The sequence below is a fragment of the Meles meles genome, chromosome 7 (genome assembly GCF_922984935.1).
Source record: "Meles meles chromosome 7, mMelMel3.1 paternal haplotype, whole genome shotgun sequence".
NCBI lineage: Eukaryota > Metazoa > Chordata > Mammalia > Carnivora > Mustelidae > Meles > Meles meles.
The window spans coordinates 109,269,146-109,377,205 of record NC_060072.1 but is presented as its reverse complement, the minus strand read 5'-3'; the positions used below and the strand labels follow the sequence as shown (position 1 = coordinate 109,377,205).

At 37.5% G+C, this 108,060-nt stretch overlaps 1 protein-coding gene across 1 annotated transcript; it reads left to right on the top strand.

The window, feature by feature from the left end:
• The first annotated feature begins 10,312 nt into the window (after window positions 1-10,312).
• KDM5A (lysine demethylase 5A) lies at window positions 10,313-106,563 on the top strand. Its single transcript, XM_046011476.1, has 28 exons — window positions 10,313-10,946; window positions 13,499-13,576; window positions 15,245-15,367; window positions 25,855-26,025; window positions 28,041-28,175; window positions 33,633-33,738; window positions 34,908-34,999; window positions 35,605-35,763; window positions 36,827-36,946; window positions 37,643-37,801; window positions 44,054-44,235; window positions 46,104-46,266; window positions 48,555-48,674; window positions 52,263-52,457; window positions 66,841-67,022; window positions 67,379-67,503; window positions 67,951-68,101; window positions 69,442-69,556; window positions 71,645-72,000; window positions 76,027-76,165; window positions 79,167-79,346; window positions 80,145-80,306; window positions 82,241-82,792; window positions 83,164-83,307; window positions 90,639-90,798; window positions 92,555-92,775; window positions 94,886-95,296; window positions 101,874-106,563. Exons 1-28 carry the CDS (start codon window positions 10,782-10,784, stop codon window positions 102,078-102,080), a joined length of 5,073 nt encoding a protein of 1,690 aa, XP_045867432.1. The 5' UTR covers window positions 10,313-10,781; the 3' UTR covers window positions 102,081-106,563.
• The last annotated feature ends 1,497 nt before the right edge of the window (window positions 106,564-108,060 follow it).

The window sequence follows — 108,060 nt, the reverse complement described above, 5'->3', positions numbered from 1 at the left end:
AATTTTTGGTGACTCCCTAAGAGTAGAGAATAAGTCCAGATAGTAATATGGCATTCAAATACTGACACATTCTGACCCTACTTATCTCTATTATATAATAATTAAATGGTTATTTTCTGAATGTAGTACGGACTTCCTAGTTTTGGTGCACACCCTTCCTTTTATTTGGATTGACCCTTTCCAGGAATCTTACCCATAAAATTCCGATGAAGGCTGGCACAAATACCATCTCCTTTACTGGAAGTAATCTTTTCTGTTTTGATGCTCATTTAGCAATTTGTCATCTTATTTTTACTACATAGCTTCTGTTCAAATGTCATCAATCTTGAGTCCTTCTCTGACTATCCTAGCCTCCCTTACCACCCTTCCATTTCCTGCCTTCTCTACTTTTACAAGATCTTATTAGCACCTAAAATCATATTTATTGGCTTGTACTTCTCATTTTGAATTCCCTCACCCTGAGAAAGTAAGCTCTATGTCTTTTTGTTGTTGTTCATGTCATCTATCCAGCATCTGGAAGAGTGCCTGGCACACAGCAGATGCTCAAAAGTTGTGGCCGAATGAACAAATGCATGTGTAGCATTCTTCTCTACACATGTATCGCCTCTCCTGTTAGATCGCTCTTCTTCCATTCTGTGTCAAGGTTAATGTGTCCTCATTCATTCAAATGCCGAAGGGTTTCCTCAGCGCCCCCTCCTCTCTCTCATAACCACCTAAAATCAGACTGATTTTCTTTTCTTTTTTTTTAAATATTTTATTTATTTATTTGACAGACAGAGATCACAAGTAGGCAGAGAGGCAGGCAGAGGAGGAAGCAGGCTCCCTGCTGAGCAGAGAGCCCGATGCAGAACTCGATCCCAGGATCCTGGGACCATGACCTGAGCCGAAGGCAGAGGCTTTAGCCCTCTGAGCCACCCAGGTGCCCCTGATTTTTTTTTCTTTAAAACACTCTGGTGGCAGAGGATCAATCAAGAACGACACCTGAAGATTTGGGAGGCTGCAATGATAATTCATGTGAAGGAAAAGGCCTAACTAAACAAGGAAGGCAATGATGAGAATATGAAGAGGAAAATGGGAGATATTTAAAAATTCCAACTGACTGGATCCAGGACAGGGAGACTAGCTGGAGTAGCTGACATTAATCAGAATGGGAAATACAAGGAGCACCTGGTTAGGTCAGTCGGTGGAGAGTGCAACTCTTGATCTCGGGGCTGTAAATTTGAGCCCCACGTTGGGTGTAGGGACCACTTAAAAATAAAATCTAAAAAAGAAAGAAAGAAAAGACTAGGAAATACAAGAAGAAGAATATGTATGGAGACTATGAGAAGAACAGCCTGGCAAGATCTTACTTGGTATATTCTCCTGCTCTCGGGGGCGCCTGGGTGGTGCAGCTGGTTAACCATCTGACTCTTGGTTTCCACTCAGGTTATGATCTCAGGTTCGTGAGATCAAGCCCCGTATCAGTCTCTGCACTCAGTAGGGAGTCTGCTCGAGACTCTCTCTCCCTCTCCCTCTGCCCCTCCCCCTGGTCACATGTGTGCACACCTGAGCTCTTCTCTCATAAAATAAATATCTTTTTAAAAATTGTGTGGTCTCTTACCTTAGTTGAGCCCTCAGAAGCAAAGAACAACACTTCTCAGGAAACATTTGCTCCTTCTCCTGGTATTATGTGGGAATATATAATATTATGCCCATTTTGGGCTTTCACAATTTGCTTTAAGCCCTTAAGGGAGCCCTCCTGACTTTCTCTTTGTTTCCTAAAGTCACCAACTGCTTTAACTTTTGCCTTCTCACTCACTTACTTAACAGCACTGTACTTGTACTGGCTTCCTTCCCCCCTGCTTTAGAGGAAGGGGTATCTCTGCTCCCATCATGTGCTAGTTTCTCCATCTCTTTAGGGACTTCCATTTTTCTCTTATTATCTTCAACCTCCTGTTCTCCATTAGTTCTTCCTTCTCAGTACTGATGCCCACTTGTCTGTATTAGTTTCTGAAGACTTTCTTCCATTCTCCGTCAGTAACTTCCATCTTCCTGGTGCCCAACCTTTCCTCTACAGCCAAGAACCTTGAGTCTATGCTTTGCTTCTTTTCTTTACCTCCCATTCACTTCCCAACTTACTAGAAACTGGATTTTGACTCCATAACTTTATTGAAATTGCTCGATGATCTACCAATTGTTAGATCGAATGATCACTTCTTAACTTGTCTTGCCCCATTCTTCCTGGCATTTTATACTGTTGTCAATTTTCATCTTTTCTCCAAGTTTTACTCACTTGGCGACCATGAAAGCACTCTCCAATGACTCTCTGCATTCATTCTTAGCATCATGTGCTGGTTTTTCTTCTTAAGGTGAAAGAACTAGGAGCGCCTAGGTGGCTCAGTTGGTTAAGTGTCTGCCTTCAGCTCAGGTCATGGGATAGAGCCCCACATCGGCCTCCCTGCTCAGCAAGGAGTCTGCCTTTGCTCCTCCCCGTCGTGTGCTCTCTTGCTCTCCCTCAAATAAATAAATAAAATCTTTTTTTAAAAAAAGGTGAAAGAACTAATATCTTCCTGGAAAAACTCACTTTTAATTAGCTCAGCACAAAAAACTCAAGAGTAAACTTCTGGTTTCTCTTACTTGTGCAGGAGGAGCCATAGGCTTCTATCAAAGTAAGAATAAATAAAACTGAAGAAATATGTATCTGATATGCTTCCTGTCTTCATTTAATGCTAAATTTAAGAGATAATAGCTCTTGGGGCACCTGAGTGGTTCAGTCGGTTAAGCATTTGCCTTCAGCTCAGGTCGTGGTCTCAGGGTCCTGGGATTAAGCTCCACATCGGGCTCCCTGCTCAGCGAGGACCCTGCTTCTCCCTCTGTCTGCTACTCCCCGCCGTGCTCACCTTCTCTCCTGCTGTGGGCATGCGCTCTTTCCTTCAAATCGATCAATCAATCAATCAATCTTAAAAAAAAAAAACACTAATACCTCTTGTCCTCTGAGAGGTCACGGAAAAACAGACAATGCACATACAAGCACATTAAAGGAAAAAGGAGTACTCAAAAAGGGTGTGCCTGTCCAGGGAGCTTACACCAGGAAAACAAAGAAATAACTAGTATCCATGTTTTATTTTTGAAAAATCACAGGGCAGAGAGAACATAGAAGACTGACTTTAACCATTTCCTTTCCATTACTATCATTTGTGTTTTTATTGTCACGTGTAGGTTGGTACATAACAGTGAATAAGGTCTATATTATCTGTTCTCTATGAAGACATCTGTGATACAGAAAATTATTGGTAAAGTTTTTGAAATAAATTTGAGCTAATCCAAAACAAATGTGAGGGAATATTTCACCCAGGTTTGTTTTTTTGTTTGTTTTTTAAAATATGGCATTTGACTTTATTCTTGAATTCACCCACTTTTTTAGGGTAGAATCTCTTGGTACCTTACTTCACAAATTAATTAAATATTTTGGTAAACACAGATTTAGAGATTCAAATGACATGTTTTGCCTGACTACATTATTTTTTATGGTACATTTTGAAAGTTTCACTAATTTTTTAGGAAGTAAATGTAATTTTTCACTTACTCCCATTTGGAAAAAAGGATATCAAATTCAATTCCAGAATTTAAGCACAACCCAGGAAAGACTTGTAAAGGATTATAAACTGAAAAATACATTATATTATTAAAAATTTTTTTTTCTGTAGCCTCTACCCAACATGTGGGGCTCAAACTCACAACTCTAAGATCAAGAGTTGTATGCTCTTCCAACTGAACTAGCCAGGCACCCCACATTATGTTATTTTAGGAGTGATTACAAGATATTCTTGGAATGATATTCATGGTTTTAACTGCTAAGAAGAACAATTTACAATGCACCGAAGTTTCTTGATAATCTTGTGCCTTGCCTTACAACAATCCTTTATCTGCTAAGTACAAAAGAATAGATGATAAAGAATCCATTAAAGGACATATAAGTCATATTCAAATAAATAATAAATAATTCAAATAAATAAATATCTTGGGCAAAACAAACCATGGGTACTTTGAGGGAACACAGACATAGACTAAAGAGGAGTGTACAAATAATCTGATTGGAGAGTAGTTGTTGATACTTGAATTAAGGAAGGACAATAGGGTGTGATAATTTATAAGTAGTTTCTTCTCAAAGCAGGTCTCTTTCTGCACTTTCATTGTTTATGTTAATTCAAATGATAGGATAAACCAGCAGTCCCCAAAGTCTGGCCAACAGATCTCGTTCGTCCCCAGATCTATGTTGGTCCCTGAGATACTTTCTGAAGGTCTTGAAGTCAAAATTTTCATATTAATATTAAGATGTTAATTGTTTTTTGTTGTTGTTGTTTTTAAAGATTTTATTTTTATTTATTTGACAGAGAGAGATCCAAAGTAGATAGAGAGGCAGGCAGAGAGAGAGAGAGAGGGAAGCAGGCTCCCTGCTGAGCAGAGACCCCCCCCCAATGCGGGACTTGATCCCAGAACCCCGAGATCATGACCTGAGCCGAAGGCAGTGGCTTAACCCACTGAGCCACCCAGGTGCCCCTTTTTGTTGTTGTTTTTTACCAGTGACATTGGCACTGATGGTGCAAAGCAGTGATGGGTCAGACTCGGTTCTTTAGTGACACCAAACTGTACTTGCAACCATTGTCTTCATTACACACAGTAATGGTTTAAAAAAAAAAAGCCAGTTTCATTTAAGAATGGACATGATGAGGCAGTAAAAGTGATTAGTTTTCATAAAACGTGGCTCTGGAACAAGTCTTTTTAATAGTCTTTGTGCTGAAATAGGAAGTACAAATAAAGGAGTTCCACCGCATAGAGAAGCAGGAGGCTTTCCTCAAGGAGAAGGACTTACAAGCTAAACTCGCTACTTTTTTCATGGAATGACAGAGAGTCTAACAGATAAATGATGGCTATTTTGATCTTGATACGTGACAGACATTTTTTTGAAAATGAACAATGTGAGCCCATTTATTCAAGGGAAACAACTGATGGGATTTGTTGACAATGAAAATTTGAGCTTTAAATGAAAATTATTTTTTGGAAAACTTGTTTCTTCTCTTCCTCTGAGTTTGACAGCCTCCCAAGTTTTCTGAGTGCATCAATGGCGATATTGTCATGATTTTAAAATATTATATAATTATGTGCATCAACATTGGGAAGACCTGTATAACTCAGTTGTAATATTGAACTAATATTTTCAAAATGATCAATGTGCAATATTACTAAATCAGGATTGATTTAAAAACCCATTCAAGGGACACCTGGGTGGCTCAGTTGGTTAAGCGGCTGCCTGGGGCTCAGGTCGTGATTCTAGCTTCCTGGGATCGAGTCCCATATCGGGGTCCTTGCTCTGCAGGGAGTGTGCTTCTCCCTTTGCCTCTGCCTGCCACTCTGTCTACCTGTGCTCTCTCTGTCTCTCTGACAAATAAATAAATAAAATCTTTAAAAATAAATAAATAAACCCATTCAAGGACAGTGTTGGTTGCCATTTTAATGTAACAGAGTTCAAAAATTTCATTGATAAAGTTTTAGATTCTACATTGCTAGTCTTTAAGAAATTACAATGAGGGCGCCTGGGTGGCTCAGTGGGTTAAGCCGCTGCCTTTGGCTCAGGTCATGATCTCAGGGTCCTGGGATCGAGTCCCACATCGGGCTCTCTACTCAGCAGGGAGCCTGCTTCCCTCTCTCTCTCTCTCTGCCTGCCTCTCTATCTATTTGTGATCTCTCTCTGTCAAATAAATAAATAAAATCTTAAAAAAAAAAGAAATTACAATGATCTGAAAAGGCCGAATTTTGAAAAAATACTATTTCCTTTCCCATTACATATCTATGTGATGCTGCATTTTTTCATATCTTTCAACCCAAACAACATATCATAGAAGATTGAGTGCAGAAACATGTATAAGAATCCAGCTTGATCCCACAAGCCAAACATTAAAAAGTTTTTTTTAAAAAACATAAACCAAAGCCACTATCATAAATGTCTTTGGAAAATATTGTTATTATATATAAAATATATTTATATCAACATGTGTGATGGTTTGGGGATGAGGTTAGTGTTTTATCATTGAACTTTGAGTAAAGGAGATTGCTCTTCATAATGTAGGGGGCCCTCATCTCATCAGCTGGAATAGAACAAAAATCCAGCCTCCCCAAGCAAGACAGAATTCTCCTTTGAAGTGCCTTCAGAATTCATCTGTACAATCATCAGCTTCTCTGGGACTCCAGCCTGCTAGCCCACACCACAGATTTTGGACTTGCTAGCCTCCATAACCGGGTAAGCTAATTCCTCATACTACCTTTCCCTCCATATATACACATTCTGTTGATCCTGTTTCTCTGGAGAAAGTTGACCAATACGACATGTAATGAGTTTATTATTTTTATTTTTAAATGAGTAAATATTTTAAACACTTCTTAGTTTTAATTTCTAATATAGTAAATATCCATGTATACCAAGACATTTTGGGGGTTCTCAATAATTCTTAATAAAAGTGGTCCTGAGACTTGGGGTGCCTGGGTGGTTCAGTTGGTTGAGTGACTGCCTTCGGCTTGGGTCATGATCCCAGAGTCCTGGGATCGAGTCCCACATCAGGCTCCCAGCTCCATGGGGAGTCTGCTTCTCCCTCTGACCTCCCCTCTCATGCTCTCTCACTCTGTCTCTCTCTCTCAAATAAATAAATAAAATCTTAAAAAAAAGAAAAGCGGTCCTGAGACCAAAAGTTTAACCAAAAAGTTTGAGACCCACTGGTAAAAACTATATTTGAAACAAAATAGCTTTTCCTTAAAAATTCAATAATTTTGACTGTTGGCTCTCTGAAATTAGCCTTCCCTCTATTAGTCCGAATTTATGAACTTTTTAAATGTTTTTTTTTTTTTAATTCAGAGATCACAGCCTAGCTAAATGATTATTAGTGTTGGGTATTTGTTTTATCCAATTCTAATGCTAAGGACAGCAAATTTTAGATAACACCTAATACTTTAATATTATTTAATTTCTTCCTCAAAAGTTTTAAGGAACTGCTTAGATAATGCAAATAGCACTTTTAAACTCCAGAGAAACCGAACTGTTCTGCCCAGAGACCTAACTAAATACTGCGGACAGTCAGTTTAACAGCCTGTATGCAGAAAGCCCTCATAGGAGCTGATTAAACACAAGTCTGAAATCTTTACAATAGTGATGCTCAAAGGGATGGGCATGAGGGGGTGAGAGTGGCTTCACTTTCCTTTCCTGAGGGGAGCATCATAATCTCCCGTGGGAGAAACTGGAGGAGTTTTTTTCCCATCCCAGTGGAGATATTCACTGCCCTTCTCTTATAGACTCATTGCTTAAGGGACTGCTATAGATTTCTTGGGCATATCAAAGCAAAGACATGATTGAGGATAATTACTCTGTGATTTTATATTCTAGGGAGACAATTTAGAATAAAGTACTTGGTAAGTATAACTCAAAAGACTAAAAGGAAATAAACAGAAACAAAGCTTTTAGGAGTTTGTGCTTATTCTGAGGGTCAGTCATGGCTTTGTTGTTCTATTAATAATATGAAAGCAAAACCATTATACTTTAATTACATATTTAATGATTATTTCACTGTTACCTTACTTAGAATTTCATTATTTCTCTTTTTTGGTGAATAATCTGGATTTTCAGATTTAAATAGTACAAAAGATGACTTTGTTATGAATCATTATGATTGTATGCAATGAATTACACTTTTCTTTCTCTCCATGCCTTTGCAGTGTGAGATTATTGTTCTTCCCATGAAAATATGTAGCCTGTTTCACCGCCCTATTAAATCTGGGTAATACTTATGATTTGCTTTGACCAGCAGAATATGACAGAAGTGATCTTGTATACTTTGGAGCCTAGGACTCAGGCCCAGGCTTCTACTCTCATACTCTTAGAATGTTTTATCATCCTATGAAAAAGCACAGTCTATTCTACCAAGCATGAGCAGTCATGCGGAGAATGGATCCAGCCAACAGCCAGCACCAGCTGCCAGAGATGTGATGAGGCCAATTTGGATCCTCCAACTCCAGTTAAGCTGTCAGATGTCTGTAGCTGCATGAGTGATCCCAGGGGAACCATTCAAACAACAGATTTCCAACCCACAGAATTGCAGTAGTAGTTTTCATTTTTAGCCACTAAGTTTTTTTAGCCACTAAGTTTTGATGTGGTTTGTTACATAACAAAGACTAACTGAAACAAGTGTTTGTGTGGGGGGCCTGGGTGGCTTAGTTGGTTAAGTGTCTGTCCTTGGCTCAGGTCATGATCCCAGGATCCTGGGATCGAGCCCCACATCAGGCTCCCTGTTCAGTGGGGAGTCTGCTTCTCCCTCTCCCTCTGCCACTCCCACTGCTTGTGTTCTCTCTGTCAAATGAAATAATAAAATCTTAAAAAAAAAAGTGTGTATGGGGTTTACACTGGTGGGTGTGAGTAACGGTGTGAATTTTTATGGATGCTAAAATCAAATTAAGGGATATTATATATGCCACACCCTGGTAGAGTCTCAAAATTTGTTATACGTAAACATAGGATGAGTCAGTGAAACACAAGGTAAATTTATTGGGTGAATCCATCCGCTCATTCAACAGATATTTATTTAGCAGACATTTATTCCATGCCTTTATATGCCAACCACTATTTTAGGAATGGGGCTACAATGGTCAATAAAGCAGACTCTGCACCTGCCTTTGTATAGCTTAAAGTCTGAGGAAGAAAGGCAATTAAGCAATTCCAAAAAAGTCTGATGAGGAAGTACAGGTTGCTGCTGAGTAAATAACTTTCGAGAGTTACAGAAGGTTTTCCAGATGAAGTGATATTTAACCTGACAGATGAAAGAGGAGTAGGTCAGGGCACCTGGTGTCTCATGTAAATGTCTGCCTTCTGCTAGAGTCATGATCTCAGGATCCTGAGATTAAGCCCCACACTAGGCACACTGCTTAGCCAGGAGTCCGCTTGTTCCTCTCCCTCTGCCCCTCACCCCTGCTCATGCTCTCTCTATCTCTCAAATAAATAAATAAAATCTTTAAAAAAGGAGGAGAAAGAGTAGGTCAGAAAGGAGATATATGAAACTGTGGGGTGGGATCAGGAGAGTAAAACATGTTTCAGACAGAGGAAACCTATCTGTGAAGGCTCAGAGATGAGAGAAAGCATGGTGCATTAAAGCCATCACAAAACTCCTGGTGTGGTATATGGAGAAGCATAGCAAGTGATGTTTGGGAATAAGGTGGATTTTAGACAAAGCAATCTGACTTCAGAGTAGAATGGGATTGGAGATGGGGGTAAGAACTGAGCTATCATAGTTCAGGTGGGCGAGAACTTAAATTAGGATAGAGATAATGAGAATAGGGAGGCATGGGTGAATTCAAGATTTTTAGGTGACACAGTCTCTAGACTTGACATCTGATTATGCATAGTAAGGGAGCAGTCGAGGATTTCTGGCTCAGGCAGCTGAGTAGGTGGATGAAGTCATTCATGGAAACTGGAAACACTGAAAAAAACTGTACGTACTTGAATTAACCAAGTGGGCTTATCTAGTATCTAGCGAGATGTATTGGTTTTTAACTCGAAAGAAAAATCTTGGCCGGAAATACAGTTTTGGAAATCATCAACTATAGATGGTAATTTAGGTCCTGGGGTAGCTGAGGTTGCCCAAGGAGTATGAGGAAAAGCTGTGGAAAGGAAGTCTTCCTTCCAGTAAATATTTAATACTGGAGCTACCATTTCATAGTTTCTTCTTTAATTCTTTCTACGTTATTTGCCCACAATTTGGAGTAAGTGGAGATGTACACTGGCATAGAAATTTTTGACAAGCAGGATCAGAAGGTTGCAATAGCTTTTACAGCATACTGACAAAGGTTTACGGAGCGTATGGTAGCAGAGTAAAGTGCTTGCTGTTGAGATGACTTGGGATCAATTGCTGGAAAACAAGGTCAAGAGCGGTTGCTTCCATGTGCACGAAAAGCAATTTCTAGATGATGGCTAAAATCGGCCGGCGGGATTTGGGGGGTTAGATTCGACCTGAACCTGTTGTCATGGAGATGAGGCGGCTATAAATTGGCCGAGTGAGAGTATTCAGAAGGGAGACTAACAGTCAAAAGACTAAAGAAAGAGATGCCGAAAAAGTGAGTTACGTGGAAAAAGACAGGAAGGTTAAAACACGCCGCGATACCCGGACAGTGAGATAGTACCGCCTAGGGCTGGCTGAGTTTGTTTTCGTGTCATTTGTACACAAAGGGGAACAGAACCCTCCTCACCGGAAGCAGAACCTCTGCCCTTTGGGGCATTACACATTCCTCCGCGCCGGAAGAGTGCGTTCCCCCTGAGATCGGGCTGTTTTCCTCTCAGCGCTCTCTTTCCTAAAAGAACGCTCGTGGAACCTCCGGGGTGTGCCGCTTGAAGCCGTCGGACAGCGCAGAACTTTCGCAGACAAGGAGATTAGGAACCACACCCGGCTGCCGGCAAAGGGAGGAAGAAGGAAGGCCCTACGACAAGGCGTCGCGTTGCTGCGGAGGGATTCTGTTTCTGTGGTGGCGGAGGGATTTGACAGTACGTTAACTTCCGGAAAAGTCCTGACCCAGAGAGGAAAAACCCCGAAGGAAACAATAACAAACGAGAAGAGGAAGCGATTGTGGGGTTCCTGTATTGAGCAGTTCTTGTCCGAGAAGATGAGCTTTGCCCGCTGTCAGGAGACGTGAGAGGGTTCGGAGGGCTTCAGACAGCCTTTCTCCACCTGTTCCCCGCCTCCTCCCCCCCGGGGGACCCTCCGGGTATTGCCATGGCAGGCGTGGGGCCGGGGGGCTACGCGGCGGAGTTTGTGCCACCTCCCGAGTGCCCAGTCTTTGAGCCCAGCTGGGAGGAATTCACGGACCCGCTCAGCTTTATCGGCCGCATCCGGCCTCTGGCGGAGAAAACTGGCATCTGCAAAATCCGACCGCCCAAGGTACCGGAGTCCGAGGAGAGAGGGCAGGGAGAGTGCTTTAGCTTTACTTTTCGGGTCTTTCTGCCCTTTCAAATTTACTCTCTTGTTTCTCAACAACTAGAAGCTAAGTTTCTCCATGTTCTTGCTTTGGTTACTTTTGCAGGCTTTATGTGGTAGGCAGGTCTGAACGCGAGAGTGGTGTCCCAGGGGCCTTTCCGCCTAGAACTTGGGAGCTGGTACTTCTCTTCTTGATTGTAGGCAGGGGTAACAAAAGACTTCAGGCCTTTCGTTGGCCGAGATGGTGTTTGAAGTGTTAGGGCATGACACATCTTACTCTCCTGTATTCTCATTATGGTGCTATAGTAAAAACTGCCCTTGGCATTTACTTATTTCTTTTTATCCAAGTTCTGTTAGTGCTTAATTTATTAAATATTTGCAGGCCTCATCTCGAGGGTAAGGTTTCTTAAACGGTAATCTGAGATTTAGTTGTCCCCTAAGATGGTATTTCCAAACAAGAACCCTAGAGTCTGTTGCCGCAATGAAAGAGGCTTCCCAGGGGAAAAGGAGAAGCATTTATTTTAGAATTTCGTGGGTTAAGAGGAATTAGTCAACAATAGAGGTGGAAGAAAACGTTGAATCTTTTGACATAAGGAGCCAAGATTCAAAGATTTATGAATTGCAATTATTGCAAATTACTGTTCGCCTGTAGGTTTTTATAATCCTCCGTCTTTAAAGCAAGGAAAGCCAAGACTACGCCTTTGGGGGAATTAGTGCCCCAAGAGGTTGTGTGATTTGCCCAAGGTCAAAAGGGTTTTTTTCTTTACCTGTTAGACCAGCATTTTCCAAATGCTATTCGTGGTCCACTTGCACAAGGCTCAACCAGATGCTTGTTAAAATGCATCTCTAGGCCCCTTTTCAGACTAGAATAAATTTCTGGGTGTGGAACTTCTAGAATGTGCTTTCCCAGCACCTATTCTCAGATGATGCTTAATGCACATTAAAGTTTGTGAACTATTGCCTTCGGTGCTTCTTAAAGGGACTCCTCGCTTTGTGTTTTGTCTACTACTTATCAGAATAAAAGATGAAGTACTGTTTTCCGTGTTGCATTTTAAAAAGCGTCTGCTCTCACCACAGGTAACCACAAGTGGTGGGCACCTTAGAGAATAAAAAGAGTTTAAGATAGGAGGGAGGAGCAGGAGCTAATTTAGCACCTACAGATTATTTCACTTAATATTCTTTGAAACCTTAGTGGATAAATAACATCTCATTTTACAGAAGACACAAGTCTGAATAAGTTACATATCAAATGTATGTTCTTGGGTGAGTGGCAAGGTAGATTTTGAACCTGAATAGATCAGTCTCTTTGATTCTAAAACCCAGACACGCTGCTAAACCTGTTTGTGCTTAATGAATTTGGTTAAGATTTATAAACTGTTAATCACAGGCAAAAGATTAAAAACTGATTGCTATGATAAGTGATGGTATATGCATTGCCATCTTCCTAAAGCTTCATTCAACCGTTTAGCTATCAAAATTACTTAATACTGGCAAAACTTGAAGACTGAAGTTTTTCCTAAACCATGTTTTTATCTACTGTCTTGCCTTTATGAATTAGAAATTGTATTAGGGTACCTTCAGGTAAAAAAAGTGTGTGTGTATGTATGTATGTGTGTGTATATATATATGCCTTTTATTACTAAAAGATTGAAATAATAGAGGGTTTTTGGTATGTTATACTATTATTAAAAATAAATCTTGTTTATAAGCAGAATTTAATTTCAATATTGATGAAGTTTTTTAGTTTCCAATATAAGAAAAATTTTTTTGACTACTTCTCACGTTTTTGAGTAGATTTACTCTTATTTAGGCCAAATCAAAATACATTTTCTAGAACCCTACTTGAATTGTGCTATCTCATTTCAGTTATACCACGGCTCCAACATGGAAATTGCCCTTGTTCTGTGGATTTGCTTACTTTTTTTTTTTTTTTTAATATTTGGATGCTGAGAAACCAGGCTTTGAACAAAACATTTATGTAACATAGACTGTGAAGTGCTGTGTCACATTACACATGAACAAAAAAAGATTATATATGTATTATATAAATACTTCAAAAAATTATATAAGTACTTTAAAAAATTACTTTTTAATCTTCAATTTTACCCTTTATAGTTTCCTTTAGATTCTGATTTGTTTTTAATTTGGTAAATTTAGATGTTCTTTAGACATCATTGTGATACATGAGTTCACTGCATTCCACTTGAGTAATTGGGGAAAACATTATTGTGGCTTATAAATAATGAGACTAGTGCAATTTGAGGAGGATTTATAGGTAAAATAATTTTAATAATGGAATATGAGAGATGAATGATTGGAGATAAGTAATATTGAAAATACCTCATCTGAAAAATACTACTCTTTCTGTTTCTGCAATGAAAAAGACTTAAAGTTGACTTGTTTTCATTATGATTTATGGCTATTCATCCCCTTAAATTAAGGGAGTGAAAAATGCATTCTTATATATCAGTATGTTTAAAAAATATATATATATATATATATATATTTCTATTTAGGATTGGCAACCTCCATTTGCATGTGAAGTAAAAAGTTTTCGTTTCACTCCCAGAGTCCAGCGCCTGAATGAACTTGAGGTGAGTGTTATATCAGGATTTCTTCCTCCTGATTCATTCTTTGTTTTTTTTAAGATTTTTTTTTTTTATTTATTTGACAGAGAGAGATCACAAGTAGGCAGAGAGGCAGGCAGAGAGAGGGGGAAGCAGGCTTCCTGCTAAGCAGAGAACCCGATCGATCCCAGGACCCTGAGATCATGACCGAGCTGAAGGCAGAAGCTTAACCCACTGAGCCACTCAGGCGCCCTCCTTCTGATTCATTCTTTTTTTTTTTTTTAAAGATTTTATTTATTTATTTGACAGAGAGAGAGATCACAAGTAGGCAGAGAGGCAGGCAGAGAGAGAGGAGGAAGCAGGCTCCCTGCAGAGCAGAGAGCCCGATGCGGGGCTTGATCCCAGGACCCTGAGATCATGACCTGAGCCGAAGGCAGCGGCTTAATCCACAGAGCCACCCAGGCGCCCCTTCTGATTCATTCTTAATGTCGAGCTCTAGTAGTGAACTTCGAGCAACTCATGTACCAGGCTTAGAATTAATGTTAGTTGGGATTGAATGGAGGGAGGTTTCTTCTTCTTTTCTCTTTTCATTTTTTTTTTCTCCTCTCCCTCCTTCTCTCATTCCCTCCCTCCCTTCCTTCCTTCCTTAGTAAATAGGATCCACTTCGGGGGTGGAGCCCTACATGGGGCTTGAACCCACAACCTTGAGATCAAGACCTGGGCTGAGATCAGATTGTAAAAAGTGGTTGTTAACAGTTTTATTTCACTTAACTGGGACTATGGAAAACTATCTCTAGCTATGTGTTTCATAGTGGAAATATCCAGTGCTTACCTGCAGAGACCTGGAATTCTTTTTTTCTTTTAAATCTTGAGATCCTGAAATTCTGAGTTCTATTTCCTTTAGCACTTACTATTCTACTAAAATTTTATGTTAATGTCGGAAAATTCTCTCTTGGGGTCTTGGAAGAATATGTTTTAATATTTTTATGAAAGGTTTTCAAAGGTTATTTTTAGCTTTACCAGAACTTTTCCAAGACTGTTAATCTGATTTATTAACATGTCTTTTTAAGTATTACTGGTCTCTTTTAAATTTTCTAGATTGAAGTCTATTGAAATATTGCTGTTATTCTTCTTTGCTGGGTTGTTGAAAGATATTTCAGTGTAGTAGAAAAGTGTTTCAGAGTACAAAAGAGAAATCTTAGCTAGCTGAAGCTTAATATGTCATGGTGAAATATTTTTTTCCTCTTGATGTTTCTGAGACATTTATTTTCTGGGATTTTAATCCTTTTTTCCCCTTAGTCTCTTGTAATTAGATACTTGAAGGATTTTAATATCAGTAGGGTGGAGAATTGGTGTACCTGAGGTACGCACATTTTCTATGGATGAGATGATAGAATGCTTAGAAACAGAATAATCCAATTTACTACATTTTCTGGTTAGCTAAGAGTTAAGCCAACTATTACAAAAAATTGCTTTGGTTTATAAAATATAAGAACATTTCTAATATATTAGAGTGATTTTTGCCCTTAGTGAATAAAGTTTATTAGAAGTATTTTGTTTATTGGGGGTTGGACTAAGTTATAATGAGGCCTTTGGATTTCTTTAGAAAAATGAGTACCTTTGTTAAGTAAATCTGATTTATTTTCAATCATAGTTTAATTCCTATTTCTGGTTTCTGTTTTCTAATAATCTTAGGCAATGACCAGAGTGAGACTGGACTTCTTGGATCAATTAGCAAAATTTTGGGAACTCCAAGGATCTACTTTGAAGATTCCAGTGGTGGAGAGAAAAATCCTGGATCTGTATGCTTTGAGCAAGGTGAGGCTTGTACTTGGTTTAGAAATTGGAGCAGAGGCTAATGAATCTATGAAATTAGGAATTTCTAATAAACTTGATGGAAAACATTCCTTCCTGGGCAGGATTTGTGTGTTTGACAATGAAATATAAATGAAAAATTTTGAAATTATCTTTAAAATTATTTTATAATTTATAGTAAGATTTAACATAGTTAGGGACTCCTGGGTGGCCCAGTTGGTGAAGCTATTGCCTTCGGTTCAGGTCATGATCCCGGGGTCCTGGCATCGAGTCCCACATAGCAGGGAACCTGCTTCTCCCTCTGCCTGCTGCTCCTTCTGCTTGTGCTCTCTCTTTCTTTCTCTCTGACAAATAATCTTAAAAAAAAAAAAAAGAAAGATTTAACATATTTAATGGCAGATTAGTAGGCTCTGTGATAATCAATATGCAAGAGAAATGATGCCAATCTGTTAATAGTATCTCGTGTTGAGTGTATAATGTTTTTTGTTGACCTTGTCATCTTTTTTCTGTTTCTTAATTGAAAATTTGTTACATTAAAAAACATTCATGTCATCATTCTCATGTGTGATATGAATCCATTGTATTAATAGCTATAAGGAATGTTAATGGGTAACTGAAGCCAGCATTATCCAGAATGAGTAAGAGTTGAAAACTTAAGAGGGAAGAATTTAGATTAATTTTTGCCTAAACTTGTTAATTTTGTAACATTTTATTTCCTAATGTGAAAAGAACTAACTGATCTGCAGCAGCATTTAAATTACCTCGAAAAATGGGGCACCTGGGTGGCTCAGTGGGTTGGGCCTCTGCCTTCGGCTCAGGTCATGATCTCGGAATCCTGGGATCGAGCCTCGCATCGGGCTCTCTGCTCACAAGGGAGCCTGCTTTCCCCTCTCTCTCTGTATGCCTCTCTGCCTACTTGTGATCTCTGTCTGTCAAATAAATAAAATCTTAAAAAAAAATTACCTTGAAAACATGCTTTGTTAATACAGTAATAAAAATATATGATCCTTCTGACTTGTGAGTGAAGATAGCTTGATTATCTGAGGAACCTGGCAAAATATCTTTTTCTGTGGGGTTTTTCATATTCTCTGATTGATACATTGTTTTGAAATAAAATTGTTACTCAAATTATAGAGTTAATTTTGGAGATTCATTTTCAAGGAAAAACAAGACAAATTTATTTAAGCTATTTTTTGTGAGACATTTTAAATTTAGTGTCAAGTCAGAATGCTGTAAAACAATTTTTTTAAAGATTATATTTATTTATTTGGCAGAGAGATACACGACGAGAGAGAGGGAACACAAGCCGGGGGAGTGGGAGTGGGAGAGGGAGAATCAGGCTTCCGCCAAGCAGGGAGCCCAATGATCCCTCTGGGATCATGACCTGAGCCGAAGGCAGACACTTAACAACTGAGCCACCGAGGCGCCCCACTTTAAAAATTTTATATTAAATTTTATACTGAAACTTAAACAATTTGGCTGACAGCTGGTTATCATCTCTGGAGTTTGTGTTATTATAGACATGATTTTGAAACACTTTGCTTTCTACTACTTTATAATGGGAAACAAATTTTCAGTCATCAGTCTGAGTCATTAAATTCTCATTTTGATGGTTTCCTTGTTGTTTAAATTATAATTTTGTCTTACTATTTTTAATAATAAAAAGTGATACTTGGAATGTCTATAATGGAGTTTTAAAATTAACAATTACTGTTTACAATCAGTGCAGCAAGGAACATTCATTCTAGCCCTTAAAAACTTTTTTGGTTCGGTGCCTGGGTGGCTCGGTTGAGTGGCTGCCTTCGGCTCAAGTCATAATCCTAGGGTCCTGGGATCAGAATCCACATTGGGCTCCCAGCGCAGCTGAGAGCCTGGTTCTCCCTCTCCCTCTGCCTGCTGCTCTGCCTACTTGTGCATGCTATCTCTCTGTCAAATAAATAAATAAAATCTTCAAAAACAAAACAAAAAACAACTTTTTTTGGTCAGTGTAATACTTTGTAAAATATCAGGCTTAAAATAAAAACTAACATTCTTCCTCTCCACCTCTCCACTCCCATTCCCAGTCCTCAGAACTAATTACTTTCAATTCTTTTAGCTGTTTCTGATTTAGATCTTTGTGTTTCCAAATAATGTACTCATGCTAGCTCTTCACTTTTCAGTTTTAAATATTATACACTGATTTTCTACTGTTAAGAGATGGAGAGTGGGTGTAAGAAACCTAAATCCTTACTTACTTCCCCTGTTCTATTCTAATGTAGTTAGATCAATTTTTTTTTTAAACCTGCAAATCAAGAGTTGCATGCTCCATGAACTGAGTCAGCCAAGTGTCCCAGATTAGTTTTTTATTAATCAAAAGTTATTAGTTTGCCTGTAAATACAAATATTATTTATACCTGAGCCTTATAGTGTGCTATGATTGTTTTCCTTACACCAATTTTTATTTTCCTTGGAGTTAATAATCACCCTCCCTGTTGTCATTTTGTAAGTTTTCTTTGTAACCATCAAAAATTTATTTTCAGATTTTCCAGCAACAGTATAAGTCTTTCCATATGATTTACCTGTCAGGTAATCTATCAGTTCCATTTTCTTCTTGGGGCCATTCCTTTGGAGCTCTTTTTTCCTGCTCCAATCCATATTCCTTGTTTTTTAAGGTCAGCTGTCAGCTTGGAACCTCCTTTTGCTGTTACTGTTATGGGAATTCCCTTTCCCTGTCCCCTTATTTCAAGTCCATATTACTTGGTTTCCTCCTATTTTGGTGAAGCATTTCTTCTGTTAGTTTCATGAAGAAGAAGATGAATGGAATATAAATTTTTTGCTCATCTAAAAGTTCTACTCTTACACTTTAGTGTTTAGAAGTCTAAATTTTAAATTGTTTCCCTTTAATATTTTGAAAGCTTTACTCCATAATCTTTTATTCCGCCTTTAGTGTTGCCGTTGAGAATGATGCTAAATTAATTCTTATTCCTTCTTGGAATGTGGCTTTCTTTTTCTTGAAGATGCAGAATCTAATCTTTATTCCCAGTGCCTTGAGATTTCACAGTGGTATATGCATTAGTATGTGTTTTTCATTTATACATACATGTTTGTTTAGTTATTTATTTTTTGCCTTTTATCACATTTTTAAACAGTTAACAGGTGGACATCACGTGTTCCTTGATGTTTCATCTTTGTTCATCTGTCATCTTTAAAATGAAAGTCCAGAAGCTTCACTAATTTAAAGTCCAGCTGAACATTTCATAATGAACAGAGTTTAATAAAATTTACATTTTATTTTTTATTTAAAATTTTTTTATTAGCATATAATGTATTATTTGCCCCAGGGGTACATGTCTGTGAATCATTAGGCTTACACACTTCACAGCACTCACCATAGCACATACCTTCCCCAATGTCCATAACCCAGCCACTGTCTCCCTACACCCCGCCCCCCCAGCAACCCTCAGCTTGGTTTGTGAGATTAAGAGTCTCTTAGGATTGTCTCCCTCCTGATCCCATCTTGTTTTCATTTTTTCCTTACTTACCCCCCAAAACCCCCATGTTGCCTCTCAAATTCCTCATATCAGGGAGGTCATATGATAATTGTCTGTCTCTGACTTATTTCGCTCAGCATAATAATAATAATAGTTCCATCCATGTCGTTGCAAAAGGGAAGATTTCATTTCTTTTGATGGCTACATAGTATTCCATTGTATATATATACCACATCTTCTTTATCCATTCATCCGTTGATGGGCATCTAGTTCTTTCCATAGTTTGGCTATTGTGGACATTGCTGCTATAAACATTCGGGTGCACGTGCCCCTTCGGATCACTACACTTGTATCTTTAGTGTAAATACCCAGTAGTGCGACTGCTGGGTCGTAGGGTAGCTCTATTTTCAACTTTTTTGAGGAACCTCCATGCTGTTTTCCAGAGTGGTTGCACCAGATTGCATTCCTACCAGCAGTGTAGGAGGGTTCCCCTTTATCCGCATCCTCACCAGCATCTGTCATTTCCTGACTTAATTAATTTTAGCCATTCTGACTGGTGTGAGGTGATATCTCATTGTGGTTCTGATTTGTATTTCCCTGATTTCCCTGATGCCAAGTGATGTGGCCATCTGGATGTCTTCTTTGCAGAAATGTCTATTCATGTCCTCTGCCTGTTTCTTGATTGGATTATTTGTTCTTTGGGTGTTGAGTTTGATAAGTTCTTTGTAAATTTTGGATACTAGCCCCTTATCTGATCATATCGTTTGCAAAAATCTTCTCCCGTTCTGTCCGTTGTCTTTTGGTTTTGTTGACTGTTTTCTTTGCTGTGCAAAAGCTTTTGATCTTGATGAAGTCCCAGTAGTTCATTTTTGCCCTTGCTTCCCTTGCCTTTGGCGATGTTTCTAGGAAGAAGTTGCTGCAGTTGAGGTTGAAGAATTTGCTGCCTGTGTTGTCCTCAAGGATTTTGATGGTTTCCTTTCTCACATTGAGGTCTTTAATCCATTTGGAGTCTATTTTTGTGTGTGGTGTAAAGAAATGGTCCAGTTTCATTCTTCTGCACGTGGTGTCCAATTTTCCCAACACCATTTGTTGAAGAGACTGTCTTTTTTTTTTTTTTTAAAGATGTTATTTATTTATTTGACAGAGAGAAATCACAAGAGAGGCAGGCAGAGAGAGAGGAAAGGAAGCAGGCTCTCCGCTGAGCAGAGAGCCCGATGCGGGACTCGATCCCAGGACCCCGAGATCATGACCCGAGCTGAAGGCAGCGGCTTAACCCACTGAGCCACCAGGCGCCCGAGACTGTCTTTTTTCCATTGAAAATTCTTTGCTGCTTTGTTGAAGATTAGTGGATCATAGAGTTGAGGGTCTATTTCTGGGCTCTCTATTCTGTTCCATTAATCTGTGTGTCTGTTTTTGTGCCAGTACCATACTGTCATGATGATGACAGCTTTGTAATAGAGCTTAAGTCTGGAATTGTGATGCCACCAACTTTGACTTTCTTTTTAAACATTCCTCTGGCTATTCAAGGTCTTTTCTGGCTCCATGTAAATTTTAGGATTGTTTGTTCCATTTCTTTGAAAAAAAAAATGGTGGTATTTTGATAGGGATTGCATAAAACATGTAGATTGCTTTAGGTAGTATAGACATTTCTAATCCATGAGCATGGAACTTTTTTCCATTTCTTTGTGTCCTCCTCAATTTTTTTCATGAGTACTTTATAGTTTTCTGAGTACAGATTCTTTGCCTCTTTGGTTAGGTTTGTTCCCAGGTATCTTACGGTTTTGGGTGCTATTGTAAATGGGATTGACTCCTTACTTTCTTTTTCTTCTGTCTTGCTGTTGGTGTAAAGAAATGCAACTGATTTCTGTGCATTGATTTTATATCCTGATGCTTTACTGAATTCCTGTACAAGTTCTAGCAGATTTGGAGTGGAGTCTTTGAGGTTTTCCACATAAAGTATCACATCATCTGCAAAGAGTGATAGTTTGACTTCTTCTTTGCTGATTTGGATGCCTTTAATTTCTTTTTGTTGTCTGATTGCTGAGGCTAGGACTTCTACTACTATGTTGAATAGCACTGGTGATAACGGACATCCCTCCTGTGTTCCTGACCTTAGTGGAAAAGCTCTCAGTTCTTCTCCATTTAGAATGATATTCGTGTGGGTTTTTCATAGATGGCTTTGATGATATTGAGGAACGTACCCTCTGTCCCTACCCTGTGAAGAGTTTTGATCAAGAAAGGATGCTGTACTTTGTCAAATGCTTTTCAGCATCTATTGGGAGTATCATATGGTTCTTGTTCTTTGTTTTATTAATATATTGTGTCACATTGATTTGCGGATATTGAACCAACCTTGCAGCCCTAGAATAAATCCTACTTGGTCATGGTGAATAATCCTTTTCATGTACTGTTGGATCCTATTGGCTAGTATTTTGGTGAGAATTTTTGCATCGGTGTTCATCAAGGATATTGGTCTGTAACTCTCTTTTTTGATGGGGTCATTGTCTGGTTTTGGGATCAAGTACATTTTATTTTTATCAAAGTGTTTATGAAATTTATTGTAAGTAGGGTCATCATAAGGGAATTTGTGAATCATTCCAGTCAGTGATCCTAAGACTTCAATCTTTTTGCTATCTTTCTCAGTGGCACAACTACAGGAAACCTCTCCAGGCAAAAGCAAAATTGTGGTAGCCCTTGATCTCAGATCCAGTTTTAACTCCATGTAATGTGCCACGTTGTCTTCCTCCATTTATACCCAAACTGTTGCTTTCTTCATAGCCTTCCTGGACCCTTCTCTATGAAATCACTTCTGAGGAGAGAATGTCCACTATCTCATTTAATACTTTGATTGCACTTGATAACTTTTCTTCTTCTTTTTTTTAACTTGGTATAGGCACTCAGGCATGTATGTTTAATTCTTTTTTTTTTTTTTTTTACAGTAACATATAATGTATTATTTGTTCAAGGGTACAGGTCTGTGATTCATCAGCCTTACGCAACACCCAGCACTCACCACAGCACATACTCTCCCCAGTGTCCATCACCCAGCCACCCTATCCCCCCAACTCCTTTCCCCACTTGTTAAGTTTTCTTATCTGAACTCATGTCTTTGAGGTCTTATAACTTTTCTTGTATTTTTTGTATTCTTTGATAATTATATCTCCCACTTATCTTTTCTCACTTTCTGAACTTTTATTAGTTAAATCTTAGACTAATAACTTGATTCTAGACTGTTAGAGTATTTGACTGATCCTAAGTTTGCTTACCTGTTTCTTTTCGGTTAGAGTCCCTTCCTTTTTTTTTTTTTTTTAATTATTTTTATTAACATACAATGTATTATTTTCCCTAGGGGTACAGGTTTGTGAATCATTAGGCTTACACATTTCTCAACGGTTAGAGTTCCTTCTTTTCAGACTCCTGAGAGTAAATCTTTAGTCTTGTCCTAGGGTTAGAGAGCAATAGTTGCCTGGCTGTGCTGACTGGAAGAGGTCTGATTGCTTTTATACAGGTTTTCAACCAGTCCTGTTCTCTGTTTATTGCCGTCTCTGATTTTATTTTATTTTATTTTTTTAAGATTTTACTTATTTGACAGAGAGATAGATAGCCCAAACAGGGGGAGCAGCAGGCAGAGGGAGCAGGAGAAACAGGCTCCCTGCTGAGCAAGAATTCCCAACTTGGGGCTCTATCCCAGGACCCTGGGATCATGACCTGAGCTGAAGGCAGTTGCTTAACTGACTGATCCACCCAGGCGCCCTGCCATCTCTGATTTTAAAGGGACTGCTGCTTCCATTTATTAGGCCTTTCCAGACTCTGCTTCTCCGTGGCTGGCTTCTGTTGAAGGTGCTTGGTTGGTTTTTGTTCTTGCCTGCTAGATTATCACTTAATGTATCTGCTTTGTCTTGGTCCTATGCCTTTTTGTACTTTTGCTATCTTTTCAGCGGAGGCTTGAGAGGGAGGTTTTAAGTAGGAGACTACTACTTATGTCTGTTAAGATTGTCTCCTACTGGCCAGACTTAGTTTTACATTGGATGGAAATTTTCGCCTTGATTGACATTATTTTTCACTCAGGTTTTGATTGAAGGGCTTGTTTCCATTTTGTTCAGTTTATCTTTGCCTGTCATGTACCTTTTTGTAGGACATGGCTTACAAGTGATATTTTTCTGGTGATAACAGTGTGATATATTTCATGGTAAAATGTTAGGAGTAAATGGTTTTTATATTTTGAAATTATACATGATAATTCTTGAATCTGTCAGCTGAAGAAAAATAAGTGTAAAGTTTTGTGTGTTTTTATAGTATCAGACCCTGTTAGATTGTTAGAGTGTTATATGCACGAAGACAAAGTCATAGTATTGATTTCTTTGTGAGATAGTTGTATCTTATTTCTTAGCTGTACCCTGACTGTGCTGGCTGTCATTTTCACAGCTGCATGCCAGTAAGCATCTTAACTGGGTGGTATAGCATGACTGGATCCATGCAGATATATCATTACTAATGGAAATTTAACTTGAGGTGCTTTGCATACAAACTAGAGTAGTATGTAATGGCGATAAGTGTATCGTATAATGAAGACTACTAAGAGAGCTTCTGTTTCTTTTGGACTCCTCCCCACTTGCTTCAACCACATTGTCTTCCTTACTGTTCTCAGACATTTGAGATATACTCCTAAGATGGAGCCCGGGCTCTGACTGTTCCCTGTATATCTGCTTGAGTAACTCTTTCACCTTGAAGAAGTCTTTGCTCAAATTTCACTTTTATAATGAAATTTTTTGTGACCATTTAAACTTTGGTTAAACCCACACTTGTGAGGTCTCTTAACTGCTTTTTGAAGTTTCTTCTATGGGACTTATCACTTTAAAATTTATATACTATGTTTATCGGCTGTTTTTCCTGGTAGAATATAAGCACCATGAGGGCAGAGATCTTTGTTTTATTCACAGGTGTATCCCAAGCACCCAGAATAGTACCTGACAGTATAGAAATGCTGGAAAGATGTGAATGAAAGGCCTCCTGATTCATGCACTTGCTTCCAGATAGCCCTCTAAAACACCCTCATTGTGTTTTCCTCTACACTACAAGATTGGAAAAATAAACTTTTTTCTTCTTATAATTTTCTCCCTGGCTAGTCTTTTTTAACAGAGACAGCTTCTCTGAGGATATGCTAAAAGAAGCTAAAGAATTAGAGGTATATTCAACTTTTATGCACGTGAACTTATGTGTTCCCTTTGAGGGAAATTTTGCTTTGGTATAGGTTCGTTTTTGTGTATAAGAACATTGTGGAGTACAAGAGCTGAAAACGTTTATTTACAGCATGCACAGACCCCACGTACCCACACGAAGACACACACAGACATTATAATACTGCTAATGTTGACACTGTGCTTATTTTGTCCTGGTGCTTTTCATGTTTTATTTCATTTTTCTTTATAACTGCCTCATAATAAAGTGTAAGTGCTATTAAATTATTAATATTTTAATAATAGTGAGGGCTCCAAAGTGCAAATTATGATGTAACTTACCCAGGGTCACACAGTTATTAAGTAGTGAGCTGAGATTTGAACTCTGGAAATCTGGCTCCAGAGTCCATGTTCTTAGCCTTTTCATAGAAAATTATGGTAAAATATGCATAACATAACAGTTAACCAATTTTTTAAAGTGTACAATTTAATGACTTTAAGTGCATTCACAATGTTGTACAACCCTCACTATTCTTCATTTCCAGAACTTCCCCCTCTTCCTTCAGGCCCCTGGTAAAACCTCTATTCTACTTCCTCTGTCTATTAAATTTGTTTATTCTAGGTATTTCATATAAGTAGAAGCATATAATATTCAACTTTTTGTGTTTGAGCATAATGTTTTCAAGGATCCATGTTGTCACATGCATTAGTTTCATTCCTTTTTAAGGCTGAATAATACTCCATTATATGTGTATATCAGATTTTGCTTATTCATTTCTTGATGGACCTTTGGGTTTTTTCCATCATTGTTACCAGCATTTGAGTATTGTGAGTAATGCCTCTGTGAACATTGGTTTGCAAGTATCTGTTTAACTCTCTGTTTTCAGTTATTTTGGGTGGAATTGTTGAGTCAGGTAATTCTATGTTTAATTTTCCTTTTAACTTTTTTTAAGTAAGCTTTACGCCCAGTGTGAGGCTTGAACTCACAACCCTAAAATCAAGTTGTGTGCTCCACCAACTGAGCCAGCCAGGCACCTTCTCTTAACTTTTTTGATGAAGAGAAATAGCAGTAGTGTACACTCAAATACTTTTTTGAGTTTAGATAACTATGTCACAGTCCTTTTTATTTTATCATCAGTCACCTGAACACTGCCTATATTTTAGAGTGTGAGAGATGTACAGTATCAGTTTCTGAAAGATAGGAAACCTTTATATGTGTGTGTTCTATATAGTGCCTGGTTTGATGTGAGCATTCAGCCAAATTGTTCAGTTTATCTTAACTCTTCCTATGTTAATACATTCTTTACCATGTTTTCTAGTAAGTCTACCACTGTAATCTGATCTTTCCCCATCTTTCCTTTGTAATCTTCCATGTAAAACTTCTTTTGAAAAATTATAGCCTTTTCCAAAATAGTCTCTGAATCCACTGTTTCCTTGACATTTCTGTTAAAATTCTGTAAGTTATTTGGTACATTTCCCAATTTCATTTCCTATGTTTATTTCGTGCTATATAAACTTACATTTATTTTATGTTTATTTTTGTTGTTTTAATTCTTATTTTATATTTTGAGTTCCTTGTGGATATGGAGTACATAAAACGGTTTAATTCATTGAAAATAGGCACATTGACATTAGTTAAATAGTAGAGTTTAAAACTTCTGAAAGTCATTCTTTATTTCATACTTTAAATGTTGACAAATTTCAATGTCAGGTGTATGTGGAAAAGAAATTAGAAATCAAATTTCTTAAGCTCAGAACAATTTTTCTGTTTAGCAGGCAAGATACAGAGTCAGAATGCATGAATCTGCCTTCTTTTTCTAAATAATTTTTACTTTCTTTTCAGATCGTTGCCAGCAAAGGAGGTTTTGAAATGGTCACAAAAGAGAAGAAATGGTCTAAAGTGGGTAGTCGCTTGGGCTATCTGCCAGGAAAAGGAACTGGGTCTCTTTTGAAGTCACATTATGAAAGAATTCTCTACCCATATGAACTTTTCCAATCTGGTGTCAGCCTTATGGTGAGATGCATCATTTTTTGTTTTCAGGAGTGGATAAATCCAGTCCTCCAAATATGAATGTTAGACTGTGTTCACTGTAACAAGTTAGCAGTTTGCTAAGCATAGAAAGTTAAAAAGGTTTCTCTGGGTACCAAAATTTGGGGTAGCAAGATGTGGTTTAAAAATTGCAGCTATTTTTGGTTGTTTACAAGATAAAGGTCAATGGGAATGAAGGTTGTTTTCTTATTTATTTGAAATAAATTCTCTTAAGCTTTTTGAAAAATTCCTCCTCTTGACTTCATGTATTTTTTTAAATAGCTTTATTGAGGTTATAATTTGCATACTGCAGAATTCAGTCATTGTAGATACACAGTCAGTAAGCTTTAATAAATTATACATTTATGCAGTAATCACCACAACTCAGTTTTAGAATATTTCCATCAGCCCAGAAAGTTCCTTTGTGTTTGGTTGTAGTTGGTTCCTGTTCATAACCCCAAACCCAGATAAACACCTGATTTTCTTTCTGGCTCTGTAGTTTTTTGCCTTTGTAGAAATTTCACATAGATGGGATCATACAGTATAATTATGTGTCTGGTTTCTTTCACTTAGCCTAATGTTTTCAAGGTTCATCTATGTTTTAGCCTGTATTAGTACTTCATTCCTTTTTATGACTGAATAATAGTCCATTGTATGGATATACCATATTTGTTTATCCATTTACCAGTTGGTGGACAGTTGGATTGTTTCCAGTTTATGGCTATTATGAATAAATGCTATGAATATTCATGTATAAGTCTTTGTGTGGACATATGTTTTCATTTCTCTTGGGTAGATACCTAGGAGTGGAATTGCTGGGTTATATGGTAAGTTTATGTTTAACTTTTTAAGAAACTGCCAAACTGTTTTCCAAAGTGGCTGAACCATTTTACATTCCCACCAGTAATGTAGAGGCTTCCAGTTTCTTCACGTCTTTGCCAACACTTGGTATTGTCAGTTTTTTTGCTTATAGCCATTCTAGTGGGTGTGTAGTGGTATCTCATTGTGGTTTTAATTTTCATTTCCCAAATGACCAGTGGTGTGCATCTTTTCATGTGCATATTAGCCATTTGTATATCTTCTTGATGAAGTGTCTGTTCTGATCTTTTTTTTATTGGATTGTTTGTCATCTTACACTTGTTTCAAGAGTTTGCTGTGTAGTCTGGATACAAGTCTTATTAGGTATATGATTTTACAAATATTCTCTGCTAGTCTGTGGTTGGTTTATCTTTTCATTTTTATAATGGTGTCTGTTTGAAGACTAGTTTATTAATTTCCTTTACCCCCCTTCAATGGATTGTGCTTCTGTTGTCATATCTAAGAAATCTTTTCCTAACCCAAGTCCCCAAAGATACTCTTTTTTGTTTTCATCTAGTAGTTTTATAGTTTTAGCTTTTATATTTAGGTTTAGATCCATTTTGAGTTCTTTTGTTTGTTTATTTTTTTGTACGTGTAAAGTATGAGGTAAAAGTGTAAGTTCATTTGTGGGGGGAGGGGAAATGTATATGTATATGAATATTTAGTTGTACCAGTATCATATGTTTAAAAGACTACTACCCTTTTCCTGTTGATTTATTTTTGCACCTTTGTTGAAAATCAGTTGACTATTAATGTGGGTTTATTTCTGGTCTCTGTTTTGTTCTTTGGTCATATATTTGCCCTAACACCAGTACTATACTGTCTTGAGTATTATAGTTGTATCATAAGTTTTGATATCTAATAGTGTTAGTCTTCCAACTTGGTTCTTCTTTTTTCAGAATTTCCAAAGAACATGCATTTCCACATAAATTTTAAAAATTGACTTCTCAATTTCTGCAACAAAAGCCTGCTAGGATTTTGATAGGGATTGTCTTGAATCTGTAGATGAATTTGCTGGATAGAATTGTCATCTGGTTTCATGTAGTTTGGGGATTTATTGGAAATTTATTATTTCTCTCCTGATTCTCCAATCTTACTTCTTATCAGTGAACCTGCTTTCTTTCTGTGCTCTGATTCTTTAGGGTATACAGATGCCTAATTTAGATCTTAAGGAAAAAGTAGAGCCTGAGGTTCTTGGCACTGATGTCCAAACTTCCCCAGAGCCAGGCACAAGAATGAACATTCTGCCGAAGAGAACAAGGCGTGTCAAGTCTCAGGTATCAACTTCCATGGATCATTTTTAATAGGAGTTTTAAGTGCATTGACTGCAGAAGAATTACGTGGTTATTGGAGGCATTCATATACTGTTGTTCTTTAGAACGTGAAGAGACCTGTCTTTCATTTACCTTTAAGATGAACAAGGAGGAAATTGTAAAATTCAGTCTGATTCGATTTAGAAAGCTTTTTGTTAGTTTTGAACAGTTTTGATGAGGAGGACAAATCAGAGGGTAACTCTGGGTACTGTAGGGCCAGTGTTATAGACATGCTGATGAACTGTAGTATATTTTATTTTCATGGTTAGCAGAAATGAGAGGAGTAGGAATGGGTGGTTTTATTTTTCGCTCATTCCTTTAAAAGCTAGAGTATAAATTTTGGTGTTTGAACCATTCTAGTGTTAACTTCTATAGTGTTCTTGTAGCCAAAAATAATTTCATCAGAAGAAAAATGCCCTAATTTCTTCTTGTCTGGACCTGCCCTATCTTCCTTTCCCCATTCTCATTTGTGGTCTTCAAAGTGTGCTTTTAAAGTTGTTGTAAAGATAGGTCTGTAGGTTGGGACAGTAAGATGCTACTTTCCTTGCTCAGAATTGCTCCTTAAATAATAATCTCCATGGTAATTTAGCTTCTTAGGTACTTTGATAACAGAAAGGTAGGTGTCTTGGTTGGAGAATGTGAATTTAATGGAAATCACTGGAAAGGGAATTATAAATTTATGTGCCTTTATTAGTAAGCTACCAGTATGTAATATAAGTTGTTTGGTAATTCATAATTAAATAAGTATTTTATTGCATTATAATAATATAATTTATATTTAGCATAATGAGAATTCTTAGTTATAAACCGTTATAAATTAGTAAACTCTGGTTTGGTCATTAAGTGATTTTTATTACTGTGGCTGATCTCAAAAGTTCTAACCATCATGGTATATAGTGATGATTCTATTTCAAGACCTGAAACACTTGAAGGCTAGTAGTCTCTGACTTGGTGACTCACTAAGAGTTTCCCCAGGTGGCCCTGCTCCTCTAATCAGTTGACTACTTGTGATGAAATTTCTTTTTTTTTTTTTTTAAGGTGAAGCACCTCTTTTTTTTTTTTTTAATTTTATTCATTTATATGAGAGAGAGAGATCACAAGTAGACTAAGAGGCAGGCAGAGAGAGGGGGGGAAGCAGGCTCCCTGCTGAGCAGAGAGCCCGATGCGGGGTTCGATCCCAGGACCCTGAGATCATGACCTGGGCCGAAGGCAGAGGCTTAACCCACTGAGCCACCCAGGTGCCCCTGAAATTTCTTTTGATGTTCCTTCTGAAATCATAAAAAACCTTGGCTGCTCATTGCCTGTGTATAAGAAAAGGACAATATAGAATGTTTTTACTTGTTGTAATAATTGTTAATGTAATCAGATTGGTTGATACCAGGTAGAAACTAGAACCATTGTTAGCTTTTCTTTCTTTTTCTTTTTTTTTTTCTTTACTGTAGGCTTTTCAGTGAAGAATTTGTTCAGTTCACAGTTTGTCCTTAATTTCTATATTGCTTAGTCTGCCTCATTCCTACTCTTCAATTTCAGAAAGAAGAGAAGGGCTTTCTGGTAGAACTCCTTTGACTTCTTCCCCCTTAAACAGAACTGTTGGTATTCCTTCTGAATTTCTGCCAGTTTCTGTGGGCAAAGGGTACCTTTTGTCTCTAAGGATAATCCTCCCGCATCTGTCCTTTCTGGCTTCTTTAGGGATTTTAATACACCACTTGTGAGATCTCTCTCTCCTACCTCCTCTGTCTGCTGGATCTCCTCCTACCCCCAATGTAAAAATGTTTAAAGTCTTTGTCATCTTAAAACAAAAACTCCTTTCCTCGATAGTGCCTTACTCCTTGCCTCTTTTCATGAAGTTTCTTGAGAAACAGTCAGCGTTGTTTCATTTTCCTCAGTATTGGTTTAGCTTTTGTACTCTGTAATCTGACACTGAGCTAAATTATTTTGTTGAAACTGTACCATCCAAGTTACCACTGAGTTAATAATTGTCAAAAGCTGAGGACTTTTAATTTCTTCTCTATCTCTGAGGATATATACATTTAATAGGGTTGTTGACTCCCCTTTTTGAAATTCAGTTAACTTCATTTTTCTTTGGCTTCCGTAATGCCTCTCTCCTGGTTATCGTCTTCACTCTGACCTCTGCTCAGTTATCTTTGTTCTCTCTTCCTATTGCCCTTTACGTGGTGATTTTAAGTCTTTTCCTATCTTTGCTCTCCTTAGCTATCTTATCTACCCTATTATTTCAGTTACTATCTGTACACTCAAGACTCCTAAATATGTTGTAACGCTCATGTTTCTTCTGTGTTTACCAAGGATGTATGTGTGCATATTGGTGGCCATTGGTGGCCACAGCAGGTATGCTGAATTCAGTACATCGCAAACATGACCATCTTCTCTAAATCTATTTTTCCTTTATTATTTTCTAGCCTGGTATCCATGACAAGCACAACCATCTGATAGTCTTTTAAACAAGAAACAGAAGTTACAGAAGTTATCTTATTCCCCTTTCTTATCTCTGTCACATCACTTGCTTTACTCTTGTTTTTATTTTTATTTTTTTAAAGAATAGATAAGTAATATTTATTTTGGAGAAAGGGGGAGAGAGAGAGAGAGAGTGAAAGTGCATGCAGATGGGGGGAGGGGCAGAAGGAGAGGGAATCTCAAGCAGACCTGTTGAGCACAGAGCCTGATGCAGGACTCTGTCTCACAACCCTGAGATCATGACCTGAGACAAAGTCAAGAGTTGGACACTTAACCAACTGATCCACCCAGGCACCCCTGTAATGATTGTTTTTTTCATCTTTGACCTCACTAGTGAGCTTTTTGAAACCTGGAGTCACACTTTGTATGAAGGGTTATTAGACCCTTAACACATTTATACATTAGTACGAATCCCCTGATTCCAGTATATCTCATTATTATTATTATTATTATTTTTTAAAGATTTTCTTTATTTATTTGACAGACAGAGATCACAAGTAGGCAGAGAGGCAGACAGAGAGAGGGGGAGGCAGGCTCCCTGCTGAGCAGAGAGCCCGATGCGGGGCTCGATCCCAGGACCCCAAGATGATGACCTGAGCCGAAGGCAGAGGCTTAACCGACTGAGCCACCCAGGAGCCCCAGTATGTCTCATTATTGGTGACATTATAAGTTTGAGCCAGATTTCCATTATACTTATCTCTTTGTAATAAAAGTAATCAGAGTACACTGTAAGATAGTGTGAATAACATGTCTTCCAGTTATGGTTTACCTAGTGTTTTCACATTCATTGATGATCCTTACCTGAATTAGTTATGTTGGTGGTTGCAAGCTGGGTGATTTTCTAGCTCTGTCATTTTCTATATTTGTTAACATTTTTCTTTAAAGGAGAACTCTTCTCCCACACTTTCTTGAGATACTTTTTTCATACAGTAAAACGTTTATATCTTAAGTATACAGTTTTGTGAATTTTGATAAATGTCTCTACCTGTGGAACCATGACTAACCCCCCCCACTGTAGTCACTGTAGATCATGATTTTTAAAAAAATAGAATGTCTTATTATTTATTACCATCTCTTACTCCTTTTTGATAATCCTATTGTTGCAAATTTGGCTAATGGGAATCGCATCAAGCTGCTTCATGATACTCTTTTGACTTGTCTCCATCCTTATTTGAGCACTTGTTTAGCACAAAAAGGCTCATTGTCTTCTTGCCTTGCTTTAGACTTGGAATCAGCCATTTCTCTGTGGAATTCTGGTTCATTTTACTGTGAAGTAATATTCAGAAACCAAGATCTGAGCACAAGGTGTGCTTGTTCCTACTGGGATGCCATTGCTTTTATAGGTCCTTTTAGTGGTTTGGGCTGGGAAATAAAATTTAAAACCATTATGAGTTTATATTTTCAGAAATGGACTGATAATTTCAGTTCTAATCTAGCATCACAAAGTTCTTTTGGTTTATGTTGTAGCTCTTTTCCTAGTTTTTTGAGTTGGCAATGTAATTTATTTCTATTCTTCTGTTTTGACTGAGATGTTTAAGACTATAAAATTCCCTGTGATCACTGCTTTGATTTATTCTGGATATTCTGATTTATAGTCTTTTATTATTGTTCTTGTTACCAGTTTTTAATAGGAAGTTAAAGATTTCTGACCGGTCTTTTTATTTTTTATTTTTGCTACTTCTAGCTTTTATTTCATTACGATCAGATAATGTCTTATTATTTCTACTTTTTGGAACTTTATTGCCTGAAAAGGTTGTGAGGATTAATTGATTAAAATGATATGGTACGATAGTATCTGCTACTGTATGTTTTACGGTACACAGTGTTTGCTTCGTGTATGTTAGGTTTTCTTTTGTACTATGCATTAATAGTGGTGAATGTATAGTGTCATGTTTATCCTCAGACTGTAGAGGTTGATTAATAGAATTAAATTCATCTACTAAATTTTAAATATATTAAAATGCTGTTTTGGTTGGTTGATTCTTATATGATCATAGACTTACAAAGTCTATATTTTATCCTGATTCATTTTTATTCTTATTGACTCTTTCTAATAAGTTTTAGTTATTTACTTAGTGTACATTCAGAGTGTATGGTTCATTTGAATTCATGGTGTAACACTTTTAACTATCAGGATATTCTCATCTTCAAGTACTAGAGTCCAGATGATATCAGCTTAAAATTAGGAACACAATTTTCACATGGGACACATTTTTCACATAAGATTTGCAGAAATAGGTAGTTCTAGGGTTGATGCAACAACTGCACATTGCCATGGAGGGCCTGGGCTCTTTCCATCTTTCTGCTTTGCTTTCCTCAGTGTGTGGGGGTAATAGATCTTTTCTTAGCTGCAGTGTGGTTGCTGGAGTCCAGTGCAGTGCTTTCACCAGGCTTCATCTCCTAACAGTACGGAAGGAGGTTGGGGTTAAAAGGTTTATTACTCTTTGAGAAGCTTTCTCTTTTATTAGAGTTGAAAATCTTTCCCAGAGGCTTCTAGAAGATGTCTCATTGGTCTAGACCAGATTAACATTTCTACTCCTAGCTCGGTCATCACTAACAAAGAGAAATGGCATGATTGGCTTAGGATAATCATTATTCATCTAATAGGATGGGTATATTGCCCTTTGATCAAAGATGGGTGTCCATTAGCAAGGTAGAAGTGAGGATTTCTATTATTACCAGTAGCACACTGGTTATAACCAGTAGCATTTGTCTGTGGACAGAACCTAATTGACAACTGTGGTTTTAATTTAGATTTCCTTTTGTGGAAATGAAGTTGGGTGACTATCCAGTTGTTGTAATGAGGCGGTGAGTGGATTTAGAGAGCAAAAATAAAACATTTTTTTCTTCATATTGAAGAGGATCTTGAAACTTTTCTCAGTAAGAAAGTAAATGTATGAATCAGAATGATTAGATAATGGAGTTTTGTTTATGTATTTATTTTTTTAGTCAGAATCTGGAGAAGTGAACAGAAACACGGAACTGAAGAAACTTCGAATTTTTGGGGCTGGGCCTAAAGTCGTGGGCCTGGCAGTGGGAGCAAAAGATAAAGAAGGTAAAATCTCTTATTTGGTCATGAAAAGAAATAAGGTATAGCCATATGGTTCTAATAAGATTTAAATACTATTTGAATTGAAATTTGCCTTGGGATTTTCTTATGAGTGTAAACTTGGAATGTGGTTCCTAGATGGATCACCTTTTACGGCTTGAATTTAAGGCTTGAGGAACCATATTTTATTGAATTTTTGTAATATTTGGAAGAGAGAAATTTTCCTTTTCCATGTCTAATATGTGACAGAAATTTGTAGTTTCTAAAGGCTAGTTTAGGAGAGAAAGGTGAAATGAATGATTCTCACCTGGTGATCCATACCTTACAACTTTTAAATTTAAAGATCGGATTTTCTGACCTTTAGTATCAAAATTTACTGTGGAGAGCTTATGATTAAAATTCAAATTCTGATTTTATTATTTTTCCATAATTGCCTTGATAGATTATGACACTTCATTTAAATAAACTCTATGTTTGAAGAAAGCCTTGTATTCTCAACTTAGTATTTGAAACTCTCAGTAAAATTGCTAATGCAGAGATCAAGTTCCATTATTCTCTCTCTATATGTGTCAGCTTTAAAACTCTATAAAGATTGTGTTGGATTTGTTTTTATTGTATATGAATTTAATGAAATACTATAATCACAGGTTGTATTATTACCCTTTTCATGATACGAGAAATTACATCACAATTCAGATTGTGGACGAGAACCCTGGAGGGTCAGATGATACTGTCCCATCACTCTAAAAGCATTCATTGTGATAGGACCCACTACATACATAATGATGTTTATTATCACCCTTCTAAGAATTAAGCACTTTGATTAGCTTTTTCATTCTCGTACCTATTGTATTGGCTGGCAGTGATCTTAAAACTAGTCTCAAATTAGTCCCTGATAAACACTACATACAGACAGTATAGAATTAGTAGTTTAGCTCTCTGGAGCTTGATTGCCTGGATTAGATTTCCAGATCTGCCGCTGACTGGCTGTGTGATTTTGGGCAAGTTATCTAACTTCTCTAGACTTTAGATTCTTTATCTTCAGTGGGGATAATAACATATCTACCTCATAGTGTTTTTGAGATTTAATATAAATTATTTTAAATAGTGTCTGGTCCATAGTAAGCTCTCAACATTAGTTTTTACTATTATTATATAACTATTTTTATTTCAAGATGAGGTCTCCCGAAGACGAAAAGTTACCAACAGGTCAGACGCATTTAACATGCAAATGAGACAACGGAAAGGAACTCTCTCTGTTAACTTTGTAAGTGTTCTGAGATGTGTCAGGAGGGAAAGGATTTATTTTTAGTTTTGCACTTTTTAATCTCGCTGTATTTTGGTATGCCATTTAGTTAGTTCGTTTGGTTAGAAGACTAGATGGTAAATCTAAAGTCGCAGCTTTCGTTAATGTAATGTGAACCCTGCTTTGTCTGTTTACATTGACTCTTCCCCTGAGTTATACTCACATATACCTTGTGAGTGAGAGAATGAATATGAATCTGTAAATTCTTGAGCTGTATTGTAGACAGTGCTCAGTATTCATTCTCTACTGAAGAGTGTTTGTGTATAGGATGACATGGTGTATTTTATTTATATAATTGAATTTCAAGTAACCTGAATTTGTGGTCTTTCTTATTCTGATAACTTGATACACTTTTATTAACTTGCCTGTAGAAGCACTGAGGAAACTGAGGAAGTTTTATGAAAAGTTGTCTAAATACAGTCATTTAAAAAGTATTCAGGATTTAAGTTATGTGTGCTCTTAGTATACATTATTTTGTTTGTTTCAATTAAGGAGTTCCTGGTAAAAATTTAATATTATTAATATAGAAAATAGACTTTTATTTTATTTTGTTTGTTTTCTAACAGGTTGATCTCTATGTTTGTATGTTTTGTGGTCGGGGAAATAATGAAGATAAATTGCTTTTGTGTGATGGATGTGATGACAGCTATCATACATTTTGTTTAATTCCCCCACTACCTGATGTGCCCAAAGGAGATTGGAGGTGTCCTAAATGTGTTGCTGAGGTACAAGCCTAAATTTTACAGATCCTTTCTTAATTAACAACAATGATGTTCACATAACACATACATAAATCTATTCTCAAAAGCTCCTACTTTGTTCTTCAATGTTTAAAGTCTCTAGGATTTTTTAAGAGCAATATTGAATGAAAATATAATAATTGTATTGTGGCAGCTTACTTTTTATAAGTTCTTTTTTGACTATTAGATAATTCTGTTTATTGATATAGATAAATGATGCTTTCATTCAAAACAGTATTCTTGGAAAATAATAAAAATGAAGAAAGACTGTAGGTTATTTGGTTTTTTTTTAATCAAAAAAAAAAGTCAGACATGAAGCTCTAGAACTTAGGATTCATCCAGTTTTTATGTTACCAGATAAACTGATGGTATCTATTTAATTTTTACTTGATTATCCTGAATTATTCTTAATGTCCAAAGACATTATTGTCCTGAAATACCTAATCTCTTTACTTATTTTAACAAAATACTGTGATAGGACATGGAAGGGAAGGGCTTGGCTGGGCTGTATGTGAGTGTATTCAGAGCTTTGAGTTATTATTCTCAAGGTAAGATGATTCAGCAGCAGTTCTGCTCTGAGAATTTGTGTTAATATACTGGTCAGGGTGATTGATGGTATGAAACAGCCATTACAATAGCAAGATATTCTTGCAATCCAGTGGATATCCCTTTATCCATTATATTTTCTTCATTCATGAACATTTATTTTCTCTGTAGCTAAATCCACTGAGAAACTGAGAATGGTAGGTATCCTTGGACTTGATGGCATGTCAGTAGTTCTCTCAGTGTTTGTTTTGGTGCCAGAGCTTAATGTCAACTCCAGAGTCTGAAGCTGTCTTGTTACCACCTTCTTTACGGAAGGCTGTGAAAATGTAGTTGAGGTTCTAGAACATTATTTCCTGATTCTGTGTTGCAAGTAATTAATACTTGTTTTGCTGTCTAAGGTTGATTGGATTTGCTTCACCTAGGGAAATGATCAAAGAAGGTAATACTAATATTTTGTTAGTTCATTTTCAGTAAGTTAATCTTAGGTATTTCTTCTTCTTAGGAATGTAATAAACCTCGAGAGGCCTTTGGATTTGAACAAGCTGTACGAGAGTATACACTTCAGAGTTTTGGAGAGATGGCAGATAATTTTAAGTCTGATTATTTCAATATGCCAGTTCATGTGAGTATCTATCTGTCATTTAGGTCAGTTTGGGGAGGTATGAATATTTATCTGAGTTAAAGCTTTTGGTTTGCTTTCATCATTTTTTGGAAAAATGGACAGCATGAAAAAGATGTTAGAATATTTAATCTTGAAGATTAAGGGGCCTGGCATCTGTTTCTATTTCACTCACTAATGTGGCACTGTGTACTCTCCTGTTGAGAAATCTGCTTTGATCTTTGAATTGCTTATTAGCCTTCTGTGAGTAATCTTTTATAGAAAAACATGAAGTATATGACCATTGTTCCTTTTGCTTGGTTATTTGTAATATGAAGTTTGCTGCTTTTCCTAGGGGATCTTGGGCTTTTTAAAATCCCTATCCAAAAAATTTGGCAAAGCTACTAAGATTCAGCCTTGAATTTTGCATTTCCTTTTTTCTCCTTGATGTGCTTGCTGGGTCATCTTTATATTTCTTAGCTGGGAAATAACTTACACAAAAAGGCAGTGCAAGTTTATTATGTTTTTCTCAATATCTAGTTTGTTTTTAGCTTTTCCCTGTCCTTAGTGGGAAGAGCTAGGACCCTGGTCTTTTTCGCTCTGGAAATAGGATTTTTTCATTTTATCATGGGTATGTGTTCATTTGACAGGCATATAATGTGTTAGAAGGTTATGGTTATAGTGAGTTAGTAATCTGTAATCTTTGTTTTCCCTGTGTAGATGGTTCCTACAGAACTAGTAGAAAAGGAATTCTGGCGGCTGGTGAGCAGCATTGAAGAAGATGTTATTGTAGAGTATGGAGCAGATATCTCCTCAAAAGACTTTGGCAGTGGATTTCCTGTAAAGGATGGTCGGAGAAAGATGCTGCCAGAAGAAGAGGTGCAGAGCAGATAGTCGTAATTCAAACTTATTCCAAGTTGATTTAGTCTTTGCATAGTAGAAAGCTACCTTTCTCTAATCTTAAGGGTTATGTTCATTTGAAATATTAACTATGTAGGATTTGGACATTATAAATAATTTTCAGTTTTAAAAATAATACATTCAAAGTGTCTTTAAAAATTTAATTTAGGGCAACCCTTTGGGTCCCTTCCTTTGGAGCTTTGTATTAGCACTCAAGCTTTAAAAGAAATTTAAAACAAAGTTTAACTTTGCATATTAAAACCAATTCAATTAGTTTAAAACTATGATTCCAGTTAAAAGAATTTTGCCTCTTTCTGTTTGGGAATCTAGAAGGTGCTTTAAGAATACTTTTTAATTTTAATTTTAATTTTTTTAAAGAATTTTTAAAAAAATTACATTTCATTGATAGGTCCAAAATTAAGTTTCTTTCAGTACTTGAGCAGGTAGGTTTTCAAATATGTTTAAGCTGTAACGTACAATGGAATCCTGTCACATTGGTGATAAACCTCTATGTACAAAGCTGAATTAAGATGATCATTTCCTTTTCTCATTATTTTGGTCCTTTTTACTTTTTCTCTCCCTCTATAATTGGCAGTGATTAATAGTATTATTTCCTATTAAAAGAGTTACACATGGTTAAAAAAACAAAAAGGGTTACTAGTACAATAGGATATACAGTTAAAAGTATATCCAGCCATTCCAGTTCTCTTAAGATTACTGTTTGTAACATGTATCTTTTCCCATTCTTTTACTTTGAAGCTGTTTTTACCTTAGGATCTAAAGTGTGTCTCTTGTAGGCGGCATATGACTGGATTTGCTTTTTTTAAACCTAGTCTGAGGGTTGCCTTTTGATTGGAATTTTTTAGTCCATTTACATTTAACATAATTATTGATACTGATGTATGTCTGCCATTTTGTGATTTTGTATGTCTTCCTCTATCTCTCCTTTGTGGCCTTTTTTTAGTGTTAAACAGTTACTTTTTATAATACCATATTAATTTCTCCAGTTTTTTTTTTTGTTCGGTTGGATATTTTTAGTTATTTACTGATTTTAAGAATTATAATATACATTTTTTAAATGGTTTTATTGAGAATGTACATCTCTGTGCAGCCTACTTCATGTTAATATTGACTTAATTTTGGTGCATATAACAACTTTGAAACAATGTCTCTTCATTTCCTACTACCTTTTTTGTGTTGTTATACATTGTATGTACATGTATAAAGACAAAAACATAGCAGTATAATTATTACTTTAAACCATTTTACGTTTAAAAAAAAGAGAAAAGGAAAAAATACACATAAACCCTGTTACACATTTGCTCACAAATTTACCATTTCTGATGCTCTTCATTTATTCCTGTGGGATCCAGGTTACCTTTCCGGTTCATTTTCTTTCAGTCTGGAGGACTGCTTTTATCTGTAGTGTGGGTGTCCTAAGCAATAAGTTCTTTCAGTCTTTGCTTATTTGGGAACGTTTTTATTCAGCCTTCTTTTAGTCTTTTAACAGTAAATGGTTCTCTCTTTTTTTTTTTTTCCTTTTTATTTCTAGTGCCTTGAAATGGTGGTTTTGGTAATTTTGTCCAGATTTATCTTTGTTTTCTGTGGAGGAGAATTGCCCATTCTCTTCATATTAACCACTGCTGGAGATTCTTCACAATTAAAAAATCTCCCTCCTGGGGCGTCTGGGTGGCTCATTCATTTAAGGATCTGCCTTTGGCTTGGGTCATGATCTTGGGGTCCTGGGAATGAGTCTTGCATTGGACTCCCTACTCAGCAGGGCGTCTGTTTCTTCCTCTCCTTCTGCCTTCCCTTCCTCCACTGCTCGCACTCTTTCTCAAGTAAATAAATAAAAAATCTTAAAAAAAAGTACCCCTCCTATCCAAGTCTCTAGTGTGACAGAGGAAGACCCTATTTTATTTTCTAGTGCATCCTTCCAGATACATATCTGTACAAGCCTTTATACATCACACATACAGAATTACATATTCCTTTTTATTTACTTGTTTTTAAAATATTTTTTAAAGACTTATCGTTTATATTTAGAGAGTGCACAGAAGGGGAAGGGAGAGGAATAGAACCTCAATGGGGGCCTCCATCTCACAACCTAAGATCATGACCTGAGCTGAAATCAAGAGTTGGATACTTAACTGACTGAGCCACCCAGGCGAGCCTTACATTCTCTTTTTTTTTTTTTTTTTAAGATTTTATTTATTTATTTGACAGACAGAGATCACAAGTAGGCAGAGAGGCAGGCGGGGAGGGGAGAAGCAGGCTCCCCGCTGAGCAGAGAGCCCGATATGGGGCTCGATCCCAGGACCCTGAGATCATGACCTGAGCCGAAGGCAGGGGCTTAACCCACTGAGCCACCCAGGTGCCCCAAACTTTGGACTTTTTAGGGGTGCCTGGGTGACTCATTCAGTTGAGCGTCCGACTCTTGGTTTCAGCTTGGGTCATGATCTCTGGGTGGTGAGATCAAGTCCTGAGTTGTGCTCCCCGCTTAGCAGGGAGTCTGCTTCAGGATGCTCTCTTCCTCTGTGGCATCCCCCCAATCCCCACCCCATGTTCTCTTTCTCTCTCTCTTTAAAAAAAAAAAGCAAACACTTCAGACTTTTTAATACTTATATCAGTTCATTACTCCTGTCTGAAAGTTACTGTATTAGAATAGTAGATAACTGCCAGCTTTTCACCAGGAGCTGTACATTTATGTTGAACTTCTATATGGGTTAGCTGTTGATATCTGATAGCATATTTCTCTGGTATCATAGTTTACTGGAAAAGTACTTCCAAAGTTAACATATTTATTGTATGAGTACAGTATGCTGTACCAACAGAGCTTCTAAGAAATAAAAAGAAGGGGGCGCCTGGGTGGCTCAGTGGGTTGGGGCCTCTGCCTTCAGCTCGGGTCATGGTCCCGGAGTCCTGGGATCGAGCCCCACATCAGGCTCTCTGCTCAGCGGGGAGCCTGCTTCCTCCTCCTCTCTCTCTCTCTCTCTCTCTCTCTGCCTACTTGTGATCTCTGTCGAATAAATAAATAAAATCTTTAAAAAAAAAAAAAAAGAAATAAAAAGAGGCATAGGACTTGAAACCTTGGGAACTTTTTTTTTCCTTCTTGTCTTTGCTCCATATTAAATCTTGTTAATTCACTTTTCATTATTTTCTACAGGATTGCCTTCTTTTTCATACCCACTACCACCATCCTTGTCTAGGTCCTGTCATATTGTGTTGGGATGATTACCATAGTTTTACATTAAATGACCACTTGGTGTTGGGACTCCCTAAGACCATCTCCAGGTTCAGTGATTTTTCTGGGAGGACTCATAGCTATGATTTATTATAGTGAAAGAATGCAAAGCAAAATAAACAAAGGGAAAAGATGCGTGGTCCAAGTCCAGACAAAACCAGGTAGAAGCTTCCAAGAGTCCTCTCCCAATGGAGTTACATAGGATGCACTAGTATCAAATTGACAATGTGTATGAAGTATTACCTACCAGGAAAGCTCATTAGAGACTTAGTGCTCAAGGTTTTTATGGGAGGCTGGTGACGAAGGCATCCTCTACTTAACACATACTAAAACCCCAGACTCCCAGAAGGAAAGCAGGTGTATGTAAACCGCATTGTATAGCTTAGGCGTTGTGAATCACTCTGTATTAGTGGAGGGAACTGTTGATGTAAGTTTGCATGTGCCAGCTGACAGAACTTTAAGCAGGCTCTTTGAAGAAAAGCAGTCTTAGGCCTGTTATAGTAACCATTTTCTGCTTACTGCTTCTCTCTGCAATCTTTTTTATTATTGCTTTTATTTAAAATTTTAAGGTCGAAAGGTCTTTGGGAGTTCACTATGCAATTCTGTCTACTTTTTTTAATGTTTAAAATTTTCCATAATCAAAAGTTTAAAAATACTGAAGATACTATGTTTATATTGTTTCATTTTTCAAATTCTGTCTTATTTCTCTTCTGAACATAGGATAAAATCCAAGCTTCTTAGTTTGAAACGTAAGATTAAAGGTCTAAGATTCTTCTTTTCTAATCTTATTTCCTGTATTTCTGAGCATGACTATTCTCCTCTTCCCTTTCACCTGTCAGAACAGTATATTTTTGGTCCCTCCATCATTTACTGTGAAAGCTTATCTATTTTTTCCAAGCTGTACTCCGCTGCTTCTTTTCATAGAAGTTTTCTTAATGATGCAAACCCATACTGATTACTATTATCCTCTGAAGAACTAAAGAAATTGCTCTTTTATCTGTATTTAGAGTTTAATATATACGGCCTTGTCTTTTTTTTTTTTTTTTAAGATTTTTATTTATTCATTTGAGAGAAAGAGAGCACAAGCAGGGGGAGGTACAGAGGGAGAGGGAGAAGCAGATCCCCAGCTGAGCAGGGAATTACTCAGGAATTACTCAGGCGTCCCTATACAGCCTTGTCTTGAAACTTTGTATGTAGCCTTATCTCTTCAAGTGATTCATTATGTTTTCAGGCAATCAGCTGACCAACCAACTAAAAAGCATATGGAGTAGTAATTGTTAAAAGCTTTGGGGGCGCCTGGGGGGCTCAGTTGGTTAAATGTCTGACTTCATAATCAGGTCCTGATCTCAGGGACCTGGGACTGAGCCCTGAGTCAGGCTTTGTGCTCTGTAGGGAGTCTGCTTCTCCTTCTGCTCCTTCCCCCACTCATGCGCACTGTGTCTTGCTTGCTCTCAAATAAATAAATAAAACCTTAAGAGATAACTGAAAGCCTCTTGTATTTTTTTATTTTTATTATTATTTTTTAAGATTTTACTTATTTGAGAGAGAGATAAAGTGAGAGACAGAGGGAGAAGGAGAAGCAGACTCCCTGCTGAGCAGGGAGCCTGATGTGGGGCTCGATCCCTGTGCTGGAGGCAGACACCTAACCAACTGAGCCACCCAGCCACCCCCGAAAGCTTTCTTTAAAAAGCCTTTTGAGGGTATGAATCATATGTCTTTATTTTTAAATGAAATTCTTACTTAAATCTGTGCTGGACTTTCTTATTCTATCTTCTGCGACTCTTAATCACACAGTTTTCATTGTTTTGTGGTACAAAAACTGTGTACAGTTTTCATTGTTTTGTGGTACATTATGGATGATACTCTCAAATCTGAATTCTAGTTGACACATTCTCTCTTCACCGTTGTCGTTGGCTGTTAAATCCCTTACTTTGCAGGTTTTATTTTTCAACTCTGTATTATAGAAAGTTTCAAATGTATGAAAGTGTACATAATAAGGAATTTCCCTCCTTCCCTCCAGTACTTGGCATCCAGATTCAGCAGGTTATCAACCTCCTATTAGAAGGCAGTTGGATTCTCTTACCTGTTTCTGCATTCAGTCTGTTCTGATGTCACATATCCCTGTATCCTCTGGAAAACTCACACTGTGTTCGTTCCTGCAAGAATGAGAGTGATAAGGGCAAATAACACCTTACAGTTATTATGAAAATACTTTGACTTTGCAGATTCCCTGAAATAGTCTTAGGTTCCCTAGACCCCACTTTGAGAATTGCTCTCCACAAGGATGATAAGCACTTTAAGGCTTTACTTCACATGGCTTCAAGGGTAGGTTTTTGAAACTTGGTGTCTGGTCCAGTTAGAAACCTCAGTGAAAACTCAGACAATAGCTTTCCTTTATCATTCTGCCTTTCTTTCCTTTGTTTGTTTCTGGAAACTGGGAATTCTTTTCTCTTCTGAGTTCATCTGTGAAACAGATGTTTTTGTTATTGTTATAATTTATTTAATATTTCTGGACGTGTTTGTAGTGAGGGTGGTAGTGGTAACTTTCTGTATCATCTTAGTCTTTGGTGTTGACATAAATGCAGGATTATGTGTCTTACTATTTTTTGTTTTCATAGCTTCTGACACCATTCTATAAGCATAGTGGTAAACATTTTGGGAAATTACACTCCTGGGGGTAAAATAGAAATATAATACCCATTAAAATGAGTCTCACATTATTTTACCAGTAAGCTAGGGTGGAATAGTGTAAAAACGCTTATATCCTTCAGAATAAACCAGAGGGATCTGAAATAATTAAAGGGAAATCTGAATACCACCTGGATAAGATAGTTATACGAGTTATGTGTTACAGAGCAAAGAGCACAGATGGACTAGATTATTATAAATTATTACATACATTTTTTACTTTTTTTGAAGACTCCCTTGGAATTTGGGCACTTGTTGTTTCTGATCTTGCATATATATCTTTTTTTTTTTCTTGATAGGAATATGCGCTTTCTGGTTGGAATTTGAATAATATGCCTGTCCTAGAGCAGTCTGTTCTTGCACATATTAATGTAGACATCTCTGGTATGAAGGTGCCATGGCTCTATGTAGGAATGTGTTTCTCTTCTTTCTGCTGGCACATTGAAGATCATTGGAGTTACTCAATCAACTACTTACACTGGTATGTATGATTTTTGTTACATGCTTAGGAACCTTTTTAAAGGGGTAATGATATTAGGTGATATATTAGTAAGAACTGAATTTAAAATTATTCTATCCAAAGGAGGGTAATATATTGAGAAGCATAGAAGGTCCTAAAGGTATGTATATCTCAGACACCCCCCCCCTTTTTTTTAAAGATTTTATTTATTTATTTGACAGACAGATCACAAGTAGGCAGAGAGGCAGGCAGAGAGAGAGAAGCAGGCCCCTGCTGAGCAGAGAGCCTGATGTGGGGCTCAATCTCAGGACCCTGAGATCATGACCTGAGCTGAAGGCAGAGGCTTAACCCACCAAGCCACCCAGGCACCCCAGACACCTTCCCTTTTAAAGTGTGTACATGCAGCATGCAGCAGAGCCTGCAGTTTTAGGCCGTGTGATACTTAATTTGGTATTTGGGGAAATTACCTTGGTATATCTTTTGATATGCAAGGTAGGATCTTAAAGTATGTATAATTAAAAAAAAGTATGTATAATTGAGATCTGACTAAACCTTCAGGATTGGAAGTTATTAAATGATTTTTTCTTCTTAATGCCATTTTCCCTAAAAATGCCTGTTACGTGTGTATTTATTAAATTCTTTGGCTGAATTTTTTTGTGCCTCCCCCACAGCTTTCATTTACTTGCCCATGTAAATTATCATGACATCAGTTAAATGATTTTCTCCATTTGGAAAATACTGCTCAAATCACACTATGCAGTATTGGAAAACTGTAGTGATTTTATTTCTCTGCTTCATCACTGTGCTGTGGAATACGATAACTCTTAGCTACATGTAGCTTTTTAAATTAGTTAAGATTAAGTAAAATTAAAAATGTACTTCCCCAGTTACAGGAAGCATTTCAAGTACTCTATGGTCACCGGTGACTAGGGCCCTGTGTATTGGCCAGCACAGATATAGAATATTCTCATTATTATTATTATTATTTTAAGATTTTATTTATTTATTTGACAGAGAGAGAGATCACAAGTAGGCAGAGAGGCAGGCAGAGAGAGAAGGGGAAGCAGGCTCCCTGCTGAAAGAGAGCCCAATGCTGGGCTTGATCCCAGAACCCTGAGACCATCACCTGAGCCAAAGACAGAGGCTTAACCCACTGAGCCACCCAGGTGCCCCAGAACATTTTCATTATTGCAGTAAGTTCTGTTGGAGACAGCACTGGATTGTATTAGGATTAGGAAATTCAGCTGTTTTATAAATACTATGACTCACTAAATCCATTTCCTAGGAGTACAGCATCGTATCATAAATGAACTCCAGTTCACTAAAGTCTAGTGCATTAATGATGCCAAGTTTTTGGTTCTTAAGATTTGTAGATAGAACTCTTTTCAAGGTTTCAACAGTTTCTACCCTTGCCTTAGTTTTTTGGATAGTAAAATTCAACTTAGTGAAGTTATGTAAAGGTATTCTACAGAGTGTTTTCTTCATCTTTGATCATTGTGGGGATAATTGGAATGTCCAGGGGACTTAGGAAATAAGGTAGTATGTTAGTATCCTTTGGAATGATGTTTATTTTTCATATAGTGCCTTTCCTATTTGAAGAAACTACTTATTGATCCACCTTAAAGAGTTTATGTGCTTTAAATTGCATTAATTAAGTTGATTTAGAATTAATTTTAATAGTAGTGATAAGTATGTGTCTACATATTTACATACTTTGCCTTACCTCCTGTTATGAACTGATTCATGAATTGGTTTGCCAAGATTCAGGGTATATAATCTGTGACCATGGAACAAGACAAAATTAATTATAGTTCAGTGGATTTGAATGAGAGACTCTGGCCTCGTTGGTAACATGCTCACCTAGCTAAACAATTATTTCTTTTTGCTAGGGGGGAGCCAAAAACATGGTATGGTGTGCCATCTCATGCTGCTGAGCAGCTGGAGGAGGTGATGAGGGAGCTGGCTCCTGAGTTGTTTGAGTCCCAGCCTGATCTCCTGCATCAGTTAGTCACCATCATGAACCCCAATGTACTGATGGAGCATGGTGTGCCTGTGAGTCTTTTTGTGTCTCCTTTTAGTATTTTTATTTTAAGGTTATGTTAGCTTTTCATTAGACAGAAACACATTTCTTTTGTTTTATAACTGGAAGCAAAGGATTATTTCATCTTCTAGCCAAATTACAATTTATATTCTGAAGGGAACATTTCTTGTTAAGAAAGAGGTGTTTTAAAGTATTAATCTTACTTTATGTATAGCTACCTACTGAAATAGGCTTCTGTTTTCAGTAAACCTTTATATCCTGGTTTTGACAAAATATAATAATACTCTATTATTTATTATCTGTATTATCTTTGTTTCATCAGAGTGTAAAGTATTTTAAGTGATACTAGTAGTAACTAATAGTTATTCTTTGGAGATCATATTTCATTAAAGGTTTCACAGCTTTTTTTTTATATGTGATAATCAAATACTATGAATACCTTTTTTACTTTACCTTTTTAAAAAAGATTTTATTTGTTTAGAGAGAGGGTGAGAGAGTGTGCAAACATGAATGGGGGGAGGGGCAGAGGGAGAAGGAGAGAGACAATCTCTAGCAGACTCTGCACTGAGCATGGAACTTGATGTGAGGCTTGATTTCATGACCCTGAGACCATGACCTGAGCCAAAATCAAGAGTTGGATGCTTAACCGACTGAGCCATCCAGGCGCCCAGTATTATTTTTTCTTTAAAGATCTTACTTGTTTCAGACAGGGACAGTGAGAGAGAGCACTTAATACGCATGCATGTACGCAGCTGGGAGGAGCAGACTGAGAAGCAGACTCCCCACTGAGAAGGGAGCCAGATAAAAGGCTTGATCTTAGGACATGGGATCATGAGCTGAGCTGAAGGCAGAGTGAATTTATACTAGAATCTGGGATTTTTCTAAAGACACATAGTATTGGGGTGGCTGGGTGGCGTACACACACTCTCTGTAAAATAAATAAAGACACATAATCTTATCATAAAAATAAGTGGGATCCAAGAAAACTGATTTTGGGGTTATCGCCATATAACATGTGAGCTAATTACTTAGTAAATTTCCAAAAAATTATCCAAGAGTAGGAGGCAATTCCATTTTTTAATGTTATTGACAACATAAGGATGAAAGGAATAAAAAAAAAGTCTCTTAATTGTAAAAATTTTATCACATTTCAGAAACTAGTAGCCCAGTGAGAGTAACATTTTCTTTTTGAGAATTTGTCTGCTACTTTTTTTTAAAAGTCAATTACAGTTTTATTATTTATTATTTTATTTTATTTTTTAAAACGATTTTATTTATTTATTAATTTGACAGAGATCACAAGTAGGCAGAGAGGCAGGCAGAGAGAGAGAGGAGGAAGGAAGGACCCTTGGATCATGACCTGAGCTGAAGGCAGAGGCTTTAACCCACTGAGCCACCCAGGCGCCCTTATCATTTATTTATTTATTTATTTAAAGATTTATTTATTTATTTATTTGACAGAGAGAGAGAGAGAGAGAGATCACAAGTAGACGGAGAGGCAGGCAGAGAGCAAGAGAGAGGGAAGCAGGCTCCCTGCTGAGCAGAGAGCCCGATGCGGGACTCGATCCCAGGACCCTGAGATCATGACCTGAGCCAAAGGCAGAGGCTTAACCCACTGAGCCACCCAGGTGCCCCATTATTAATTTTTAAAAAGATTTTAGTTATTTATTTGACAGAGAGAGACACAGGGAGAGAGGGAGCACAAGCAGGAGGAGTGGGAGAGGGAGAAGCAGGCTTCTGGCTGAGCAGGGAGCCCGATATGAGCTCTATCTCTGGACCCTGGGATCATGACCTGAGCCAAAGGCAGACGCTTAATGATTGAGCCACCCAGGCACCCTGTCTGCTACTTCTTGTTGTGAATTATTGTAGCTTGTTATCAGTGACTATTTTAAGAAGGTAAGAGTTCAGGCTGCTTCTTTTTTTTTTTTTTTTTTTTTAAAGGTTTTATTTATTTATTTGACAGAGAGAGAGAGGGAGAGAGATCACAAGTAGAGAGGCAGGCAGAGAGAGAGGGGGGGATGCAGGCTCCCTGCTGAGCAGAGAACCCAATGCGGGGCTCGATCCCAGGACCCTGAGATCATGACCTGAGCCGAAGGCAGTGGCTTAACCCGCTGAGCCACCCAGGTGCCCCCAGGCTGCTTCTTAAACCCTGGTATTAACTTTCTGATATGGGTAGGTGAATGCTTTACTGCTTTTAATTTTAGAAAATGCATCTGAAAGTGACTGATAAAATCTCTTCCTCTTTTTTGTTGTTTTTATTTTGTTTTGTTTTATATCCCTGTTCCCACTTTGCATTTAGGTGTACAGGACCAATCAGTGTGCTGGCGAGTTTGTTGTGACGTTTCCTCGCGCCTATCATTCTGGATTTAACCAGGGCTACAACTTTGCTGAAGCTGTGAACTTCTGTACTGCTGACTGGGTCTGTTCTATAGCAAGTAGCTGTTGTACGTCTGCTAACACCCCTGGAAAATGCATCTTAGTGGCCATATTTGCTTAGGTGGGGAGGGGAGGATTCATGAATATTTTATTTTTTATATTTTTAAGATTTTATTTATTAATTTGAGAGAGAGAGAGCATGAGAGAAGAGAGGTCAGCGGGAGAAGCAGACTACCTGCCGAGCAGGGAGCCCGATGCGGGACTCGATCCCGGGACTCGAGGACTGTGACCTGAGCCAAAGGCAGTCGCTTAACCAACTGAGCCACCCAGGCACCCTCATGAATATTTTAGTAGAGACTGGAATGGGTGTTGTAATTTAGAAAATTCATTTAGAGTTTCCATTGCAGTTTTTATTTGGAAGATTTTATAGTTCTTTACTTCTCATCCATTCATTCTTTTCCCCATTCTGTTTGAATTTTAAATGAGCACTTGATAGTTTTTGAATCTTTCTTTTCTGAGAGACTGTCGGGCCTCTAGTCTTTGCCTTCTCTGAGCAACTTAAGGATTTTATAATGACAACTAGATCTTCTTTTTTAAGAATTAATTTTATCTGTATTTTCAAATATCTAACTCGGATTTTTATTTTAAAATACTCCTTTATTCCCTTCTTACAGACAATTAAGTGATTTTATTCTTCCTACCATTTTATTTTTTTTGTATTTCTTTAAAAAAAAAAGAGTAACTATAGTACTGAGATCTCTTATGGGATATACTTGTGTTTAAATGATCATGCCAAGGGTGCCTGGGTGGCTAAGTCGTTTTAGCGTCTGACTTCAGCTCAGGTCATGATCCTGGAGTCCTGGGATCGAATCCTGCTCAGGAGAGAGTCTGTTTCTCTCTTTCCATTTACCCCTCCCCCCACTCGTGCTCTCTCTTGCCCTCAAAGGAATAAATAAAATCTTTTTGAAAATAAAATAAATGATAATGCAAGTGATTGCTATTTTGCTTTTTTGTATGAGGTAGATATCAAAAAGTGACTAGTTATGATTATGTCATGTTGGTTGGGAAAAGACTGCAAATTTGTAATACACTCTTTGACTTTAGTTTTCATTTTGTGATCTTTTTTTGGTCTCCTCTCAATATTTGGGGAGTTTTGTTTTCATATTTTAAGAGAGAGAGAGCACCCAGAGGGAGAAGAGAGCATTGTAGCAGGCTCCATGCTGAGCACAGAGCCTGACACGTGGCTTGATCTCTTGTTGAGTTCAGGACCCTAAGATTACGACCTGAACAAAATTAAGAGTCAGATGCCACCCAACTGAACCACGCAGGTGTCCCAAGGGGGAGATATTTTTAGTAATACTGGGTCTTATGTTTTCTGTGGGCACATTAATTTATTAAATTCCATGATTCATGATTTCATGATTTTTGTTTCCTTGGTTAATGAATGACGTGATGAGTAATCTTATTTGATCCAGTAATTTGAAACATTATTAGGCTTAGGAAGCAGTATGAGCAAGACTGAGCTTAGGACTTTCCCTTGTGTTTGAGGTCCATTTTTTAAAATTCAGCTAACATTTATTAAAATGTTTATGATATACTTCTTGGCTGGATGTAGTGTAGGAAATAAAGATAATTCAGAAATGAATTCGAGATGGTTTCTGCCTTTAAACGTGTTTGCTGTTATTGATGTGTGGCCTTTGGCAACTCTCTTAATTTCAGTGTGCCCAAGTTTTTTACCTTGTATGTGAAGATACTAAGATTCTCTTAATAACCTCAAACAAGTGAGATGGTATATGTAGAAATCCTTGAAACTCTTGAAAAGAAGGGTGTGATAGAAATGAAAAATTATAGCAGCTTTGGATTTGGAATATGGTGATTGATGGTACTAAGTTGTAGAAGCCACAACGGATAATTAGTTCTATTTTATGTGGCTTCTTTACAGATTATAATAATTATGATCTTCATATTTTCTTGCCATTGTTAAGCTGTATGAAAAATGTTTAACAAGTAAAAATTTATGAATTAGGAAATAGAAGAGTTGTATGTTAATAGGATAATGCCCAAGTTCAGTATCATTATTTTCTTTGGAAAGATTCTCCCTTTTTTTTTTTTAACATTTTTACTTATTTATCTGACAGACACAGTGAGAGAGGGAACACAAGCAGGGGGAGTGGGAGAGGGAGAAGCAGGCTTCCTGCTGAGCAGGGACTGCGTGGTCCCCTCTCCCCCTCAGATGCAGGGCTCCATCCCAGAGCTCTGGGATCATGACCTGAGCCAAAGGTAGATGCCTGATGACTTAGCCAGCCGGGCACTGGGAAAGATTGTTTCTTTAAAAGAGTAGGTGCGCCTGGGTGGCCCAGTTGGTTAGGCATCCAACTCTGATTTTGGCTCAGGTCATGATCTCTGGGTCCTTAGTTCAAGCCCTGCATTGAGCTCCATGCTGCAGGTGGAGCCTACTTAAAAAAAAACCAAAAACAAAAAACAAAAGAGCATGGAAATACTGTTTGATTTAGAGATAGTCTTATATTCTCAAAATGTGATTCCCGTGATTTTCTTCTGCCTTTTTCAAAATGGAGGTGAATTCTTAAAGGTTCTTAAAGGTCCTTAAAGGTCCATTTTCTTATTTTTTCTCTTTTTATGTCATAGTTTTCAAATGTAAACTAAAATTCCCATTTAAACTACCCAGGTTTTTCTGCTGGACAGAAGGGTAGAAGTTGGGGAAAGATAGGAGGGAGGAAGTATGTGTGTATATGTATGTTTGTTTTTATGTACAGGCATACATTGTTTTATTGCACTTTGCTTTATTGCATTCCACACATAATTGCATTTTTTACAAATTGAGAGCTTGTGGCAACCCTGTGTCGAGACCAAGTCAGTTGGCACTGTTTTTCCAATAGCATTTATTCACTTCATGTCTCTGTATCACATTTTGGGAATTCTGGCAATATTTCAGACTTTTTTGTTATTATTCTGGTGATCTGTGATTAGAAATTATGACTTGCTGAAAGCTCTGGTGATGGTTAGCATTTTTTAGAAAGAAAGTATTTTTGAATTAAGTTGTGTACATTGTTTTTTTTAGACATAATGCTGTTGTACACTAAACACTACAGTATAATGTAGACATAACTTTTACGTGCACTGGAAAACCAAATCATTCATTTTACTCACTTTATTGTGATACTTTATTTATGGTGGTCTGGAACCCAACTCATAGTATCTCCAAGGTCTGCCTGTATCATAATTTGGCTTAAAGCTTTGATGATTAAAGAAGTTTTCAGAATTTATCCTAAAAGGTGTATCTGATGATTTATGAAAAGTGATCATCTAGTGATTTGTTTATTCATTTAGGGAGAATAAAGTGTATAATCTCATGATTTCACTTGGATTCTCTTTAGACCAGACTGATGCTTTTAAAAGAATTTCTAGATGCTTTATATAAATCGTCTTTTGGTTTGGTTCTTATAATAAAAGTTAATGTGAATTGCTGAAGTAGTGCTTTTTTCCTCCCCTTTTCTTTCTCCTTTTTTTTTTTTTAAAACTTTTAATAACATCTCTGCTGTAGACTAAATACTGGTTTTTGTTCTGGGATATGTTATAAGCAAGTAATTTAATTTGACAATATTGTTTACAGTTGCCCATTGGACGTCAGTGTGTCAATCACTACCGACGGCTAAGGCGCCACTGTGTCTTTTCCCATGAAGAACTCATTTTCAAGATGGCAGCAGATCCAGAATGCTTAGACGTGGGGCTGGCTGCCATGGTGTGCAAAGAATTAACTCTCATGACTGAAGAAGAGACAAGATTAAGGGAGTCTGTTGTACAAATGGTGAGTTTGTGGACCACATTTTCTCTATTTGATACTGCTCATGGAATATACTAAAAATTGAACTTGTAGAAAGAATCCATTTTCATCTTTGATTCCTTTAGAAGGTGAACACAAAAATCACACGTTGGGAGAAAGTGTGTGAGTGTGTATGTGTGTATGTGTGGGTATGTTTTTAAAGATTTATTTATTTTAGGGAGAAAGAGAAGTGGGGTGGGGAGAGGGAGAGAGAATCTTTAAGTACACTCTGCTGCTGAGCACAAAGCCTGATACGGGGCTTGATCTCACAAGCTCAAGACCTGACCCGAAATCAAGAATTGGGTGTTTAACCAACTGTGCCACCCAGGTACTCTGGAGAAGGTATATTTTTATTCTTGCTATTTTGGTTCTACAAAATTAAAAGTTTTAGAAATCTTTATGTCACCTCTAGATTTTAAAAAATGGAATCCTATTGTGTAGAATTTCTTAGATATATTTCTTTTTTAAACACTTTACATACAGTATTATTTCTTTAATTAAGAAAGTTCGGATCCTTTACTCTGAGCTTTAAAATGAGTAAAAGTTGTGTTTCTGGTGATTCCAACTGTCAGGATTGGTGGATTGATCTGGGTTTTTTTTTTTTTCTTTCCCCCGACCCCCGGGATTTCCCCCACCCTCTGCCCCCAGTTTGGAAGCCAGTTGAATTTCTGATGGAGTTTCTTAAAATGATGGTGGCTGGGCAGCAGGGTGGCCATTACCATCCCCACAGGTGTTGGGATTTTGAATGCCTAAAATAAACTAAACATTTGTCACAATCAAGTTAATGAACATATCACCTTCAAAAATTTTCTTAGGCCCCTGTATGATCCTTCCCTCTTGTCCTGTTCTGCCTCTTCACTACTCCCACTCCACCCTCTTCCAGGAAAACACCAATCTGCTTTCTTTCTTGTGCCTTTTTAAAAAGTGTCTTACTTAAATTGAGTCATAGAGTTTATACTTTTTGTTTAGTTTCTTTGACTTAACATACTTTGAGATTCATTTATGTATTTATGTATTGTTTATTCTTTTTTTTTTTTTAAAGATTTTATTTATTTATTTGACAGAGAGAGATCACAAGTAGGCAGAGAGGCAGGCAGAGAGAGAGGGGGAAGCAGGCTCCCCGCCGAGCAGAGAGCCCGATGCGGGGTTCGATCCCAGAACCCTGAGATCATGACCTGAGCCGAAGGTAGCGGCTTAATCCACTGAGCCACCCAGGCGCCCCTTGTTTATTCTTTTTAATTGCCAAGTAGTAGTTGTAGTATTTTTTTGTATGGATATACCACAGTATATCTTCACTTACAAATGAACATTTTAGTTGTTTTTAGACTTTTTCCCGTTATCAGTTAAGCTGTTATGAACATTTCTGAACAGATTTCTGTGTTGACATATATTTTCATTTTTCTTAGATAAATACTAGGACTGGAATGACTGGGTCATGTGACATGTGTATGTTCAATTTTTTCTACAAACTGCCAAACCGTATTCCAAAATAGTTTTTACAGTTCTGCCAGGAATATGAGAGTTCCACTTGTCCTGCAATCTCCCTGACACTTGGAATTTTAACTTCAGATTTTTTTTTAAAGATTTTATTCACTTATTGAACAGAGAGAGTGAGAGAGAGAGCATACAAGCTGGGGAGAGAGGCTGAGGGAGAGAGAGAAGCAGGCTCCCCAAGAGCAGGGAGCCCGATGCAGGACTTGTTCCCAGGACCCCAGGATCATGACCTGAGCCTAAAGCAGACACTTAACCAGCTGAACCACCCAGGCATTCCCAACTTTAGACAGATATTCTAATAGGTTTGTTGTGGTAGTTCATTGTGGCTTTAATTTTAATGACTAATTAAAATTAGTTCTAGGTGCTTATTTGCTGTCTATATATCTTTTTTTAAAAATTTTATTTATTTATTTGATAGACAGAGATCACAAGTAGGCAGAGAGGCAGGCAGAGAGAGAGGAGGAAGCTGGCTCCCCACTGAGCAGAGAGCCCGATGCGGGACTTGATCCCAGGACTCTAGGACCGTGACCTGAGCCGAAGGCAGAGGCTTTAACCCACTGAGCCACCCAGGTGCCCCACTGTCTATGTATCTTTGAGGGAAGATTCTGTTCAGATCTTTTGGCCAGCTTTTAAAACTTGGGTTCTTACTGAATTTTGAGGGTTCTTTATATAGTCTAGATACAGATTCTTTACCAGATAGGTGATTTGAAAATATTTTCTTCCCATCTGTGGCTTGTCTTTTCCTTTTCTTAATAGTATTTTTTAAAAAAGATTTTATTTATTTATTTATTAGAGAGAGAGATCACAAGTAGCAGAGAAGCAGGTGGCGGGGGGTTGGGGAGCAGGCTCCCCATTGAGCAGAGAGCCCAATGCGGGGCTCAATCCCAGGACCCTGAGATCATGACCTGAGCCGAAGGTAGAGGCTTAACCCTCTGAGCCACCCAGGTGCCCCTTTTAATAGTATTTTTTTGAAGAACAGGAGTTTCTTTGGTTTATCAATTTTTTCTTTTATGGCTCCTGGCTTTTGGCTGTACCTAAGAAATCTTTCATGCAAGATCATGAAGATTTTCTCCTATGTTTCCCAGAAATTTTTTAGTTTTAGCTCATACATTTATGTGTATGGTCTGTTTCAAGTTAATTTTTGTATGTGGAATGAGGTATGGATCAAAGTTTATTTTCTTGCATAAGTCACTTATGATTTCAAGCCCATTTATGAGATTACTAACTTGAGATCTCCTGTTTTGGCATAATTGGTTTTAGCTAACTTAATAACCAAGTAACCAAGAATAATAAGAACAATTGGTAGGTTGAGAAGACACTTTATTTTTTGATATATCCCAAGTGGTAGAATGTAACAGAAGCCTTGTTTCCTCTCAGTAAAATCAGAATTTTCTTGAAAACACCGTTTTCAGTTAGAAAAGTTTATATAATCACAAAATTAAGGACTTTGTCTATTTTAAAAGAATTTCAAATAATGGGCTTAGATTTGAAGAGTTTTGAGAAAATAAAGGTTTAAGCTGAAGAAAAATACTGTGGTAGATAGGAATTTGAATCTGAAAAGTAAAAGAAAAATCAATTGCACCATTCTTTTTATGGGCATAAATGGGGGAAAAATCTTTAAACCAAAGCTATATATAGCTATATAAAGCTATACATATTATAGATGATGCAAATATTAATATTATAAGCTAATTATTTTTTTTAAAGATTTTATTTATTTGACAGACAGAGATCACAAGTAGGCAGAGAGGCAGGCAAAGAGAGAGGAGGAAGCAAGCTCCCTCCTGAGCAGAGAGCCAGACGTGGGGCTCGATCCCAGGACCCCGAGATCATGACCTGAGCCGAAGGCAGAGGCTTTAACCCACTGAGCTACCCACGTGCCCCTAAGCTAATTATTTTTAAGAGTTTGTGTTACCTTGGAAATTAGAAGTTTTGCTAAATGGTCAGATTTCTTTTTCTGATTTGAATTACCTGTGATAAGAAACAAGAGGGTCGCCTGGGTGGTTCAGTCAGTTAAGTGTCTGCTTTTGGTTCAGGTCATGATCTCAGGGTTCTGGGATTAATCTCCACAGTGGGCTCTCTGCTCAGTGGGGAGTCTGCTTCTCCCTCTTCCTTTGTCCCTCTGCCCGCTCATGCTTTCTCTCTCAAAAAAAAAAAAAAAACAAAAACAAAAGAACAAGATAAAAGTGAATCTTTTTGTTTTTTAAAAAAATTTTTTGAGAAAAATGAATGTATGGCTTGATATAGTTAATATTCTCATGTTGTATCTGTATTCTTTGGGATGCCTGGGTGGCTCAGTTAAGTGGCTGCCTTCAGCTCAGGTCACGATCCCAGCATCCTGGGATGGAGTCCCACATTGGTCTCCTTGCTCAGTGGGGAGCCTGCTTCTCCCTCTGCCTCTGCCTGCCACTCTGTCTGCTTATGCTCACTTGCTCTCTCTCCCTCGCTCTCTCTGACAAATAAATAAAGAAAATCTTTAAAAAAAGCTTTCTTTGATTGCTTATTTTTTATTAGCCTTTTGTATTTTATTATTTTTATTTTTTATTTTTTATTTTTTAAAGATTTTATTTATTTATTTGACAGAGAGAGATCACAAGTAGGCAGAAAGGCAGGTAGAGAGGAGGGGGGGAAGCAGGCTCCCTGCCAAGTAGAGAGCCCGATGCGGGGATCATGACCTGAGCTGAAGGCAGAGGCTTTAACCCACTGAGCCACCCAGGTGCCCCAAACATGGGAAAGACTTTGCATCTTTATTTATTTATTTATTTTAAGATTTTATTTATTTATTTGACATACAGAGATCACAAGTAGGCAGAGAGGCAGGCGGAGAGAGAGAAGGAAGCAGGCTCCTTGCTGAGCAGAGAGCCTGATGCAGGGCTTCATCCTAGGATCCTGAGATCATGACCTGAGCCGAAGACAGAGGCTTTAACCCACTGAGACACCCAGGCGCCCCTATTTATTATTATTTTTAAAGATTTTATATCTTTATAAAGCAGGGTGGGTGGGAAGAGAGAAGCTAGCTTCCTGCTGAGCAGGGAGCCTGACTCCCGGCTCCATCCCAGGACCCTGGGATCATGACTTCAGCCAAAGGCAGACAATGACTGAGCCACCCAGGCACCCGGTTATTAATTTTTTTAATAAAACTGTCTTTTTAGAGTAGTTGAAAGTTCACAGCAAAACAAGGGAAAGGGTAGAGTATAGAGATTTCCCATATATCTTCCATCACCACATATGCAGTGCCTTCTGCATTATCAGTGTCTCCTACCAGAGTGGTACATTTGTTAAAATTGATGAACCTGCTTTGAAACATCAAAATCACCCAAAATCTATAGTTTATATTGCAGTTCACTCTTGGTTTATATTCTTTGTGTTTGGATGAATATATAATGACATGTATCCATCATTATAGTATCATATAGAGTATTTTTACTTTACTAAAATTCCTCCATGTTTCATCTGTTTATCTCTGCCCCCTCCTTCCATTGGCAAAAACTGATCTTTTTACTGTCTCTGTAGTTTTGTCTTTATATCGTATAGTTGAAATCATACAGTGTGTAGTCTTCAGATTGCCTTTCATTTTTTTCATATGAATGTGCAGTTGTTCCAGCATGATTTATTGAAAAGAATATCTTTGCTTCATTGTGTTGCCTTCTTTGTGAAAGATCAGTTGACTGTATTTATGTGAGTCTGTTTCTACATCCTTTGTTGTGTCCATTGATTGATTTGTCTGTTCTTTTGTAATACCATGTAATCTTCATTACTACTGTAGCTTTATAATGTTTTAAAAATTTTATTGATTTTTTTATTTGAGTATAGTTGACACACAGTTTAGTTGCATGTGTACAATTTATCTAAGTCTTGAAGTCAGATAGTGTTAGTCTTCTGACTTTGTTCTTCTGCAATATTGAACCATTATGAGTCTTTTAATTTTCCATGTAGAAAATTAAAATTTTTTCTATAAAATTAAATTTAAAAATTTAGAATACTTTGTCATAATCCATAGAATAGCTTGTGGGGATTTTGATTTTGATTATACTAGATTTATAGATTAAGTGGGTAGAACTGACATCTTGACAACACTGAACATGGAACACCTCTATCCATGAACATGGAACACCTCCATTTATTTAGTTGTTCTTTGATTTTGTTCATAGGAGTTCTGTAGTTTTCTTTCTTGTACATATTCTGTTAGATATCTAAGTATTTCATTTTTGGAGGGTGCTAATATAAATAGTAATTTGTTTTTTATTTCAAATTCCACTTGCTTATTACTGGTATATGGAAAAGAGATTGAATTGAATGCTAACCTTGTATTGTGTAACCTTGCTATTATTGCTTATTAGTTCCAGGAGTGTTTTTGTCAATTCTTTCAGATTTTCTGCATGGGTGATCTTATGATCCATGAACAAAGATGATTTGGTTTCTTTCTTCTCAGTCTGTACCCTTTTTATTTCCTGTTCTTGTCTTACTGTATTAACTAGGCCTTCCTGTTGAAAAGGAGTGGTGGAAGGGAACATTTTTGTCTTGTTCTTGATCTTAGTAGAAAAATTTATTAGGAATAGGTATCAAATGATTTTTCTGCATCTATTGATAGAATCATGTGGCAGGGTTTGAGAGTATTGACTCTAATTTTGAAAAGTTCTAATTGTTGTATACTTGGGATGAATTTCACTTAATTTGGTCATGTAATTCTTAATATATATTGTTGGATTCAACTTGCTAGTTTTATAGAAGACTTTTGCATCTATGTTCATGAGAGATACTGGCCTGTAGTGGTTTTGGTAGGGATAATGTTGGCTTCATAGAATGAGTTAAGTGTTTTCTCTGCTTCTGTCCTCTGAAAGAGTATAGAGAATTGGTTTAATTTCTTCCATAAATGTTTGGTAGAATTCACTAATAAACCCACTTGGGTCCGGTGTTTTTTGTTTTGGAAGGTCATTAACTATTGATTTAATTTCCTCAATAGATGTATAGAGCTATTCAGATATTGCAAATGTGTGTGTGTGTGTGTGTGTGTGAGAGAGAGAGAGAATTTTGACAGATTATCTTTCCAGGAATTGGTCCATTTCATCTGGTAATGAAATTTGTGGGCATAGAGTTGTTTATAGTATTCTTGCATTATCCTTTCAGTATCCATGGGATCTATAGCAATGCCCGCTTTTTCATTTCTGATTTTAGTAATTTGTGTCCTGTTTGTTTGTTTGTTTTTCCCCAGCTAGAGGCTTATCAGCATCATTGAACTTTTCTTAGGACCAGCTTTTGGTTTTATTGATTTTTTTTCTCTACTCATTTCCCTTTATTCATTTCACTAATTTCTGCTCTCTCTTTTTTTTTTTTTAAGATTTTATTTATTTATTTTAGAGAGAGTACAGGCAGAGTGAGGGGCGGAGGGAGAGGGAGAGAGAGAACTTCAAGCAGACTACACGCTTGAACACAGAGCCCAACACAGAGCTTGATCTCATGACTCTGAGATCATGACCTGAGACAAAATTAGGAGTTTGGGTACATAACTAACTGAACCACCCAGACACTGTGCCCCTCTTCTGCTTATATGGATTTAATTTGGTCTTCTTTTTCTGGTTTCCTAAAGTGGAAACTTAGGTTTCCATACATTTCCATACACATACATTTTATGTATGTTTATTTAAAATGGAATTCCTTGGGGTGCCTGGCTGGCTTAGTCTGTAGAGTGTGACTCTTGATTCTGGGGTTGCAAATTTGAGCCCCCTGTTGGGTGTAGAGATTACTTTAAAATCTTGGGGGGGATTCCTTTCTCATTGCCTGGTATCTGTTGAAGCTTGAAGTTTAAGCGTAGGTACAGTTCATTTTAATGTACCTTTGCTTTATTGTGCTTCATAAATACTGTGATTTTTACAAATTGAAAGTTTGTAGTAACCTTGCAGTAAGCAAGTTTATTGGTCCCATTTTTCCAACAACATTTGCTCACTTTGTGTCTGTATGTCACATTTGGTAATTCTCACAATATTTCAGACTTTTTACTTTATATCACTTGTTTATTTTGTTTATTTTTAGTTATCTCATAATATATAGTGTTATTTTAGTTTCTAGGTGTACAATATAGCAATTTAGCAGTTCTGTACATTACTCAGTGCTCATCACCATAAGTGTACTCTTAATCCCCTTCACCTGTTTCACCCATCCCCCCCCACCTCCCTTCTGATAAGCACCAGTTTATTCTCTGTATTTAGTAGAATCTGGGGCACTCTTCATGTCAGGGTCATGAGTTTGAGCCCCATGCTGGGTGTATAAAGCTTACTTAAAAAAAGAAAGTGGAATACCCTTAATAGAGTCGTTTTCATTTGTTAGTTTATTTTTTTTTCTTTGTTTTGTTTCTTAAATTCCACATATGAGTGAAATCAGATGGTATTTGTCTTTCTCCAACTGATTTATATTACTTAGCATTATATCCTCTAGGTCCATCCATATTCTTGCAAATGGCAAATTTTTATTCTTTTTTTATGGATGAGTAATATTCCAGTGTATATATACCACATTGTCTTTATCCATTCATCTGTCAGTGAACACTTGAGTTGCTTCCATGATTTGGCTATTATAAATAATGCTGTAATAAACATAGGGATGCATATATCTTTTAAAATTAGCATTTTCATATTCTTTGGGTAAATACCAAGTAGTGCAACTACTAGATCATATGGTGATTCTGTCTTTAATTTTTTGAGGAACCTCCGAATTTTTCCACAGTGGCTGCATCAGTTTTCATTTCCACTAATAGTGCACGACTGTTTCTTTTTCTCCACGTCCTTGCCAACACTTGTTTCTTGTATTTTTAATTTTAATAATTCTGATAAGTGTGAGATGATATCTCATGGTTTTAATTTGCATTTCTCTGATAAGTGATGTTGAGCATCTTTTCATGTGTCTCTGTGTCTTTGGAGAAATGTCTGTTCATGTCTTCTGCCCTTTTTTGGTGGGGGTGGTGTGGTGGAGCCTAACGTGGGGGTTGAACTCAAAAACATGAGATAAAGACCTGAGCTGAGATCAAGAGTTGGATGCTTAACCCACTAAACCACCCAGGCACCCCTGCCCATTTTTTAATTGGTCAGATTTTTCATTATTGTATTTGTTGTGGTCATTTTGATGAGTGATCTTTGATGCTGCTGTTGTCATTGTTTTGGGTGCCATGACCTGTGCTTATATAACAGTGAACTTATTAGATAAATGTTTTATATATTCTGCCTGCTCTACCAACTGGCTATTTCCTCATTCCTCTTTGTCAGGCTTCTTTGTTCTTTGAGACACAACAATATTGAAGTTAGGCCAATTAATAACCCTATGATGGCCTTTTAAATGTTAAGTGGAAGGAAGAGTCACATGCCTCTCACTTCCATTAGAAACTAAAAATGCTTAAGCTTCGTGAGGAAGGCATGTGGGAAACCTAGATGAGTCAAAAGCTTGGCTTCTTGTGCCAGAGTTAGCCAGGTTGTGAATGCAAAGGAAAAGTTCTTAAAGGAAATTAAAAGTACTACTCTAATGAACACATGAACAATAAGAAACTAAAAGAGCCCCATTGTTGATGTGGTGAAAGTTTTAGTGATCTGGATAAAAGATGGAGCCAGCTACAGTATTTTCTTATGCTAAGGCCTAATCCATAGCAAGGCCCTAACTCCTCAGTTTTATGTAGGCTAGGAGTGGTAAAGAAGCTACAGAGGTTTGAAGCTAGCAGAGTTTGGTTCGTGAAGCTAGCAGAAGTTGGTTCAAAGAAGTCATCTCTATACCACAGAAATGCAAGGTGAAGCAGCAAGTGCTGATGTTGAAGCTCCACGAGTTTATTCAGAAGATCTAGCTGAAGTCAGTGAAGGTGGCTATGCTAAGTACAGATGTTCAGTGTAGAAGAAACCGCCTTCTGTTGGAAGAAGATGCCATCTAGGACTTTCTTAGCTAGAGAGAAATTAATGCCTAGCTTCAGAGTTTCCAAGGAGAGGCTGACTGTCTTGTTAGGGGCTAATACAGCTCATGACTTCAGGTTGAAGCCAGTGCTTATTTACCATTCTGAAAAGCAGGGTCCTTAAGAATTAGCTGAATCTACTCTGTGTTCTGTAACTGGAACAACAAAGCCTGGATGACAGCATATTTGTTTACAAATGGTCTAGACCTACTCTGCAGTGCTGCAAACAGGACCTCTGTTCTGCAGCCTATGGATCAAGGAGTAATTCAACTTTAAAAGTCTTACTATTTAAGGAACATATTTTGTAAGGCTGTAGCTGCCATGATAGTGAGTGATTCATCTGATGGATCCAGGCAGAATAAATTGAAAACCTTCCAGAAAAGGTTCACCATTCTAGATTCTATTAAGAATATCCCTGATAGATGAGACAAGGCCTGAATATCAACGTGAACAGGAGTTTGGAAGAAGCTGATTGCAGTCTAGGCATGGACGACTTTGAGCGTTCAAGACTTCAGTGGAGGAGATAAGTGCAGATGGTGGAAATAGCAAAACTAGAATTAGAAGTGGAGCCTGAAGATGAGACTGAATTGCTACAGTCTCATGATGAAACTTGAGCAGTTGAGGACTTGCTTCTTATGGAAAAGCAAAGAAAGTGGTTTCTTGAGATGAAATCTGCTGGTGAAGATGCTGTGAAGATTATTGAAATGACAATAAAGAATTTAGAATATTACATAAACTTAGTGGATAGTGCAGTGGCAGGATTTGAGAGGATTGACTCCAGTTTTGAAAGAAGTTCTAATTGTGAGTAAAATGCTATCAGACAGCATTGCATTCTTCAGAGAAATAACACGTGAAAGAGGCAGTTGATGTGGCAGACTCTGTTGTTGTTGTTGTCTACCAATTGAGCCGGCCAAGTGTCCCAGACTCTGTTGTTTTATTTTAAGAAATTGCCATAGCCACCCCAACCTTCAGCAACCATCCTCCTGATCAGGCAGCAGCCCAAGCGACACGGAGATAAGACCCTCCACCAGTGAAAAGCTCAAATGATGTTGAGCATTTTTTAGCAATAAAGGGTTTTTAAATTAAGGTATATACATTGTTTTTTTTAGGCATAATACTATTGCATATTTAATAGGCTGCAGTATAGGGTAAATATAACTTTTATATGTGCTGAGAAACCAGAAAGTTCATTCATTTGATTTTATTATACTCGTTTTATTATTGTGGTCTGAAACAAAACCCACAATATCTCCAAGGTCTGCCTGTATATTGGTGGAGACTCATGAAGTCGGTTTTTGTGGTATAGTCTCATTTCAGGTTTAACCTTTGTTATTAATGGGATATCGTTTTTCCTTGTTGTGCGGTAATTTGAGTATTGCATCTCTTGATCATTTTATTTATTGTTTGATCACATTTCTTTAAGACTCTTTTCCTATAAACTCAACTTCTTCCTATGCCCTTGAGACTCTAATCTCAACCCTTTCTTTGCATATTGTGCCCTTGTCTTTCCTATAGTGAAGAAAGTTTTCATTTTTTTCCTACCAAAAAACTTGAGTGGTTTTTCTGTAGCCAGTGCCTTGTTTCCTTTTTATCCCTTCATTGTCACTGTCATTCTGAACTTCTCAGAATTTGCTAGTGACTTATTGCCAAAATCTAGTTGTTCTTTGTCTTTTATCCCCATGACCTCTTTGTTGCACTGCATTTTGCTTCTTTGTTCCTTTCCCTAACACTTGTTCTACTGTTTCTTGCACCTGATAACACTTGCAGTCACTTAAAAAAAAAATTTTATTTATTTATTTATTTATTTTAGGGAGAGAACGAGCTGGGGGAGAGACAGGGAAAGGGAACGAGAGAATCCACAAGCAGACTCTCTGCTGAGCATGGAGCCCAACTTGGGGCTCCATCCCAGGAACCTGAGATCATGACCTGAGTTGAAATCAAGAGTCAGCCTCTCAGCCAGATCACCCAGGTGCCCCTTGCCCCAGTCACTTTTTTTAAAAAATTTTTTTTAAATACTTTATTTATTTACTTATTTGACAGAGAGAAATCACAAGTAGGCAGAGAGGCAGGCAGAGAGAGAGAGAGGAGGAAGCAGGCTCCCCACTGAACAGAGAGCCCGATGTGGGGCTCGATCCCAGGACCCTGCCCCAGTCACTTTTAATTAGTTTCCTCATCTTCAATTGCCAGTGTTTGCAGGGTGCAGTCTTTGACCTTTTATTGTTTTCCTTTTGTGCTACTTTACAAGGAATTCTTAGCCTCTCTTAGGATTTTACCTCTTTTTCAATTACTACCTTGTGGTTTCATTTCTCAGGTTTTGATATTTCCTCCTAGTTTGTGCAAACACAGGAATTATTGTCACTCTGAAAGAGCTGTCATGTTCAGTCACCCATTTGTAATCCAGGTTTCCCTGGGAGACATTTCTGTTTAGCTTTTTGTCATCTTACTTTCAGCATCTGAAATAGAATATCATCTCCTCTCCATCTACCCTTTCACAGACCACTTTACTAAATGCCAGTAAGTATCAGGATCCTTGACTCATCCATCTCTTTCACAGTCATCTGCTATCTCATTTGAAGTTTTTATTTGGGCAGTGTCTCATTAATTCCACCTCCACCCCCCACCTTTTCTTTACTGCTACCGTTTGGTTTCATTCCTTAATTTTCTCACCTTGATTATTTCAAATAGCCTTTTAATTCGTATCTCTTTTTTCTTCTCTCTGTTCCCTCCTAATAATTTATAATTTTCTGAGTTATACAATATTGAAAAGTATTATAAGGAAAAAGTGTTCTGTGATAGCAAAGCTTGGGAAATGGTAGATTAAGAAAATACTACTTGGGGCGGCAGTGCCTGGGTGGCTCAGTGAGTTGGGCCTCTGCCTTCAGCTCAGGTCATGATCTCAGGGTCCTGGGGTGGAGCCCCGAATCAGCCTCTCTGCTCAGCGGGAATCTGCTTCCTCCTCTCTCTCTGCCTGTCTCTCTGCCTACTCTCTCTCTGTCAAATAATCTTTAAAAAGAAAAAATTACTTGGGGATAAAGAAGTAATGATTCCTTACTGTAAAACTTCTATGACATGCTGGTGTTCATTGTTAATCTCTTAAATTGGGAAGGATATGGGTAATACATAGTGTTTTCCCATAGACAACTTATTTAATTTTTTTGCAGAGTATTTTCTAGGGCTAGGGGTTCCTGGAGCATACTTTAGGATTTGGTGTAAAATTTATTTGAGACAGAGACAGACAGACAGAAAGTGAGTGGCGGGGGGTGGGGGCCGCGGGGCAGAGAGGGAAAATCCCAAGCCGATTTAACCAACTGAACCATCCAAGTGCCCCAGATTTCTTGATGTATTAATGTCCTGTTTGCCAGCTGTTCTGAAGCTGTGTAAATTCTTATTTATTTGACAGACAGAGATCACAAGTAGGCAGAGAGGCAGGTAGAGAGAGGAGGAAGCAGGCTCCCTGCTGAGCACAGAGCCCTATGCAGGACTCGATCCCAGGACCCTGGGGTCATTACCTGAGCCGAAGGCAGAGGCTTTAACCCACTAAGCCACCAACGTGCCCAAAGCTTTGTAAATTCTTAGAAGCTAAGAAGTACCTGCAGTGGAACCATTTTTACATGAAATAATTTTTTTAAAAGATTTTATTTATTTGTCAGAGAGAGAGAGAGAGAAAGCACAAGCAGGGGAGGCAGCAGGCAGAGGGAGAAGCAGGCTCCCCACTGATCAGGGAGCCTGATGCTGGATCCTGGGATCATGACCTGAGTTGAAGGCAGGCACTTAACTGACTGAGCTACCCAGGCTTCCCTACATGAAATAATTTTTAAAGCAAATATGAAATGCTAATATCAGAAATGGGAAGATACGGGAGTATGGTTAAGAGACATGTAGATTAAAACCAATATCAAAAACAAGATCTGTTTTGTAAGAACTGAATTGTATCTGCCAATGAATAAATTATTGAGTTTTTACCTTGGGTAAGTGAAAACAGTTTGCTTTCATAGGGGAATTAGGTTCATAAGTACCTTGCTTACACAAGTAGTGACTCTAAAGAGAACCCTTGTGTATTAAATGGAAATCTTTATAAAATGCACTTCAAATGCTCTTATTTTCTTAAGCTGGCAGACTGAATTTAATTATCTTTCTTTTTGATGTTTTGCTGAAGTAGATTATATTTTGATTTGCATAGTTGAAGTAATTTTTACTACTTTATCTTTGTATATGTTTGTATTTATCCATGTTATTTTGAGATCATTGATTACTAATATATTTATATTCAAGATTCAAGGGTATATTATCCCCGGGACAAAAAAAAAATTTTGGGGGGGGGAGCCTGGGTGGCTCAGTGGGTTAAGCCTCTGCCTTTGGCTCAGGTCATGATCTTGGGGTCCTGGGATCACGCCTCGCATCGGGTTCTCTGCTCGGTGGGGAGCCTGCTTTCCCCCTCTCTCTGCCTCTCTGCCTACTTGTGATCTCTCTCTCTGTCAAATAAATAAAATCTTTAAAAAAATTTTTTAATGTTTTTCTTGCTTTAAGGAGAAGACAAAATCATATCAAACAAAATACATAGCTTCATGAATTGTTATATAGTAAACTTTGTTGTCATCACAATTCGAGGCAAGAAATAGAACTTTGTTAGCCACCCCAAAAGTATCTCCCAATTATAATTTCCCTCCCTCTCCTCAAAAATGACTGCTTTGACCTTTGTAGTAAGTTCCTGCATTTAAAAAATAGTTGTTATCAGTCATCTGTGTATTCTTGCACACACAGATTTAGTCTTTCCCATTTAAAAAAAATTAAGAATGATTAATTTTAGAAAGTATTTTGATGATGTGCCATTGTACCCCTCGTGTTTATATCTTAAGTCAGATTTACCTGTAGAAGAAAATTTAATAACTATAAGTTCTGATGCTTGAGAGCTTAGAAAGACTTGATGTAGTGACATGAATTATTTTTCAGGGTGTCCTGATGTCAGAAGAAGAAGTGTTTGAACTTGTTCCTGATGATGAGCGACAGTGTTCAGCGTGCAGAACCACGTGTTTTCTCTCTGCTCTCACATGCTCTTGTAATCCTGAACGCCTTGTGTGTCTCTACCATCCAACTGATCTGTGTCCCTGCCCCATGCAGAAGAAATGTCTTAGGTATCCTTAAGTTTCTTATAAAACTTGTTACTTCTTTTAAAACTGCACTGTTCTTTGTAATTCCCCTTCCCCAAGTGTGCACTGGTAACTTTTCCTTGTCTCTGCTTCCCTGCTGAGGACCAGTCCTTTGAAGTTGGCCCTAAGCTTGGCAACTAATGTTAGATTTTTTTATCAATTGATTACACATGTTCCCTGTCTCTCCCTGCATTAAAACTCTGTGAGTGGCTTTGCTCTAAGACCCCATTTCCTTGGTCATTTATTAAGCTGATTTTACTTAATATTTATTTTAACGTTGTTGGTTTGCAGCGTTTTTAATTTCTGTGTTTTTTGTTTGTTTTGTTTTTCTTTGTGCTTAGATACCGCTACCCATTAGAGGACCTCCCTTCTCTGCTGTATGGTGTGAAGGTCAGGGCACAGTCCTATGACACTTGGGTCAGCCGTGTTACAGAAGCATTATCTGCCAACTTCAACCACAAGAAAGGTTAAGCTTTTGTGTGCATACACATTGAAACAGGCCTTATTTTGTTTTATGTGCTTTTCCTCCAGTAAGGGAAAATTGTAGGCTTCATATGGGATTTGCAACTAGTAGGTAGGTTAGTTTTCTATTTGAAAATATTCTTTTACATAAATAGTTAATATAAAATGGGACAGACAGCTAACTTACAGTAGATACGTATTTTGGGGAGCCATTGTTACCAGTGGACTGCCACTAAAGGTTAGTTAAGAAAGAGGAATTACCTTCCTGGAGAGACATTAGCTATAAGGGTTAGGAATGGACACCTGTTCTTAAGCTTTTATTGCATTGGTGAGATTTTCACAGCTGCAGTATTTCCATTAATAGATTGATGACTAACTTGAGAGAGGTTGGTGAGTATTTTTAAATGGCTTTTTATGTCTGTGGTCATAGTATGTAGCTTTGTTTTTACAGATTTGATTGAACTACGAGTAATGCTGGAAGATGCTGAGGATAGGAAATACCCAGAAAATGATCTCTTTAGAAAACTCAGAGATGCTGTGAAGGAAGCTGAAACTTGCGCTTCTGTGGCTCAGCTGCTGCTGAGCAAAAAGCAGAAGCACAGGTAAGACTAAGAAGAGTTCTCCAGTGGTTTCCTGTGCATTTTTTGGTTTTGCTTGTTTGCTTTTCTTTTAGAGTAAAAGCCAAAAGTGTAACTGGCCCCTCCCTATATATCTTTGACCTCTTGTTGTGGCCATTTCTCTCCCTCCAATTATGTCCCGATTTTCTCTCCTACTGCTTTCCCTTTTTTCTTGTTCCACTCTGAGTCCTCTTCCCCTTTGAGCTTTTTAACACTAGGCACGCTTCTGCTTAGCGCCTTCCCACTTCTTCTTTGCTCTTCGAGCCCTCTTCCATCATATCCAAGTGGCTTGTTCCCTCACTTCTTTCAGGTCTTTTTCAGATAGCTGACACATTCTTCTTGAAGAGTCCTTTTCTGACAATGCTTTATAAAACTGCAACCTTTTTATTCTTTTCCTGCTCTGTTTTTCTCTTAGCCCTGTCACGTCCCGATATACTGGTTTATTATTATCTCCTCCTTTCTTTCCCGGTCCCACTAGACACCTAGATTAGAACGTTGCAGATTTTTTTAATCCTTTTTCATTGCTCTATTTCTTGTGCTTAGAATCGTGTCCTGCACATACTGGATGTGCAATAAATATTTGTAAATAAATAAATGATACTACATGCTGAAGGCAGGTGGCAGCAAAGACTAACCTTGACGGATGTTGGAGAGGCTGTATTATTAAGAAGTGTAGAAGTATGCACCCTTGATTTAATGGAATTCACATGTACTGAATTTTCTGTGGTATTGTTTTGTATTCATGCCAACACTTTCCTGAATGGCTTTTGCTATGACCCTTCATGTTGGGTTCTAAATTTGTACATTTTTTACTTACCATTTGATTCGAGAATCTTTCTTTGAAGCATTGATCAGGGAATTTTCACCTGTCATTGGGTCACTAACCCCCTTGGGGAATCTGGCAAAAGCATAGGGACCCTTTTCTTAGAAAAATGCGTATACATATACCATGCCGAATCCGTTTCAGAGGGGTTTATTGTCCCCTAGCCAAGTTAAAGGCCCTTGTTCCACATTTTAAGCTTTTTGAGATAGAAGATTTAGTTTTATTAATAAACATAGTATTTTACTCTGAGGAATTTATTGATTGTTTAAAGTGCTCAATACTTGTAAGATTGGAGGAACTGTAACTTGGAGAGTTGAATCTTTGAGTCATTAACTAATGAGGTAAAAACCTAATTTGGAAGTGATCACCATTACAGTAGAACCTCTCAAACATTCGTATTTTGGGATTGCTTGGGTTAGAATTCTGGAGAGACTAGAAGCTCCTTTGCTATCAGGTGACTATGGATTTTTCTTACTTATATCTCAATATTATTTCATATCAGGCAGAGCCCAGATAGTGGGAGGACTCGGACCAAACTGACAGTGGAAGAATTGAAGGCCTTTGTCCAACAACTTTTTAGTCTTCCATGTGTCATCAGCCAAGCTCGACAAGTAAAGGTGGAGTATTACATTCTTTTCTTGGGTAATATCCTTTGTAGTATGGGTTTCTGTTTTGGGTAAACAAAATCGTGTGTCTAGACTAGCTTTTTGTTCTGTTTGTCACATAAATGCTGCTGTTTGAAGGTTTTCAGTAGGCAGTAAGAACCCCTGGTTTTGTTCTTAGCCTTTTATTCTCCTTTTCAAGTTCTGGAACCAAGGTAGTTAGTCTAGAATTTTTTCCTACATTTATTTTAGATCAGAATCCTCATTTAGCACAGATGTAATTGAGATGCAAGAAAATAGTTAAAAGAACCTGAATGTATCAGTAAGTTATTAGTTCATGAGCTTTTAAAAATGTGAGCTCTGAAATTACTAGGGCCCTGATGGCTTCTTGAATATGTACAGTCTTAAAAAGTATATATCAAATATATTAATCAGCATAGTTAGTAATCCTCTGGTAGTTTGTGGTGGTTTGTCATTTGGCCATGGGCAGGGTATCTAAAACGGTTTTTATCAAGGTTATTAGCTTAGGGGCACCTAGGTGGCTCAGTTGGTTAAGCATCTGCCTTGGGCAAAGGTCATGATCCTAGGGTCCTGGGATGGAGCCCCACATTGGGCTCCCTGCTCAGCAGGAAGCCTGCTTCTCACTCTTCCTCTGCCTGCTACTCCCCCTGCTTATGTGTACTCTCTCTCTGTTAAATAAATAAAATCTTAAAAAAAAAAAAGGGAGGGAGGTTATCCACACGCAAAATCCAGTATCAGCTGTGTTTCTGCTGTTATTCCATGTCGTGGGAGCATTTAGTAGTTGACCACTCTTTCCTTCCTGAGAGAACTTTCTTCTCTGAACATCTGTGACATCATCACATGTTCTATTTTTCTTCGCTCATTCACAGTTCCTTGTTTTTGGTGTTCTTTGTCATTTGTTTTCTCCTTGGCTTGACTTCTAAGTGTTGGAGTATATTAGGAGTCTCAGCTCTTTTTTTAGATCCTGACATCTTACTTGTTCAGTGACATTAAGTATCACTTGTTATTGATCCCCAGATCACCAGCTCTTCAATGCTTTTGTTCTCTACTACCGGCTCGTACATCCAATTGTGTACTCTGCTTATCCAGTTGCTTGACTAAAAGGCATCTTAAAAGCCTTTTAGTGAATCAAGTCCTTGATTCCTTTATTTCCCTTATAGCCCATATCCAGTCTCTAAACAAGTGTGAATATTCAGAATGTTTCCCAAAGTGAGCCATTTGCCATCATCTCCATTGCTTACACTGTGCTCTGAACTGCTAGACTTTGCCCCTTGGATTACTGTAATAGCCTCTTAACTCATCTCCCTTTTTCTTCTCTTGTCCCTGACAGTTTATTTTTCATTTGGTAGCCAATGTGATCATGTAAAATGTAAATCAAATCATACCGCTTCTCTGTGGTTAAAATTCTCCAGTGCTTCCCCAAAACCATTAGAATGAAATCTAAACTCCTAATCTATATGGCATTATGTAATCTGACCTCTGCTTATTTTTAAACAGCATTTCTCCTCTTTGCTTCCCATCATCCACTTTAGAGCAAGACATTTCTCTGTGAAAGATTGTGCAGTTATTATCCGCCCGGCATGAACTGCTCTTCCTCCAGGTCTTCATATGGTTCTCACCTCTAGCTCCTCATTTTAGTGCCAGTTCATCTGTTTTCTGTGACCACCATTGCAAAGTAATATGTCTGCCTCTCTGGTCATTCTTTATTGTGTTGCCCTGTTTTATTTTCACAGCACTTAAAATTAACTGAAACATTTTATATTCAGTGTCTGACTGTGTATATGTTCCTTGAAGACAAGGACTTCATTTATTTCAGTGCTGTGTGCTTAGAACAGTGCATCTTAGTCTGCAGTCATTAGATATTGTTTGAATGAATTAATCATATTTTAAAAGTAAGTGTGTAAGTAATTACAGAGAAGCATAATTATGTTCTTAACTAGCATATCTGGTGCTATAGTGGTGAGATTATTGGATTAGAATTCATAGTCTAGAACTTGATAGTTTGCCTGAATTTATATCTATTCCATACTCATTTTTATCTTTTAAATTTGTTTTTTATTTTTATTTTTTTGACTTTTTCAGAATCTCCTGGATGATGTGGAAGAGTTTCATGAACGTGCTCAAGAGGCCATGATGGATGAAACCCCGGATTCTTCCAAACTTCAGATGTTGATAGATATGGGCTCTAGTCTCTATGTGGAGCTACCTGAATTAACCCGACTAAAGCAAGAACTACAGCAGGCTCGATGGTTGGATGAAGTAAGACTGACCCTGTCAGATCCACAGCAGGTCACTTTGGATGTCATGAAGAAACTGATAGACTCTGGGGTGGGGTTGGCCCCCCACCATGCCGTGGAGAAGGCAATGGCTGAACTACAGGAGCTCCTTACAGTCTCTGAGCGATGGGAAGAAAAGGCTAAGGTCTGCCTACAGGCAAGGTGAACACATATATTGGTGATTGTTGTCTCTTTAATAACTAAGGGTAGAACTGAAGGAGGAACATAAGTATCTGTTTCATTAAATATTTAGTTAGATGTTTTATGCCTTCCCTGACCAGTCACTAAATTATCAAATAAGTCTGCATATAAACAGTTTCAAATATTGTGTGTATGCTTGTGCAGAGTACTTTGCTAAGTAGTTTAAGTGAAACAAAGTAGTATCTTGTTTAGACCCTTCCCGTTACCTACACTATAGTTCAGAGCTAAGAAATGTAATGCTTACTGCAATATGTTTTTGTTAACTGACAAAATGTAGGTACAGAAAAATGCTATAGGAATTCAGAGGAGGAGAGGTCATTTTTAGCTTTGGTCGTCAGGAGAGAAGCTTGAGAGAAAATAAAGAACTTAGGTAAAGCTTTGAAGCGTGAGTGGGATTGAAGTGGAAGGGGAGTAAAAAAGATCAAGCTAATAAGTTTAAAGAATATATAGGGTGTGTTAGGTGACAAAAGTTAAATGGGCTTTATTCGAGTAAGGATTTATGTAGGAAAGTAGTGGGAAAGGGGAAGCAAAGACAGGAGACCATTACGCAGTTGGATTAGCATTGGTACCCTCATTGCAAGATTTCAGTAAAGCATTCACCATACTTGATTGTATATCAACTAATGAGACTATAATGTTCTTTATGAAAGTATTTCAGCTAAAATTAAGATCTAAATTAAGATCTATAATTTCTCGTGAGGATGAAGAACCTGGCATACTTAAAGCCCATAGTTACTAAATAACACAGCTTTTCCTGTCAACTGCAACAAAAATAAGTGGCTGGCAAAGTACTTAAGTACACCAAGACTTCGGAATGAAGTGGAAAAGGCTTTAAATTTGAGCTGTGTTGGGACACCTGGGTAGCTCAGTTGGTAAACCATCTGCCTTTGGCTCAGGCTGTGATCCCAGGGTCCTAGATTGAGTTCCACCTGGGGCTCCCTGCTCGGCGGGAAGTCTCCTCCTCCCTTTGCCTGCTGCCCCCCTGCTCGAGCTTGCTCGCTCGCTCTCTCTCTCTCTCTCGCTCTCTCTGGCAAATAAAATCTTAAAAAAAAAAAAAAAGTCCATTGTAAGACCTCCAGAGAGATGGTAAATAAATAAATAGATTTGAGCTGTGTTATATAATGAACACAGTTCTGTTTAACAGGGAAAAGGCTGCATATATTTTTGCTGGATATTTTGCTGTCTAGTTGTCATGGGGAATACATACTAAAATGTATCCATAGCTTTTCCTGTTTGAAACCTTCAAATTATTCATGACAGTTCCAGGAGCATAGTAAATGGGAAAAGCTAAATAACTGGAATGCAAAACCTGATTCAATACACCTGATGCAACTTAGTGTAGTCTACAGAATGAGATTTTGGTGGTAGGAATATTTGAAGACTTTCTTCCTCTCATTTTCCACATTTACCAGTCACTAAGTTTTAAGGAGCTCGCCTCTAAAATGTCTTTTGTATCTTTCTTCAACAACTCCATTGTCACTGACCTAGGTACGGTGTTCTTGTATTTTCCCTTAATCTTTGCAATTCAGTATTTATGGAGTACCTACTACATGTCAGGTACTATTTTTAAGTGCAGTAGAAATAGTAGGGGAAAAGATCCACAAAGTCCCTGCTGTACAATAGAGCCAACATTCTAGTGGGGAGAGACAGGTGAATAAGTGAGTGAATGAATGTTTGAATGAACTTCAGATAGTGTCACGAAGAAAATAAAATTAGTAAGAAAATAGAGGGAGATGGGGCTTGGTGGGGATAGTGGAAAGTGGAATCTTTTTTGTTTTCTAACTTCTGTCGAAGTTAGCTTTCTGAAATACATCTACAGTGTTCTTGGCCTTTTGGATTGGTTAACTTCTGACCACTGTTTTCTCAATATCCTCCTCCTCGGCTTTTGGCCTTCTCTCCCTGCCTCTTGGATAATGTCTTTCCTCAAGATTCTGGCCTACACCACTTCTTTTTTCACTCTGTACATTTCCCTGGAAATTTCATCTTATTTTTTGGCTCCATTGGCCATCTTTATGCTGATTAACTCCAAATTCTTATCTATAACATTGATATTTTTCGTAGATACTGTCTGCCTATTTGGTAATTCCATTGGATGTCTTGTTGGTACCTCACATTCCGCATATCCAAAATTGGATTCATTAACTCTTTCCCATCATCTTGTCCTTTGCTCCTTTTTTCTTTGAATTAAACCATTGTTTTTTCTCCTTTAAACAAGCTTTGGAAATTACCTTTGACCTTTCCTTTCCATTTCCATACCCTCAACCTCAGTTAACTACAAGTCACATTGATTATATTTCCCTGATGTTTTTCACTTTCATTCTTCTTTGCGGTACTGTCATAGCTGGCCTAAGTCATAGCCACAGGCTCTGGGACCTCACCCTGCTCTCACACATTCTCTACACTGCAACTAGTATTTTCTTAAAATACAGGTGTAGTTTTTTTTTCACTCCCTTGCTTAGAGCCCTTCACTGTTTCCCATTCCCCTGAGGATGACATTTAGAGTCCTTCATCTAATTCATAAGGCCATCTTGTAATCTAGCCCTTTGCTTAAGGATCTGGCCTCATCCCTTGCCATTCTTTCTTTGCATTCTGTGTTTCAAGTGTAGTGATCACCCTGCTTTCCTCAGACATGCCATGTTCTTTCTTGTCTCTGGGCCTTTGCATGTGCTCATTTTCTCCTCTGCAACACTCTTCCTTCTGCCCATCCCCTGTGGTATACTCCTACCCAGCCTCTGGTCCCAGCTTTCCTGACTCACTCCTACTCAGAAAGGCTAAGAAAGCTTAGACGTCACTTCTGGGAATCCTTCCATCACCTGCCAAGTCAGTTTAGGTCCCCCTGCTATTATATTTTGATAGCATCTTACAGTGCTATGAATAATCCCTCTCTAACACCACAAGATTAAAATGTTTAATGAGGCAAGGGCTCTGTCACTCCTGTGTATTAATAATCTCCAGGACCTAGCACCGTGCCTAGCACATGGTAGGATTCATGGATAATGAAACTGTTCCCACCCTCAGTGCTTCCTCTTGCTTCCATGGCGAAATTCATGGCTCTCAAAATCTCTTATATCTGTTTGCATCTTTCTTTCCTGTCAAAATTCCCCTACTTCTTGCTGCTCCTACCTCACTCCCATCCTCACACTGGACTACTAACTTTTTTTTTTTTAAGATTTTAGTTTTTAAATTAAAAAAATACATATAATCTCTACCCCACCCCCGCCAAGTGGTACTTGAACTCATGACCCTGAGATCAAGAGCTACATGCTCTACCCACTAAGCCAGCCAGGTACTCCTGGACCTCTAACTTATTTTTAAACATTTCTTCATTTCTTTGTTCATTATATTCCTGGGTTTTTTTTCCTTTAACCTTTCACTTGAGAAAATTGCACTTCTTCTTAAGCTTCGGCTCAAAGCCTGTCTCAGCTCCTCTAAGCAGAATTAATCACAACTTCCCATAGTGGTGAGCCTAAAATGATTTGCTCTTTGTCCCCAGTACAAGTTTAATTCTTACCTTGTATTCTGATTCATTGAGGATAAGGTCTATTTTATTCATCTTTTAACTAGTGGTATTGAATGTGGTTGAATTAATTCCTGGACTTATCCTGGACTCCTAGACTGTTGCTTTCCACACTGCTGTCTGACACGCATCTCTGACAATTTCAGATATTGTGGAGAACTAACATAGATGCAGTTTAGTGTAGTGGAAAGAGCAAGGTATCTGAGACTCATTCTGAATCAGTGTTTGAGCTGTGCCATTCACTGTATTAAATGATTTTAGAAAAAAAATTGATTTTTGAGTTAAGGTTTTCTTATTTGTAAATTGGAAATTAAAGTAGTAGCTGCTTTGCCTCCCTTATAGGATTGTGGTAAGAACTAAATGAAATCATATATATGAAATTTCTCTGCACGTTCTAAAATGTTATTTAAATGTTGGTAGCAGTTTGACTTTTCCTTATGCATCTGCCCTGTCTTTGTGGTTTTTTTTAGACCACGGCACAGTGTGGCAAGTTTAGAAAGCATAGTTAATGAAGCCAAAAACATTCCAGCCTTTCTACCCAATGTATTGTCCCTGAAAGAAGCATTACAAAAAGCTCGAGAATGGACAGCTAAAGTGGAAGCTATTCAGGTAAGGGGCCTCTTGAATTACCCTACGATTTGGGTAATGCTATCTCACAGATGAATCCTTTAAGCCTTTAATTCTTTAAAATAGAATAACCATAACAAAATAATGGTACTTAAAATTCAGTTGTTCTTCCATCTGATTCTGTCATTCAAAATAAATATTACCTATTTAAATGTTACTTGTTTCTCTCGACTCCCTGCTATGAAAGATGATGGAATTAGTTGTTTATTTAACTCTTAACAATAAGGAGTTTATTCCCTGCTGTAGTCTTTGAATTTTTGCCATGTGTGCAAATAAATTTTAAAATAGGCAGAAAAAAGAAAATGAAATTAAAATTTACTGAACACCGTAACACTTATAATAGGTATTATTCTAATTGTTTTGGAGTAGAAATGTGCGGGAAGGGTGTAAAGATAGTACCCTGGCACTCAGAAAGACATGTATTATATATTTTAATTTAAAACAATATATAACATACCTCCTGAATTATAAAAACCTTGCAGCATTTCAGTATACATAATCAGTATGTATGTACTCTTTTTTTTTTTTTTGTATGTACTCTTTATTGTAGAACTATATCCAAAGAAAAGGAAACCAACTCTGCTATCCCAAGAAAGAACATACTCTAGGTGTCAAGTTCTAATGACTTCTGTTTTAGTTTATTTTCAGTTAACTCTTTCTGGGAGCTTCTTAGCTGTGCTCTTTGTATACTACTGTTAAAATTATCTCTATTTTCCAAACTAAGGATTGCTTAGAGGGGAGATGGGTGGATGGGGGGGTAGGCTAAATGGATGATGGACATTAAGGAGGACATGGGTTGTGGTGAGCACTGGGTGTTCTCTGTAAGTGATGAATCATTAAATTCTACTCCTGAAACCAGTACTATATTATATGTTAACTAACTTGAATTTAAAAAATATTGGAAGAAAAAAATTATCTCTGTTTTCATCAGGACAGCTCCTCTGTTTCATCTTTTTTATTTTTTTAAAGATTTTTTCATTTATTTGACAGAGATCACAAGTAGGCAGAGAGGCAGGTGGGGGGAAGTAGGCTCCCTGCTTAGCAGAGGGCCTGATGCAGGGCTCAATCCCAGGACCCCAAGATCATGACCTGAGCCTAAGGCAGAGGCTTAACCCACTGAGCCACTTAGGTACCCCATTCTCTGTTTCATCTTTAACCCATTTCAGGAGGTTGGTTGTCCTAGAATATTTGATAACCCTTAGTTGGCTGTTAATTTATGACTATAGATGGCTGTCTTGTGTTTCCTCTGTAATTTTGAAGGACTTGTCCTCCGCCAAGCCCTCCCTTCAGTGGGAAGACTTGACTCATAGGATCTAAGTAAGTGGACAACTTCTGTTGACAGGCATACGGGGCTTGGGAACAGGCTAAGTCAAGCCTTAGCCAGCAGGTCTTTCGTAGTCAAATGGCTGTTGTTGGGTACAAGAAGGGATAGCAGTAAACATGGTATTTCTCAGCTGTATCTATTTGAGCTTTCTTTTCTCTTTTATTTACCTGTCTATTCTTTAATCCTAGTACCACAGTGATTTAATTATGCCATTGTAATATCACTTAGGGCTAGAACCTTCCCATTATTATTACTGAAGATTCACTTAAGTTGGGTTGCCTGGTTGGCTCAATTGGTGGAGCATGGGGCTCTTGATCTTGGGATTGTGAGTTCAAGCCCCACACTGGGTGTGAAGCCTACTTAAAAAAGAAATCACTTAAGTTTTTTGCCTGTTTTTCCAAATGTTCCAGTATAACTTTCAAAATGAATTTATAGGCAAATGAGTCAGTTAACATAGGAAATAACCTTTTATTGCAATGTCTGTTTATAGCATGTAACTATGCTTTTCCCTCATTCAGGGCTTCTTAATAACAGTGAATGTTAAGGGCATGTATACAGTTTCTTAGGCTCTGTGTTCTGTCTGCCTGGAGATTCATCCAGTCTAAGGTATTACTCTGAATTACTGCCTTTTGACTGCCAACCCACTGCAGGTGTTCTTGCCAAATCCCTGAAATGGATTACTTGTTAACCCTCTCACCTCTTTATAATGATTTCTTTAGTAAACTTAAAGCAGTAATAGTTCTAAAAACAGTAATTTCATTATATGGAACTACTGAACCATTGTGACTTAGGCAAATATCTGTTCTTATCTGTATTTATATAACATAAAATGGAGGTGGTTATCAGCACCAAAACACTGCTCTGTAGTCATTGGAAAAGTTTGAAAGCCTTTGAAATAGGCAAAAGAAATTATGGGTACTGGAAGTTTTCTGGAGAACTCTCTAGGATCATCTTATTCTGTGAGTGCATGCTGTGGACTTTTTTTGACCAGGCTATTTTACAACTTCATCAGTTATTTAAAAATTATAGTAATACAAATGAATTATGTCCATAGAAAGACAATTAAATTTATAATGAAACAATTGATTTCTCCATGGTAGAAAAGATGAATTGTCCTATATGATATTAAATATGTTTGCATCTGTTAGCAAATTTCTTGCCTCATTCCTGATTGCATTTATATAGATTTATTTATTTACTTATTTTTTTAAAGATTTATTTATTTATTTTAGAGAGAGAGTGTGTATGAATGGGGGAGGGTCACAGGAGGAGAGGGGAAGCCGAACTTTCTGCCGAGCAGGGAGCTGGACGTGGAGCTTGATCTCCTAACCAGATCATGACCTGAGCTGAAACCAAGTGTCAGATGCTCAACCAGTAGAGCCACCCAGATGCCCCTATGTGTCTGTTCTTTAGATTATCTTCTGAACTGATTTTTACATCTTGACTGGCTTCCTCGTTGATTAATAAAAATCTTTGACAGCCTGACTTTACAGACTTTTTAAAAAGGACATTGGAATCTCTGTTAGTTCAAGAGATAGAACTAGGTTCAAAGAACAACAAAAAAACTCAACACTAAATTCTTTGTAAGATCTTCTGACCAATATCACTAGACTCCATAAGAAAGTACAAGTCATGTGAGAATGCACTTTTGTCTTTCAGAGTGGCAGCAACTATGCTTACTTGGAGCAGCTGGAGAGCTTATCTGCTAAAGGGCGACCTATCCCTGTGCGTCTGGACGCGTTACCCCAGGTAGAATCACAAGTGGCAGCTGCACGGGCATGGAGAGAACGGACTGGGAGGACCTTCCTTAAGAAGAATTCTAGCCATACCTTGTTGCAGGTAAAGAGCAGTTAATAATTTAATACCCTTAGGTAGGAGTTTCATTGGTGAGGGTTGTTTTCAATTTATGTGGTCATGGTTTTATAAGTGATTCTTACTAAGTGATACCAAATGTTGACTGGAAATCTGTTTCCTTAGGCAGACTTATCTGCAGTTCATCTTGTACTGCACCCAGAAAAAGGAATCAGCCTGGATCTTATCTCTGTTACTAAGGGATTCTGTCCTTGAAATATCTTATATGTGTTACCCTTTTCATCTTGAGCAGTTGGAACGCCCTAATAGTTAAAGAAAATAGGCTTTGGGGAGCCTGGGTGGCTCAGTGGTTTGGGCCACTGCCTTCGGCTCGGGTCATGATCTCAGGGTCCTGGGATCGAGTCCCGCATCGGGCTCTCTGCTCGGCAGGGAGCCTGCTTCCCTCTCACTCTCTCTGCTTGCCTCTCTGCCTACTTGTGATCTCTCTCTGTCAAATAAATAAATAAAATCTTTAAAAAAAAAAAAAAGAAAGAAAATAGGCTTTGGAGTAAGGTACTTCATGTTGAGGACTGGCTCTCTAATTGCTAACCCTGTGTCCTTGGGCAAGTTGTTTCCTTTCCGAGCCTTCATTTCCCCAGTTTGTAAAATACAGATGATACACCTACTAAAGAGGGTGGTTGTGAGGATTGCATTAGGTGTATGTAGAAGGTACATAAGGAAGTGCCTAGGACAAGATGAGTGGTCAGTAAATGGTTCCTTTTTATTATTTCCAGTTTTAAGATTTTTTTAAAAACCAGGACTCAGTGTTTGGTTTTATTTTTGTAGGTGCTGAGTCCCCGGACTGATATTGGTATATATGGGAGTGGTAAAAACAGGAGGAAAAAAGTAAAAGAACTAATAGAAAAAGAAAAAGAAAAGGATCTGGACCTTGAGCCTCTGAGTGATCTGGAGGAAGGATTGGAGGAAACCAGAGATACAGCTATGGTGGTAAGAAATTATGTAATGCATTCTGCGTCTGCTTTGTGAATACAGAATTCTATAAAGCTATTAGCAGATTCACTGGTTTTATGTTCTTAACTATTTTTACTTTTATCTTTGGCTTTATAGTAAAATATTTCATTTTTATATATTTATAATCCAAGTTTATTAGTCTCCTCATTCCCTGTGAAACTGTCTTTTCCATATCTCTGTTCTTTATTATTGTTTTAATAGTTGTCTAATATTCCATCAGATTGTCCATAATTTATTGAACACTTTTCTGATACATCAAATACTTTGATTATTACTGTTTGCTATTATGGATAATATAAAGTGAACTTCTTTATAAAGCCTTTTCCTTTTTTCAAATTATTTTCATATACTTGGCTCTTAGGAATGTGATTATCAGGTTAGAATTTAACAGCATTTTTTGGGGCGCCTGGGTGGCTCAGTGGGTTAAGCCGCTGCCTTCGGCTTGGGTCATGATCTCGGGGTCCTGGGATCGAGTCCCGCATCAGGCTCTCTGCTCAGCAGGGAGCCTGCTTCCCTCTCTCTCTCTCTGCCTGCCTCTCTATCTGCTTGTGATCTCTCTCTGTCAAATAAATAAATTAAAAAAATAAAAATTTAAAAAAAAAAAGAATTTAACAGCATTTTTTGACATTTAATACTGTGCTTTTAAAAGGAATTATATCCATTTAATGATACCAGTGACTATTTAAAATATCTCCCTTCTCTTAGTCTCATTCACAATATAGCGAATGCTCAAGAAAATACTTGTAACTAATTAGAATGATGGGTGTTTTTGGAGAGGAGGAGGAATGTGTGAAGATGACTAGGAGCTCGAGGATATAAAGAGAAATAAAAAATGAGTTTGGGCCTATTTAACAGTAGGGAATTACATACATTAAGTCACTTGATATGATATTTCTGCCTACATATAATCCTGGGTTTTTTTTTTTTTTTTAAAGATGTATTTATTTGAGTGAGAGAATGTGTGAGCAGGGGGAGGGACAGAGGGAGAGAGTGCAGGGAAGCAGGCTCTTCCGCATAGCAGGGAGCCTAATGTGGAGTTTGATTCCTGGACCCCAAGACCACAACCTGAGCTGAAACCAAGAGCCAGATGCTAAACTGACTTAGCTACCCAGGCACCCTCAAATGATCCTGTTTTGAGGCCAGTGGAAATGATTTATTAGGGAGCCTGCCTATCAAGTCAGTCCTGTCAGATGAATAGAACTGGAAATTGTTTCAAAATTGTTTCAAAGCTATCACAGTTTAAAAAAGAAAATGCACTGACTGTTCATGATAATTAAATTTTGTTTACTTTCACTTATTTTTTTAAATGAATTACATAAAACCTTGTTATATTTGGCCATCAGACTTTGTTGTTCTACTTCTGCGTGAATTGGAGAAGCTGTTGAGAAAGAAATAAAAATTGATTTGCATAGAAGTCATCCCCAGGGAAGGAATTACAAGGGGATGAGAAGTAATATTTATTGGGTGTTAACCTTGTGCGAGGTGCCAAGTTAGGCACTTTCATGTGTTACCTTATATAATCCTCAAAACAACAAAATGGGGTTGGTTGGTAGCCTCATGTTTCAGAAAACTGAAATTCGGAAACTTGTGCCCCAGACCAACCATCTGTAAGTGCAAGCGCCAGGCTTTGTGCTTAGGTTGCTTAACTCCAAGGCAGATTATCTTTGTACTGCACCCTACAGAAGAGTTCTAGGTACTCTACTGATAGAAATTGCCAAATATGGCACTTTGCCCATTTCACAGATGAGGAATGTTTGCACCCGAATTACAGGAAATGGTTGATAAATGTTTGTTTGTTAAGGACAGTGCTTGTCATAATGAGGGCACAGTGTGGAGATGATCTCTTAGCTCTGAGGATTTGACATTTTTGCACTATTTTTCAGTGACTCTTAAGTGTTTGTTGTGTACAGGTGGCAGTTTTCAAAGAACGGGAGCAAAAAGAGATTGAAGCCATGCATTCCCTCAGAGCAGCCAACCTAGCCAAGATGACAATGGTGGACCGTATAGAAGAAGTAAAATTTTGCATTTGCCGCAAGACAGCCAGTGGGTTTATGCTACAGTGTGAGCTCTGCAAAGACTGGTTCCATAACAGCTGTGTTCCCCTTCCTAAATCAGGTTCCCAGAAAAAAGGGTCTAGCTGGCAGGCTAAAGAAGTAAAATTCCTTTGCCCTCTTTGTATGCGGTCTCGAAGGCCGAGGTTAGAGACTATTCTTTCACTCCTGGTATCTCTTCAGAAGTTGCCTGTACGTTTGCCTGAAGGAGAGGCCCTGCAGTGTTTGACAGAACGAGCTATGAGTTGGCAAGATAGAGCACGGCAGGCCCTAGCCACAGATGAACTGTCTTCTGCCCTAGCCAAACTTTCTGTGTTGAGCCAGCGAATGGTGGAGCAGGCAGCTCGAGAAAAGACTGAAAAGATCATCAGTGCAGAACTCCAAAAAGCAGCTGCTAATCCAGATTTACAGGCAAGTTTAGAGTTTTCTTTCTTTTTTTATTTCATGAGATTATGTGTATAATTTGTAAATCAAATATATCTTACCAACTGACTAGGAAAACAGTAAGTTGCCAGCAGCTATGTTATCCATAACATCTTTCTATATACATCTATAGAATTTTCTTTGGGTATATACCTAGGTCATTTTAGTGAAGCATTAACCTGGAAATACCATTGAGATGGACCTTGGCATCATAACCAAATAATTTGATCTGTACTAACTGTTGAATTCTGTTGGTCACCTTGCAGGTTCATTACATTTAGGTGTTCTTAAGTGCACATTAATTACCCTTGTTTATTTAGTATGTCCCTCTGTTCATGTTGGGATTGTTTGTTGTTTAGGGACACTTACCTAGTTTCCAGCAGTCTGCTTTTAATCGGGTGGTGAGCAGTGTATCTTCTTCCCCTCGACAAACAATGGACTATGATGATGAAGAAACAGATTCTGATGAAGATATCCGGGAGACATATGGCTATGACATAAAGGTAATTAATGCACAGGCATACCTGATCACTTGGCTTGTTAAAACTGCTGAACACTGATGTTTGAAGCCTGAAAGTAGAAGAGAAAGTTAGTCTATTTATCCTGCGTTTGTGGTGATAGCATTTTTTTCTAAGCCCCCCAGAATACAGACTGATAAAACAATTTTTTTAAAGGATGGAGTTTTTTTAAAAATCTGCGTTTATTTTCTTTACCTTGTAACTCCTTGTGGCCTGAAGGGACTAGAAAAATCATGCATTTGGATTACTGAAAGCTTTCATGGCTCATTTCAGTATTTTGTTTCCTTTGGGGTTAAGTCTGTATAGTTATGTTTTAAGAATCCCATTCTAGCTGTGATCTAGAGATCTAGAGGCTTGCTCTGATCTCTCATCTGGATGGTGCAAGATAGAATGTCCTATTCAGAGATGACTTATACTTGGGCCCATGGTTCAAATTTGCAGAGTTACTGCTGCAGCTAGAACAAATTATTTACCCTCACTGTGATTCTTTTGATAATGACACTACACTGGTTTTGGCAAGTTTGTTTTGTGTTAGATCCTACTGGCCTTTTATTATTTTGTGTCAGGCCCAGGCACTTTGTCTTTTACCTAGTAGTAATAACATCATTATCTAGGCAGAAATTCTGTCAAGTTACAGTTAATCCATTGATCTGTTTTATATTAGTCTTTGTTGAACTGTTTAGAATTTGTGTCTCTAACCATTAAAACCATCTGTCATAGATCCTTGTAAACTATCTGCTGTAAAATATTTTTCTCAAGATAAAAATGGATCTTGGGAATGTTTTAATGAGGGAATTTTTAGTTTTATGAATTAAAGACTTGCGCAAAGTTAAAACTTGAATTAGCTTGTTATGGTAAAGTTCTAAAGAAGCGGCTGAACAGGAATGCAGCCCATGCCACATATAAGTTAGTTCGCTAGTACTAGAATTGCCCATTTACTATGCTTAGAGGCCTTACCTGGGTTGCTCTCTTTCTAGCATATTAAGTATCAACCAGTACTCTAGATTTGCTAAATGAGATGGACTTTAGAAGCATTTTAGAAACCTGTGAAAACAAAACATCACAAATATTACATGATTTTAGGGCTAGGGATCAAAACTATAGTTTGATATGGTTGTACAGAGTAATCTCTTTTTTTAATGAAAATTATATAGTGGTGTTAGCTTATGAGCTCTCCTTTGGTAGGAGGGGACTTTATAATATGAATTAGGAATTTATAGTGTTAGCAATATATTTGAAGCTTAGAAAAATAGAAGAATGGTAGGTGCAAGACTTAGGGTAATTAATTCTTGACAAGTCAGGAAGCAACAAATTTTGGTGAGGATGTGGAGAAAGGGGGACCTTCTTACACTGTTGGTGGGAATTCAAGCTGGTGCAGCCACTCTGGAAAACAGTTTGGAACTTCCTCAAGAAGTTAAAAATAGAGCTGCCCTGTGACACCCAGCAATAGCACTAGTAGGTATTTACCCCAAAGGTACAAATGTAGTGACCTGAAGGGGCACCTTCACCCCTCTGTTGATAGCGGCAGTGTCCATGATAGCCAGACCGTGGAAAGAGCTGAGATGTCCATTGACAGACGAATGGATAAAGAAGATGTGATATATATATGTAATATGTATATGTATGTATGATATATATAATATTATCTATCATATAATCATATATATGATATATAATAACATATATGATATGTAACATATCATCCATCAATAATATATATATCCATCAATAAATGATATATATATATATATATATATATATATATATATCCCTCGAGATGTCCATTGACAGAATGGATAAAGAAGATGTGATATATATATGGTATATCATTGTATATATCATACATATGATATATATAATATTACATATAATATATGACATGTAATAAAATATATATCATATGCATCACTATTTATATATATATAAATCTTATATTAAATAATATATATATTCCATATAATGGGATATAATGAGATATATATATATATATATATCAGAAAGAGTGAATACTTAGCATTTATATCTATGTGGATGGAACCAGAGGGTATTATGCTGAGCAAAATAAGTCAGTCAGAGAAAGACAATTATCATATAGTTTCACTCATATAAGTGGAATATAAGAAACAGCGTAGAGGATCATAAGGGAAGGGAGGGAAAACTGAATGAGAAGTCATCAGAAAGGGAGAAAAACCATGAGAGACTCTTAACTATAGGAAACAAACTGAGGGTTGCTGGAGGGGTTAGGGTAGTTGAGTGATGGGCATTAAGGAGGGCACGTGATATGATGAGCTTTTGATGTTACAGGCAACTGATGAATTATTGAATTCTGCATCTGAAACTGATGTACTGTATATTGGCTAACAATTTAAATTTTTTAAAAAGGATAATTCAAGGTCACATTTGCCTTGATATAGGTTAAAAATATTTTTAAAAATTAATTAAAATGTTATCTGCTGATTTAGTTACAATTAATTTGGTGATTTTTTTCCCCTTTGTATGAAGTTCCCTGATTATAACCATGAATTCATCTTTAAAATAGTTTGAATTTATTATCTTGGCTTGATAGAGAACCCTTAACGTTTAGGAAGAAGAGTAGGTAATTACATAGAAAAATAAAATCCGTCATTTGATCCTAGTTATCATAGCATTTAATTTGTGCTTTACATTGTTGGATTACTTCATTTGCATGTAGTGTCTTGTAATCACAACTGAATCATCACTGAATCAGGAAAATCATTACTTAGGAAAACATATGTTTAATGAAGGAAAGTCTGTCATGGATCTTTTGTATGTGTGGCTGGCATATCCTTTCACATACTCATTTCTTTTTAGGGCATCTTGATTTCCCTTTACTGAAACTGTCCATCCATATCACAGTTTATATTTTGCAAATGCATGTATGTGCATCAGAATTGCGCATCAGAAAGGAGTAGTAGCTGTTTTCTCCTGAGAAGTTCTTTCTTGCAACCTAGTAATTGCTTAGTTTAAAAATGAGAAAGGTTGGGTTCCTGGGTGGCTCAGTTGTTAAGTGTCTATCTTCGGCTCAGGTCATAATCTCAGAGTCCTGGGATCAAGTCCTGCATTGGGCTCCCTGCTCAGCAGGGAATCTGCTTCTTCCTCTCCCACTCCCCCTGCTTGTGTTCCCTTTCTCCTTTCTATTAAATAAATAAAATCTTTTTTTAAAAAATGAGAAAGGCAAATAAAACACTTAGATTCTTTTAGGTTTTCCTCTTTACCCTTTTAATGCTTGGACTGCTTGAGCTTTGGTGGAAATAGAGTCAGTTTTATTCGAGAGTTTAGTCCAGCATAATACCAGATAAGATAGAGTGATGGATCTGTATATAAAACACATTTATATGTTTATAAAAAAAAAAAATTGGAAGGGGAGGCGAACCATAAGAGACTATGGACTCTGAAAAACAACCTGAGGGTTTTGAAGGGATGGGGGTGGGAGGTTGGGGGAACCAGGTGGTGGGTAATAGGGAGGGCACGTATTGCATGGAGCACTGGGTGTTGTGCAAAAACAATGAATACTGTTACGCTGAAAAAAAAATAAATTTATAATTTGAAAAAAAAAATGGACAACAACAACAAAAAAAAAACACATTTCTCACCAAGAGTACATTCTACCTTTCTTCTATGTTTGCCATTAACAGGACTGAACTATAATTTTCCTCCTTAGGGAGAGTAATTTGTTTAAGCTTGTTGTCTGTCAGTTCTTTTACTTTCAGCCTATCTGTTTTGTTTTTTTTTTTTTTTTTTTTATTTAAAATGTGTCTCTTGAACATAGTATATATATAGAGAGAGTAGGGTCCTTTCTGAACTGGAGTTCTACATCTGTATGCATTTGTGTAATACTGTTGAGTCTTGTTTTTTGTGTTTTATTTTTTAAGTAATACTACAGTCTCTCTTAATCGTGGGTATTTAGTTCATTTTCATTTAATGTAGTTGATGACATGGTTGTGTTTAAGTTGATCATCTTGCTGTTTATTTTTGATTAATTTCTTGTTTTTTGTTCCTTTGTTGTATTTCTTTGGGTTACCTGAAAAAAAAAATGTAATGTTTGATTTCATTTTCTTTATTGACTTCTTGCCTTATACCTCTTTTTGTTTATGTGTTTTCAGTGATTGCTTCAGTGATTTTGTCATGTCTTATATTTTCTTCTCTTTCCCTATGATCCTCTGCCTTATTTCTTAAATTCCACATTTGAGAGAGATCATATGGTAACTGTCTTTCTCTGATGGACTTATTTCGCTTAGCATAATACTCTTTAGTTCCATTCATGTCATGGATGGTTAACTGGTTAACAGTGTGTCTTTAACTTACCAAAGTCAGTATTGTACATGTTCACTTTTCAAGCTTCACGTTGGGGAAGTAATTTTTTTTTTTTAACAAATCTCTTTTTAGCTATCATTATTTTCCATCATTATTTTTTGATCACTGTGTGTTCTGTTTTGGAAGTTTAACAGAAAGTTCCCTGTATGAGTAACAATGAAATGAGTGGAGTCAAAGTCAGAAGAGACAGTTGTAGTCCCTCTAGAGAAAAAGCTATGGGAACAAAAGTAGGACAGAACTAAAGTACTCTTCCATCTCTTGCTTTTTAGGGCTTAAGTTTTTTTTTTGTTTGTTTGTTTGTTTTTTTAGTTTTATTTATTTATTTGACAGAGATCACAAGCAGGCAGAGAGGTAGGCAGAGAGAGAGAGGAGGAAGCAGAGGCTCCCTGCTGAGTAGAGAGCCCGATTCGGGCCTCGATCCCATAACCCTGGGATCATGACCTAAGCTGAAGGCAGAGGCTTTAACCCACTGAGCCACCCAGGTGCCCCAGGGCTTAAGTCTTAAATAGGGGAGAAGACTAGGAACTGCTATTCTCAGTGAGTGGCATTGTCTTCCAGAATCTTCTTACAAAACCTTTTAAGTATCTATTTAATTAAGGATCATCTCACAATAGCAGATCTTCTTGTGCACCCCACCAAGAGAATCAGGTGTCTCATTAGTCATGAGGGTTTTGGCTCCTCTCCTAACTCAGACTTCTGTATTTTGCTTTGTGATGCTGGTACTGGGGCTCTACACCAGGGGCTGATAAACATTTTCTGTGAAGTAATATATATATGTCAATGCACATTAATATGCAGTAATATATATTTATAGTGTATATGTATGTGCATGTGTAGTCTCTCTCTCTCTCTCACACACAACACACACACACACACACAAAGCTTAGTAAATATTTTAGTTTTTTTTTTTTTTTAAGACTTTACTTATTTATTTGTCAGACAGAGATCACAAGGAGGCAGAGAGAGAGGAGGAAGCAGGCTCCTCGCGAAGCAGAGAGTCCGATGTGGGGCTTGATCCCAGGACTCTGAGATCATGACCTGAGCTGAAGGCAGAGGCCTTAACCCACTGAGCCACCCAGGAGCCCCATATTTTAGGTTTTGTAAGCCACATATGGTCCCTAGTGGATATCCTTTTTTTCCCCACAACTCTTTAAAAACATAGACTATTCTTACCTTACACGCCATACAAAAAATGAGCTGCCAACTGGGTTGCAGTATGCCAACCAACTCTGCTCTCCACATTTGTTTTCTGCCTGCTGCCTGCCTTCTGCCAGTAGAGGACATTAGAAAATATTTAAAAGGCCTGAACAGTGAGAAGGGACATGATTTTTCCCATGTTTTATTTTTCTCTATTCGTGACATCATCTGAACTGCATGTTTTGGGTTCCCCCCCCCCTTTTTCTTTTTGTAGCTCTGGCAGTGGAAACTGGGTCCAATTTGGAGTTGTTTTTTCACATCCCTGTAACCAACCACATCACATTCCGTTAGAACAGAACGAACTGGCCAACACTTCCTTCTTAGAGTTCTGGCTTCCATCTCTGCAGAGCCTCTTCTCTGAGCTTGTAGGGTCTAATAACCCCACTTCTTCCCTTTGTTACCTCCAACTCTAGGGTTGACAGCTTTTTCTTGGTGTTAACTTGGTGCCATTTTTGTCTTTTCAAGCCTTTAATATTCATCTAACCAGTTCATTAAATTATCCTTGTTGAAAGGCCTGTGATTTCTGTCTTCCTGATTGCACACTACCATTGAAGCTCTACATGTGAGCTTCTGGAAACTAACTGCAGGGGAAAATCATCTGAGAACTAATTAAAGCTGTCAGAAGTATATAATTTGAATATTGTCAGGTAGGCTCTTAATTGTATTAAGAAAGAACAATCTGTAAGAGCAATTGATAAGCCTCTAGGCTTGAAAACCTTTAGAGAGGATTAAATGACTTGTGTCTTTCAGATGTCACATCTAAACCTTTCTTCCCTTCCTAAGTCCAAAACGTGTCAAGGTTCTCTAACTTGGGAGTATAGGAGTTTTTTTTAGTTGTAGACTGTAGAAGATAGATTATTTAGTAGTAATTTTCTTATAGGTTTATTATCTCTGGATTGTTTTTGAGGTTTACTGTTTCCATTTTGACCTAAAACTGTAGTCATTACTGACCCCCTCCACCATTCCCCCCCATTGTGGGCATTTTCTGTCTTATTTAATACTGTGCATTTAATTTTAAGGTCATATTTTAAAATTTTTTATTTAATTTTTTAATATAAATTCAGTTATTTAACATATAATGTATTATTGGTTTCAGAGGTAGAGTTCAGTGATTCATCAGTCTTTTTTTTTTTTTTTCCATTTTATTTTTTCAGTGTAACAGTATTCATTCTTTTTGCACAACACCCAGTGCTCCATGCAAAACGTGCCCTCCCCATTACCCACCACCTGTTCCCCCAACCTCCCACCCCTGACCCTTCAAAACCCTCAGGTTGCCCCAACCTCCCACCCCTGACCCTTCAAAATCATCAGTCTTAAATAATACCCAGTGCTCATTACATCACGTGCCCTCCTAATGTCCCATCACCCACTTACCCCATCCATTCCCCCCTCTTAGGCTACCCTATTTGTTTCTTGTGATTAAGAGTCTGTTGTGGTTTGTCTCCCTCTCTGATTTTGTTGTCTTATTTTTTCTTCTCTTTCCCTATGATCCTCTGCCTTGTTTCTTAAATTCCACATATGAGTGAGATTATATGATAACTGTCTTTCTGTGATTGACTTATTTGGCTTAGCATAATACTCTTTGGTTCTATCCATGTCATTGCAAATGGCAAGATTTCAGTTTTTGATGGCTGAGTAATATTCCATTAAGGTCATATTTTTAGTGTATTACAAGCCTGAAAGCCTGCAGTTAGGTCCTTGTCACAGGGTAAATGAAGTGGTTTTAATTCTGAATACCCCTCTTTGTATCTTCTTTTTTTTTTCCTTTCTTTGTTCTTCTTCAGGACACAGCCAGTGTGAAGTCTTCCAGTAGTCTGGAGCCCAATCTTTTTTGTGATGAAGAAATTCCCATCAAGTCTGAAGAGGTGGTCACTCACATGTGGACAGCACCTTCATTCTGTGCAGAACATGCTTATTCTTCGGCTTCTAAGAGTTGTTCTCAAGGTATTACCCTTTAAAACAAGTGTAAAGAAGATATACCTGAGGGGTACCTAGGTGGTTCAGTCAGTGAAGCGTCTGCCTTCAGCTCTGGTCGTGATCCCGGGGTCCTGGGATCGGGCCGTGCATAGGGCTCCTTGCTCAGCAGGGATCCTGCTTCTCCTTCTCCTACCTGCTCTTATTCTCTCTCGCTATCTCTGTCTCTCTCTCAAATAAATAAAATCTTTAAAAAAAAAAAAAAAATATATATATATATATATACCTGAAACCAGGGAGAGAAAACATTAATCAAGGCTATGAATTCCTCTTTTTAAATTTTTTTTTTTTTAAGGTTATTTTAGAAAGAGGTACTTCCTCTTGCAGGAGGGGCCAGAGGAAGAGGAAGAGAGAACTTTAAGCAGACCTCATGCCAAGGGCAGAGCCTGACTCTGGGTGCGATCTCAGCAACCCTGAGATCATGACCTGAACCAAAATCAAGAATTGGATGCTTAAGCAGCTGTGCCACCCAGGCGCTCCAGACTATGAATCCCTCTTAAATGTACATCCTGGCCATGAAATGCTTATAAAACATGAAAATGCAATTTTGATTAAGAAAAGCTAAGTCTCGGGGTACCTCGGTGACTTAGTGGGTTAAGCCTCTGCCTTCAGCTCAAGTCATGACCCCAGGGTCCTGGGATCCAGCCCTCATCGGGCTCTCTGCTCAGCGGGGAGCCTGCTTCCCCTTCTCTTTGCCTGCCTCTCCCCCTACTTGTGATCTCTGTCAAATAAATAAAATCTTTAAAAAAGGGCGGGGGGGGGAGAAAAGCTAAGTCTCTGTGTGCACTTTATGTTACTAGGTGGTGACCTAAAAAAAGTTACATGGAATTATTGAATCCTAGTAAGAACTTTAGAGGCGTTCTAGTGCCATCTCTATTTATATAAAATCTCTGATAGGCCTCTATTTGTTCATTACCGCTTGTTGAGGAACTTGTTGCTTTTTGAGAATATTCATTCTTGTTTTGGAAAGTTTCAGGTCTTAGAGAGTTCCTCTTTTCCTTGGTAGATAATTGCCCTCATATGTCTACTTGGCTTTTCCCCATTGAAAATATATCACACTGCTTTAGGTCACATGTCTGGGAAGTAAAGGGTGTTTCTCTTTTCATAGTAAAATTCAGGATCTTATGGAGTGGCTTATTACTGTGGGTTTATCAGGAGGATAGCAACTTATTTTTATAGGGCACCTCATGTGCTTAATTTTTGGTCCCCTCTAAAGTGGAGAGAAAATAAGAGATTCTTTTCCATTCTCCTTCCACTGTTCGTCACAGACTAAAGAATCAATAAGGAACCAATTTTTTTCTTTTAAGATTTTTATTTATTTATTTGACAGACAGAGATCAGAGGTAGGCAGAGAGGCAGGCAGAGAGAGAGGGGGAAGCAGGCTCCCTGCCAAGCAGAGAGCCTGATGGCGGGGCTCGATCCCAGAACCCTGGGACCATGACCCGAGCCAAAGGTAGAGGCTTCAACCCACTGAGCCACCCAGGCACCCCCCAGTTTTTACTCTTAACTAATTTTTTAGAGTGGGCATTAGAATTCTGGACCTTTTTGTTTTGTATTTCTTTGAAGATTTCATTTTCACTTTTATATGGATACAGTGAATTCAGATATCTAAAGTAAGTACTGGAGGAGGGACCATTCTCTTAAATACTTACTTCTGAAACATGACATTTTTTTCCATGGTTTTCATTTTTTGTTTTATCTTATTTTGTTTTGTCTTATTGGAAAGGTTCTAGCACTCCAAGGAAACAACCTCGGAAGAGCCCTTTGGTGCCCCGAAGTTTGGAACCTCCAGTATTAGAGTTGTCACCTGGAGCTAAGGCCCAGCTGGAAGAACTTATGATGGTTGGAGATCTCCTAGAAGTATCTCTGGATGAGACTCAGCACATTTGGCGGATTTTGCAGGCCACACACCCACCTTCTGAAGACAGATTCCTGCATATCATGGAGGCAAGGAGTTAAAGCTTACTTAAACAGTGGTTTTAAAATTTTTTAGAATGCCTTGGTTCTTTGGAGGTGCCACATATGCCAGGATGGGGATGGCTGAGTGGGTAGTACTGTGGCTGTCCTCCTTTCCTATTAAGCCAAATGTAATTCTGCTTTATGGTCTAATTGCGATTTTATGTAATATTTTGAGGGGGAAACCAAATGCCATTTCCACTAAAAAGAATGGAGGATACTGACAACTCTTAGTTTTTCTCCTAAGGAAGGAACAGCTTCCTTAGCTCGTACTCCCACTGTTGAAAGGCCCAAAAAAGAAGGTGGAAGAAAATTCAGTGTTTAAAAAAAAAAAAAAAAAAAATCAAGGGGTGGGCTAAGTAGGGGAGGCACAAGGGAACAAGAGGGGAGGGTTAAACAGCAGATTGAGGTGGGAAAGAAAGTCTGCATTCATATATTAATACTTAAAGAGCAGTTTGCAGTTTATACAGTGTTTTTATATCCATGATCTCATTCTATCCTCAGTGTAAATAATCCTGACTGGGTGAGAGAAAAGGATAGACCTATTTCTACATATTAAGAAATAAAGAGTCAGAGATGTGGAAACTTGCCTAGGCCACACATTTATTAAAAACAGAAAGACCTGGATTCCAACTCGGGCATTTCACTTCAAGTACTCTTTTCATTATTCTTTTCCATTACTTATTTTGATGCAGTGGAATGATACAGTGTCACCAGCAGTTGATAGAGGTACACTTGGCAGACAATAGCTTTTGGTTTGGGATTCAGATTAAAGGTAGCCTGATTTAGATACTGTTTTCCAAAATACAAAGGGTTTTCTTCACATCCATTATCTCATCTGATCCTCTTTATTTTACACATAAGCAAAGGCAGATTATTGAGAAGGTAAATTCATAATTCCAGATGTGGTAGACTTAAGACATTTATAATGCAGTGTTCTGCATTCTGCAGTTTCTTAGGTTGTTGTCAAAGATTTTTCAGTCTCAAATATGTCACAAAATAAATTCTCAAGTGGTATTTAATTATCAAGCTTATATGTTTCTGTATTTCTTTTTCTACCTCCTCTTGTTTTCTGAAAGTGTGCTAGACACACTTTCAAGATTAAAATTTTTTATTGCTGGGACACCTGGGTGGCTCAGTCAGTTAAGCATCCTGACTCTTGTTTTCAGCTCAGGTTGTGATCGCAGGGTTGTGGGATCCAGCACTGCACTGGGCTCTGTGCTCAGCAGGGAGTCTTTGTGGGGTTCTTTCCCTCTGCCCCTCCCCCCATTCTCATGCACTCCCTCTCTCTCTCCCCTCCTCAAATAAATATAGACTCTTTAAAATTTTTTTTAATTTTAATATGTATTATTTCGGCAGATAGTAGAAATTGGAACAATATTAGAAAATTAAAAAATAAGGGTTTTTTTTTTGCTTTGTCACATCAACATCTCTAGCCCTTGCCAGAGTCACTATATGTAGTGAGATCATGGATACAGGTTTTTGTCTTGCCAACAATTTTAATAACTTCTTAGCCATTACGAGTTAATAAAGAATTACGAGTTAATAAAGAACTGTCGTAGTGCTAGGTGAAGACCAAGAAAATTATTACGTTTAATACTTTTAGTTTTATATGTATGTTTTATCTCAATTAGAGGTGCTACACATATACTGATATAGGCTAACAATGATCTTTTTTCCCTATTAAGCTAAAGTCACATGTTTTCTATAGGCTTTTCTTTATTTTCTGTTTATATTGAATATTACATTTGTTTTCTTAAAATGTCTTTTAAATATCTTTATAACACTTATTGTTTTCTAATGTAACCAACATAAAATCTACCATTTTAATCCATTTTAAGTACACAGTTCACTTGTCACTAATGGCATTTACAGTGTTACACTATTGCCATTGTCCATTTCCAGAACTTTTGAATCATCCCAAACAGAACCCCCACACCCATTAAGCAATAAGTCCCATTTCTCCTTCCTTCAGCCCTTGGTAACCTCTCTTGTCCTTTCTGTCTCTATGAAGTTGTCTATTCAAGGTACCTCCTACAAGAGAATAAAACTTTTTAAAATGTCTTGCTTTAAAATTCTTTCTAATTTGATATTGTTGAAGGATGACAGCATGGAGGAGAAACCATTAAAAATAAAAGGAAAAGACTCTTCAGAGAAGAAACGGAAACGGAAGTTAGAAAAAGTAGAACAACTTTTTGGAGAAGGAAAACAGAAGTCCAAGGAGTTAAAGAAAATGGATAAACCTAAAAAGAAGAAATTAAAACTAAGTGCAGAAAAATCAAAGGAGCTGAATAAACTGGCCAAGAAATTGGCAAAGGAAGAAGAGAGAAAGAAAAAGAAGGAGAAGGCTGCTGCAGCCAAAGTTGACCTTGTGAAAGAGACTACTGAGAAGAAGAGAGAGAAAAAGGTGCTGGACATCCCCTCAAAGTACGACTGGTCTGGAGCGGAAGAGTCCGATGATGAAAATGCTGTGTGTGCCGCACAGAACTGCCAGCGGCCCTGCAAGGACAAGGTGAGCTCTAACTGTATCCACCCCCCTGGGGGAGAGGCCAAGGAGCAGCAGTCTTGAGACAGAAGCCTGATGTCATGAGAATCTGGTTTTGATTCCAGGATTTGGGCTTCCAACAGAATATGTTTTCTACAGTTTCTATAAACTGTTTTTCATTATGAGGCTCTTAGGTCAGTGTGCTTAATGGAAGAAATGTTGTGCTTTAAAAATCATGTACCTGGTGAACATAAGAAGACCAGAGTAGAGAGAAGCTATGTGATAACCCTGGGTAGCCGTGCATTTCATGTGCGGTTGGCATAGCAGGGTTCAGTGTAGTCCTTTAGTCCTTTTGCCTTCCCTGTAGGGTGACTCAGAGAACTAAATACCTTGTCAGTTAGTTAGTCACGGTGGCCTCAAAACATTCTGAGCCAGTGTTTTAAGAGCTCTGGCAAATTGTGTTAAAATTTTTGTTCTAAAGACCTAAAACTAAGGGCTTAAAGCTTCACTTTTGGTCTGTGTCTTACACACACTCAGGCCTATCTACATTCTTCTAAAATGGAATGAGATTTTTTCCAGACACCTTGCAAAAAATAAGACCTTTGAAGATATTATTTTAAAAGTTCTGACCCTAAATTTTAAGTATAGTTACTACATGATGGCTGTTCTTTAGGTAATACTGATGTTAAGAATTTCTGAGAAAGATGGATAGATTTTATGAAAAATCCCAGTTCATTCAATGACTGGAGACATCTGTTATGGTTCCCATCAAGATTAGTAATTCATAGTTTTAATTTTATTTTGCTCATTATACCACTTGATATTTAAAATTTTATTTCCTCAATTTGAATATACGAACGGAATAAATATAACTGCATCATTACTCCCTTACTTCCCTCCTCAGTCAAATACTTGTTAGACCTTGAAAAGGTCACCTTGTTCAGGCTCTTCATTTTACAAATGATGAAACCAGGACTCAGTGCAGATAAATGATGTGACCAAAGTCACAGTGCTAAGTAGTACAAAGCCAAAAGTAGGACCGAGGTTTCCTGGCTCCCAGACCAGGTTTTCTTCACTAATATCCCCACCCTACCGATAATTAAGATGTAAATACAAAAACACATTCCAAAACTAAATGACACTTAGATTTAAATTATGCTTATTAAATGTTTGTTCCACTTATTTTTGGAAAATGAATATATTTTGGTAAGAAACATATCCCCATAGTCTAACCTTCCAGGGACAATACCTATACATCCTTCAGCGTGTTTCCTTCTAGTCCTTTTTCCATATAGTTTATTTTATATCATGTCATACTGTCTGTTCACTTTTGTGTCTTTATTGATTTCATAAATATGTTTCTATTTTATAAACATTTTAAAGTATTTTAGTAGCTACATTATATGTGTGTTTGTATTTTTCTTTCATTTTAAATTTATTCTCATCTGAATTTGTTCAGTAAAGAGGCTGATGAAAGGCTGTTTCTCTTTGGGTACTGAAGTATTGGCAGCTTAGTATTGACAGAACCTTCTCCCTTTGTTTCTCTTCTAACTGATTTTGTGATAGTGTCAGACTGGCAGCAAGAAGTGGTGTTTCTTTTTCAAGTTTTCCTGTCATCCTTCCTACAATGTTTATATCCATCATGAACCTTTGCTCTCTCTTTTTTCACCTTTTCACTTAGTAATCTTTCCCCTCTCTTCTGCTCAGCATTTTATTTTTTTTAATTTATTTTTTATTTTTTAAAGATTTTATTTATTTGACACAGAGAGAGAGATCACAAGTAGGCAGAGAGGCAGGCAGAGAGAGAGGACGAAGCAGGCTCCCTGCTGAGCAGAGAGCCTGATGTGGGACTCGATCCCAGGACCCTGAGATCATGACCTGAGCCGAAGGCAGAGGCTTAAACCACTGAGCCACCCAGGCGCCCCTCTGCTCAGCATTTTAAATATCGCTCAGGTCATCTGTTATATTCCTGTAGCATATAAACACTACGGGAAGTTTTTTTTTCTTATCTGCTATAAAATTGTTAACTTAACACATGCCCTGCATATTCTCAGGGTTATGAGAATAAGAGGAGATAATCCCTATGAAAGTACTTTCTAACAAAATACAGTGTTAAAATGTGATGGTTATTTTTTTTTTCCATTTTATTTATTTTTTCATGTGATGGTTATTTTTAAATGAGCCTTAAGATTTGCTCCTAACATTAAAGGTATTCTTTTAAAACCTACAAAGTTAGGGAGACTTAGCTGAACATTCAGAGAAAATGTTTCAAACTGTTAAAACACATACAAAAGTGAGGAAGGTATATCTTAACCTGTCATCATCCTACATAAAAGAAACTTAGTAAATGTTGTATTTCTATAATGTGTTTAATTTTAAACAAATTATTTCAGATTGTAAATATTTTGCCTATCATTGCTGTTTTGCAATATTTATGGTTCTCTGGGTTTGTTCTCAGCACTAGTTTAACTAAATAAAAGGTGTATTTCTTTAACTGCTTTGTAAAAGAAACTTACAACTTTCTCAATTTGAAGGAAGTATTTCTCTAAGAAAACTGATGCATGACATATCTTCAGAACAAAATTATAAGAAAAGAATGTTTTGAGAGAAGTCTATGCTCTTTAAATGTCATGCAGCAAAAATAACTTCTAGAGTTCATTCATATTTAGGTAAAGGTACATTTACCATTTTTCTAACCAGTAATTACTATTACTTTTCCCCCAAAATGTGCAGACTGGGAAGACTTTGAAGGGCTACCTGAATATATCTAGGCTCAATTTCAGGATGTTTTAGAAAGAGAAAAGAAAAACATTATCAGAATAATACTGTAAAGGATTTTTTAAAAAAAACTCTCTTCCATCGTCAAATTAACCTCAAGGTGAAATTAATTAAAAACTAATAATAAAATAATGAGTATTTTCAAACAATTAGTTTTAAGGTTCAGAATCTTTTTCTCCCTGAGGTCTGCCCCTTTCATTCAGTCTTAACTGTTACCAAGAATAAAACAGGTTAACTTGAAGGAGCAAACTCTTTCAAGCTAACATTTAAGTAACTTTTTTTCTGTATTAGAGTAAATACTTAATTATCTTATTTAGGAAAATAGACTTTTTTCCTTTTTTTTTAACCAAATTCTTCCTGTGGGTCTTTTCCATACCTATTACCACTTCCATAAGAAGTTTGGGATGGTAAATAGAGATTAAGTTTATAAGCCTGTGTCTCTCACATTTATTATTTGTTAGTCATTTTCATTTTAAAAGATTTTCATGGTAATGTCTCAGCTATAGTGTTTGTGTTACTGGTTCATATCTTTTTAAAAGCACAGATAATCAAAGGTTGGATTACCCTGAGTGAGTGTGAAATACACACACACACACACACACCCAGAAATTATGGTGATGTGGAAATAGGCTAACCAACTGTTCTAATTTGCCTGGATTTTCTTAATTTTAGCAGTGAAATTCCTGTGTCTTGGGAAATATCAATCTTGGGCTGGCTAGGAAGCTTGGTCCCTTAATGTTGAGAGCACCAAAACAATAAACACAAGGATTCTGAACATTGTTATATTGTACTTTGAGTAAATTGTTTTAGTTTTTTGTATCTGGTTTTTGCAAGGAATCTTGGTGAAGTAGAGTTGAATGCCAAAATAACAAAAGCTCAGTAAGGGGAACTAAGCTAAGAATATCACTACATCTCCAGGCTTTCTTTTTTCCCAGTGCAGTAGTATGCTCTGCAAAGTGAACAAGATATTTTTAAGGGTAAATTCCAAACTGTATAGCAAAACATGCCAAATTAACATTATTTCTTGTATTTAACATATTTCTTTTTTAAAATTTCCCCAAATCGAGCTGGTAGCCTATTTGTACTATTCTTCTGAATCTCTTGTCCTTTGAGATTTGAACAGCTTATAGCTTTGAAGTTTTTTTAATAATTATTTTTGCAATTGGATAAGTAGATCTTTCCGAAAATAATGAAAGGGGAAGTGACTGTTAGAACTTAATATGCAGTCAACCACATTCTGTGTTCTTGTGTCTTCAGGCCACTACAAACTCTGTTGCCCCTGTGTCAGAATCATCAGTGGATTCAGTTGACATTCCAGACTTTAGTTTGCTTTATGATCCAGTGGGCCTTTTCAAACAAAAATAGCACTGGAGTTGGTTGTTAGTATGTGAATGTGATTTAAAAAAAAAAAAAAAAAAGATACTTGTAAGGGAAGGACTGGTTTTTTTCTTCCCCCTGCTCGATTATTGAACTGTTATGTAACCCGTGGGTTGGTGTAGAATCTGTGTACTGGTGAATATCAAGAAAAGTTTATACTTTTTTGGAATGGTGGGAGAGCTAGGCTTAGGAATGGATCTCTAGCCAAAATCACAAAAGAGAACATGTCTTCCTTACTTGGGAGAGGTTGGTAGATTTAATTTGAGGAAACCTGGAAGCCAGTGAGTGTCGTGAAGAATTAGATTTTAAGAAACATGGAACTGCTTTTCTTGGCAGCAGATACTGATAAATTAGGAACTTTCTTATTCTGTGGATTAGCATGACTGAGGACTTAACTGGAGTAAGAGGGTTGGAGGTAGGAATAGAATTGTCTCTTGGTTGAAATTTGGGCAGCTCAGAGAAACATCATCTTCCAGTTCTCCTTACCAGCTCCAAAGAGCCGAAGCACTTACCATCAGATTGGCATTTAATAAATCTTCATAGCTGTACTACCTGTATTTTTAGTTTGTTGCCCAGAAGTCGTTTATCTCCCCTTTCTGTCTTCACGTACTAGTTTGCTGCAATAGGAACATTTTGATCAATTTTCTTTACTACACAGACTTCAGAAGCTAAATATTACATAAACAACTACAGAACCAAAAAAGAATTTGTTTTAGGACAAGTTGTTAAATGGCTGTGAATTTACTAGCAAACAGTATCACAGAGTGCCAGGGATGATCAGATTTAGGATATATAATTACCTAGAATCTGACTGAAAATGTAGTCTTCTGGCTTGTACCCCTAAGATATTCTGAAAGCTGTAGGTTTGGGATGGGTCTCAGCCACACTTTTAACAAACACAATATGTAATTCTATGCAAGTGCTCTACACATTTTGAGAAACAGTGCTGTAGGTAGTCAAGGTGCAAAAGGCTTTTTGTGTAAGATAAGGTAATGAGGGAGCCATGAAACTGATCTTAAAAAAGCCTCCATTATCCTAGGCAGTGAACTAGCTGTTTTGCCATATGCTATTTCATTTGTTCCTCTAAACAACATCTGTAAACAAGATGTTATCTCCATTTTACAGATGAAGAAATTGAGCCTTAATGAGATTAAATTATTAACCTCAAACCATACATATCAGAACTCAAAACTTGTGACTGAATTCAGTAGTCTTCATTTGGCACAATACCATCTCTTAAGATCTGGAACTCTAGAATAGGAACAGTAGAAGCAGAAAGATTATTTTGACAAATGATTTTTCCCATGCTATGTCACAACCATAAAACCACTAACATGAATATCATCATTTTGATAATTCTTATCTAATTTTGAAAACTACTCCCTTTTCCCTGACACTCATTTACCTAGCCAAAGCCTCCTTCCTTTTCTTTCTCATAAGCTGCACTGAGGTACCTATTATACCCTTTCATGCCTCTTTGTTCTGAAAACTGGCGGAGCTCAGTGTTGTAAGTGGCTTTGTAAGTTGCCAGTGAGACAATCCACTTCATACTGAGGAGTAGCTCTTTTAATCTTAAATGTTCTCATCTGCTGTGACATCAGCTATAAAAACTACCACAATCACCCTCCAAATACAAAAGCCCCAGCTCACCTTCTTGTTATCTCTAAGCCCAAGGCTTAAAGTCACCAAACTACAGTTGCTGTCTAGCTTCCTATAATCACAATATTCTCTGGAGGGTCAAAGTTTGCTTAGTGTCCGCCACTGACCTATCAGTTATACAGACTCTAATTTGAAACCCCAGAGTAATCTATTGACCTGTGACTTTGACTGTTTTAATTGGATAATTTGTAAGATTTGACCTCTGATATTTGCTAACTTTTTATAGGGAGTTGTATTTGTAACGGAAGAAGAGAAGAATAAAAAATATTAGTTTTAAAAGTGGCCTATGTGACTGCTTTTCTAAAAAGGTATTTAATGCTCTTAGTACTTTGGCTTATCTCTTTGAAATAAAGCTAATACACAGGATTGCCTTCACATTGTTGTATTCTTCCTTTCTTGATCAATAATTGCATTGTCTTAGAGCCTAGAAATTGTTAATATTAGCTAAAACTACTTGGCTGCTCTATTAGAAGTTCCTTTTTTGTCAAGTTTTTCTCAAATATGTTTCTGCCTCAAAAGGAGCCCCGGGTAATTATGAGGTAATGGAGTACCTAAGAGGCCCAATTTTGTGGACATATTATGGTAAAATAGAATTTGGGAGTATTAACTTCCCAATTTCTGTCTTTAAAAAGTAGCCCCATAAGAAGTCATTGTCTGTCTCTGGACGTCCCAATTATTTGCTATCATTTAAGCCAAGAAAGCTCTTTGTTTTTTGTTTGTTGTTGTTTTTTTTTCCCCCTAGGCTTAATGTTTATGTAACCTAAACATTCCCCAATCTTGTCTCCTACAGGTAGACTGGGTACAATGTGATGGTGGCTGTGATGAGTGGTTTCATCAAGTTTGTGTGGGTGTATCTCCAGAAATGGCTGAAAATGAAGATTACATCTGTATAAACTGTGCAAAGAAGCAAGGGCCAGATAGCCCAGGTCAAGCACCACCTCCTTCCTACATAATGAGCTACAAACTACCAATGGAGGATCTTAAAGAGACCAGTTAGCAGTTGCTGGGTTAGTTTGGGACATGGGGAGAAATGGACCACGTTGAGACCTTAGTCATCAAGTAGAGTGGTTTATATCCACTCAGAATGTTGCTTTCAAAGACGAATGGCCTTCAGAGGAAGTCCTCTTAGCTGACTTCCTCTTTGCATGGACTGTGTGATCTACATTCTCTTCAACACATCTATGCAGAGGGTGTCTTTGGTACAGCATCCAATATTTCAATTTGTCTCCTCTGAGTATGGTTTGTTACTGTACAGCCAGACATGTGATTGAGCTCTAGAATGCTGGTTGGCATTAATACACTGGGATGCTAGCAGGGCGTGTAGGATGTGGCTCATGGCCAGTTGGTATTAGTTAGTGGAATACAACCTAGCGGCAGCACCATCTGGAGGTGCCGATGACTTGGCTCTCCTTAGGACAGTTGGAGAGGAATGAGAGTACCACTCTCCTTCTGCTGTTACCTGGCATATAATGCCCTACAGATACAACGATGGGAGCAACAGGGCTAGAGTTACTCCTGTTAATCATGGGATAGTAGCCAGAGTCTAGATCCCAGCTCTTGTGTGTGTTTGTACCAAGAAGAAAACCCTAAGTGAGAGGCAGACCTTACCTTCCCAAGGAGAGGAGTATGTCCTCTAGTTCAGAAATATGACTAGATTGGATTCTGGGAAGAAGAGCTTTTCTCATTTCAAGTCAAGGAGCCCTTTTTTGGCTTTGAGAAGTCTTGCTATCTTGGGTCTGCATTTTAGAGACAAGCAGGTACATGGATCCAGGCTCCTGCTAAAGAAGAGAAGACAAGTCAGAATGTTTTACTGAGACACAGTGATGCATGCTTTTCGGGGAAACCTTCATTCACAAGTATACCAGATACCACCAGGCTTCAGGCATGGCCATGAGCAAGACCAGCAAATAACAGCTTTTTGCCTTGCAGCCCTGACCCCAATGTTTGCTGTTTCCAACACTGGCAATTTCTGATTGTGGCCCACAGCAGATGCTGTTGAATAACACCATGGCTTCATCAGAGAATGTGGGGTTGTAGCACCTCTGGGTGATAAAGTTGTTTTAGTAAATCCATTTTTAAAAAAAGAAAAAAGGACTTGTTTTTACTTTTTTCTAAATGTCTCTGACTACTGACTGTTCTATAAATAGATTATTTTTCCTTTTTTAATACACATATATGAATATATAAATATATATATTTACTGTTACCAGCAGCATATGACAGAGTTTCAGCATCAAAAATCCATTTGGGGGCTTGCTTTCTCTTTTTTGCTTTTCAATAAAGAAATCCCATTCCTTCCTTGTAGTACAAGGAGTTAGCACTTCCTTATCCGCCCTAGCCTGACCAGATTTTCCATGTTGTTTTGCTCAGATAATTACATTTCCTTTGTGTGTTAGAACTTGTCCCTATCTGTTGGGAAACTTGGTCCTACTATCTCTGTGATGGCTGTTTTGTTTTGTTTTTATATGTGAATGTTTGAAACTATGGTGCTGTGTCCTCTTTCCTCCTGTTGTGTTCTCTATTCTTGTTCAGGTGTTAGGTAAGCTGTATGGAAATGTTTATTAGAAGGGGACTCATCTTTTTTTAAAGGACAAAAAAAAAAAAACCCTAAAAGAAGTGTTTGGTCTTCACTATCCTGTGTCCCTTTATTTTGGTTAAAAATCTGTGGTTTGACTTAATTCATTGATTTTCTTTTTAAAAGGGAGGAACAAGGTGGGCGTAGAGAACAGCTTTTCCCTTTTGGCCCTAATCTCTTTTAAAGAAATGTCTTCTAGTTAACTAGAAGTGAAATGTACTGTCCAGTTACAGTTTGAGTGGGTATGAGATTTAACTCAAAAGGCATCTTACTACAAAAAAGCAAAAGCTTTCCTGTAAAACCCAGTTTCTGTAAATGCATTTCTCTATGGTTCATACTGCCCAGTTTTTAGTCATTCTTCCCTTAATCTTATATAACATTTTTAGTATTTTGACCTGTTAAGTGTCACTGTGCATGATCTCATCTTAAGTGTGTATATGATTTAAGATTTCAGTGGATATTGCAAAGTAACTAGTAACCAATTTCATTAAGTTTTCATTTTGCCCATCTGTATGAAGATATTACTTAGTTAAAAATTTCATCTGGTTATAAAAGAAAGCACAATATTGTTTGCCTTTTCATCCTCTCTGTAAAGATCTTCAAATACTTGTGAGTAAAAAAATTGAAGTTTTAAATGATGGTTGCGTGGGTAGACTGCAGTTAAAAATATTTAATTTTTCTTCCTAGTCACCTGTTAGCTTTACTCAGCCATCAGTGGAGGGGCATGAAGATGTTGAGAAAGATGGCTAAGGTGCTCTTGCTTCTGGAGTATGGTGGATGGATATAGGGGCTGTTGAGGGAATAAGTTATGTCCTTAATATGGTATTCACCTGCTGGAGATGTGAGAGAGAGATGCCAGGCAGTCTTCACCCATGAGTAGCTCCCTGTTTACCTTCTGGTATTTTGAAACTTAAATATATCATTTAGTTGATACTATGAGTGTTTCTGTATTTATTTGAAAGTCACAGAAGATTTGGTCTGACTCTTGACCATAGATTTAGACCAAGGCTGAGAAGAACAGATAAGAGAATTAATTTTAAAAAATTAAAAAAGGGAGAGGGAGGGAGGGAGGAAGAAAAATGAACATACACAAGTCTGTAATTTTGGAATTAATGAACTAAGATTCATCTATTTAAAGGCATGCTGATGTCCTGATTATAATAAACATTGTTTTCAGTTAGAGGAAATTACAACTTACTCCATTCTTCAGCGTTGTAACATTTTATATTAAAACTTGATTTAAAATGTTCCCTTACCCTTCTCTCCAAATTTTCAAATTTTCACCATTGGTATTTTAACTTCTGTGTTAATTCTATCACAGGTATTTCTTACTACCTTCATTATAACTATGTTGGGGAAGGTTATAGAAAGAAAAATGAAAAAAATGCTATGTAAGTCTTTAACGTTCTCAAAAGGGGTAAGTCATTGGAGCTATGCAAATCCCCAAGTTTACAACTATAACATTAGTAGTTTGCTTTCTTGTTGGCAGAAGAGGGGACATTTTCTTCCCACAGATGTTTATTTTACTTACTGATAGTTACTGCAACAAAGCCATGTTGAGATTTAGATGCTAAGGCTCCCTTCCTGAGTTGCTGCAAACCACCTTTGCACTGCATGGTTCAAATTTGTGCCTCAATAAAATTACAAATTACTGTATGTCATACTTTGAATAATTGAGAAGATGAGCATTAAATCTGTGATTGCCTACCATGTACTTATTTAATAATCAAAATCTTAGCAAAGGCTAGCAGACCTGTAAGATTAGAATAATTTTACTTGTGTTTCACTTCTGTTCTTCTCTGCTTTTGTCTTTGGTGTCTAAAAAAATGTCAGTTTATTTGCTTTTCTTAATTTTAAGATTCTGGATACAGTTTCAGTGCACATAAAAGAAACTCCCTGCTTGTCGATATTTTAATTCTGTAGTACATTTGTGAGACTATCAGCCAGTACTTAAAATGGGAAGATGAAAGGAGAAATTGAGAAACCCCTTCTTTAAAACGATGGGACTATCTACTTTTTAAAGGAGAAAGTGACAATTTGGAGTGGGATTTAAAAATTGTGAATTATGAAAGAATTAAGCTGTTAAAGTCCCACATAAACCAGGTTCAATAAAGGTTTACATATGGAACTAGCTTTGTATGCGTGTAGAAAGTTGCTTTTGCAGTAGGTCTGTTAAACTAAATTTTAAAAAGCAGGCAACTGATTTGTCTTTTACCTTTTGAAACCCGCCCTACCTTTTTAAATTAAGTCATATCGTTACTTATTTGGATATGGATGTGCCAAGTGATACTCACAACATGAGAAGGAAAGAATGGGATGTGAATATATTTTGGAATTGCAGTCTTCTCTTGGCCTGGATCATATCCAGTCACCACTATGCAATGAATAATGTGCACTGGGAAAGGAGATGCCGGGTTCAGATGGAGCCTGCTTACTCTTTCTTTTGCAACACTCCAAGATGTCTGAACAGGAATGTCTTTTGTAAACCTCAAGACCCTCTATTGATTATTCTCTTACATATTTATTTACCTGTTAGTGAGACACTTAAATATAATACGGACTCTAATTTACCAGGGTTTTTGGTGGTGCCTTATGAAAAGTATAACTTGATTTCTTGTTTTTGAGCATGTTTTCCATTTCTTTTGTTTTCTGAAAGAATATTAGATATGGTTATTTGCATTACATCTGAAAAAATAAAAAGTTTTGTGTGTGTGCTCAGGTTCCCCCCTACTCTGTCATTTACATTGGTGGCAACTCTAAATGGTAACCAAGTAAAGGTCAATTTTGGTCATGAGTATTGATCCTGGGGAAAACTGGCAAGTATACGAGAGCCACTTTCAACCTGTGCCAAAGCAGTTTCTAATATTGCAATTGCTCTCTATAAAATAAAATAACTGGCCTCAAATAATTTGATCAGTGGTGTGTTTACCCTATTCCTGAGAATAATGTTTTCAAAAAGTGTGAATTGGAAGAAGTGATTCCAGAAGATTTCAGCTCTCCTCTGTTTCCAGCAAGAATCCAGCGATGACCAACGGACATTTCCCTGCCTGTGATTCTTGAGCAGTTTGTTCCTTGCAGCGAACCAGTAATAGAGGGAAAATGAGGAAGTACTATATTTTGATATCCTAATGCTCTAAACTAGTTCAAACTGCAGCTGACTTCGGAGATTACATTTTTTACTCATTGCCGACGTTACCAGGTCATACAGGCATTGCTGAAAATGTTTCTGCTTTCAGTGAAATTGGCCTCAAATATGAAGTATGTGACTGTGTATATGTATGTATTGGTTAGGGAAATTGGAGGGGAAAAAATCTGGTTATCTCTTAAATTGGAAAATATTTTTCTTACCAACAAAAGAAGACCCCTGAAATTGTATACAGTGACAAATTTTGTTTAAGAATTATGTGGGGGGTGCCTGGGTGGCTCAGTGGGGTAAGTAAGCCTCTGCCTTCGGCTCAGGTCATGATCTCACGGTCCTGGGATGGAGCCCCGCATCGGGCTCTGCTCAGCAGGGAGCCTGCTTCCTCCTCTCTCTCTGCCCTGCCTCTCTGCCTACTTGTGATCTCTGTCAAATAAATAAATAAAATCTTTAAAAAAAAAAAAATTATGTGCGGGGCGCCTGGGTGGCTCAGTGGTTTAAGCCGCTGCCTTCGGCTCAGGTCATGATCTCGGGGTCCTGGGATCGAGTCCCGCATCGGGCTCTCTGCTTGGCAGGGAGCCTGCTTCCTTCTCACTCTCTCTGCCTACCTCTCTGCCTACTTGTGATCTCTGTAAAATAAATAAAATCTTAAAAAAAAAAAATTATGTGGGATCCTCCCAGTGTAGCAAATGTAGCAAATATTTCATGGGATCTTAGCATTGTGGTTGATAGGAATAAATTGAAGAGCCAGAATCTTGGCCATTAGCCATTAATTGGGAAGTCAATACTTGATACAAGGAGAGAAAAGAGAAGAAAACACAGAAAAAACTATATTATATGAAAAATTTAGAATGATTTTGGAATTTCTTCTTTTTACCTACTTGTTCTTTGAAATATGTTTCTGCACTACTTTTAGTAGGAAGAAAGATTTAATTCACATTTCCATATAGTAAAGTTCCATGAAATTTCTTTACCAAAGATTTTTCCTAACCTTGTCTTTGGTGCTAGATTGAATATCTTATTAATGGGAAAGAAGGCATCACAGGAAGTCTAGAAAATGGTTTAATGGATCCAGCTGGTAAACCTTGTATTAAGGAACCCTGGTGGGTTCCCCAGAATATGAAGTCAGAATTGTTTGTAGTTTACAAGAATAAATGAACAAAAACTTCAAAAAGATGAGGACTTTAGGATTACATAAAATAAAGAACAAAGATTTAGAAGTCAAATAAATAATGGGTTTTAGCTCTGTATATGACCTTATAT

Bases quoted from the DNA above. Each gene is read 5' to 3' on its own strand.
- KDM5A (XM_046011476.1), top strand. From the start codon at position 10,782: ATGGCAGGCGTGGGGCCGGGGGGCTACGCGGCGGAGTTTGTGCCACCT. The intron at 33,739-34,907 runs GTAAAATCTCTT...TTTTATTTCAAG, and splicing joins GGGAGCAAAAGATAAAGAAG to ATGAGGTCTCCCGAAGACGA. The intron at 67,023-67,378 runs GTATCCTTAAGT...CTTTGTGCTTAG, and splicing joins ATGCAGAAGAAATGTCTTAG to ATACCGCTACCCATTAGAGG.